The sequence below is a fragment of the Calliopsis andreniformis genome, chromosome 9 (assembly GCF_051401765.1).
Source record: "Calliopsis andreniformis isolate RMS-2024a chromosome 9, iyCalAndr_principal, whole genome shotgun sequence".
Lineage (NCBI taxonomy): Eukaryota > Metazoa > Arthropoda > Insecta > Hymenoptera > Andrenidae > Calliopsis > Calliopsis andreniformis.
In genome coordinates, this window is record NC_135070.1 from 1,859,064 (window position 1) to 1,994,693 (window position 135,630).

Genomic DNA, 135,630 nt, shown 5'->3' on the forward strand with positions numbered 1-135,630 from the left:
GAGCTCCCTCTTCCCTCCTCGTCCCTTCTTCTCTCTGCTCCAAATGGTCCTTTCGTGCAGGACGAGCTCTCCGAACCACGATCTCGTCCCTGTAGGATTTCCCATTTTCATACTCTCCTTTACTGTCTCACGGCTTCCACCTTTCCTTTTACCCTTTTTACTATTCAATTGTGCCTTTCCTTTGCTCTTGTTCTTTTATATCGTGTTACGTTCATTCATTGCATTTTCAACGGAACGATCGCGCGCAGCTTATTTGCATTTCCCTTTGTTATCTGAACCCTCTCTCTTATTTTCTCTTTAATCGAATCTCTTTATGCGAGGCCGATGAAGCAAGCACAATGTATCCCTTACGTCAATGGATCGGGTCAATATATTCGCTGCCATGGGCACAATACTGTTCGATATTATAGCGAGACAGGTCAATTTCAGTACATAATAGCAAGCACATTCCGCGAATTTCATTTTCCCTCATATAAATATTGGGAAATCTGTAAGGCAATCAATCGCAGAATCGTTAAAGATATATGTCTTGGAAATAGTCTATATCGTTAAATTTGAAGAAAATGCTAAACAATTTGAGCCACAGCTTCTCTAGCTACTATCTTAACTAACTCTTTTCGTTTGTAATTATGTATAAATTCCAAAGAAAAAAAAGAAGAATTTGATATTCCATCAAATTGCCTTTATAGTATTATCCCACTGACCATTTTTAACGTGTGATGCCGAGGATGACGTTCCGCATATTTTAAGCGTAAGGGGTAACGACATAACAGAAGCAGGGGTAAGAGGGAGCTAGCAAGCTTACACTCGGTTCCGGTCCGCTTGCGCAACAAGTTTCTCTCTGGGACTTAAAATCGTTGTTGCCCGCACATCCTCAGCCGAAGTAAGAAACGGTCTATCACTGAAACATCCATACCATTGTGAGGATTAACTTCAAGATCTTTTTCTCTCGGTACCTTAGCGAGACAAATAAAAAGATTGATGTTTCTTCCGGATTAGCTACTCACAAACAATGAAGTTTTATCGTTCTTGTTCTTAATGAAATAATTCTCACATTTTGACATTGTGTTCTGAATAAGGACACTACTATCTACTGCAATATCTACTGCAGTTATTAACTTAGTGTTAATTAAGAGTTGGCAATAATTTCTCAATGAATAGAAATTAACTTTTTATAAACTATCACTGCAGAGAAAAACTCTATAAAGCTGTTCGTTGAGAACGTTATTGGCTGACTGTTAAAAGATTAATTTCCTAGAAGTTTTGTTAGATACATATGAGAATTTTAAACGACAAATGTCTTTCGTATTTAATAATTACATTTACCATCTCTGTTATAATTTAAGAACATATATATTATATAATATATAAAATAGCAATCACTAAATTTTATTTAAATCTTGTATTCTTTAGAGGTACAATATTTCATTAAAATACAATCATACAATCCAAAAAATTTATTTAAAAACTTATTTAATCATTTTATAATAGAGCAAATATAAAGCAAATTTCACATCAGATATTACACTTTCATAATACATAAAAAATCTATGATTAAATATTTGAAAACTTCACTACTATAATCATAAAACTTCTAAAATGTACAACATACTTAAAATTTGAATTGACTCCATCAATTTCGATACAGCCATCTATATTTCTACATATATTGATTAATCACTAAAAAGGTGACACCTAAATATTTAAAAAATTTGGAATAAACTGTCTAAGCAGAGTTCAGTTTTAATGTTTAGACGTAGGTATGCCCACCGAATAGAGATCTGAATTAATAAAGAAAATATTTTAAAATATTTAATAAGAAATATTTAAAATATTTGGAATACACTGTCTAAGCGGAGTTCAGTTTTAATGTTTAGACGTAGGAATGCCCACCGAATGGAAATCTGAATTAATAAAGAAAATGATAATTTTTTCAAATATCTTCCCATACAAACAGTACACTACGAAAAATCACTTAAATTAAAAATATAACAAATAATGTTAGATACAATTAAGTGATATTACTGTATATTACTGTTTTTTCGAAAAATAAGGGGTAAACCTATAGATAGTACATAAATTTTTGGGCAAAGTGATTGTGCTTGCATTCGTCCGTATAATCGGAATGGAACACCCCCTCTCTTGTTAACCACCCACGGAATTCCAGTAATCGGGCTACCGTCCCTTCGCCCTCTTCACCCGCTCCCGTTTTTCAAGGCCCCTTCTCCTCCGCTCACCCCGTGTGACACAGCAGTGCGGCTGCTGAATGGCCGAAAGAGGGGGTAACTCATCTCCTCTGAACCACCTACGCAATCAATAGCAGCCTTGCTGCTTCTACTGAATGGACTCTGCCTCCCCTTCCGTCTGCTTCGAGCCGGCATCTATCCCTTCTTACCCTCATTCTATCGATTACTACGCCCTTGCCGTGACGATCTTGCGGGGGGTTGCTCTATCGACCCATCCACCTGTGTATTACAGTTCATTCATAAATCTTTGCTGCTTTCCACACGAGGATCAACGAATCAGATGTTTTTTCTGATTGAATTTGTGAAATGCAGCACGGTTCTTCGATCAAGGACCAAACCGCGTGTCCTTCCATTATTCCATGTATTCGTAATTCTCAAATGTTTGAACCACTGATAAGGATAAGCACGTGTACTAATCTTGAAGAAGCTCAGTGATGCGGTGTGCTAAACGAGTAGAAGTTTCTGTGATGCCTAATTCAAATAAATGTCTTAACAATTTGCAGTTCGATTGTTTTTCATTTTGTATGGGTTTGCGGTGTGTGAAATTAAAAAACAAATATATCAATTCTTTATAGACAACTCTTTGTACAATATTCTATAAATGACAAACATTTCTTTGAAGCTAGACACATTAGCAATTTTTATTTTCTTCTGAAGTACAAACACAGTTGAATTCAATATGGATATAAAGTTATTACTTCTATTGTAATATATTTATTCTGTTTTGATAAAGAGGAATGACTGGGTTATTGACCGATACTAGGCTATTTCCTACACAAGTTCAATTCAGTCGGAATCTCCTTACTCCACGTTGAGCCGATAAAATAGTACCTTGATAGGCTCACTGAAGGTAATCTGAAGTTAATTAGAATCTAACCACTATAATTAATATTCCAAAGTAAATTAAAATGTTCCATTTACGTAATTATATAATTTAAATTTATACTCCGAACTTAAAATTAGTACATTTGATAATTTTAATAAACTTACTAAATTTACACTAATTTTTTACTATTCTCTTCTGGTTTTGTAATGGTTTTGTAATGTTTATAATAAAAAAAAGATATACAAATATAAAGATGGACAAAAATTAAAATACAATTTTTTAAATAGTTAATAAATTTATTTCATACATTTTTATTAAATACTGTACATTATTCCATTAGTTTTAAATGCTTGAATACGTGTACGAATTGCTAGTGAGTACTAGACGTCTACAGAAGCTACAAATAGCAGACACATTCGAAATTTTCCGTGGATTTTTAAAGTGATTCACTTTCCTAACTACATTCACATGATCACTTATATGAACTTAATTCGTATTACTGAACATTTTAACGTCGTTATAAAATGTGTACTTGGTACAGTATGTAAATATATCCGGACACTTATGCTATGTTTACCTAAGATATTGAGGCTTATCGTGTATTTAAAACAAAATTTAATGGATATAGAAATGTTGCACAACATCGATACGGTGATTTTTTGGTTAAAAACTATACTTTTGATTTTAATAGAACGGATTAATCGCATACTATTATATCCATTTATATAATAGCACACAATATTGTGTTCACTGAATCGTGTTATATAACATTTAAAATATGTATGTTCACGATGGGGACACTTATATCTTATGACTTTAAATTAATTAACTATAATGCACGAGAATTATACGTAGCACGTTACGTTCAACGTTTACGTTAGTGGAACATCAATATTACAACTTTTATGATGTATATCATGTGTACTTTAAAAGAAACATAAAAAAGACATGATCTGTATAATAGCTTGGTCCTTAATCACTGGTGGAAGATCATCTTTCACTACTCCAATAACTTTTACCGATAACCTCTAGAAACAAATATATATCTCTTATATCACATAAAATATGAAAATTTGTTGTTGATAATTAGTTGCTAAGTAAAATTCTAATAATATAATTCTGTATATGATACAAACGTACCATCACTTACCTGTACGATTATTCACAGGACTACGACTTCTAGAGTAACTCCTACTGTAGCTTCTGCGAGTTCCTCGACCATTGTGTTCCCTACTGTGACTCCGGCTTCTACTTCTTGAATAACTGCGATCTTTTCCATTACGGCCACCTCGAGATCGCCATCGATTTCTTCCACCTAAAAGTATTTCGTATATATATTTCACAGTTATTTTTTTATTATAATTTATAATACTTTATTAGCTTCAAAATATAAATCAGTCCAGCATCGATAAAATATATATAAATACCTCTGTGTCTTCCATATCCACCGCTTTTACTATCAGCAAGCTCTAACAATTTCGGGTTTATAACTTGATTCGCTTCCTTTAATACCTGAATTAGGTCATTGGCTTTATTGGAATTATTTGGAGTAAAAAAAGTATATGCTGTGCCAGTTTTTTGTCGACGACCTGTTCGACCGATTCGATGTACATAATCCTCCGAGCAGGAGGGATAATCAAAATTGATGACAAACTTGACGTCTTCAACGTCTGAAATAAAGCATACATATTAGCTGTTAGTTTTTAGAAGTATCCATCTCGAGGACAGACATCGGTTAAGATAGTAGTATGGCAAAGTGTATATAAAATATTATAGTAAATATCAATCAGGTATTTTTAAATTAAATGTTTGTGTTAATACGCTCTCCAAAAGGTATAACTATTAAATATTCACCTATAACTTTATTTAGTTAGAAACATTTATAACTTGTTTGCATGAATGTGTATGGTTTAAGCTGACCTTATCATAAAATATATTCAACTCTGAAAAACTATTTCAATATAAATTTTATATAAAACAAAAAACATGTTTGCTTGTAATTCTTTCTGATTTCATTAAAAATATAATATCTATCACATTGAATTAAAATAATAGGTTCAGAAATAACAAAAAAAAATCTATTTCTTTAGAGAGCGTTTTGACTAAAATATAAAGTTCTGAAATAAAGATAAATCCTCGCGCAAAAACAATCCTGGTTCCCTTTCCCAGCAAATTCAGTATAATTTACCTTAGAAAGTATATTTTAGAGATCATTACAATTTACATAAGATTGCTCATTAATTGACTCATCAAACATTATTAGTTCTGTTAAATATCATTAAATATCATAAACGTGAATAAATAACAAAAAATAAGATGTAAAATCTAATGAAAATGAAACCAGAATTGATATACATAAACCTTATTTGATATAATAGTTAGTATATTGTGAATATGTATTGACATAGTTATCATAAAGGATGTAAAAGGATAAAGGAAATGCAAATTCAATGGGAGATCAACGTGATATGCAGGATGTGTATGTATATAGAAATATGAATATACATACTCATGTAGTATTTCCAAAAATGTGGTTCATTAGAATAGACAGAAATTCTCAAGTTAAAAACAAGCAAATTCTTGATAATCTTACATGACAATTAATCAGAAATACTTAAAATTTTTGAAAATCTAAAACATATTCTGTAGTCAGAAAGGCAAACATGTTCATGAAAGCTATGTATATAATAAAACATATAGTTGATAAATAATGATCATATAGAAGTATGTATCAAGAATTAACTTATCCTTAGCTCAGAAATTTCACATACATTCTAGCATACCACGTTTTATGAAGTACCTTTGCTATATATGTATATATAAAAAGTGTATATAATACAAAGTCTCCTAGAAAAATAGATTTGAACTATACACACCTTATTTAAATCTAAGATGATTATCGATTAATAACAATACTATGCAGTTACTAATAAAGAAGGTATTTAAATATTCATAGCTGAATTTAGTAGCAAATCAGTTCTAAATTGTCTCATTAATTTGAGTATTTGAGTAATCATTCTATTATTCAAACTTTTGCACAACCAAATATCATCTCAGACCTTGGCGAAGAACAATGTCATACAGTCAAAGTACCATTTTTCCAGGTGACTCTGAGTGAGACTCATAGCGATTAATTTAAGATTACTGTTATACTAAAATTAGGCAGTTGGGTGAGTGTCGCTAGCAACGTACGGGCAGGGCCTGGCTGTTTGCGCTCGCTCCAGCTACAGCCTCCGCCATTCTGTTGCTACAGGGCACACTAGAGGCTCTGGCATCAGCTACCATGCCACCGCCTCATTGGACCGTTGTTGGGTCTGATTAGCTTGAGCGGCCAGCGCAGGGGATTCTATTCTGGCAACAACGACTTGGCCAGCCCAGATGGCGTACAGCGTAGCGTAGAACTGATATCCAGTATGTAGGAGGTAAAGTAGATCATCCCGATTTGGCCCGGACTGGCCCTTCACGGAATTGACGTATAGAGGCACGCGTCGCAGCCAGCGCAGACAATGCAAACCAGTGCACCACCGAACAAACAGGCGGCGGGCACCCCCAATTTGCTTTGCATTACCCGGCGTGGGCCTGCGCGCAATGTGCCTCTGCAATACAAACAAAGATCCAACCGCGTTAGGTATTTGTTTACCTCATTATCTTCCTGTGTTCAATATGAATTTTGTATTACAATTGTTTTTCTTTTTTTTTCTGAACTAGTTTTAATTGAGATCTGGTAACCTTCTCAAATGGAGTTTATGGGAAAATACATAATTTCATCATCTGATAGGTTTCGGCAAGCGTATAACATTTAACCAGTTCAATCTTAAATTTAAAACTGTAACGCTCACATCAGAACTTTGATGATTTGGAATAAAAGTATTCGATTAAATGCACTCGCTTTTTTAATTAAACAGAAAAAGAAAAATAAGAAAAAACAGGATAATACCTGATGCTAATACTCATTATTTAAAACATATGCAATAATTCACTTTCAAAGAGTATGTTTATAATTTTTCAATACATTTGTGCACCTTGATAAACTAATAGCTATAATGCTTGCCGATCACACATAATATCAATCTATATTCAATACTATAATTTTGATTTTTACATATTATTTAAAAATTATTACCCTTAGTAAAAGTGAGAAAGCAAATAAACACAAATATTAAAAGTGCTGACTGAACCACGTTATGCATTTAGAAAATTGTATACTTTAACATAAATACAACATGAAGAACTATTTACGTTTGCAAAAGAAACTTTTTAGCATAAATGTAATTCAATTTCATAGATATTAAATTCCTGAGAGGTTTTATTTAGTATCAAACAAAGACCATTATATCACATATTGTTATACCTAAATATAACTTTTAATGAATTTAAATTATTATTAAAACGTCAAATATGTTAAAAATTAGATAGTCCTTAATATTATACAATCACTATATCTGTTCACCTTTTTCAAATTAGTCACATATACCTTTTTGGCACATAAAGTGGTCCAAGTATCAATTAATGCAGATAGAATAAAATCCTGTTCTGACTAAACATATGTTTAAATTACTATTATAAAGATCATGTAGAAACGAATCAGTGTTAACAATATCAATGATCTAAAAAGAACATCAAGATATATGTGTTTACATTATAATTTGCTCTATATAAAGAAACATTTACTCCCCTCTTAATTTTGCAATAATATGCTTTGTCAAAACAAGATATATTATATACTGCAATAATTATAATACAAACAATGTGATTCAGAGTAGCTCACTTTTCATACCAAAGAAAAATGATCAATATTGCTTAATTATATAACTTCTCTATATTACAGTAATAATCTTTTACTTACCAAGACCACGAGCAGCAACATCTGTTGCAACAAGAATTGGTGCTTTCCCCGATCTAAAATCTGAAAATTAAGCACAAAATTTATTTTCTACTTAGAAGTATGTTTTTGAAAAACTCATGTCATTTACCTTGTAAAACCCAATCCCTTTCTTGTTGTGTCTTGTCACCATGTATACAAACAGCTGGCCACCCATCCCGTTTCATTTTCCTAGTTATTTCATCTACTCTACGTTTTGTTTCAATAAACACTATTGTTTTATTTTCACTTTCTGCCATTATTTCCTTCAAAAGTGTACTTAATCTATAAATACAAGAACCAATAAGTTACAAATTGAGCACTTAATTTTTATGCTTTTGTTTTTCCAGTCAAAGTTTATCAAAAATTAAATTAAATTTTGAGTTTATCAAAGTTTTTCAACTCATAAGTCTACTTTTTCTTGCAGAAATTTAGCTACTTACTTATTTTCCTTTTCATAATCTTGACATACATCAATGATCTGCAATATATTATGATTTGCAGCTAACTGTAGAGACCCAACATTAATTTGAGCATAGTCTTTCAAAAAATCTTCAGCTAAATTTTTTACTTCTTTAGGCCATGTAGCAGACCACATTAGCGTCTGTCTATCTGGTCTAATTTGTTCAATAATTTTTCTAATTTGAGGTTCAAATCCCATATCTAACATTCTGTCTGCTTCATCTAGTACTAAATAAGTACATCTCTTTAAGTTTGTACGTCCTGATTCAAGAAAATCTAATAATCTACCAGGTGTTGCTATAACAATTTCTACACCTCCATCCAAGTCTCTTGCTTGTGCACCTTTTGGTGCTCCACCATACAGGCATGTATTTCTAATACCTGAAGAATGACCAAAATCATCAGCAACTTGCTGAATTTGTTGGGCAAGCTCTCGAGTTGGAGCTAATACTAGTGCAATAGGTCCATCTTTTCGACCTAATTTAGGTTGACTATTTATATGAACAATTGCAGGTAATATATAAGACAATGTTTTCCCAGAACCAGTTGATGCAATGCCAACCATATCTCTTCCACTCAGAGCGATTGGCCAACCCTGTGCTTGTATTGATGTAGGTTCAGTAAAACCTTGTCGTCTGAAAATTAAAAATAGTGGCAATTTGTTTACTTTATTCTAATTGAATACTAAATTAATTTAAACATTGTTATACACTGAGAGTATTTTTATAGGGTTTAAAATTTGTTATCAATTTAAATTTTATTTACAAAATAACTGTTCCTCAAAATACGCTTACTTAATTTCTTTCAGAACATAATCCGGGAAACCTGTTTCTTCAAAGGTAAACACAGGATTAGGTATATTTTTTCCTTTGAGAGTAATTTCTTTTTCACTCCTATATTGTTCAACTATGCGTGGATCACGATTTTGAACTGCTTCGTGTGGTATATAAAAGTCCTTCTTAAAAGGTTCTAAACGACTCAAATCCCAACGTGGTTTTCTTAAATTTGCTCCTGGTTGTCCACGACTATTTCTGCCACCTCCTCTATCTCGACCTCCACTGCTACCCCAAGCTCTTCTGTCTCGTGGTGATCTACTACGAGATCGTGTACGAGATCTGCGTCTCCTATCTCTATCACGACTACGACTGAAATAAATTATACAAGAACATACGTATTATTCATTTAGATTACATTCTGTTACAAAGTATTAATCCAGGTGTTCCATCTTATCTAAAAATATTCATTACTGAAACTATGTTTTCAAAATTATTCTCTAAGTTATGAAGTTCTATTAGGATTAACTCAAGGAAGCACAAGAAGGTTATGTGAAATTAAATACAAGAAGTTCGGTAAAATTTCATCTTACGAACGAGAAATCACTTGTTTCTTTTTTATTTTTCGTCGTTACATTAAACAAGTGAAAAATGATGTTTCTTCAAAATACATGGTTTTAATAATGACCACTGGACATATTGATAACACATCTTCAAGCGTCTATGTACACATGGTTACTTACCTTCTATAGCGACCCATTTTCAGTTACACTTCGGTTTCACTTTTCCTTTATCACAATGTTGTACGAAGCTACTAATAATTACTCAAAAATAAAACAACGCGTCGCACCAAACGATCTAAAGTTAAACCTAATCAAGGGACGCAAATGAAAGCGACTCCTATACCACAAACGACACAATTACAAGGAGTGGTATCGTGAAATTTTTAACGCATGCGCGTTGATTAATGAAAATCTATGTGCATATAAATCTATACATACACATATGTGAAGTACACGTATAATATGTATATGCATATCCATAAATTTCCATAAATTTTATAACATTTAAACACATATTAATTAAATTTTAATTTGTTATACAATAATGAGTCATTAATAGTTATACTATTAAATTTAATTTCTGATTTTTCAAGAATTCTTTGAATATAAAAAAGTGTTTATTAAATTTTTCATAGTTTATAATAAGCCACTAAAAACTTATTACAAGCACTGTTTTTTCAATTCGTAAATTTCGGTTACGTTTCTTAGCCCCCTGGCGACGACTGCAACAAATACCACATTCTAATATTTGATTACAAGACAGAGAGGGGGGTGATCTCATGGAGCAAGCTTGCTACTTGTGCAGTTAGTCTTAAACCATGAGTTGGGAAGAGGATTTTAAGTCTACTACGCTCGCCTTCACACTTGTGCATTGACGTTTAAGCTACATACAATTAAAAACAAGCTTTAACATCGATCAAATATACCGTTGATTTCTTTCTTTCATCGAATTCATTTGCGGTAATGAATTTTTCGTTCGTTTTGAGACGATAAATACATTGCACAAAATATTCAGATTATATGTACTTTAAAAGTCGTTCACATTCTTATTGTGTGGGACTTGACATTTGGATTGATGCGTTACGACAAAATCGGACGCGACACGGATGAACGATATGGAAGGCTCCACAAAGCATCGCGATAACAGAAACTGACAGGAGGAAAGGTCGGGAGGTGATAATGAACGCGCGCGAAAACCTTGAACGACGAACGTGTGTGGCGACAGACAAATATGTACTTATGATCTAATAAGAGAAGGTGAGGAGATGGTCGCGTGAGGAATGCAACCAGAGATCGAAGAGAACTTCAGTGACCACTAACTTTTGAGATCGTCATCGTAGCTACAGCTTTCTTTTTTGTCATGCGACAACCAAGACACAATGAAAAACGGGATAATTACTACACATGCTGATGTTTATACAGAGGAAATTTCCTGCTCAACAGATAGGTAAGATTTTTAATCTTTTAAAGTCATCGATCAACGATCATTAATCATCCTGATTCATTGGCTGACGATTTTTTCTAAACGGGGTCGTTAGAATTGACGTAACCCGTAATATTTCTCATTCTTGTTCCCAGCAATCGTTCTTTTTATGTGAGCGTAAAATATATTGTCGTTCGCAATGAAAATTTGTAACACTTTTAATAATAGTTAGATCAATTTTAGAAATATTTAACAAGAATTTGATGTTAATATTCAATAACTGTGTGACAGCAATTCAGAGTTCAGAAAAAGAAGATAAAAATTAACCCTTCGATTGCTATTGACGTCTCTAAGCGTTTTAAAAAGTGAACTATTGAGCATTCATTAAACAGCGTTAAACACTTATTATCATCGAATATGTCTAATAAATTGAATTATACGATCTTCGCCAGTGTTGGATATATTTCAAATAAGAAGTAGTGGAAATAATTATTGAAATAATTGTACTTAAATGAAATAGTATTTGAAGATTTATTTTATTTAATATTAGTAGTTACAACTGTAGGAAATATTTATTTAAAATATATTTAATTTAATAATAGAAATCATTTTTTAGGTTCAGAAATAATTATTTGAAATAATATTTTGTGGATCTAAACTTACAATGATTAAAGGAATATTTTTGCAAATTAAATGTATATTGTTATTAAGTACATATAACTTATATTGTGAGATTGAATTTTAATGACGGAATTAAGTACTGTGCCAAAATGTAATTGCGCATGTAAATACACATTCCTTTATACAAAAAAATTGTATAAATGTGAGTGATTTTTTATAACAAATAATACAAATAGAAAAAGTGTTTTTTAATCCTTGGATCTTAAATAGAGGATTAAAAATAATTTAGAAATGGAAAAAGGAATATGTACATAAAAGAAATGTATACGTATAATACGAAATATAGATGAAAAAAGTAAGAAAAAACTTGCAAATGTCTTATTAAGATTTTGTTTAATTTTTTGCAAACATTCATACACTTGAAACTTTTTAAGATTTTTTTATCTTCGACCTAAGCAATCGAATATAACGAATATTACGAAAATAATTTGACTTGCACATAAAATCAAAGAAGTTTTTATTTGAATTAATAATTTCAATATCAAATAAATATTTTAACTAATACAAATGAATTATTAATTCATATTAATCAATTTTAACACAGTTTATGCAAATATCTTTGTGTTATGTAAATATTTGTATTTAATATAATGAAAAACAGGATTACCTAATTGTTTTATCCATTGCTTCTTGAAGTGGGTGTTTTCGTTCTTTGAATTAATCGCCACCTTGGAGGGTGGTGAAAATATCTAAAACTTATATTTAAAAAAAGAGGAAGTTGCTATTAACACAAGTGTTTCTCAGACGGAGTCAGATTCAAATCGTAAATATTAATGGAAGATATAAAAAAAGAATTAGATATACATTATTAGTTTAAAAACAATTATTTAGGTAAAAAATGGGTTTCCGACGTAATATGTTGTGACAACTGCTTTAGTTGAAAAATAGTTGAAACTACTATATCGTCTATAACTCTCGATCCAGCTGAATAGAAGTCAAATTCCCAAGTAAAGATGGTATTTATCTATTTCTTATTTCGTACTTTTTCATAAACATTCAATATGTCTGTATAAAAAAAATTAATGAAAACTTAATGAAATATAAAACATAATAAATAACACAGAATAACTTACGATTTCTTAATTAATAATTGGAGACATTTACACTCGGAATATTGCAATAATCGAAAATTCATATTTTCGATCTATAGAACCGTAACCCAAGGTTCTATTAAAATTTACAATTTTTACAATAAAATTGGACAAAACCTCGACATTAACGCACTCTATTAAATGTTAACATCTCATACCAGACGATCTTACAATTACAGTTCTCATTGTTGAGACTTTCGGGTATAAGCCGAGTCCTGATGCTGTATCAGTGTGTCTTTTGACCCCCTGATGAAGCTAATTGCAATGTTTGCAAAACGTTGGGAAAATAATTCCACTAGGACACGGCTTACACCCGAAAGCCTGAACAGTGAGAACTGTATGATGCCGGGTCGTGAAAGCCTCAAATCCCTGATCTTACAATTAGATATCATGTAACTTGTACGAAGGTAAAGAAGTAATTTAATATAACAGCTTTGAAGGTAAACGAAATGAATATGCACAAAGTCGAACGAGCATTACACTTTGCGGTACTATTTTGAATTACATATACAATGTAAATTTGAAAGTATATATCTTTTCTTTATGGTGTCTATGTACATCGCAAGTGCAACTGCCAAATATGACTGACAAGGCCCTGTATTGGAATTCGTTAGATGTATTTGAAAAGAATAATACCCGTCACTTGAATCGATGACAAATCGGTTTGTCAAATACTTACTTCAGCTATTGTACAGTATATAACATATTATAATAATTTTTATAATCGCATCATTTGTATTATTTGTCTACGTCTGTGTTCATGATGTAGAATTTTAATCGGTATTGTAGTTTTTGTAAAAACTTTTTGGAAGAAACAGACGCAGACAGTTTCATTTTTTACCTTGTCTGTATGCACTGCTTTAAAACCGGTTTCACGTGTTACGTTCTTTAAGTGTGTACGTCTTAAAGGACAGAATAAATCACAAGCTGAGAGTCGCCAGACGTCCCAACAAGGTCTAAATATATTGTCATTCTATAAAAAAAAACGATGACAGCATGTGTAATCATACAGTTTTACTTACATTTTAATAATTAGGTTGTTAAATATAAATTGAATGAATTCTTCTGACCCATTATCCCAAATAACATGCGACGTCTTGAAGACATCTATTTTATGTCCATTTTATGCTTGAACATCTTGCATCATAATTTGGACGTCTTAAAAACATCCAACAGCATTCATTAAACACCAATGTTTGCTGAATTCTACATAATTATTATAATGATACTAATTGTTACGATGCTAAATTTTATCTAAATTCGTATAAAAACTAAATAATTAGTTGGAATATAATTAGTATTCATACATACTAACTACATATTACTATTCCTAATTGTTTCCTTGGAGTTTCGGATTTCTGTTTATAACTTTTTAATAAAGTGTTAAACAATCTATATTCATATAATTGATCTAAACCCATATAGAATGTATTGACAAAGTTTGCCACCTTAAACCTGGGACACTTGTATAGTAACATCTTATTAATAATAATAAGTAAATAATAAATAATAATAATTTACTATTGTACGAAGAGGAATGAAAAGTGACTTTAATACATGTAGGAAGAAAGTGTCAAAATGACTTTATTAGGATAAAGATTGTTTTGTTATAGATATGTATGGATATTACATGATAATTTATCATTTAACGTGGTGGGGAGTATGTCAAAAAATAATTTAATATTTTCACTGCTATTTTATACATATTTTGTTAATAAAATGATATTAAAATTAATTTTATATTCTTCCTGAATTGCTTATCAATCGCTTGTGTTTTTATTGGCTTATAAATATCGTAGAAAACTTCATTTATGGTGCATAGAATACATAATAAACCTTCATTGACGGAAAAAAAAGAGGATTCATTGAAGATAGCAAGAATACATCCGGTCCTTAATATGTCAAACAACGGTAAGGTTATACGGTAACAAGGAGGGTGCATTTGATTAAGACCGATATACATTCATATCGAGAAGCAAATGATTCTGATCATTAAATTGTGACGGTAGCAATTTTTTCAACTAGATACATTGGGTCTTTGCAGATAATTTAAAAGGGATCTTGGGGAGTATCATATTTGTCTTTGAAATTTTAATACTATTAATAGATCAATAGATAATATTGATAGAGGAAGGTGACCAAACTCGGACCTTTCCACTTATGTCGGACCTCCGATTTCTTTCGTTAAATGTATGTTGCATTCAAGTGATGTGCCGCATAATTATTTTAGAATAATGTCACAAAACAATGAAATCACTTGCATTCATTTGTTATTCAACATTAGTGAATGACGAGTTAATTTTCATTTTTCTGATTCGTGAAATTAGCTCGCTATACCTTGGTAGATTTGCATTCTTTCCGTAAGAAAAATGGATTTTCTTATGAAAAGAGCACTAGTTAGTGGAGTACAACAGGATTTTTATTTATAACGATTATTCCTGTCATAATTTCGTTCATCAAATCTGAGAGGAAAGAATGCACTGTTGGTGGTTGACGACATGATTTCTGTCATTTTGAAATTGGCTCCAGCTGATTTTCCTTTAGGATACGAATCATTTCAATTAGTTGCCAAGTGTTCTTTTATCGGGACATGAATGTCATGAAACAGGAAAGTGTTCTTGATAATAAGGGAGAAGAGCATAATATATGTAACATACCAAAAATTATTCAACTTCTAACAGAATAACGCAAAATTTTGTATAATTTCGTACAAATAAAAAGTTAAATAATTAATTATTTGTATTTACTTTTAGATTCGCTCTTTAATATATTATGAATCATTTTCATGTATACGGTATTATTCGACCTTTTGATTATGCCGATATTCTTGTGCTGAATTTTAAATACTCATAACTTCTGCCTATTGCCAAAAAGCTTAAGGTTGCAATAAGCCGTTCAGTCGGCAGTCCATTATTTCTAAAGATTGTATCTTCTTCTTTAATGTATAAAGCAATTAATGTAAATAATTTATTAAATATTGCAACATCTATTCGTAAATAATTTTGAAAATCTTTTTGGTTCCTGGACTTTCAATTCTTTTAACAAATTAACATGACCATATGTATAAGCTCCAATTAAAAAGCCATTGTTTCACTCTCTTGGACTACCTTTTTCTTTTAAATAATAGTTCGCTATCAAGGTCAACGATAGCAATAGGGCTTTCTCTTGTGTTCATTGTACCAACACATAAACTCTTTCGTGTCGTGGCAATTTACATACTGAATCAGTGAGTTCTTCCATAGATTAAAAATCTTCGAGGAAAAATAGAAATGATGAGCGACCAAATAAATCACGTGAAAGAACGTAGAATTTGGATATTGAATTGGCACGCATTCCTTTTATGATAAACTGCAAGAGTAATAACTGTCGAAAAGAAGTTCTACGTTAGTGGACAACGAAGAGATTATACATATTCCTCTCATATATTGAAAGAAAAAAATTACGCGAAATTCAACGGGACAATTACCGAGTTAGTGAATGACGACGTGATTAGGAATGCTTTGACTTTTCCGAAGGAAAGTATTGATGGGAAAGATAACATGCTTTCTTCACGGAAAGAATGCCAGTACGACTAGTGACTAGCTATTGTTTCACTGTGTCTTTTGTGCGACATAATTTGATTTCTAAATTATTAAGCATTAATTTGTCAGCTCTAATTTGCTCAAATAAGGTAGAAGTAACAATCTGCATAATTTTTCAATGAATATATTTCCAAAACAATTCTTTTTTCCTAAATCGGATCATTAAACATATAATTTTATGTTCCTACAATGACTGGCAACAACGTTTTGTGAGGATTTTGGTTGTCAAATTGTTATGATGAGTCATGGATCAAGTGTCTACAATGCAATAATTGCATGGCTATAGAATGTTCAGGAAGAGGAAAAAATAAATATATTTACGACTTTTGCGAACAAAATTAACAAAGAAAATTTTTAAACTTGTCGTAAATAAATTATCTTATTACGTAACCAAAGTCTATTTTTATTTTCTCCACAAAAAATATTCATGTTAGTCAGTCTTAACATGTGAGAAATAGGAAGTCTGACTTTAGAGCCCTTTTCCTAAACCATCATTTTTGACACAACTTCGTAAATTCAAAAATGCTCGCCACTGTATTTTTTTTTTAATTAATGAATTAATGAATTCTGTCAAGGCTAGTTTCCATATAACTAATCAAAGAAATTTTTACCATTAAAATATTAATTTTAATGTTAACATGAAAATTATGCAAGAAGAAGAATTGGGAGTCCCACTTTGGTCACTTTCCTCTATTATTATTATCTTCGAAATTTTCTGTATCGCCATAGAAATTTTAATACGTTCACTGTTTACTCTCTCAGTATAACATGCATTACTACAGATTATATATCATATGCACAGTTGTGTAACAATGTTCATTTTTTTACCTTTGCTACGTTTGAGAGATAAATATGTACATACAAAGCCACATAAACTATAGGCGTCTCCTGTTACCTATCAATATATGTACTCGGCACAAGACAACTTTCATTAATAAGATTATTAAGTTTCTATTATATAATGACTATCTTGTTGTCAATCACGCTCTTTTACTTCTTTCAAACACCATACATTAAGTGTGACATTTTTATAATTTCTAGAAACTGTTTTGTAATACACATTGTTCAGAATAAACGGCAATGTAATCGCGTGATTAAAGAGTTACGATTACTGAGATGCTATAAATCTATCATTGGCGTCAGTTATTCCAATTTATACAATTTTGGAGATGTGTTTTAAAGATTAACAGTAATATAAACTAACCCTCGAACAGTGGATCGCCTTGATGAACAAATGGCCAACTCCGTGTCCATTCTAAATTCTGATCGAAACTTTTTCATTACCTACATCGCATTTGAATACATGGATTTTGATTGAAGTTTGCGTTATTATTATTACACTTGTAAATTCTTTATTTTTTACTATCACTTATTTGCATAGGATCATATAGATATTATTAGTATTATTATCTGCTGTTATCCATCAATATAATTAATGTGTAAAGTACACTTTTGTTTATTAGAATAATGTGTATGGCACATACATACATGCAAGACAATTATGACATTTTTGTATATAGGTATTTATTAGATATTTAAATATTATTGCCGATACAAAAATTATCTACATCTTGTATGTTATCGCTGACTACTTACAGGGAGAGTGCCTTAAATCGGGATACCGATTTAAGAGAGAACAGTCGCTTGAATTTGAACTACCTTAGAATAGATGCATTTTTTTCATTTGATAACAGCTCAAGTACTTCGAAATGTTTGGGTTCAAAAAATATATTTTTGAAAGTTATACAGGTCTTTCCGACGCACCTTTTCCTGAACGGTGACTATGAAAGCGCTTGTGTATCATATCTAAAATGAGAAACTGATTCAGCACTGAATTAAACATATTAATAGCTATATGGTATTCAACAGGATTTTTAAAATTCAGAGAAGTAAAGGAATAGTATACCATAGTTTAAGTAATGACGCATCGGCCGATTTCATCAAATTATCGAAGCTTCAACATTCGATATTTCGAAAACTATTTGAGATAGGCAATTAAAATTGGACATACTTTACTTTCTAGAGACTATTAACAATGCTATAAATTTGAAAAAAATCTGTGACAATATGTAACAACGCTTCAATTTCATTTTTTATTGTTTAACTTTAAGTATGGAAAAATCTAAGACTAACGATTCATCAATGAAAACAATGTTTTCATCAATGAAAAAAATCATTTCTCTGATTCTTTGCTTTGGCACAAGTTACGTATAGCAGCTATCCTTCCGCGACTCTTAAGCCTTGTTCAGATTAGTCAAGTTACTGGAATTCAAGCAGCTTGAATGTAAGTGATTTGAATCAACTTGACCATTGTGAACCTATTATTTTATTTGACTCGAAATATCCTTTCAAGCTTCAAGTGAAGTTGACACTCTGTCAACTTTTCCTTTCCTTAAAATACACATTAATTAATATGTACTATGATGTATATGTTACGAGACGGGGCTGAGTGCAACGCTTGAGACCGGCGAGTGTGTGTGTAATTTTCACACAGGAATACGGAGTCAGTTTATAATTATTAGTAAGGTGCGCAGACGAACCTGACGCAAAGTCAGGACGAACCTGAACCGCCGTGGGTTGAAACTTCGTGAACGAACCCGATGCGAAATCGGGGAGTCACTAGGATTGAAATTCACAGACGAACTCAACGCGGAGTTGAGGAGCCGCTATGAAGTTGGTAGAAACGCAGACGAATCTGGCGCGGAATCAGGGAGCTGCTAGGAGGTTGGTAAACGATAAAACAGACGAACCTGATGCAAAATCAGGAAGCTGTTAGGATGCGGACGAACATAATGCGAAATTAGGGAGTCGCAGGATGGGTAAGTTTCCGTGGACGAACCTGATGCGAAATTAGAGAGCCACCAGACAGTAAGACTACTTTGAATATTTGGTGATACAGACGAACCTAATGCAAAATTAGGGAGCCGTAGGATTGTTAATTTGGGCCCGTATATTATATTTCGTGTGGGAACGTTCGATTGTTACTAAGAAGGATTGTGGAGTTAGAATGCTAGTTCAAACTTTAACGCACTGGCAATGCGGGCTCGAGTGATTGAAAATAATGCCAGAATAGAATTTATGTCGACTCGCGGATCCTATAAGGTTTGCTCCGATTCGAAAGGGAACTTTAGCCCGATCTGACAATATAATCGATTCTGGAGTATATGACGCGACGTTAACTCTGAACGTGACGATATAATTCTGATCCCTAGATGGTTAAAATCAACGGGTTTATATAGGCCGAAAAATGAGTGGGGATGCATAAAATTTTCTAAATAAGAAGGTTCAGAAGTTACATCATACTCCCCGGCATTACGGTTACAGTGCATCTATTATGTACGATAAGCAAGTAGGCAAGAGGTTCTTCATTGCCAGATAAAAGCTTCATTGAAAAGTCTTCGAAAATAGTGCATATGAGATGCATCCTTAACATATACATACTGTAGCATACTGGGCAAACTGTAAGTAAATGGACTAACATGAACGTCAAGGAAACTGTCAAAAGTTCATATCTCGTTTGAAAAATACATAACTAAATAACCAGCATGAATCACCTCTTCCGACGCCATGTTTATTATCTTGGGATGACAGCTTGAATTCAAGTTACATTCGAATTCAAACTACTTAAATTCAAGTAACTTGACTTGTGTGAATACAAACTATCAGGCTACTTGAATCCAAGTGCCTTGAATTCAAGTAACTTGACTAATCTGAACGAGGTTTTGGGGAGTTTACACACACACCAATATTTTGTCGTCGCCGAATCTGGCACTGGTCACTGATTCTTGCACACATACCGACTAACACGGTTATTCAAAAATTTATAATTCGTAATTTATTATCTTTATTATGCCTTAAGCGAAAATATAGAAAATGCGAAAGCCAGTATTGGATACACCCACTTTTAGCGGTGAGATGCATTGATTCGCATTAACATGTACTATAATGTTATGCATATAAAATGCAGCATTTCATTTAAAAAGACTAAGTTGACCTTAAAATCTTCCTAATTTTTCAATCTACAAAAAAAATATTTATATGTCGGCAAAATGCCGGCGTGTGTGCAAACGCCCTTATAGTGAAAAATGCTGAATAGGATTCAATCATGTTCGACAATCATTAGTTTCAGAAACTTGTATTCTTGCTAAAAGAAAATTTTTTAAACATTTATTATAACTATCATAACAATAGATAAGAACATCTGAATGCTTATAATTTTTTAATAAAGCATTTTTGGACATAAGGTTATGTGAACTTTTCTTTCCATTCGTCTTCATTAATACGTAGTAATATAAGTTTCTCCCCGACTTTTTTGGACACCCCGTAATTACATTCGAACTACAAATTACTCGTGCATTCCGACTTCCGTATGTATCTGGTGAAACGTATCCTCAGCTCCATTTGTCTATCACTTATTATTGATACTGATAACACATATACATAAAAAACAGAAGGAATCGATTGGTTACATATCTAAGACGATTTAATGAAAAATATAAAATTTAACATTTTCATCATTGGAAAATTCTCATTGTGAATTGGAGATACTTGGCCCAAGTATACACATGATAAAGAGAAGTCCCCTTCGACCGATTTTAAGAGACCTTCAATGAGAAAGCATAATATCGTTGCCAAGAAAGTCCAACTTTCACGGAACGGATACGAATTAGACATCGAACGCAGAGTAATGGAATAGTAACAGAAAAACAGATATCTAACTTATTATAAAGCAAATGAATAGTTGCAAATATAAGGATCTTAGTAATTAATAAATGGAGAATCATATCACAACAATTTTTGGAAATGATTTTGCCATTTTATAGAAGATTATGTTTCCGTTCATATTATGGAGGCAGTAATTGGGATTTTTATTCTTTTTAATTTCGGGTTCTGGACTGGCCAGCAAGATATCCGGATATGAATATTATCGAGGAGAACTGGGGAGACCTTGTAAGACTTGTATCCCTTTAAAGACAATGATGAGTTAAACCATTGCTGTGCATATGGGTAATAACAATTTCGAAAACCGTAAAAAAATTATTTAGATCTCTACGAAAATAGATCATTGGTGTTATAGAACATGGAAAAGACTCAATGAGACATTCAAATTTAAACAAAATTAATAATAAATTCTTTTATTGTTGCCATTTTTTAAAGAAGTGTGCTATCATTTATAGTCCCTACTCGTTTCTGTGTTTCTGTTTTCTTATAGGCAACTAATTGGAATTGTCAAACTAAATTACTTTTTTATGTTTATACAAGGTATAAGTTATATGCCCTTACTACTTTTATGTTATTATAATTATAATATAAGAAATTAAATATAACACCCGTATGCTATCTTTTTGTCCGATTGTGTAGGTCAACGACCTACATGTGCCTCTTTTGAATACCTACTGTAGTACTGTAGCTCCTAGGCTTTAATTGTCAGTATTAAAATTTATTTACAATAAAGCTATCGTTTTGAAAACAAATATTTTTATATAGGTTTCTACTACATTCCATACATTCATGCATTACTATATACATTCTAAACATAATACAATAATGATACTTAATATCTAGTATTTATAATGTATATTTTCACTGTATATAGACAGTAGAATACGGGACAGTCACGCTCAGCCATCACCACCGATCGACAGCTAACGACCAAATTTCAAACATTAAAATGACAGGTTCAATACAGTAATTATATGTAAGAAATAACTCATAGTAGGTTATTTGCAAGTAACATTATTATTTCTTAGATATAATTACTACATTGGACCCATCATTTCTGCGTCTGAAATTTAATCGATGGCTGTCAATCGATGCGTAACTATGTACTCTCTACGTCTACTCAGACATATTTCACGTGCCCCTTAGGGGTTTTTCCACAATAATTACTATCTCAAAAACGAAGCCTCAAATCCGAGTTCATCATTCTTTATGTTCGTCTTATTTTGACTTATGAAGACTACAGAAGCAAAACTTGATAAGTCATATTTCTTAAATTTTACAGCAGAGCGATTTTAAAGTTTGAAACAGAACACTAGAAAATAATAAAAACGAATCATGCAATCAGTGCAGCCAACGTTCTTCAATAACATTATTAGAAATTATTTACTAACGTTGAGTTTCTCGTTGACTTATTAAATTATATTTTTGTTTTACACCGACTTGTCAAATTATTTTTATGTATGTACATCCATTATGAAAATGTTCACTTATTTTTAGCTACCAGATGACAAAAACAGAACAGAAAATCGCCAAAAGTAGATTTATCATGTTCTTCCCCTATGGTCTTCATATAAAATTACTCTTTGAAACTTTTGACACCTGTTGGTGAATACCTAATAAAGGATGTGGCGTTCGAGCACTTCTGATACGCGAAATATGGCTTCCTTCACGTCTAGAAATGGCCACTAGTGGTCTACAAAGGATGTAACAACTATACGTTGAAATATTCTACAGGATAGTATGGGAGCTCAAATGGAATATAAAATGTACTATGACATAGTGTCCGATCTGTTCTCCATTTTGCAATAATAATGCAGACATATATCTACGACTGAAAATTTGGATACCAAAATTGCAGTATTTACAATTTAAATATTTAAAAGAAAACAGAAAAGTCCTTTTTCCATATTGGGTGTCGAACCCAGAATCTGTCATTTAGAAAGAAATCATCGTCAGCAATTACCCAACAGCATTCGTTTTTTAACAACAGACTATTATTATTTTCTAAGTACATATATATGGACAATGTTTTAATTGTTCATAAAAGATACACATAGAGATATTCCTCAAAATGGCATCACTTGATCTCAAGATTCATCTCTCAAAATTTCATAAAAATCTCTGGGAACCGCATTAGTAGCGGATTTACGCTCAGATACTAAGTGGTTACCTTGGGTCCCATAAGACAGGGATCCCCCATATAACAATATAAATATGCATCATTTAACCAGAAATTCCACGTGTAAATGAACAGAATAGTATTAGCAACCACTGCCAAAAATTTCAAGCAAATCGAATGATAATGTACACCAGTTTTGCGGAATCTTAATGTTATGTATTTAATTTTGCATAAAAATAAAGCAATACATATGCTGCATAATTTATTTATTTTAATAGCGCTTCAGAAATTTGAAACGTCTTGAGCCTCTTAAAGACTAGATCCGCCGCTGCCTCTTTTTTACAAATCGAAAAAAGAAAATATTTGGACAAATGAAAAAATTGTGCCTGGTTTGTGTCGCTTACCGGTAACTAGAATAGTTGAATCTCAACGTTTCAAGAGCGAGAGAGTAAGGGTCACATCTGCCTTCTCTCTTGATTTCTCGCAACTGTTCGAAATGCCGAGCTTGCGTAGATATGACTGATATAGTCGCTTTTCGAATCTGTAACCATAAAGTGACTCCATCTCGCCTTCATTAGACAGCCACGTGTCTGTAGGTAATATTATTCTTATAACAAAAACAGTAACAGCAGATACCGACTTGTCAATTTTAAAAAGTCACGTGACTATTGTACCCCCTTAATGGATTAAAATTTAAATTTAGAATGTTTTCAGTAATATCTAATTTGAATTCCTACCACTCGTAGCATTGTAATCTTATTTTAGACTGAATCGATAATGTCGGGTGTGACACGAAACTGGTAGGGCGGCTCGTGAACCCCCCCGAACACATGCAGAAAAATACATTGAATGATAGTTCTATTTTATACTTCGTTAATGATTGTAGTCAATGTTTACTCTGCATCATCAACATGTGTAACCTTTGAAATCAATGTCAAAGGTTAACGTTGATTCAGCAATCGACATCGATTTCACGGGCACAAGGATGTTTCTTAATATCCATCTTAAATCGAAGACCGCCATTCGACTAAGTTTGGCATCTGCCCTCACCTGCTCCCCCTCTTTAGCGACGCTTCGCTTGTCTCCCGTTGCCTCGTTGTCAGTCTTTAGTGTATCTGGCTGCCTATCGGTGGTCAGAGTCGGGATGCTGTGTAATTTCAAGCTGACGTTAGGTCGTTCGTGAACGCGTGAACAAGTGTAGCAGTTTGTCTCGATCGTTATTAACCAATTTAAGTTGAAGTAATGCGTTTTAAGAATCCTTTACCACAGCGTGGCTCCTACGAGTAAGTTTCAGCATGCCAATCCTCCCTGATTTCGAGGTTAAGCATTCTTTTCCCACCCCTCTGTCTTCCCGGGGAATTTCGGCTCTCTTGTTCTCGATTCCGCTGACTACTTGACTTTGTGATTGAATAGTGCGTTTGCTTATACAAAATTCTGATGTACGATTTTTTTGTGAAATAATTTTGCAGTATTAAGAAAAAAAGAAACGGTGTTCGTGTTTGTTATAACGTTTGCATTGGTTAGAATTTTAATGGGAAATAATTGATGGTCCAATTATTAAATAGTCAGTCAGTGATTCGGTAAAGTGAATTGCCCTTCGCTGCCGACAACAAGATAAATAGTTTACAATTGTGCAGATAATTACAAAAGTGGTTTAAGTGAAAAATCTAAAAACGTAAATTTATCGTTTATGTCGTATGGTATCGATTGTCATTACAAAATAAACGGTAAATTTAATTTTTTTAAATTTCTTGTTTAGGTCACTTAATAATTACCGGCGTAATTATGGTTGCAAAAATAGAAGAGGTAGAGGGACGGAGGAGGATGATTATGAAATATTTAATTGTAATTAGTTTCTCAGATTAGAAATTAGTTTTAAAGTTTTAAATGATGTGTGCATGCATTGTGTATTATAGTCTGACTTTAAAACAGTTGTTCTCTTTTTTTCAAAGGATTGCTATTGTGAGTTCTGGTATATGTATAAATATGTATTACTGTACATAAAAAACCGGTTTCGGCGTAACACCATCTCGAATTCTTCTACAGGTCCACAGGCTCTGCGGAGTCTCCGAAAGTTTTAGACCTTTCAGTTGCGACATTAATAATAAATTGTTCACTTATATAATTTCTGAAAAGTGATACTAATCCCGAGCTGCGGTTTTGCGAAACTTTCATTCGCCGAACGTTCTTTTTTTCAGGTATCCGCGTAAGATCCTTTTACTCATAGGTATTGTTGAACCATATTACATGTCGTGTGTTTAAATGAAATGTAAATCTACTTATAAAGGAAATAACTTAAAATCAGAATTAGTATTATTTTTTCAAAGAAATCATATTTGGAAGGCATGTACGTAGTAAGCCTTTGTCTGCAACCGTTTTCTTTTTACTGACGCCATCTAGAACTAGGTCCATGCATTTGCTCGTATATTTTTGTATTTTAAAAAATTCAAAACAATTTTGAAATACTCTTCCAAGTTTCTAGAACGTCATCCAGTAGTTTTTATTGTTATATGTTACCATAATTTGTTCAAAAATTCAAGAACAGAAACGGTCTGGGTCATGTACAACCCAGGTTACAGATGGAAGAGTAAATGATAATTTCATTGTTAGAAAAGTAGTAAATGCAATGCATAGATGGTATAGATCATACCAGAACCAATACAACTTATTATCAAAGTACAATGAACATGCTACATAAACAATTGGAAACACAGCCTGTGTGTATTGGAAGGTGCTCATAAATGGGAAGATTAATATCTTTGATTGTAGACCAAGACGAAATAGGTCAGATATTTCTGTTTTCGATATATTCATGATCGAAGTTTTGAATGTTTATACTGTCTTACGGACAAATATCTTAGTATACACTCGATTTTTTAAACAACAGTTTTCTTCAGTTACTAATCTAATTTGAATGTAATCAAATTTATTAATCTAACTAATTTATGTCAAAAATATAAATTCCGTTTTGTAGTTTTCAATTAGGCCATAAATTAAAAATGATTGACTATAAGACAAGTTTATTAAAGCTTTTGTATTAAAATAAGAAGTATATTCTTAAGTTTGTCAGATTGATTTCTTCATTTACTGATAAAATAAAACTTTCAAAGTAAGAACTGCAGTCAAATAGTCAGTATTAGAAAGAGCGACTAAACTACATAAATAACGAAACAGAAAGTCTACAATTCTAAGAGATAGTGTTAGAAAACACTGTCAAATAATTTTTACGTTAAGTGCCGCTAATTTTTACGAGCATATGTGCTTCCGAGCCAAACTCTGAATCAATAGAAAACGAAACTTTAAAATAAATCCTTCCCTATTTTTACGTCAACTTATTTCCCTAATATTATAATAATTATATAACCAGTAATATCATATTTTATTATATGAACAGGGCATAGTGTTCTAACCAATTCGTTGTGGTTTTACGGATGACTGAATTTTGCATAGGAAGTTGGGGGAACTTTCCCTGCGGATACGGCCCTGCGGCCACGTGAAAACTACACACGCGAGTTGGGAGAATAGTTTTAGGCGTAGTGTAAGCAGTTCAACGTCGTTTGTAGATCGCTGCACAAGGCGTTAGTCTTCTAAGATATAGCGAAGAGATATTTAATCTACCTTATTGAAAAAGAAATTCTCTATTTTCGTTTAAGTGTTTTGTAAGAATAGTTCATATCACAGTGACATGTGATATAAATGCAAAAATTAATATCGCAATACGTCTTGTATACATAAACACGTTTGTGCATATAGTGATTGACATCCGTCAAACTAGTTCTACAAAACTGACGATATAAGACATTTTGAAATACCGTTAATACAGTTTTTTTTAAATTGCAAAGGAAAATTACTCCGTACAGAAATGTAAAAGTACTCTTCTTTTCGTAGTGTAGTATATTGCAGACTCATGGACTACGTAGATGCGATGTTGTTGCTTAAGCATTATTTCTTCTTTACATAATTATCTTCGTTTATTTGCATATTTATCGGTCTGTTTTTATTTTCTCCTTTGATTTCCGAGTTTGTAATTGATTTGAGAATTGCATCGCTGTGCTTACGTGCACAATAATATTCATTAGAAAATTCGTATTTTGATAAACAACTGAGGTTCGAATCTTTATGCAACGATGATTCAAATACTGGGACGATTAAGACCGCTATACATTTTTTGTAAGTACGACTAATTGTAAAATCCACCGTTATTCCTAGAGGAAATCGTTATTTTTTAAATTTACAACATTCACGTGACACTTCCGTTTTTCTGTCCATTTTCTCTTTATGATGCAATCGGGGTGCATTGCACGCCGCTCATTACATGTACGAAATTCCATCAAGCATGAAACGAAGAATTAGGCCTGCGATAGCATTGTTCCCATCGCGCAGGCGCACTACTTTGACGAGATCCTAGCATAGCTTCGCCGATTTCGACGGTGGCAGTTGAATTTAGCATTGCATGCGATTAATAAAGTTTATGACTGCACTCGCGATGCACAAGTGAGCGCGTGCTTCCACGTTTTATTGTATACAATCAATGAACAATGCTTGTACTTAATCGATAGAAACTGATGACCCGTGATTGTCCTTGATTAGTTGAAAGGTATGCGAGTGTGTCGTTAAGTTGTATTAAAAAATCTTTCTTCGTCGTTTAATTATGCAATCCCTTCTTTCAGCCAGAAGCAGTTAAACTTCTTTTTGCACGTATCGATGTTTTTTTTGTCACCTTGGTTTATATCGATTATTATTTTTGATTGATTTTTAAAGAGTTCACTCGCTGAAACGTGCATGCGTGTTACGTCTGTAATTGACGATGGGTGTGGAGGTTTGAGCGTTTGCCATGATGCGTGAGAACAGAAAAGAAATAAAGAGAACGCAAGATGAGCGCGATCAGTGACACCTGTATATGTGTACTTGGAACGGAACAGGAGGACAAGAAGGTGGCGTGAGATTCACAGCGGCCGAGGGAAAAAAGGATAGTCGATTCAAAAGACGAATTTTAAACCGCCGCATGTGGCGATTGATTAACACGTTGATTGATACTGAATGGCTCGTTGAACCAATCAACCATCGAGTTTCAAGAAATGGCTAAGCAACTGTCGTTTTATTCTACTTTGACATCGGAGGAAAAGAGTAGAATGCAACCTTGCTTGAAAGCTAGGTGGTATGTCTTCTTTACTAACACTTTCTACCAAGCGTTTAAAAGTAGCGATGAGCATTCGGACCTCGGTTTTAACCCTTTCACATTTTTTTAACGAGTCAAACTCGTGCACTTTTAAATACAATAGTACGTTCGCTGCCGATCACGCGCCACAATGTAGTGAGATTTCTTCACAAGTAGCTGCATACGCACCATCGAGTGATGGACCTATGTTCAGTTAACGGGAGCTGCATGATTGGCAGTTCGGGATATTCTGTCGTTTCAGATCGGTAGCGAAGGTAATCGTGTTACAAAAAAAAATTGTACGTAAAGGGGTTAAGGGGAGACACTACTCTGAGGTGTTAAAAATCAAGTAGTAATGTTGTAGAACTTTTTTGAATGAGATGTTTAGTTTTTCTGAGAGAATATAAATGAATGTTTCAGTTTTATTTGTCAGTGTTTTAAACGCAAGAATATTACAAAATGTCAGAGTTATTGGCTACTCATACTGGTAGAACATCGATTGTTGTCCGTTATACCAGATAAGATCTGGCTGGAAGGTCTGAAATAAATTTTTGTTAATTCATAAACTAGAAATATCTTACCTACAATAAGAACAACTAGGAAACTACTAATTGAAATTACTAAGAAAAGTAATGGTTTTTACTCCAATAAATCAATTTTGATCGCTTATAAAAAATCAAATAATTAGGATATCAAAACAATCGTGCAAAAAACTTTGCTGGTTTGCAATATTTATACTTTTGAAATATTAAAAAATAAAACTTAAACTCATATTTATATTCTTTCAGAAAGACTAGTAAAAAAAATTCTAAAACATTACTCATTTTTTGACGCCTTAGAATGGTGTTCCCCCTATAATTGATCCAAAGTAATTCAGTGTTATGAAAATTCAGATTGTTTCGTACTTTATTGTAAACAAGGAGTTGAAAAGTTTAATGAGTCTTAAATATTTTGGAACTACTGTCATATATCTTACTATTTTAAACCAAAAGTACATGTATATTAATACTTTAATTTTCAGAATTCTTATAAGCTTTAGACTTTAGATTATGTTCTTTTGAATAAAGGCCTCGTAAACGTTTCATTTAAGAATTTTCTGTTCTGAATAAAATTTATATTGATTGAAACATCACACATTCGAAGCGATTCGGCCGACTTTAAGTTCATCGTTACTTACAGAATGAATGAATGAATGAATGAGAGAGGAAGAAACGTAATAACATTCAGTCACGACGAAATTCAAACGTTCTGGGTTATGAATCTCCATAAAGCCAAACATTTGTGTAGTACAGTATTGTGTATCTGATCTTATCGGTGGACATATCGTTTCGAAAAATTAAATTATTTAGATAACATACTTCGTAGCAAAATTGAAGAATCGCTAATTTTGAACCGAAAAACTGTCAATTTTTTTAACTATTGCAACTTTGTGATAAAAAAAAAATGTACAGAAGTGTATCGAAACTTATTTTTAAGGTCAAAGCATCTACTTTCTTGCTCCTAAATTGAATTTCTTCGAAGATGCTTTTATACTCGAATACGTACTGAGAAAATGAAGGTGATTTTCTTCTCAAAAATTTTCGAAATTTATACGACTGTATGGAGTTTGACAAATTTTTTTCGCAATTCGTTTTATAGTAAATTCAAAGGTAGAACTCTCCCTTTTATAACGAGCCTTCTGAAGTTGATGTGTGATTTTTTGTTGCCGAGTTATCGGTACCAGTACCTTAGGTTACTCTAGTATTGGCAGCACGTTTTCATCCAAAGTACAATAATTCGGAAACGAGAAATCGCACATCAACTTTTTAGGGTTCGTTGTAAAGGGAAGATTTATATCTTTAAATGAAATAAATCACGAAAAAAATTTATTAAACTCTGTATAGTTGCTTGAATTTCGAAAATTTTCAAGGAAAAATGATCTTCACTTTCCCGCCTTGTATTCGAGTATAAAATCTTCAAAAAAATTTAATTTAAGAATGTAAATGTAGATATTTTGTCTTTAAAAATGAGTTTAGGTACACTACTTACTGTACGATTATTTTTTACAAAATAACAGCAGTTCAAAGACTGGCAACTTTTTAGTCCAAAATTAGTATTTCCTTATTTTTTCTATGAAGTGTAGAAATTCACTAATTTTCCCTTTTTACTTGATGTGTATACATATAAGGTGGTTTTATACATATACAGGACGGTTTTAAAGACAAAGGCGACGACCGAGAACCTTTGAATGTAAAGTAAATAAACATATTTGCCATCACGTAGTAGACTAATTTATGAATTTTCAATCATTTTTCCATAACAATTTTGATATTCACTTCGTTTATAACAGTTTTGTATCTCATACGCTCCTTTACATCAACACTACCACTTTTACAAAAATGATTGATCATTCCTGCGTACTACACACTAACACAATTTCATTAATTTATTAAAGATCCAGTTATTATAATTATTATATAGTTAATTTTAAAATATAATAGTAGATGCTACAAGATAAAATAAAGAATAAACATCAGTTGCTACCAATATGTCTATAAGTACTTTTCCAAACTTATGAAACCTATCAAATGTATGTACTTACTACGTGATGGATAGTTCTTTCTTCCTTAAAATATTGAACAGTTTTGCTGTAAACGAAAATCAGTTTTTATCAGTTTTCTCTTATTTTGAACTGAACTCTCACAAATTATTCATAGTGCGATAGCAAACAGGTCCACTATTTACATTCACAAGTTTTCACTCGTCACCTTCGTCTCTAAAGTCTGCTATCTCGATAGACACAAATTTCACATTTACTTTTCAATTTTGGAATCAAAGATCATTTTATGGCCATGTCATTATACATATCTAAACGTACTTAATATTAGCTATACGATGCAACAGAAAAAATATAGTAATAATAAAAGACATGTATGTCCTTGAAAACTTAAAAAAAATGACTTTGAAAAATATTCTTTGCAATGTATTTGCATATAAAATATTCTTTATATCGTTACAATAGGAAGACGTATTTAGGTGGACTATCTTGTATATTCTGTATAACAATATGAATTCATATTACATAAGTGATCTATTGCAAGACTTGGGCTTAAATAATAAGAATTTAGAAGCATGTTCAGTAAACCAGAATCATATTAGGACAAAATCTATTCAGATAAATATACTTCTGCTGTATCTTAACTTCAATCACTGCCGAAATATATACTTCTGCTGTATCTTAGCTTCAGTCACTGCCGAAATAAATTGTAAATTAATCTTTAAGGTGTATATTATATACACCTTAACATATAGTTATCTTTTCTATATTTTTATCATCTTCTAGGTCATATTAATAATTCCCTAATACTTTGAATATATAGGGTATCTTATATAATTGAAACAAGCTATACATATATCTTTAAATTTAAATGAATAAGAGGTAAGAATGTATAAGACAAAATTGAATGATATGAAATCTTGAATAATCTTATATTAAAGTTGTGCGCCTTTTTACAGATTGCAATATCTGAAAAGTGCAGTTGCATTTTTCTTTAAATAAGACTTTTTATACCATAAAGAAATATGAAATATTGTTCATATGAAAAATATGAACAATTTTATGTTTCTTCATTTTTAGTGTATCCGCAGGGGAATAAAGACTCTTCACTTGTTATAGTAATCACGACTTGTTACTAACAATGAACTTATAGAATTTAGCGTATATATTTCTAAAATTAATAAACGTATTGGAGCGTTTATTTTCCTTGAATACTTAGTCGTCACAGATATCCAAAAAATTCTTCATTACACAATAAACTTTTTTCGATTCCTTCTTCATTTATCATACTCTTAAGACAGCAAAATAATTAAACAAGCCCAATCATTTTTAAACTAATACTACATATTTTCAAGATGATCATTTAATTTTACTTTTATTTTTGACCGTTTTAAAAATACAGTTTTGCCTCATTACTTGAGACGCCTTGATTTGTTTTTCGTTTATCATCTTATCTGCATAACTATAATTGCACTATTATGAGAGGTGTGAGTCATAAATAAAACCGAAACAATTCGATTCGAAAGACACAAGCAACAAATCTACTTTCAGCATAATTATTTTTTAAATGCATTACGATAAAGCGCAAGCAAGTCTGACTTGAGATGAATAACAAACAAGGCCAACTACGTGACGAGCCTGAATAACTGAACAGCAGTTGACCAGATTGACAAAGCGACGTTATAGCTTATATTTAATTCGTAGAAGCTGTTACAGCATTTTTTATCTTTTGTGTATAATGTTACCAGTGTTAAATGATACTGGTATCACCCCGGATCGCTAAGTTTCTTTTGCGTTAATCAAAGAAACATCAAGGCAGCAGTACATTCGTTTGAAACGAATCTTACAACCTGCAACCTTGTTCTATTAATTATTAAACATTAACACATTACTTAACGGTAGATCCTATTATAAAAGGATATTAGTAGGCTTCCGGTAAGTAATGTGTTAATAATTGTTTAAGTATAGAACAATGTATCCAACAGAAAACATTTTTTTGAATTTGTTGAAAAAAGGTTCTTAATATTATATTTACATATGTCATTTGAACAGTCCATTTTTAATTACTTTGTGATTGACATAAATTGTAATAGCCGCGAATGAAAATATTAACCATCTTTTCTTTTTTCAGTGTCATTATGTCCAGCGATTCGCCGCCACCTTTGCAGACATCCTCCATACCTCTGGTTGACTACGACGTACCAGATGAAGCGCGACCTGGTAAAGTCACACCGACCACACCTACGTCTATCGGCCCGATGACGAGCAAATTATTGAATAGTGACAACAGCGATGCTGAGACGATCGAAAACATGGTCCCGATCGCGCAAACGGTTTTGCCGGTTCCCGAGCCTCAGCCGAAAATTGAGAAGAACGGTATCGATTCGGATATGAGGGAGAAAACAGTCACTAGGACCGACGATGACTCTTGCGTCGTCGACTGTATATACTTTACACAGCAGTGCTGCGAATGCATAATAATATAACGGTTCAAAATTGTCTGTCCACACGTACGTGGAATAAACTACAAGTCGTACAATCTCCCGTACTCGTGACAAAATTTGAAACGTCTTCTTGTGAATTTCAATCACATGAACTAAGAACAAAAATACATAGATGCATAGAATATAAATGTTCTTATGAGTTTGTCGTCGTTGATCGAGCCGATCACTCTCAAAGGAAACAGTTGTTGATTTCTATGCTATCTAATGCATTTAATACTGACCGTGATTTCTATATTTAGAAATGCGACAGGGTCTTTAAACAAACTCAAATTAAAAATATTATTATTTTTATGATTATTAATTATTAGATATAACTAAAACGTTGAGAAATTTGTTGCAATTGATATGAAAGCTACTATAGATCATTGGTAGCTTTGAAGTCATTTTCGACCTAGAACAATTTGTTTATCCTTTAGCTAGAATTCGTACGTTAAGCATGACTCGATATTAATATTGCGTAATTGCTAATAAGTAATGATTCTCATTTATTTTTAATACTAGAGTTATCAATACTGCTAGTTGGCTTCAGCTGTTGAATTTCATTCCCATTTTCCTTATTTATAAGTCCGGCTTTTATTTAATCATAGATTCACGGGTTATCCATGCTGCTTAATTTATTAAACAAAATTATGTGATAATAAAATAGCAGAGTTATCGCCGATCACTTAAAGCAGTAAATCTCATTTTATTAAGATTTCTGCATGATTATTTTTCATGCATTCCTACTTTTAGATCGTGATAATACTTTAATTCTTAGGAGCTTATACACATTGTACCAAACAAAGCATTAATTTACATGAAATTTGCTAGTAATGTGCATTAATATTTTATTTCTAGTTAAGAATTGTACGAATCAACGAATTTTTTGTATGTAGGCGCTACGTACTGAAATGCATGCAATCCTTCATGATACTCTTTCATTAAGATTACTAGAAAATTAAGAAAGTACATGAATCCTTATCGAGAAGACTGCTCAAATACTGTCAATTTCTATAAATTTGAGCTTTTGCACTATTGTCAAATACTTTTTATGAAATGAAATCCGTTAAATATAAATTTTATATTCGTAAATAATGTAAAGTCTAATCTCGATTGAGCAATATATATGGAATTAAATGTATATAAAGACTGCGATTTAAATAAGTAAATCTAAAAAAAAGTGATGATATTATACATATTTGCAATTATTATATTTTGAGAATAATTGTGTAAATGAGAATAAATGATAGAATTATAATATTTTCGATACATAATAAATATAGTAAAATATTTTTGCAATAAGATTGTATAAATTAAACACTGCCATGACGTATAAGAAATTGTATCTTTACACAATTTATTTAAAACTTAAAAGTTTTAAAAATGCTTAAATGTGGCCGACTAATAATCTTATACTAACGGCACGCATTTAATTAACTCAATGAATCTGTATTACTAGTTATACTTTTCAGTTCATCATGCTTGTTGAAAGGTGAAATAAACTATAAATTATATAATACAAATAACAGTACAAAATATTTGTATATGAAATGCAAGAGATTCTTGTTACCAATTTTTTCTAATTATATGAAGTATATAAGTGTAAAAACCAGTACAAATACATCTATGCCCCTAAAATATACTTTAAAAATTCTTCGATATGTGTATGGCATACATTTTATTAAAAATACTACAATTAATACAAAAGAGTGAAAAGATGATTTTTTTTAATTTTGGAAACCGATAATTCTTCAGTTTTTGTTTTTATATGTCTAACTATGCATCCAAGAACTTATAAACTGTTCTATTACGAATACACGCAATGTTTGGTAACGGGTGGCACAATTGAAAAGGGTGTGATTCTACATGAAAAAACAAAGTCGAAAACATAGAATAACAAAATTTTATAAGATATATGAGACTTCGTTTTTGAAAAAATCGGCTTCAAATAGTCATTGATTTCGCATGGACTTGGCTATGTCTCAACTTATATAACTGCTTTTTCTGTAAATTATTATTTCATTTCAGGTTTGTATTTGTAAACATTCAAATATAACGAATTGTTTTCTATTAGTCTTAATATCTTACCGTTCCCATTACGAAAAGTCTGTACCTAACAGTCTATCAATATGTCTGCATACAGTAGTCGATAGTATAAAAATTTAAGGATGTAATCTTGTATCTGATATATGTGGCGGAAATATATCTATTATAGCTACTTACTACAGAAACCGATATATCCCCATCGTCGCCATAGTGGTCGTCAACAACAAGTTAGTGTAAAAGACTGAATACTACAAAATGTACTGGAAGATTTTGGAATAAGTACTAGGAATCCTTTTTTGCAGTATAATCATCGTAGTTCAATAGTTTCGTGAATACTATTATAACACTATATCACTTATTTGCTGTAACAATGACACAAGTAAAAAATCATAATTTTTCAAGAAATGAGGCAATAATTTCATTTCACGCTAAGTTTAAAGTTCACACTTAACTTTTTCGTATTAAGAATTCAAAAATAGTTACTTTTTTAGTTATGCCATTATTGCAGCAAGTGAGCAGTATAATACATGCGAACAATTGCATCCTTACCACAAAATGAGAGTATAAGGATTTATGAATCATGATTATATTTCGCGAAAGGCATTTATCGTACGTGAATATCCTGTTTTATTGCATACTTTTAATTACGCCAGTACAATAAACACAAACCTGACACGAAACAATAATTTACAACAAGATCAGTTAAGTCAAGGTATAAACAAATGTTTAAAGTCAATTTTCTTGAGAACTAAGTGCTATATAAAAAATATTGTTTTATGTTTTAGACTTATTTTTTCATGTAGTATCATCCTCTTTTCGGTCATATCACTAGTTACCGAACATCTTGTATAACGTGCAATAGAAAATTTCAACTACGCCAACTAAATATTACACAAACGTGTAAGAATTTTATATATTTATTAATAACTAACAAGAAAATTCAAATGTGACTAGGATCTTCAAAAACGATACAAGTAGATTCTTAAGATGCTGTTAATTTTAAAATTCTTAATCCACTAAATTTAGCAAAAAATTTGTCTGCTTTAATGTACAATTTTCAGGGTCTGATACATAACATATAATCAATATAATTATATGATTTCACATGAATTTGAGATAATATCTTATTGCCGCTAATGAGTCTTAGAAAATATAAGTAGAAATTATCATACACAGCAATAAATAATATCAATTAATCTATTTTACAATATTGTACTCAACAATTTCAACATACTTTTTGAACGTATGATTTACAATATCCTGAGGTATTACAATAATAATCGATTAAAAATATACACACTTTAAATTGAATAGTTAGTAAAAAATTGAGTAGAAATAGATTACTAGCAAATTTATAATTGATGTGCCCTTTTTATTGTTGCAAAATGCATAAAATACTTTTGTGAAGAAATCGTAATGTTCCAAAATTGTTGTTAGAAGACTATTAGCCTAAAGTGAAATAGTATTTTATGTTATAAAGTACATTAATCTGACACTGACATTTTTTATCAGTGGATGATGTTATGATGTCTATAAACTGGCCATAAAAACATATTCAATAACTTACTAATAGTGCAGTTTTATGCATTAAACTTCGTGGTCATGTTGAATTACGATTCGTACATCGGTAATGGATGTCCTTCAGAATTAAACACCCATCTGTCCAAATCTATTAATTGCCTTGTATCATCAAATAATAAGTACAAGTATTTTAACGTTTCAGCGAACCAAAAACTTTCTGTCATATCTTGCTGTCGTGTATTATAAACATCTCGTACATTACCAATACTAGTATAACCTTTCTCAACTTTTGTATAATTTTCAAAAGCCTACGAGAAAATTCCATTAAAACACACACGTCACTGTTCAAATATACGGAAAGAAAAATATTAATTCACTACTTACTTGAAATATTTGCCATCCCCAATCTTGGAATGTTTTATTTCCAGTAAAATACCACATATAAAAAAGGCTTTCAATGAATTCTGGTCTCAGTAAATTGTGTGCATCGGTCATTTTGACATACATATCCATTGAGTTTTCTCTTTCTACACTCTGTATAAAACGTAACATACTTAGTTCACGTCCTGTTATGTTATAATTTTTTCTACAATATTAATTATCCCCATTACCTGGATATTAAAATAAGTTATCTCTGGTGCAAGAAACGTTGGTTGAATCGCATACGTTTGATAACACGTCTTAACAATTTCATTTGCGAGATCCATATGATCAGATGGCAAACCATGATGTACTCCTAAAGCTAAAGTACCGCCTAAGTAACACGTAAGATGATCCTATAAGACAAAGAATTATTTAAGAATATCTTATTCATTAATATGGCGACTCGTTAACAAATTGCTCTGCTTTTATAACTCACCATTTTGGGTTTTATTTCTTTATTTGTTCCAACTAGTTCCGCGATGAAAACGTATTTATTTATTGCTGTTCGTTTTACAAGATGCTTCTGTGTTCCAGAAATACCTAACAAATAATCATCTCGTAAACTGAAAACAATTATAATTAGACACATTATACGTTTTTAATAACGTTTTAATTGAAAGAAAATAATTTGTATGCTCTAATAAACAAAATTCGAAATGTACTAACTAATTAATGGTTTTGCCAGTTTGAAGCCACTGTTTTAATAGATATTCGTAATAACTATCGCCACGTGCACCCAGAGTGATTGTTGCAGATTCTCTAAACAATCCAGTATTAGCATTAATGAAAATGGGTACTAAACCATCATATTTTTCTAACTGATGCACGTGTTCTGAGACTTTAGCTGCTGCTTCCTAGAAAAGTAACGATTACACACTTTTTTTAATAATATAAATAAGTATTATAATATTATAAGTATAAATAATATACAATATTATTATTTAAATTAAATCATATTTGAAACTACCTCATATTTAGGTTCTCCTGTACTACGGCTAAGATCTCGAAACTCTAACTGAATTGAAGTGACTTCACTAGTACTACTGTCAGGACCCCATTTAGGACTGTGCGCAGTTTTAGTACCAAGATTTACGTCAGAGTAAGGAACATTGGATGAAGTAGAAAATGCTGGCATCAAACGTTCTCCTAATTCTGTCTATAATATTACAAAGTTTCATATTTAATTTGCAATATTATTATTGCTTTAAAAATATAAATAAGTAACTCACTGCTTTAGTTAAAAAAATCTTATCACCCGAAAGATGATATGCTGATAAGAGACCACCCAGAACTCTAATTGTAACTTCAAATAAATTAACATCTCTATGCTGGGTGAACACTAGATTTCTATCAACCCATGCCCTAGCTTCTAAAAATTCTGAAAAAGAAAGTATTGCTAATTTATATATTATTATACACAATGTATAATAAATGAACAACGTGTAACAAATATATACATTTATATACAGGATGTTATAGAAATAGGTGGCCAAATATATTCTACGCCTCTGAAGGATGAAAAAAAGGTCATATAAAATAAATATAGATCTGGAGACTTCGTTTTCGAGATATAAATACTTCTGGTTTATCTCAAAACTTTGCATGAGCAGATAACACACATAGAATTACGAGAACTAATAATATCTCTTTCTGATGATGATACCGAGATTGATTAATAGCATGTGAACATTCATACATCTCATAGCACAAGGAAGTTATTTTCAACGATTCCTTTGAGTAAATTACTATTTTTTTAAATATTCAGTTACAAACAAAAAATGTTTATATCTCGAAAACGAAGAGTTTCCAGACCTATGTTTATTTGACTTTTTTTCATTCTTAGGAGGTGTAGAATATGATACCAAAGTTTAGTCACCTATTTCTGTAACACCCTGTATAACTATACAATATTTACAAAGATTATTCGAAAGTATATTCGTTACATCTTATGTTTGAAATATAAGACACAACTTTAGTTATTGGAACAACAAGTAGGAGAGCGAGTTCATTCATCAAAAGCTTATGTCTCAAGGATTACAATGGTCGTGGTCTGGATTATCGCAAACGCAAAGTTCTAGAATTTTACATTATTTTCTTAATTAAACAATCTGTCCGTTGTTATTTTATATTTTTCTTAAAATATTTTAATAGAGTATTTTTAAGCCCAGGTTTATGACATCTTTTTATTTTTACTCGTAAAATATGTTGGGAAAACACTGGGACAGCCTGTATATGTACATATGTATAGGCAGAATGCAATATAATGGTACCAGTATTTTTGTTAAAATTTGGATTATCACTATTATAATTCTTAAGATATAAGTTTTCGATTAAGGTATGACATACCCTTGTGCTCATTATCCTAACAACTAAACTAGAGCCAAATATAAAAAGTTTTTAGTCGTACCATTATTTAAACCCATTATGTACATAGTGTCTAAGGAATCGACTATAGTCAGTCCTAAACCAAACCATTCCTGGTATTTTCTTGATATTGGTCTTACATTATCATGACCCCAAGCATACTCTTTATATCCATCCCACGAATGCTTAAATGCTGCAACTACAGCCTTTTGCCTATTATTCTGTGGACCTAGAAATAGAAATAAACACATAAGTTACTTTAAATAAATAAATATAAAAATTATAATCAATTTGAGCAACTATACCATTAAATTTAAGCGCATTTGGCTTAGGTTGAGGTGGTTCTCCAATTTGATCATCATCCACCTGATTTATTTCTGGCTGAAATTCAGGTTCTTCGATAACCTCTCCATCGCCTTTATGTTCCTGATTTACATTATCTACTACAATGTCTTCTACCGCCTATAAAATTTAATTCTTTCAAAAGATTGTATATGGTAATATTCTTTCATAAATACTAATTTCATTTGTATCATATCCATAGTACCTTTTCATATTTGAGAGTATCTTGTACTACTTCTATATTATTATAGTCACTTTCATCTAAAATTCCATTTTTATTATCGCCAGGTAGCAGGTAAAATACGGCTAATATAATTGTGACAACTATGAAGTAAAGGATATTTCTTTGAAACCTTGACAGTTGGTTCCATTGCTAGAAAACAAGACAGTTTTATTTCATCATACAATGCAAATTGTATAAATGATGGCTTTGTTAAACAAACAAAACATGAAAGAAACACATTTTAAAACACTAAATAAACTTACCCTCCAGAGACTACGTGAAGTTCCTCGTGCAAAAGTTGCACTCTCTTGGATATTTAAACTGATATAATCCGTTTTCCTTTGATCTTTTTGTGAGAACATATTTCGTTAAAGGTTACGTTGTTCTGGCGACTAAAGTAATAACGGTAGCCAGAACACTTCAAGAAACGATAATACCGCTCCTCTGTGTTAATTGTAATAGTCCTCATTTATGCAGTCCAAATGGAACATGTTTGCAAACAGACACAATCATTACTATAAATTGACCGATAGCAGGTTTAGGCCTTTATGAAACCAATGAACCATTCGAATCGCAATATTACCAAAAGCAGACAGTTGCCGCAAAAATGTATTCACCTTACTCGAGTGTAAAGATTTTCTATTCGTACATATGTATGTTTATTATGTTTAATTCAACGAAGTTTTATTAAATAATGCGACCAACAAGCGATTGCATCGCCTGTATTTTACGCTAATTAATCATACAATAATAGTTATTATTTAATTTATTGAACAATTAAAGTTCAGTTAAGATGAATTTCCTGTTCTTTCACAGCAACTGAACACTATTGTTTAGATTTGAAGAAAGATGTGAACAATACGAAGCATTAAAGTATTATCTGTACTTTAATATTTTAATTTAATTTAATTTTAATTTAATGTTAATTTGAATAGAATTTTAATCTATGAATCAAGTAATAGCGGTACTTGTATCTATACTTAAAAAAGATATATATATATATATATTATATGCATATAAATCGTTTTATTTACGTCGTAGTGTAAATAAAGTATGGAAAATAATTTATTTGTTTACAATCATATATTATATATCCTTCGCAAAAGCTCCACAATTCGTTATACAGGGTGTCCCATATGTAACGGAAATTACATGGTGTAATAAGAATTAACATGTTTTATTACACACCATGGGAGCTATGTAACTAATTTTTAAAATCCTTATAGATAGAAAAATATGTCATAAATTAGAGTTAAACAGTTTAAAATAGAGCATGGTTTCATATTAATTTTATGCATTTATATGCATTAATGCATTTAAACAGTTTCATTACCTCTGTTTTTTATATCGTAGCCCATACTTTCAAATACGCTAAAATCGTTGAATTTTTTCTTTTTTCTACAAGAAACTATGAAGGGACTTATTATTATATAATTGTCTTTTGTAATAGAATTGTATTTCTTGTTAAGAAATCTTTTGGGATTCAAAGCGATTTAAATATAAAAAAAATGTTTAATTAATCATCAATTTTTGTTAGAATTTTTACTAATCAAAACCGATTGGATAGTTCTTTGTAAATCAGAATGTATGAACGAATGTATGAAAAAGTAAAACATTAAAAAATCACGGAAAAAGGAAGTTACTAGATCTTTGTTTCATATTTTTATTTATAAAATTTGTTGTTTATTGACCTAATTGTTGCTTATTAAGGGTTGAGTAATTAATTCTAAGCAAAGATCAATTTTTTGGTAACCTCAGTAGATCGTTTTGTGCATTATTTTAGAAGTTTAGTGATATTGAATGACCGGTGCCCACCCATAGAAGTTCCTAGATGCCCAAAAAAGTTTTTAAAAAATATCTTGGAAACTAAAAGTGAGCAATTAAATGTAATTAATCAGCAATTATGGGCAATTAAAGAGCATTTTTTGACCTATGTTTTATTAAAATTGGTTGCTAGTGTGAGCCAAAGAGGATTAGATCTAATTCTCTTTGGTGTGAACTAACTTCATGTTACGAAAAAAGTATGTACATACATAGGTTGTGAAAATAAAAGCACAAAATTGTTGCAACAAAGCTATACAAATTAGTTCGTATATAAATGTGGTTAAAATAGGTTAAAATAGCTAGTTTTGTGATACAGTGAAATTGCTATAAATAAAAGTTCACGCGAATCCACCGGTAGACCAACGTACTCCAAAACAAAATGTTCTCACAGACGGTATTTTCAAATCAATTCTATTAATTTCTTAGTAACATATAATACTAAGTTAACATTAGTTTATATGAGAATAGTAAAAAGAAATCAGGGTAAACTTATGGCAAAAATATTATTAAAAATCTTTTTGATAAACATGGACTGGCTTAAAGAAATATAAATCAAGTGACTGAGTTAAAATTTGGACTTACAAAAATATAAAACAAATTTATAACTTTAAACCTAATACTAATAAGCTATTGACAGCATAAAGTTATTGGATTATGCTCAACGCTAATTTATAGTTATAATTACAATCCTTTAACATATTGTATCTAATATTCTAGGCTCACACAGTGAGTTATCAAAAATAACATCTAGTTTTTGTAATATCATGCAATAAAGTGATAATGAGAACAAGAGGTAATTTTTATGTTAGGCAAAAAGCCTTCTAAACCATTACGAGATGCTAGAACTACCCCATTCTACACAAAGTAGTTCTTCAAGGAGTTCAGCCAAGGAAAGTCCTGAAGCTGGTCTTAGCTCTAGAAAACGGAGGCGTTCTCTTATAGATGAAGGTGAGACAGTATCGAAGAGGCTGCACAATGAAGAAGCAAAATTTGCTAAAAGTGTTGCTGGTAGAGAAGGGACACCTAGGTTTAATCGATTCTTAAATTTTTTAATTGAAGAAAAAGGAAAAAAATGTCTAGAGGTTCTGAAAAAAGAAGGAGTAAATATAACTAATATGTCCAGTATTTTAAGTAGAACAGGATCTAATGCTCCCCAAGCTTTTAAAGACTTATATAACCTTTGGTTTGATGCAGAAGGAAATAAAACTCAATATTTAAAAACTCTAGAGAAAGAAGGAATAAATCTATCTAATATGTCCAGTGTTTTAAGTAGAGCAGGAGCTAATGCCGAAAACGCTTTTAAAGACTTATATGACCTTTGGTTTGATGAACAAGGAAATAAAACACAATATTTAAAAACTCTAGAAAAAGAGGGAATAAATCTACCTAATATATCCAGTATTTTGCATGGAGTAGGAGCTAAGGCTAAAGTTGCTTTTATAGAATTATATAATCTTTGGTTTGATGCAGAAGGAAATAAAACAAAATATTTAAAAACTCTAGAAAAAGAAGGGATAAATCTAGCTAATGTGTCCAGTATGTTAAGTGGGGCAGGAGCTAAGACTGCAAAAACTTTTAAAGATTTGTATGATCTTTGGTTTGATGCAGAAGGAAACAAAAAACAATATTTAAAAACTTTAGAAAAAGAAGAGATAAATCTACCTAATATGTCCAGTATGTTAAGTGGAGCAGGATCTAGTGCTGCAAAAGCTTTTAAAGATTTATATGGTCTTTGGTTTGATGCAGAAGGAAACAAAAAACAATATTTAAAAACTCTAGAAAAAGAAGGAATAAATCTAGTTAATATATCAAGTATTTTAGGTAGGGCAGGAGCTAATGCCGCAAAAGCTTTTAAAGACTTATATGACCTTTGGTTTGATGAGCAAGGAAGAAAAACACAATATTTAAAAACTCTAGAAAAAGAAGAGATAAGTCTAGCTAATATGTCCAGTGCTTTGAGTGGAGCAGGAGCTAAGTCTGCAAAAGCTTTTAAAGACTTATATGGTCTTTGGTTTGATGCAGAAGGAAACAAAAAACAGTATTTAAAAATTCTAGAAAAAGAAGAGATAAGTCTAGCTAATATGTCCAGTATTTTAAGCGGAGCAGGAGCTAATGCCACAAAAGCTTTTAAAGACTTATATGATCTTTGGTTTGATGAGCAAGGAAAAAAAACACAATATTTGAAAACTCTAGAAAAAGAAGAAATAAATCTAGCTAACATGTCCAGTATTTTAAATGGAGCAGGAGTTAATGCTACAAAAGCCTTTAAAGACTTATATGACCTTTGGTTTGATGAGCAAGGAAAGAAAACACAATATTTAAAAACTTTAGAAAAAGAAGGAATAAGTCTAGCAAATATGTCCAGTATTTTAAGTGGGGCAGGAGCTAAGGCTGCAAAAACGTTTAAAGACTTATATGATCTTTGGTTTGATGCAGAAGGAAACAAAAGGCAATATTTAAAAATTTTAGAAAGAGAAGGGATAAATCTACCTAATATGTCCAGTATGTTAAGTGGTGCAGGATCTAATGCTGCAAAAGCTTTTAAAGACTTATATGATCTTTGGTTTGATGCAGAAGGAGAGAAAAGACAGTATTTAAAAACTCTAGAAAAAGAAGGAATAAATCTGACTAATATATCCAGTATTTTACATGGAGCAGGCGCTAAAGCTGTAAAAGCTTTTAAAGACTTATATAGTACTTTTTTTGATGAGCAAGGAAATAAAAAACAGCATTTAAAGCATTTTGTTAAGAAACAAGGTTTTACAATACATAACTTATCAGGTATATTAAGTGGATCAGGAGCCAATGCTCGATATGCTTTTAAAAAGTTGTATAGTGTCTGTTTTAACGACAAAGGGAAAAGAACAAAACTTTTAGATGATTTCTATAATGCAGGTTTTGAACCAGGTAACTTATCCTGTATGTTATGTGGAGCAGGAGTTCATGCTTCTTCTATTTTAAATAGATTGCATAGTGTTTGTTTTGATGATCAAGGAGGAAGAACAGAGCTTTTAAATGACTTCTATAATGCAGGTTTTAGGTCAGGTGATTTATGCAATATATTGAGTGGAGTAGCAGGTAGTCTAGCAGAATTCCACGATTTTTGTTTTATAAGAGAAACAAAAAAATATTTGTGCCATTTTTTAGATGAGAAAGGTTTCACGCCAAGTAATTTATGTAGTATATTACATGGAGCAAGAGGTAATATTTATTCTGCTTTACGAGATTTTCATAATGTTTGTTTTGATGAGATAGGAAATAAAACACAGCTTTTAGACGATTTCTATAGGGCAGGTTTTACAATGAGTAATTTATCCAAAATATTATCCATGGCAGGAAATAATGCCTCTTCTATTTTAGTAAATTTTTATAAATCTTGTTTTAATAAAGAAAATTATTTAAATCACTTTTTAGCTGAGAAAGAACTCTTTATACCAAAAAATTTATCTAAGATATTAGATAGAGTAGGACTTAATATTTGTTCTACTTTTGAAAAACTGCATAATCTTTGTTTTGATAAAGAAGGAAACAAAACAAATTATTTAAATAATCTTATCGAAAATAACCAGACGAATAAAATACTTAATATATTATATAAAAAAGTTAAAAAAGTTCCTTCTACCTTGTTAGATGATACATTACTGCAACAACAAAATATTAGTAGGATAGAGAAAACAAAATAGAAAAATATAGATGATCTTAGACCAATCCATTCCAAGACAAACGCTTTTGACAACAGCTGGTTTTAGTTGCTGAAAACGATTATGTTGTTTAAATACTTAACTACATCTATTACTAAATTGATAGTGGCTTACTAAAAATAAAATCTCAAAATATACGTAAAAATTACCTGCAGTATTAGTTTTACATATCATCATATGATAAACTCGATGTAGTTAGGTCTTTATGTAAAATAAATGGGGATTTTGTGCTAGAGGTAGAACATTCAACAAGTTATCTGAAAAAAGGGAGCACTAATTCGAAAGTAACTAGGCTGTTAAACAAAGTACAATACGCAAAACAAGTTAAGAAAATTTCTAAACTTAAACCTTATCGTATGTCTGATTCCTCGTTGAGTCATCAACATGATACTGCTAAAAGAAGTGACTTAAGTGATCGAACTCATCTTATAAGAGAAGGACCTAATGTTAATGCGAAAAATAGTAATGGTAGAACACCTTTGTATTTCGTTGATAAATATGGTCACTTAAGTGTAGTAGAGTAATAAATGAAGAAAAGATTGATGTTAGTGCAAAAGATGATAAAGGAGAAATTCCTCTATATTATGCTGTTAAGTATGATAACTTAGATATAGCAAAATATCTTGTAGAAAGATTTAATATTGAAAATGGCTATACTCTCTTGCACTGGGGTGCTAAAAATGGAAACTTAAAATAATGAAGTATCTTGTACATGAAAAAAAGATAGATATAAATATTAGGAATGAAAAGTGCAATACTCCTTTACACTTGGCTACTGAAAAGGGCAATTTGAGTATAATAATTTACCTTATAGGTGAAAGAAATAAAAATAAAAATCAAAGAATTTTGAGAAAATTTTTTATGCTTTAAGTAAAAACTATACTGCTATTGAAATGGATAGAAACTTTGCTGCAATGAAAGCAGTGTATGAAATAGCTCATCAAACTCTATGTGAAATAGAAGAAACAAGTTATGAAATGCATACAGGATTTCAACGTGTCCTTGATAGTATAAATGAATTAAAAGTTGAGGACAAAATATCAAAAGTTGCTACTTTTGTGAGTGATTTTTTTACAAATGATATTCATACTGTAAATAAGCTCCCTTGAAAAGATCAAGGGCTTACTATTCCTAATCCTGACCATGAAGGAGTTAGTGACGAGAATAATGCAAGATTTGCTGCATTTCACACAGTGTATTATGGAATGCAAATTTATGTTTCAATAGTGTTTTTTGTGATTGAACAATATTCTTACCTTGCTGATGATTATTATCATACAGGTGAAATAGAAATATATAATGAATTTTATAGTTTGCTTCAGGCAGCATTTGATGCTTGTAAAGGATTACTTTCAAACAATGGTGGTATAATCAAAAAGGTAAGTGATATACTAACCACAATACAAAATTTACCCTTAGTTAGAAGTGAAAGAAAAGATATATTTGAACTTCTGCTGGACAGAATTGTATCTCTCAGACAAGTTAAGGACAAGCTTGAAATGAATTTCAAAATGGAAAGATGGTGTGAAAGTAAGCTACGCAGTGCAGTATAGATATAACAGCACTTACTCACAAGTGAGTGAGTGGTCCAATTCTGTTGAAGTAAATGGAAAAGCAAATCTATTTCTTACAATACTAGCAGCAGGAGAAGAAGGAAGGAAAAGACTCATTTCTAGGAAATTTGATGATGGCAAGGTAGAACTAGTCGGGGTAATGAAAGAAAAAGATGAAACAAGCTTTAGAGACATCAGCAGGGATATATCTGATGCTGCATTAAGTTCAGATGAAGATAGAACCAGAGATGAAATTAAGGTTTTGCTGAGCAATGGTACTAATATAAATGAAACTTTTGATAATGAGAGGAAAGCAATTCATATTTCTGCACAAAGTAATAACTTTAATATTATGTTAGAGCTTTTAAGTTTAAAAGGAACTGATATCAATGTACAGGATGCAAATGGTTATACACCGATTTATATAGCTACTGAAGCTGGATATGTAGATTTTATTTTCAAGTTGTTGAAACTTTAATGCTAAGTAATAAAACTGGTATAAATGTAAAAGACAAAGATGATTTTACTCCTCTCCATAACGCTACATTCAGTGATTCTTCTACTATTTGTGCTTTATTAAATAGCAATAATATTTGACGTTAACGCAAAATCTGAGGAAGGTTTGACACTTTTGCATCTGGCAGTAATCAATAAGAGACATGCTGATGCAGCTAAAGTTCTACTAGAAAGTAACAGAGCTGACGTAAATGCTGAAACTAAAGGTAATTTGACAGCTCTCCACTTTGCAGCATCAATAGGCAATCTAGAAGTAGCTAAACTTTTAACGTAAACGCAAAATCAGCCAATAATTTTACGCCACTTCATTTTGTTACTTCACTTAAAAAAGACGATATTGCTTTAAAATTATTGAATGCACAAAGAATTGAAATAAATGCAAAAGAAAAAGGTGGTATTACACTATTACATATTGCAACAGTAGCAGGGCAGAAAAATGTAACCTCAACTCTGCTAGAAAAAGGAGTACCAACAGAAGAAAAAACTAAAGATGGTTTAACAGCTCTGCACTCTACTGCAACGTACAAGTATGAAATTATTCCTATTTTGCTTGACAATGGAGCAAATATAGAAGCAGTGACAGTTAATGGTTCAACATCTTTGCATTTGGCTTCTTTTGCTAGAAATAAGAACGCAATCTCAACTTTGTTAGATATGGGTGCAGATACTAGAAAATATGATAACGAAGGTCAAATGCCTATCCATTTGGCAGTTTTAAAAGGTAAAAAACAGAAACTGTGGAGATATTGGTAAAACATGGATCTTGCTCTTGTTAATATAACCAATAAGAATGGAGAATATCCTCTCCATTTAGCTTAATGTTAAAGATAAAAATTATTATACCCCATTACATTACACTGCTAGATATGGCCAATTAGATGTCATGCAATATCTTATAAATGTAAAAAATGTTGATTTTAATGTGAAGGGTGTTGATGGTAAAAGCTCTCAGCATTTGGTCACTGTAGGTGGTCACTTAGATATAGTTAAATACTTTGTTGATAATAAGGGTGTTGATGTAAATATGAAAGATAATGATGGCAAAACTTTTTTACATTTGGCTGCTGAAAACGGCAAATTGAACATAGTAGAATACCTTAATAATAAAAAAAACGTTGGTATTTATGTAAAGGATTATAACGGTAACTGTCCTTTGCACTTAGCTGCTAAAAACGATAAGTTAGATATATTAAAGTATTTTATAGATAAGAAAACATGCTCAAATTAACATAAGAGGCTATAGTGGAAAACATCTTTTGCACTTTGTTGCAGAAAATGGTAGTTTGGATGTGGTTACATATCTTGTAGATAAAAAAATTTGAGGGACAATTATGACAATATTCCATTGCACTTAGCTGTTTAGAATGATGCAACTGCGTTAAGTTGGCAGTACATTCAAGTTTACAATTTTACACCCTTCCAAAGAATTGTTATCTCATTACAGAATGGCTTAAATAATTGTTCTTTTCTTGCCCTTCATTGCTCTATAATTAATTTTAATTGCTCACTTGTTGATTGCTCAATTGTTTAAGCCACCATTTATTGAATTACAACAAGTTTTATGCGTCGGTGTAACCTAGCAGACTGCATGCACGATTAGTCACGTCGGTGAGAATAGCATGATGATTTTTTAACAGATGTTTCGAAAACTACGAGAGCAGTTTTCAATTAAAGAGCAATCGCCTGAATCACTGCGCAATATGGTAGAGCAAGTTTTTGAGTTTTCATGTAGATGCGAACGTATAATCTGTATTAAAATTACTGGAGATATCTGCATGCGCGCCTGAAAGTTACTAGACTTCTGTTTCATACTTTTATTTATAAAATTTGTTGTTTATTGACCTAATTGTAGCTTATTAAGGATTGGGCAATTAATTCTAAGCAAAGAGCAATTTTTTGGTAATCTTAGTAGATCGGTTTGTGCAGTATTTTAGAAGTTTTGTGATATTGAATGTTTGAATGTTTGTTGCCAATTCACAAAAACTAGATTGTCAAAAAAAGTTTTTTGGAAATATCTCGAAGACTAAAAGTGAACAATTAAAAGCAATTAATGAGCAATTATGGACAATTAAAGAGCAATTTTTTACCTATGTTTTATTAAAATCGGTTACTACTCTGAGCAAACTTCACATGATTTGGAGTTGATAATTGAAATGAACAGCTGGAAATGAGCAATTCCCTAGAATCGACTTATATGAAAAGGTAGTAGTAAAATAGTGACATTTTAGTGAAATCAACACGCTATTTTGAAATTCGGAACGCATTTGCGGCACTTTCAGCGGTATCAGCTAATTTCGGACTGCACCCAAAAAAGCTAAAAAGTAAAATTAAAGCATAATTAAGAAAGCAGAAGTAAAAGTAGTGCATTAGCATTTGAACTTTCGATGAAATAATTATATTCAATAACTGATCGTATTTGGCTTCTAATAACGCAAAGTACGTGAGATAAGTGCAAATGACAGTTATGTACCTTGTAATGAACAGGCTCTGGGTTCTCTAACCTTATACAGAAAAAACGTTTTTTCTGTCTTAAATATTTAAATTGCATGCAATATTAATACTGATTCATGCATTTGAATTTTTTTCTTTGGGTGTTGTTACGGGTTATATACTTATTGTAGATAATATAAAATGTACTTTTAGTGTCAATACGGCAAATTGCAGACTACTCTATCACGCATGCGTAAAACTTGAGATATGTCATAATCAGCTGATCAGATACAGATGAAATGGCGAGTATACGGCTGATTAATTTCGTTGTCAAATAACTGTCAAAGAAAGACAGAACGGACTCATTGTTTGTTCACAATATTGGCAATATTCTGGCAAATGTATACATAAATAATTGCGATACACCATCATGGCATTTCTCGAGGTTAGTTGACATTCCGTTTAAACAGTTAACGTTAATGTTGTATATACATTGCACACATAACCTCGTTTACGAGATGCTGATAATGGAACGTTTATTTTATAGTGGAGGCGCTTCAATTTTTTCGACCTTAAGAAAGAGGTGGATGAAGGAACAGTAACCAAGGCCCTTGGAGTGAGTTTCTTTCAATTCAAATTTAATTTTTTAAAGTTTGATGTTCAATTTAGGTTAAGTTACTGTTTTCTATGTGTATTGTACATTCTGTTGAACAGGATGCTCAAGTGACAGCAGCTACAAGCGGTAATGGTAACTTAGTTTTTGGAGACAACATGGGCAATGTGCATTTAGTGAACAGAACATACAATGTATCTACTTTTCGTGCATATGAAATCACATTGACATTAGCTCAACAAGTCCAACATTCCACATTTCTGTTTACCATTGGTGTTAGTATAATTAGAGACTTACTTAACCATGACAAATGTAATTGTTATCTTCATAGGAAATACATTTGTTTAGGAAGACGAACTAGGTTGTAATCCTACAATAAAAGTTTGGAACTTAGCTAAGCCAGACAAACAGGGCAATCCTACATGCGTTCGTATAAGTAGAGTTATACCTAGTTTTAAAGCGGTCCCTGCAACTGCTTTATGTGTACATAGTAGTCTTACATTAATGGCAGTTGGTTTTGGAGATGGGTCTATCATGCTTTATAGGTAAAAATACATTAGGCATAATTCTGTTAAAATTTGCTATGATGCAGCATGTTTAACAAAAGATTTTCTATTTTTAGGGGTGACTTAACTAGAGAAAGAAAGAATAAAATAAAGGTACTGAAAGGTACTAATGCTTCCATTACCGGTTTAGCAATAAAATCTACAGGCAGACAGAATCATTTATTTGTTGCTACTACAAACAGTGTGTTTTTATATAATATTACTGTTAAAGATAAAGAATTTAAATCTCCTTTGGATACTATGGGTTGTGCTAGAAAGTGCAGTGTCCTTACTGAATCCATGCAAGATAGTCACTTCATGATTGGCTGCGATGATGTAATAATCTTAAATATAATCCTGGAATAGCACATAAATATCTTTTTGTTGATACATTTGTTTTACATTAGGCAATTTATTGTTATACACCAGATGGTAGAGGTCCTTGCTACGCAGTAGAAGGTCAAAAAATAATGTTGGAATGGTTTAGAAGTTATTTAGTAATTATAGCAAAAGAAGCTGCTAATGTTCCAAGAAAAACGACTACAATTTCTGCGAAACCAATGTAAGAATTTCATACAAAATCATTATCATTATCTTAACATGTAAGGGAAATTCTATGAATAAATTATATTTATTTGTAGTACTATAGAACCAATACCTCCAGGAGTTGATAAACATATGATCACAGTACTAGACATACAAAACAAATTTATTGTCTTCTTTGCATCGATGTTGACCGTGCAGGCAGTATTGTCTGAATGGGGTGGATTTTTTATACTCAGCGGTGACAATAAGCTGTATCACTTGGATGAAAAAGATTTACAATCAAAATTAACATTACTGTTTAAAAAGAATTTATATGATGTATCTATAAGGTAGGTAATTTGGATAATTCAAAATTAGTTACTATAAAAAAGAGTACGTTATTTCAATATTTAATGCAATATTGCTTTTAGAATAGCCAAAAATCAACAGTACGATGCTGAAGGTCTCGTTGATCTATTTCGACAATACGGGGATCATTTATATGCAAAAGGAGATCACAGTGGTGCGATCGAACAATACATAAAAACAATTGGCAAATTAGACCCATCATACGTAATTAGAAAATTTCTGGATTCTCAACATATCGATAATTTAACAACATATTTGCAAGCGTTACATAAAAATGGTCAGGCGACAGAAGATCATACTACTTTATTATTAAACTGTTACACGAAACTGAATCATACGGATAAGTTGAAAGAATTCATAATGGTAAAGAATCACTAACGCTAAAAAGGAATTTCTCTATTTTTGCAGCACACTAATTTTATATACTAATTTTAGACGAAAGATAGAGAAGTTGATTTTGATGTTGAAATTGCAATAAAAGTTTGTCGTCAAGCATCACCAGAAGATGCCTTGCTTCTCGCTCAAAAACATGGTTTACACGAGTGGTATCTTCGCATTCAAATAGAAGACAAACATGAATATAAAAAAGCACTGGAATATATGGCGACTTTGGAATTTGAGGAGGTAAGTTTATATCTTCTTCAAATTCATTAGATACGTTTAATTCAAAATAATATTCTAGGCGGAGCCAAACATGAAGAAATACGGTAATATTTTGATAGAAAATGTGCCAAATGAAACTATGCAATTTTTAAAAACTTTATGCACTAATTATAGACCTTCCAATAAGCCACTTGTAGACCAGGTAAAAACAAATAAATAATAGAAAACATATTTGTGTAATAGAAATAATTTGAATAATGTTCTTCATCTAGGAAACATTGGATGGTACCGTGGTTCAAAATATCGATAAAGCTAATCCTGAAGATTTTATTCATTTGTTTCTGAACAATTCAGAACGACTAGTGGAATTTTTAGAACATTTAGTAAAAACTGATACTAAGTTAGTATGTTATATTGAGTACTCAAACAATATGCTGTATTCTGTATTTCACAATTCAAATTATATGTTGATATAGGTGGAGTACTTTAGTTTATAACACATTGGTAGAACATTACCTTCATGTATGGTCAGCACTAGATAACGATGTAGCTAAAGTACAATATGAACAGAAAATTATGCGACTTTTACAAAGTTCTGAAGCGTGTTTTGATAAAGATCAAATACTAATTCTGTGTCATCAGCATAATTTTAGACGTGGTCTACTTTTCCTTTACGAAGAAAGAAAATTGTATGTAGATAATTCAATAATTAATTGTCTTTTGTTTAGACAACTTATTTTATAAGCAACATTGTTAACAGATACCAGGAAATATTACAGTTTCATTTAAGAGAAGGTGACAGTGAGCAAGTATTAGCAGCTTGCAAACGATTTGGTCATCAAGATCCAAATTTATGGATTCAAGCTTTATGGAGTGTTGCCAGAAACAAAGAAGCTCCCACTAAACTTCTTGCAGACATACTCACTTATATAGGTATGTTTAAAATCTAATTTTATTTTTTCTTTTAATCGTATTGCTGAAAAAAATATATTATTCGTAGCACAAGAGAGACTGCTTTCACCTTTAATGGTCATTGATGCAATATCCACGTCACTTTCTTGTACCTTGGGAGATGTTAAAACTTATTTAAATAGTGTATTGCGAACAGAACACGAACGAACTCAAGCTGATATTGAACTAATTGAAAAATATCGATCAGATACATTAAAAATACGAGAACAAATAGAATCCATTAAGAACAGTACGATCATTTTTCAAGGATCCCGTTGCAGTGCTTGTCACCATCAACTTGAGCTACCATCAGTACATTTCATGTGTCAACATTCGTATCATCAACACTGCTTCGAACGGTATTCTGAGAATGAAAACGAATGTCCAGCATGTTTGCCAAATAACAAAAAGCTATTGGACATCATAAGAGCACAAGAACAATCGAAAGATCTTCATGAGACATTTCATAGTTTACTTGACCGAGCAGAAGATCCATTTTCATTGGTTGCTGATTATTTTGGCCGTGGTGTTTTTAAAAAATTAATGGTAATCACCGACACGGATAAGTTATTGTCAACAGCGGCGATGAAATTCGAAGAACCAAAAATTAATTATGGACCAGGAGCAGAAGCCAGGATTAGATTAACAGAAGGGAAAAATTCAACATTAGGAAAATCCGAAACGCGTAGACCTCATGATAATTTTCCTGCAACAGCGGACGATCGTTTACGATCTTTTGCAAAATCAGATGTGTATTCCTCGTCAATGGAAGCAAATATTTCTAATACTGGCAGTGGTATATCTACCCCTCGTGGAAACTCGAGTAAAGCTTCACCCGTGCCTATAAGAGAAGCTCGCATTTTAAACAGTTCTACACCGAAATCGTCCCCAATCCAAAAAACTTTTGTGCCTCCAAAAACACCGATTGTGCCAACTAATCCATTCGAAACGGATGATTACGATGAATCAAAAAATCCATTTTCAGGGGATAAAGATGACGACGATGTTGACGATGACGATGACGATGATTATAATAAGAACTTCAATCCTTTTCATCAATAAATTGCATTTCTTATGTCCAAGTATTCTAATTATCAATTTCATGAATAAACAGTAAGTGAATTATTACAATTACACAGACCAAAAATTGCTAAAGCTTGTAAAAAAAGATATCATAAATGTTATTATACGCACCGGAATGTAAATTAATTCAACAAATCAATATTTATCTAAGATTTAGCTTACTGCTCTTTTTCTAAATGGATTACAAATTTTATATTCTTTCCACTTCATATAAACTTTACTCAGTAATTGCATCAATTCATACTTTGTATGGTTTTACGTAAGATGCAGTAAAACCTATCAATCAATAATAGACCGCATAACACACAGGACATGTGTATGTATATTAAACAATTTATTGTATATATTGATTCATATTATATTTTAAATTCGAATATATAATCTACAGAATATTTATTAGGATAATTTGTCTGATGATTTATTATCATAAAATATACATTACATTTTATAAAAAGGTACATTTACCAAAATAAGTGTTTCATGAATAGAAATTAATAAATAACTTATGTATAAACTAAAGTATAATGCTACTATACATGATCCAAAACATATTTCCATTCAAATATCTTGTCACTTATCCTAAAAGCATTCCAAGTGTCTGCAATTTCTGGAATTCTTGGTTTAATAGAAACAAATGTGCAGTACTCCTCAGGGAATTCAGGTGTAAAAAAGTCAGAAAGTACTGGTACAGCATCCCTCTGACGTGACTCTGGATCTTTACTACGAGTCAATCTATTTGGTAATTGTTTTTCATCTATCGACAAGTCCACCAAATTTTTATAAATGGCTTCATCCAGAGGAAAATCCAAGGCATTGGAAATCTAAACAGAAAAAAGAATACTAAATAGAAATTCTTAGATGTACTTTATAAGCATCATTTTTTCTTATAATACCTTTCCATTTATAACGTTTTTGTAGGTAGCTGGTAGATGCTCAATATCTGTCACATCTTTTTGTTTCTTCATTTCATTTAATTTATTGATTGTACACATAATTGAATTATATTCCGGCCGAGCTAATTTTTCTGCAGTGGTGCATGCTTTTACATGAATATTTTTATCAATGTCAGGAACATTACAATCTTCTCGCTTACGTGATACACCTGGGCCAATGTAGGGTTTTATTTTATGACCAATTATATCACGTATCACAGTCTTTTTAATCAAAGGAGTCTTTACCTTTGATGTAGTTTTATTATACTTGTAACATGGCATAACATCAGCACTATTAGATTTTGAATTAACTTTTTTTGACAAAACTGAAACAGATGATTTAGATGTAACATTTGCTATCTTTGGTTTAGTAATAATTAAAGAAGATTTGGTTTTATGATATGATAGTTTTGGATCTGAACTTGTTTTAATTGTACTTTTAACATCCTTTTTATTAGTTAAAGTTTCATTTTCTTTTCCTTTTTTGACTTTCACAGAATATTTCTTTGAAATATTAGCTTTGACAGTATTCTGTGATTTAAGTACTTTGCCTAAAGTTTTAGTTTTTACTGAAGATGCAGAAGGATTAATTATATCATCATTTATAGGTTTTTCAGAAATTTTAATTGCATCAGTTTTCTTTGGATTTTCTTCGCTATTTTCAATATTACTACTGTTAATTATTGGTTTCTCATTTTCTGTTTCATCAGATTTTTCAAATGTTTCAACTTTGCAAGAAGGAAATGCATTACTACAAAGTGTTAATAATTCACTTTCTTGAGCATTATTAATTTTTAAATCATTATTTTCTTGATTGGTAGTTTCTGCATTTACTGTTATTAGTTTAACAGGCTTATCTAAAGTTACAATACTTCTAATTCTCGGTTTATTTGCCGGGACAGTATTTCTCAGACCTGTTTTATTTTTTAATTCATTTATTTTTGATTCGTCTGTGTCGGCTTGACAAAATCTAACTTTCGGTCTCACAAAGAATTTTCCATCTTTAGACATGACGGGATAATGCGAACGAAATTTAAAAGTACAAAATTCGTGACACTGCCCGTATACTAAGTTTCAATAACATAACCTGGTTAAGCATGCAGATGTGCAGCTGTTTTGACAGTGCGTCAGATGAATAAAACAATGTTTACTAGCTTACCAATTCCCTAACAGAACTAAGCCGTTATTTTGACGGTATTCCCCGTCTTCAATTTTTCTCGACTTTTAATTTGTATAAAATACAGGTTAGTCAGACAAAAGACAATTGTACATATTTACCTCGTGTTTTAGTGATATTGCATTTGTTTAGCGGTCAGTTTATTGTGATTAGCAAGTGAATTTAGCGACGATTAGCAGTATTTATGACGGAAAATGTGTTACATAGTAACATGGAACCTTTCGAGGTACTTTTTATTCAATTATTATTTTTTTCAATTGCGAAAGGTTAGAATAAATGTGATTATAATAAAGTTACGTTACGTTTCCATTTGTTCAATAGAATCTTGACCTTCTGCCCTTGGAAAAATTAAAACTGAAGATCAAAACCGATGGTGTTAGCAAAATTGTTGATGCTTTGGTATGTATAATTATACAAAACATTCCTACAATTATTATCTATTACTGTGTGAATATTTAAATGATAAATTTTATTGTAGTGTTTGTCGAAAAGAATATTTAATTTTTAATTATTTTTATTTTATTTTTCGACACATTTTTTATCAAGGTAAAATTTCAGATTTTCAGTAGAACTTTAAGCAGTATCTAAAAAAATTATTTAGTATTTTTATAAGAAAGCTATTTAAATCATTATTTAAATTAAAAATATAGAATTTTAACATAAGCTTGTTATAATAAAATTAAAAATTTTATCTTGTCTAGATAGTGTTTTTCGTTAATTTTTTCTAGAATGAAGTGTGGGCAGAGAAACGTTATTTCTTGCATTATGAAGCTCCCGTTATATACAGTGATGATGGATCTGAAATTATGGGGGCCAAAGAACATTGGATGGAAATCGTCAGTTACATGATCAATGACTTAAAGTGGTTACTTAATCTTCCATTTTATAGGTAAACATGATTAACAATTTAGTGTTTTAAACATTTAGTGATATTTATATAGCATAAAGAATAGTAAAAGTATTTTATAATCGTAAAAGTAGTATAAATTTGTATACATTTGAACTATGTATGTTTTTTATTATATACCTTTATTATTATCTATTCTTTGTCTAGATTTTGGTCGAACATTGTATACAATACATCAATAGTAGATGCATTAGCATCCTTTTTACAAGAAGCACCACCATTTTATGCTCTGGAAAGTTTCCCAAACTGTCCAGAAATGCTGGAGTCTCTGGAAACTTTACGTCGCTATGTACTTGTAGTATTCACACGGCTTGTTACAAACAAGCAAAGTCCTGCAGAATATATGACCCATCAACACATGGGGAACTTATTATATGATAATTATATATTCACAATACCAATTATCTTTGATCTCTGTCAACTTTATGGTAGAGAAAACGAAAAAGTAATAGAAAGAATGTTAAGATGTTTATTTACATTAGAATCACGATATAATAATGATCTTCAAAAAACTGTCCCCTGTCTTATAGAGGTGATGTATTATTATATATAAAATAATTATGGTTTTAAAAAAGAAACTAAACATGAATATTGTTAATTTAGGCTTTTAAGACTATCGAAAGGAAATTTAATACTTGTTCTTCTCATAACACTGATAAAGCAATTTCACTCTCAGAGTGGACTGCTGGTCCTACAAATCTTACATTGCTTGATTTAGAAGATACAATATTATATGTGTTAGATATATCATCAACATTAACAGTGTTCTTAAAAAATTATCCTCCTGCAGTGGAAATATTTCACAAAGAGGATTTTATGAATGTGTAAGTACATATTTATAATTTTGTTTTGATTATTTCTGATAATGTATTTTCATATTTATTATTCATTAGAATTGTTTCGATATATGAAACTACAATACCTGAAATGTATAAAAAGTTAGATACGTTTTCTGAAAATGAGGAAAACGTACCGAAATATATGGAAGTAAAACATCGATTAGATGTAACAAGGATTGAAATTTTAGGACTTTCTCATGTTATTATATATGAACCCATACAAAATATTCAGGACAATTTGTAAGTATATATCTATTTACAATAGTAGAAATTGATTGTACAGTCTATCTATAAAATCTTATTTAGGGGTACACTATCAGAGTCAGAGATAAAGGAGAAAGTTGAAGAATACCTGACTTTCCTAACCAATGTTATTGGTGAGAAAGAATTTATTACAGATTATGATCAATTTTATCCAGTTCAATCTGACTTAGATTTGCTATCAGATATATATCATGAAATGTATCCTTTTTTTAGATAGTAGAAATGAAAACATTTATTACTTTAATTTTAATTTCAATACTTAACTCATATTTAGTGATACAATGAAATGTGAATATATACTGAAATCAATTAGTGCAACTACAGGAAAAGCTAATGTTTCATCTGTTTCCTCGAATAATGTAGATGTAAGTAGGAAAAGATATAAAACATATTTTTTCAATATATTTATATGATATTTTTTATAGGAAGCTATAGCTGGACCAAGCAATGCTCCAAGTCAATCAATGGTATTCTCTAATAATACATGTTCTTCAAATGAAAAACATACAACAAAAGACTTTGTTGAATTATTAATTTCAAAAGTAAAAGATATTTTCTTCAAACTAGATGACCATTTCATTGAGGTAACAATTTAAGCCAAGAAAAAAGTCACATTATAAAAGTTATTATAATAAAATTTTTCATTTCTTAGAAGTGTTTGGAATATTACAATTATAATACTGATTCTGTGATAAATGCTATTTTGGAAGAGAATTTACCACCTAATTTGGAAAAATTAAAGAATACAAAACCCATAGTGGATGATATACTACCAGATTACACGGTATATATTTTTTTCCTTCTGTTATATAAGATAGAGAAACTAAAAATAAGTAATAAATTATGCTGATATTGATGCATATAATTACAAATATGAATAAGAAAAGAAATGTATAACAAATTAATTTTCTCAGAAAACAGTTTTATCCAAAAAATCGTAGGTATCAAATGAAGTCAATAATTAAGAATAACAAAATTGTAATCAAGTCTTCGTTTTTTAATTGTAAACATTTAATTTAATTTAATTTAATTTATAGTAGTTAGCACAAGGAGGGCATTCCTTTCAGACTGTTACTGTGGGATTTTACGACTTTTGACTTAAACAGTGGCCTAATCTCTGATTTTTAACAGGTTTATATTTAACGAACGAAGGGTGAACCGTAATTCGTTATTCTTAATTTGGTCTATTATTCTTAATCTGAAGTCTAGAATCACTCTCTAAAATTTCCCCCACCTGTAGCCAAAGATCCTGTATATGTGCAAATAAGAAAATTCTCACATTGTGTAAATTAGAATTTACTTAATTTTTTTAGGAAACATTAGACGATGAAGATGTGACTCTGGGCTTTAAGCAATTGGATATACATAATAATTTTGATGACGTCCCTATTAAGAGTCGTGAGGTCATCGAAGTATCTAAAGATTACATAACTAGAAAGTAAGTTTTCAAAAATGAAAACAATTGTTTCTACTTGTACACATAACATAAAAAAATATTTATTTACACTTGATTTCAGTTATAGCCTTATAGATGATTACGAGGATGAATTAGATGATACGTTTGATAATCATGTCATACCAAGAGTTTGTATTTACGATTGGCTTACCAGTATAAATATATTTAGGTATAAAAATCATAGTAACAACTTGTATAATTTTAGGTTCTTCTCGGAAAGCAAAAGACCGAAGTCGCCGATGAATCAGAATCAGATGATGATGATACAGAAGTTGAGCAGAATGGAAAGGATCACTTTATACCAAATCCAGCAGAATTACGCGCGAAAGCTGAACAACGAAGGCAAGCTAATCGAAATGGGAAAACTTCAGCTGACGTGATTGGTAAATTATATTCACTAAATTTCATTGAAAGTCATTGTATATTTTTTATAATCTACGAGTTCACATACTATGTGTCTTTTTTCTTACATTTAGGTAAACCGAGAGGTCAAGGGCAAGATAAAAAAGTCATGCATAACAGACAACAAAAAAATACCAACAAAGCACAGCATGCTAATCATAATCGTCGTTCAGGTGCTCAGAGGAAACGAAACCAAGGAATGATTCCGTCTTAAAGACACCTTGTACTTTTACAATATCACTGTAAATACTGCCATGTGAAAAATACATTCATACCTATGCTACCTCTATAGCATATATCTGATCCTTTTTTTCAACAAAATAGTTCTAGCAGTATTTTCAAAGCTTCATTGATCTTTAACAATTGTAAGAGCTCGAATTCTGTTCATTTGGTGAGCTACTGTTTGTTGATACTCATCTTCAGATACGATAGCACTAGATGGGGATCCCGAAATATTCGGCACTGGCATCAAGTGTGTGAATAACTTAGTAGTGCTACCATAGTAATCTAATTGTATCATAATTAAAGCATGTATACTAGGTTTAATGTATTCTAGTCTCTTGTCTAGAAACATAGGTAGTTCTGCAAGTAATTGAGCATGTACAGTTTTTAAATCTTTTGCAGCTGCCTCTTCCGTTCTACGTTCCCTTTCCAATTTTGCAATGTGATTAGCAGTTCTATCTTTTTTCTCCTGCAACTTCTTAACACGATTATAGGAATATCTCCACGTGGTCACTAATTCTTCACGTTTAGCTATTGCTGCTGCTATCAAAACAAACTCGTCTCGTAACTTTTTCAGGGGTTCTATAAAGGTCTTCTGACATAGAGCTGTCATTTCTTGCACAGTTTTGCCAATCTGTTAAAAGGAGAGGAATTATTTCATTAAATCTTGTAACAGAACTAATTGTAAATATACCTGCGTTGTAATAGAATGGTAATCCTCCACTATTTTTCTGAAATCATCACTTAGGTGCGCAAGATCACAAGTTGTCAGATTTAATGTTAATCTTTGATCTGCTTTATCTAAATTCATTACAGCTTCCATGTATTTTTTCATTTCTTTCGTTAGCTTCCTAATCGTGTCTTCCACACTTTCGAAAGAACAATGCTTTATTATGAAATAATCAATACATCTATTTGTAAATTAAAATAAGAAATAAAAAATATGCAATACGTACTAAATAAGTCTCTGAATTGTAACATCCAGTTCTCTATCTTCTGTATGCGATAATAGAGGGGATGCTGGTGTAGGTCTTTGTGTTAAATGGTTTTTTTTCAAAGGATTCCTATGCATATTTGAATAATAATCAACTAATTATCTTCTTTAGGTTAGTAAATATTTAGAAACAATATGCAATTTACTTACCACGTCATATTATGTTTTTAATTCTAAGTATTCTCATAATACTATATTTCTTTCTTTAGGAATGCAGGCAGTCTGCTATAATTACTAATTAACGAGACGTTGCAAGTGAAACGTATAGCACTTTCAATATTGTTATCTCTGTTATCTGAGAATGATAAGTCTCATAACCAACTGATTTGCACATTTCCACGTGCTGTCATCTTTGTTTTGTTAAGTTTTTAAATCAAACTTTAAGTATTTCATGTATTTTTGAGAAATTTTACTACTTATCATTTATACGAAGATTTAAATTTGACGTAATGTTTCTTAACCTCTAGTAACTTTATAGAGCCTTTTTATCAATTGCGTTTTGTAGCTAGATATAGATACCTGCCATCTACCATAGGTGCTCATGGAACACATATCGTACATATCTGTTTCAGTTTACATTTGAATAAACATTTCGAATTCGAAGCTACAATAGATAAACAGAATTAAAGTTTTTTAAGAGTAAATATGATGAAGAGAATTTTTCTTTTTAAACGACAGTAATGTGTGTTTGTTTTGGTAAGACAATATTTCTATCATTTTATTCCTGAATTTAGGGAAAATTTGTGCTTTCATTTTAAAACAATCTTTATTTTTTGTTTTTCTCTTTATACAAATATCTCATTTTACAATTGAAATATTATTGATACAATAAATTCCAATTATCTTAGATCATCTTAAAGCTATGGTTGAGATATACAAAATTCATGGAAACTTAATGGTCTATTATAATTAACTCATCAATCCCCCAATCTTCGTAACTATTGTCAGGTAAATAACGTCTGATGATAATGGGAATTTTCCTTTGTTTTAATTCTTTCATGGCTATTTGTAATGGATCTGTTTCACCTTCCAATTCTACCATTACTGGAGCACACATGGCTATTTGTAACGCCCTTGTTCCTAATACTCTTGCTCTTTCATATCTGTAAATTATTTATACATTTATATATCAATTCTGTTTATAAGAGGAGTATACAATTGGTTTGTCAATAGTTATGATTAACTTTTATATGGTAGATTTGTATTAAAAATATACCAGGATATGTTCAAACAGGAGCTGTTGGAAGTTAATTATTGCTATTCTTAATTATTATCATTTTTATTGTGTTCTCTGTCATATGACCTATAACATTTTTCAGTAGTTGTAATTTAATAAGAAAGGAAATAAAAGACTCTTTAAGCACTTTTTATAAATCCATTACAAAATCAAGAATTCTGTATTATTCAATAGTGACAGTAAATGTGTTAATAATAAAAGGATTGAATTGTTTAGTTCATACTTAAATATTACAAAACTTTTGGTTTTTTCTTCATCAAGGTTCCCAGAACCTTACTGAGGTAAGTACTGTGGGATATATTACAGTCCTCTTATCAAAAGGCATTGCCTTCCCATTCTGTGGTCATATCCTTTATGAACACAATATCATTTTTTACCAATACTTTTGCAATAACAAACAATCCTGAACAGCTAATAATTAAAAGACCCAACACAGTTTTTGTTCCCAACCAGCCATTATCCATTGCTAGGACTGTTTAGTCTCAATCATTTCTTTTATAAGCCACATATCTCCTAGGTCTCAGCCATAAATTATACAAAAGCAAAATAACGTCAGGCTAATTGCCTTCGCAGACCCTCAAAAATGTTATTGGTAACATATAAATATGAACTAATCAATTTTAAAATAAAAAATTCTAATTTCTTAGTGTGTAACATTAACATTTAATGTAATTTAATAAATATTAAAGTTACTTACTTTGTCATGTATCTTGTTGTAATTCTTTTCGATCTTTGAACACCACCAGAAGCTTCTCCAGCTGCTAATAGCTCTATGTTCTCCCCATCCTCCTCTTGAGGTTCCAATTCTATATTGTCATCATCATCAACATCATCAAAATCATCTGCAACCCTGCAAATGACACTAGTATTAGTTTATGTTCAATTTATATGATATAAGAATATAAAACTAAAAGAAACTTATTATTAGTGAAATAAAATGAGACTTATATAAAACAAAATAATTAATTATCAAAAGGTATATATTTTCGATGTAGCTAAAAGTTTTCGTTATGAAACATTTAAATAACCAAACAACTGAAGTACACAAATTTTCGGTATTTATGATTAAACAAACAAAGTACTGACTCATCTCCATCGAAATCATCATCTGCCATTTTGCACTAATTAAACGACGAATACTTATATAATATAGGCTTAAATACAACTAATTTTCGTTCTAATTCACTCTATATAATCAACAATACATGATACGAATAGATATGAAATAATGAAATAGTGACACATGTAATAACACCAACGAGCTAAAATGCTGCAAGGAATCAGTCTCACGTGTATAAGTTGAAACCACAATTGTAGTGCCCTCTATCAATTTGAGAGGAATTAAAATGTATAAATGGTGAGTGAGCGCCTATACACTTATTCAAAATTCCCTATATCTAGTTCTAACAGTTCAATGCAGTCTCTGTTTCGGCATTGAGCTATGTGCAGACCCCTGTAAGAAAAAGAAGGAGGGAGGGAGGTCAAAGCGAGAAATCCGAACTGGGGTGAATCTGTCCTTGTTCTTCCTATTATCTCTCTCTTACCAATTGCTGTACTGTAGAGGGGGTACTGAAACGACGACACATACGTGCCTGCATGGTTAAATTGCGATAGCATCACCTCAGTCTTGCCTTCCCTGGACGGCCGTCCCTTCGTAGTCGCACTCCATTTAGGTATATAGCCCAATGGTTTTCGGTGCGTGCGTGTTGTATAAAAATATAAACTAACAAGTTACTAGTTTTAAAAAGTGAGGTTATGTATATTGTGAGAAACAAAACAGTTATCCTGTGTTAAATAGCTGTTGTTATTGAGGGAACACATGAAATAAGAGTGAGTAGAAAGGAAGTTAATGAATTGTATGCAGACTCGAATTGTTTATAGCTAAAAAATGGATGATGAGGCTGAAACGTACAAATTATGGAGAATAAGGAAAACAGTGATGCAGTTGTGCCATGATAGAGGTTATCTCGTTACACAAGATGAATTAGATCAAACTTTAGAACAATTTAAGGAACAATTCGGCGATAAACCAAGCGAAAAAAGACCCGCACGAAGTGATCTAATTGTTTTGGTAGCTCATAATGATGATCCAACAGATCAATTGTTTGTTTTCTTTCCTGATGAGCCTAAAATTGGCATAAAAACTATTAAAACATACTGTCAACGTATGCAAGAAGAAAAAATTCACAGGTAATTCTGCATAATATAAATTACAAAGTTAAAATTTTCAATTGTTTCATTCTTATGTCATTTCTTTTGTAATAATAGAGCTATAATAGTTGTACAACAAGGAATGACACCATCTGCAAAGCAATCGTTAGTAGACATGGCACCGAAATATATATTAGAACAGTTCTTAGAATCTGAATTACTTATCAACATCACAGAGCATGAGTTGGTACCTGAACATATAGTACTTACACCAGATGAGAAGGAAGAATTACTCACGAGGTATAAGTTAAAAGAAAATCAGTTGATGCGTATACAAGCTGGTGATCCAGTAGCGCGTTATTTTGGATTAAAACGTGGACAAGTTGTAAAAATCATTAGGCCTTCTGAAACTGCTGGAAGGTATATTTCTTACAGACTTGTATGTTGAATAAGAATGTTTCATATTACCTCAAATGACTCAATAAATTATACAATTTTTGTAACTGTTATATTAAGCTAAAAAAGTACATTAAATACATAAGAATTATATGAAAAAGTAAGCTCCTGTCATTTTTTAATTGCACTTTATTTGCCACATTTTTACTTAATAAATATATAATAAATAGTTTAGCATGAAATATCAACTGTATATCAGGCAGTAAATAGATATTCATATTATATCTTTTCTTCACATTATCTTTATCACGATATGAATACATTTTAATTTGTTTTCACTCATGAAATAAGCAGACTAATCAAGTATATAACTTTATACAGCTTTGTAAACAGTAATAGTTATATAATGACTATTGTTTAAACATTGTATTTTATTACATTTTATTATTATACATTTCTTGGTCCAAAAGCATTATGATATACTCTTGTCATAAGATAGTTCAATTCCAAATTCATTTAAGCAATTATATGCACATCATTCAAACATGTACTTTTGAATATGTATGTATATATTGCTTTATTCATTAATGTGTCATTTAAATAATTTTATTTTGTTGTTTTATATAAAATATTTAAAGAACAAAAACAATGCAATACATATACAAACATATACGAATATGTAAAAAATTTACGAAAAGTGTAAAATACAATTATATTCTAAACATAATCGATCAAGTAAGTCATGTACAAATTGATTTTTTAAAATGAACAATTTTTAAGTACATAGGTAAGTCTGTACGTTAAGTATTTTAAAATGCTACGCTAATAATTATCAAAAATTGTTGACAAGATTCAACTATATTACATCTACATCTTTAATAACAATAATCACGAACAACCACAATAAGATAGGGAAACTTATATTTTAAACATTTTTTCGAATTTAAATAATCAATTACAATCATTTCAATGTCAACTTTACAAAAAGAAAATACTAGAATATTGTTCATTTTATTACGCTTTAATTTTAGTTTTCAAACTAGTACAAAAAATTGTTTCGTCAAGAACTGTAAAAAACGTAACAAACATCCTCGAAAAGTCGTGGCAATATAAAAGAAATAATAGTCATGGTAATCATGGAAAATAATTGTTATATTTGTTGAAAATTTTCCCGTGTTTTTGGCACTCTAAATTCACAAACAGAATGCCATTTAATTATAATTCCTTCTTTTTGTTTTTCCCCTGTTTAAAAAAATAGTGTATGCGGACTCTGTAATATATTTTGTAAAGCATTGTTATAAATTAATATATTACTCGTACTATAAATAAAGTTTCAGTTTTGACAAAAATGTAACAACTCATGGGCATAAGTAAACAAAGCATGCATGTGCAATTAATATAATATATTGTTATTAATAAAATGTAACATAACGAATAATAATAATAATAATAATAATAATAATAATATAATAATAATAATAATTACACGATAGGGCTACGTATGTTTAATTGTTTACACGGAAATACGAAAGCAAAATTTGCTAAAAACAGTAAAAACAAGATATTTAAAAAATATACATGGACTTCCGCATTTTTTCTTAAAATTATACATTTTATGTCACATAGACCATCTCAAAAATTTACTTTTCGTTAAAAAATCAACTCAATTTCGCACGGCCAATTCTTCATTATTGCATTCTTGGTATGTTGGTATTTCTAAAAAATGCATTAACGGGACACAAATTATAATCGAGACATAAAATTATGTTTTTATTTAAACTTTCTACCTTATTTCATGCGCTACTGTTTCTACCACATTATGAACAATAATGTCGGTCACTCGTTGTGTTTGAGTTTTGGCGAGAGTAGGTATATACCATGTTCATGTAAAAAATTTCTCTTTTCTTCATCACAGAATCTCTAGAAAAAAACACAATATTCCAAAAAGAAGAAAACTATGTTTTAAAGCACAGTCAGTGATTGTAAAAATGACATTTTCCAATCATGTCTACATGATTGAAAATAGAAAATTGAAACACAGAGCAGCTTATTGAAGCTGCAATTGTATCTCTGGTACTACTTAGAAAAGAAAAGGATTCACTTCGAAACGTTAGAATAATTATTCAAACGTGCAGTCTGAAAGTACAAGTCTATATATATGATACACAGCAAGTACATATCTGATGTAGCGATATCAGATGTATCTTAACCGTCGAAAGATTATTTCTTTCTCGAATATTAGTAAAAAATATTCATAACATAGAGGCATAATAGTGTGCATTTTATGCCAAAAGGTGGCGCGTTTTAATGCTATATCTATATAAAGTTTCTTATATCTCGCGTATGGATCTTACTTAGGAATATGGAGCTTACTAGGCTCTTTATCACCAAAGGTCCTCGCACTCCTCGACAGCGAATTCATATTGAAAAATACAACGTTTACGCCAGTCCTGTAACAAACCTTTTCTCTTCACTTTAATATGGCCGATGCTCCTCATTATTGATGTACACAGTTGCTATACGTCTTCGTATGTATACACTCCACTAATGGACTACCAAGAAATAGGAAACACCATTCAAAGATTTGTTGTTACGTGTAAATGTTATAAATGTACTTTTAAATGTATTTTCTACACTGAAGTACCAGTTGTTGAAAGATGTGTCTATAGTGCACACACGGTATCTATTAATAGCTTTAAATAACAGTGTAGTATCAGTCCCAATAAAAAATTTCTCCTACTAATCCCAATTACGATGAAACGAACATGCTATCCTGTTCTCTGTTATGCAAAGGAACTCTACATTTTTTTATATAAATGACTGAACGTGGAGAATTTTTTTTCAATGAGACCAATGGAAAGTATTAACGGAACACCGAGTCGAGTTAAACTACTCGTCGTCTAGACCACCAATACATCCTGGTAGCCCATTCAATAGGCGGAGTTTGTAAAATATTGTTGATTAATTCTGCAGTGAGTCTGATCCTGTATATGATAGTGGTGGGATAAAGCGGCCGATGCCTTTGGCCCCTGTGCGTACAATTTGAGGCCTGAAATACAACATCGTTTTATTAAAAAATTTTAAACTGTAGAAAGTAAAGATTATTGCTAAAGATTTCACATATATTTACCTAAGAGTGATATGGAGTAACATATGTAGATGGAAACAAACCCCGTCTATTACCAATTTCTCCATGCCACCAGTGTTGATCCGTGCGATCCGTAACAGTAATTACGTCACCTCGTTTAAATTCAAGTTCACCAGGTTCTTGGGGTGTAAAGTCATATAATGCCTGAACTAGGCACTAAAATGAGACACAATACAATGTATTATAACACTGGATAATTTTGAATTACTTTCATAAGGAAGAAAAAAAGAATATAATTTGTCTCATTACTTCTTCTGGAACCATATCCCGTAGTTTAACATCTTGTGAGCGTGAAACAGATGCTGTACGATGGTATTCTACTAATTCATTTAGACTGTTAAATTTAACCACCCAGAGGAAAAATTTGCCTTGAGCATCTCTCAACACTTTGAAGTGTTGCACACCATCTGAACACCTGGAAGAAGCCATTGATCAATTACTTGAATTGTAAATAAATTACTTAATTCGTTTACTGTAGACAAATTATTATTTTACTATCTCATAAAATTTCCTTACTCACTTAACAGATAAGGAAAAATCACCAGGAGAACTTTCACTAATTCTAATAAGAAAAGCGCCTTCATGTTTGTTCATTAACAATCTTTCTGCATCTGCTCTGGTTATCCTTCCATAGTACCAACTGAAGAAAACAAATAAAATACAAGGATAAAATATAATTTGAATAAGAATAACTGATTTAAAGTAAACATTTATGAGAAATTTTATATGCTTTAATATATTGAAAAATGACACCCACTCATGATTCTTCATTTCTATGTAGTTACTAGGAATGAGTCCTTCTCTGGAATCTAATTCAGCTCTGTACCAATTCATATCGTCTTCCATATTCAGAATCTGCAACAATAACATAATTTCTGTATTTCGCTTATATCCATTTCTGTTGAATATTTATACTTGTGAAGTGTTTAGCATAGTAATGATATAAGTCATATTTTAATAAAAATCAAAATATCTACATAGAAACATACCTAGATGATTACAAATCACTCAACAAAAATTGTTAAAAAATACTAAAAATGAGCTATATCGTACTTAAAAATCTTTGTTGCTCTATTATATATTATATAATTAAAATATTTATATTATTTTGAGTTAACAATATCCTAAGCCATCAAAATGCGTCATATAATATAAATTTAATAAATTTTATCCTTATTTTGGGATTAAATAAAAATCTTTGAAGTCAATTTTCTCAATATAAGATTATGTCCTTGTTACTTCAAATGCTTCATATAATAACAAATTTTTATACAAATATATCTATTTTAAAATTCTGATTAAATATAAATTTCTTAACACTTATAGTTCATAACATTTACTGTGAAGAAAACTTTTACTCAATGAGTAGATGTATGTCCTAATTGAACATTGAATTAAAATAAAGGATGAAGAACACTGTCATATGAAAACCATAAGGAAAAAACTTGATAAGATCATTGTGACTAATTTTTATACCAAGTAGTAGCTAAAAGAAAGTACTTTGACCTGACATGGTTAAAAAGAAAAACAACCTACCAAATCCAAAAACATAAGTCTATCAAAAATAGGTACAGGAAAGATAAGCTAACCATGTTATTATATAAAAGGACATTTTGTGTCCAAGTAAAACAGAAAAGTAATTAGCAAACCCATAAGGAGCTCAGTAATTTAGTTCAATAACATTGAGTGCATTGGTTATGTTTTGTTTTGGTTAGTCAGTGTTCAAGCAACATGTTATAAGAATAAAAGAAATAATATTATGCTTAATACTTGTAACACACGTGCATAAAGCAAATTCATCTATTAGAAATGTTTAAATTGATTTATACATCCTTCAAGGATAATGTAAGAAATAATTACTTAAAAAAATAATCAAAACAATAAAATTGCTGATAAGCTATGAAGTTTTGCAAGAAATTAAAGAGATATCTAAATGTTATGACAATCATTGTTTTCAAAACAGTCTAGGGGATGATAAAAGCATATATTTCATCTTCAAACTAAAAACACAGTTTGATAATATGGGATTGATGTAGATAATTTTAAACTTAAAAATTGTTTTTATATAAAAAGTAGAAATTATAATTTATTAAAGTCTTCCTTTGAATTCTCGATAAATTCTGAAGAGGACTCTCACAGAAACAGTTGAACATAAATAACACTAATTAACTTATGACAACGTAATTCAAACATGTTTGAAATTAAGGAAAAGAAATATCAATCACTGATCTGTTGAACAATGTGCATCATCAATATCGTTAAATAACAAAATATTCTTGCACAAAAGCAGGTTTAAAAAATTCAGGATTAGCAAAAGCTTCCCATTGGATAAATAACTTATATATTGCCCGTCAGCACTTTATTTTTTCTTCTTTATTACATAATAACTTAAGCTTTGCATAGATCTTTATTCAATATATTTTTATTAGATATGAAGAAAATATATGTTATATCTTTTATTCACATGGAACAAATCACATTAACAAAACAAGATATACATAGAAGTATACATATATAAAAATATTAATTCTCATATTATTGCTTTGATTAATTTTAGATGTTATTTTTCTTAGCAATACATTTATGTTTATCTACAGAATCATAAATTACTATAGCATATTTAATACTCGATCCCTCAAAAATTCCTTGAATACAGAGAGATGGACACATTTAATTTTCTAAATAATTTATATCGTTATAACAAATTATATATTTTCATAACAAAGTGCAATACCATTATAGACAGGAATATAATCCTGAGTTAGATATTCATAAAGATTAGAGGAATCTGTAATAATGCCCAGTTTTGTCAATAAAGAGCTTATGTTCATTTGACTTCAATTTGTTAATCCAGATAATTAGTTTTCAAGGAAGATTCTTACTATAAAACCAGGGACTTCTTAAATTTCTATAAAAACTAAAAGTATATAATAAATTTTTAAAGGGAAGTAGTCATTTCATTTTTAATAGCAGGTCAAAGTTGTGCATAAGATTTTGAAGTTTCTGTTACTAACTTTTTCCTTAAATCTTTAAGTCCTTAATGTTTTATTAGTAATATATTCATTTGCTTCTTGATAGAGTTTACAGTAAAATAAGCGAGTCTAAAAGTATTAAATATAATTTAGAATAATCTCTATTAGCAATATCAATTATAAGATATACTACTACATATATCGTTCAGTAACAAATACATATTTTGGAAATTAAATATAATTTCATTAATTTGATTCCAAACCATTAGTAAAAATGATAGCATGTCTATTAAATATAATAATTAAAATAAATAACTTCTATGTATGAACATAGATCATTACACATTATATTTCTACCATTATATGCATATGTTTACTCGAAGTACCTCTAAGTAATGAATTCAGTAATATTACAAGCTGAATTTGGCAGTGTACCCAAATGGCTAGAAGACTGAATTCCTGTATTAATTTTCTGCTACATTGTCAACTTTGAGGTTCCTTTTGCAACTTTGCATTCAATAAGATTCACAGGATACAGATAAAATGTCTCGTCAACATTTTGAGTAGTTCAAAGGACAACCATCGCATCTTGACGTATCAACGTACGAACCTTCAGAATCTGGCTTCTCCGAAAACTGAGCTCATCCTCAGCGGTCGCCGTAAAATCGTGCTTGGCTATCGCTTCCATTCTTCTTCTTCGTTCTTCAAGCGCGAGAACGAAAGAGAGGGAAAGAGAGACAGCGCTATATCCAGTTCTTCGAAGGCAGCGCTAAAACCAGCCGCCTTTGTTTGCCAGTGAGGAAAAATCAAACACAGATATCGGCCCTTGTCCGTTTCGTGGCGGAGCCAGGGCTCCTTCGCTGCAGTTTCTACTGCCAATGAACGAGACACGTAGCTTCGCTCCGTAAAACTCGCAGACACGCACCGACCACTTGTGCTTTCCTCTCCCGTTCGCGTGTGCGTGCGATTTTCTCGAAATCGGGCCGTCCGTCAGTTCTGGCTCACTCAATGGTACGTCGGGGCGTACATAATTAACCGCGATTCCGGCTCCGATGCACAAATTCTTACCGATTTTCGAGTTACCGTTTGCGATTGAGCTGTCAAAATCGATTCGATATCACGCGCTCGCACAGTCGTCCATCGCTTGTCTTATCAGACATTACGCTCTCTCAACTCCCACTGATCTGCTGGCTCTCCGTGTTTCGGTCCACCGATGCGCAGTAGGCCACTGCGCAGTTCTGACTTCGTGCTTATCTGCTTAATGAAATCGTAAATGCGCCGATGAGTATTGAACCCCGATCGAATGAATTTTCCGCGGGATGCAAGATAAACGTGCTGAATAGAATCACCACAGGCTTTTCTATGCTGCGGAAGAAGGAACGCGGTTGTGCAGGACGAAGTACTACTTCTTTGTGGCGCAGGCGCGCGCATGCGCGCTTGAAGAATGTTGCGTCGACTGCTCTACCACCATTTTGTACATTACGAGATCGCTAGAAATGTGTATTCGTATTTACGTTTGCAAAAGAATGTTATTTCGAATCAGTTTTGGTACTATGGAATTTGCTTCTCTCGTTGCCAGATTTGTAACCTGAGTTTTTAAATTATAGGTAGTTTACTTTGTTACTGCACAAATTGCATATCTTGTAACTTATATAAGAATAGGTGATTGAAATTTGGAAGAGTAGACAACGTATGCAGAAATTGATCAATCGATTTGAAACATCTGAAATCGATCAGATTTAGTGAAATTCGTGAGATTCGTGAGATTTATATAGAACGATGTAAACTATTAAAAGTTCTATCATCAAAACGGAATGAGAATATAAGGATAATGAAATATCGTGCATATTATCTTTTGTTTTTTTATTGGATTTCGTTGTTTAGAAGAAATTCGAATTGGATAATTGAGTGTCAAGCGTGCGATAATGCTGAATAAAGTCCAATTTCGTTGTGCAATAGTTTCGTCCACTATCGTATTAAAACGTGGAATCAAATATTGCAAATTACGGACCGATTGCAGTAACAGATCTATAATCACGCGTATCTTTTACGGCACATAATTTAAAGGGATTTAATTTTATCCACAAAAATGTTTTTCACCATGAAATATGCTAAGCGTGCAAGAATTTACAAAGAATGTTCGGCAACTTCAAAATTAAAAAATTTTTGGAACTTTGCATAAATGTAGTTCAAGTGATAAAATTATCAAAACCATTTTTTATTTCGGCAAAAGATGGCCGTAGAAGTGAAAGCAACTTCTTTAAACCTTTTAAGCTTAAAGTAACGATTTATTGTTATCCAGCTCATTATCTTGAGCCTAAAAGGACTAAAAAATGATCAGTTTTCATATTATAAAATATGGAAAAAGTTGAATTCAAAGCTTTATGCTTTTCGAAGAAGATCATTACTTTAGCATTTACGGAATGTAATTATCCTACTCGGCATATATCCCCAAAAAATACATACATTCATGATTCATACTCTTGGAAATCCCCACGTTGGATAAGCTTATAGTCACATTTTTAGTATGTAACTTTATCATGATCATTTTCTTAAAGGAGTATTTTCACTTCAAGGGCCATTTTTTTACCGAAAAAAAATTGTATCGTTAACAAGGTCACTTGAACTACATTTATTTAGTTTTAAAATTGTTGTAATTTTCCAGTTACTGAACGTTCCTTGTTAGAACTATAGCATTCGATTATGAAGTGATCACAGCGTTTTGCGCCAAGATCATTGTCGTTGATCACGTGACATGTAAACAAACGCGGGGTGAAAGAGAGTGAGCAAACTACGTTAGTCATTGCAATCTTAAACAAACTTTTTACTGCAAATGTAAGGTATAGCTTAAGAAACTGTGCATTTTTATGCAACATAACAGAAATATTTTTTTATGTAATTTATCTAAATTTCATCCGTGATATATTTTTTATCGTAGTACTATCCTTTCTGCACAGCGCGGTAATTTTGCAACTTAATAACTTCCCAATTTGGACTATTTGACTTCAATTTTTGAAATTGAAATTGATACACTACGTGTAGTGACCATTACAGATACGTGTCGACCGTTAAAGATTACAATTTTTCGGTAATTATATGGAAGAGGGCATATTTCACTGATTTTTTAACAACTTTTCTCTATAACATATAACCGCCGCTTGGCCTTAGTTTCCGAGATATTTCCAAAAAACTTTGTTGGATTCATTATTAACACTGGCTGGTACCTATGTGGTGGGATGTTAAGTGCGTGGCTAACACTGGGTGGAGAGTGTAGGAAGTTGGTGCGTGGGTAACACTGGATGGTGTGTGGGAGAATGTGAGGTGCGTGGTTAACACTGAGTGGTGTTAATACTTCTTGTGATTTCGGTGATCTAAATAAACTTTAACTTAGGGGGGTTGAGATAATTAATTTGTGTTCCTGTAATTTCGGTCGCTGAAGGGATGTTTCACGTTTCATTTCCGTGTTCCGCAGATTCTGTATCCTCCCACACACCTCTTAATTTTAACCACGTACCCAACATTCCACACAGACGACTCAGTATTTACCAATTCATTTTATTTATATTTTTATTTGTCAACTTTCATATTTTTCGAGCTTCCCTGATAAATTTCTTCTTTTAGTGATAAAATAGTCGCGTAGGTACTTTTTGACAAGCGTTTCAAAAATTGATTTTCAGTTGACACAGTACCATCAGTTCAATTTTCATCTTCCTAATTGACCATTTCGAATGACGCGCGACGGATCAATGCGTCATATCATTGTTTCATCTATACAACAGTACGCGTTTGTTTTGAAAGCATGAAAAAGTGCGCTCCTAAAGAAATTCGATCTGTATAATTGTTTATTGGAGTAGACACGATTGATAGAAGGAAAATACCGCCAATCTTAAATAAACGCGTGAATCGATAATTGATCGATGTAAATATATGTCGTTAATGAACTAATAAAACACACATTATTAACGCTAATAAAATGTAATCAAGGTCTCTGACGCAAACGTGCCCTTTCTGTAATCAATTTTTCACGCTATTTAAAATTTTTTAATTATTTATTCATTTAAAGTGACAAATAGTTAAATGGAAACACGTTAAAATCATTACAGTAAATCATTGATTTTGTTTAAGGTTTTCAATCACTATTATATTGAAATGCACGAAATTTGAATGCCCAAATCATGTTGAAGGATTTATTCTTACTTCTCGAAATTGCGTGTACGTCAACAATATGAGCGAGAATCGCACAATTTTTAAAAAGTTATGAGGAGATACAGTATTGCCTTTATATAAGTTGATTTTTTGTTTTGTTTAACATTGGTGAAGCATATCCACCACTATTTTTGCTTACTTAGGATTCAATAATTTTCGGCTGTGACAATTCCACTCTCAAAAACAATACAGTCATAAACAGGAATATCTAGAATTAATATTTACTCATAAATACAGTGGATAAAAAAAGTATTAGTACACCCTCTTGTTTAGAATATCTTTATTCAATAAAAAGTTATATTAATATAAAATACGTCATTTAATGTGTTGTAGTATACTGGGTGTTCCATGACAGGTCTCAGAAATTTTAAGGGATATCGAGGTTTTATCTAAAATAAGAGGAAACTGAAGAAAGATGAAATTACGTCTCTGACTTTGTTTTCTAGTTATTAATTATTGAGAAAACACCTAAAATACGCGTGAACTGTGCCTGACGCGGGACCTAAGTATTCTACTGATTTCGCTGTCTGACTTGGGTAATACATGCAGGTACTAGAATAAATCCCACACCAAACACATTTTACTCAAATTTTAGATGTTTTTGCAATAATTAATAACACTGAAATGAAGCTCTAAACGCAATTCCGTTATTTTTTATTTTTGTCCTCTTATAACACGTAGTATCACCTCTTAACATTTCTGACATCCGTTGTCGAATATCCTGCATAGAAATATTGTATTCATATGCATAGAATTCTTATCTTAACGATGTAGCTGAAGGAAGCAAAGAAAAAAAATATTGGCACACTGGATTTATTTGACAAATATAACAATTTTTTATTTATTATGTATAGAAGCAGTGTTCATTATTTAACTTTTTTCAAATTATTTTTATTACTCATTTTTCTTATTCGATCCAAATCTAGTATACATATAAGATTTCCTATTGATGTAGTATCTGGTGCTTGTGGTAGTACGAAGCTGTTTGGGCACATTTTGAAGTAATCATTCTCTTGTTCTTTTGATCGTACATTGTCGATCACTTTCCTGTTGAAAACCAAATGTTTCCTTATATCGAATTTAATCAACATACCAATATATATTTGAATATTCATTATTTTTCCAATAAACTCTAAGGTTCTTGCTGCATTGCAGAATAGAGACAGCCATCCCTAAACCATGAGATGACTTCTGCCACGCTTCACTGTTTTACTGCTTGTTCACTGTATTAGAGAGTATAACGTTCTTTCAAAAAGTAATTGGCTTATTTACATGTGCCTTAACAAAGCTGAGCTGCTTTTGTCTAACCTTTTCGTTCATAAACAATTTTCTTCTCGTTGTTCTACCGTAAATTTCAGCAAAATGTCAAATGTTTTTTACTCTCTTTTTACTCTGTTTTTAGTCTCTGTTTCTGTACTTATTAATTTCTTTCTTGGAAAATACTACGATATTGACGCATAAAGCTTTAGTATTCATAAAGGGATTTTTCACTGTTTCTCTAGTAATATTACGTTGCTCCCTCACTGTAAGTGCTCTTGGTTCCCCAGATCGCGATCAGTTTTGTACATCAAGTTTTATATGTCTTTTTAGATCTTCCTAAAAATAATTCTCGAGGAAAATATACTAAAACATAATGCGATTTATTTTTAAATTAAAAAAAGGAGATTTGCAAAATTTAGAGATTGTTTATTTAAATTAAAGTCGAATGCAGCCAGACAGACTGCTGAAGAACGCTTCCTCTCACGCTACTTATTCCTCCCTGTACATACAGCGTGTTACAGCGCGCGTACTCACGCGTGGTAACGTGAAGGGAGGAAAAGCGTGAGAGGAGATATCCTTTATCGGCCTGCTTGTTTACCTCCGACATTAACCCCATTTTCATTAATTTTGATATAACTTTAATTTAATCTTTACATTGTATTTGATTGGTATCACTTTAATTTCATTTTTAAATTTTATTTAATCAAGTAAAATTGGTCAATTCTATAATAGTCGACAAAAAGCGGTTAAGAACGAGGGTTTTTGTTTTTTGAGGGGTTTTGTTTTTGGGGTGATCCTATCTATTCATGGATTACAAATTTTATCGTTCTAACTGTTGTCTTTATGCGAACAGCGGTAAGTTTGCGACCGTACCAATACCTTATGTAAAATCAGTCCCACGAATGCATTCATTGTTTATTTGGGTTAGGTATTGTGTACCGATTGTTCGCGTGGGCGAATGTTTTCAGGAAAGTACCACATACAACGATATATACGTTGCGTGCGCGTTACCGCGGAAATTGAATTATGTACCTTTGTGCGACTACGGCGATGAAAGCGAGGCTAAATTGTATGTACCATCTTGCGAACAAGCTGTCAATTAAATGCGACCAAGACTCATAATTCGCATGATAAAGGTCCTCGTCAGTGTTATCGTTTGTTCGATTGTATATCGACGATTCGTGTCGTTGGAAATTCGTTGCGTAAGTTTTTATGACGGTGCAAGTCTATCGTAAGCGGAAGTCATATTCTGGCAAGTAGAAGTCTTCTAAATCGATTACCTTTAGTGATATCAACATAGTATTGTAATCTTTTTTATGAGAAACTTATATCGATTGTCATGTGCCGGAAATATCCTTTGTACCAGTAAAGATTTTCGATCAGGTAACTATGAAAAAGGTGCCGAGAGATACCAGAAAAAAATGTTACTACTTATGTCTTAGAGATAATGTAATTTATTTTTCGTAATATATTTACATATAATAGAGAAAGTTAAACATGTAGTTTTTTTATAATTGTAACATCAGTCTATTGAAAACTATCCTAAGATGGATCTTTGGTTTCTAAAGTTGAACTATCGGATTAAAGTACAAAAAAAGATTAAGTTTTCTTAAGAATAAGTTTATAAAATACATTACGTAGATATCAGTATATCTAATTTGCAAAATCTCATAGTAAAGGACAATAAACAATATTTTCTTAATTTCACACTTATTTTTGTACAACGTATGAACACAAGTGCAACATTTTATGCTTTCTGCATTGATTCTTTCGCATAAGGTATAAAATCACTCGGAGTCCTTTTTGCCTTTTAAAATAATATATATGTATATTGCTTTTGTAACATTATAATATTGCTTATATTAAACCGGTCCAAAGCAGAAAACTACTTTTGGTCCAATCTATGCAACTTCACCAAGTAGTTGAAAATATTTTACTTAACCTTAATTTTAAATAAATTTGAGTAATAAATTCAAATACAATTTAAGTAAATTGTAGCTTAATTAATGTACTTTCTAGTATAGTTGAATTCTACTCTACTTTCTTTAAAGCAATTGGAGAACTTATAGTTCGATATTAAAATATTAGATTCTCAGTTGTTAAAATAGACTACGTTTGTTTACTTAAACGTGGTGATGTATAAGAATGGTTATTGCATTAACTAACTTGGCATATAAGCAATACACATATCTATTATATGATGCAAATTGTTTATAGACTACAAATTACATTGATGGTCCAACCCAAGCGCCGGGTGCTGATACAAATTCGACAATTTTCACCTATTTGTTGATAAGATTATTGGTAATAGCTGCGGTCTTGCAGCTAGGAGGGACGCGCACGTAGGGATACACCTTCCTCTCTGGCCAACCATACAGGTCCGTGGCTAGTTTAATATATTAATCGTTTATTATTTATCAATAATGATAGTACGTAATATGGAACACCTGATTGTAAACATCCTCTAAAAACAAAGAAGTTATTTTTTTCTAACAAAACAAACGCAAAAGAACAAAGAAACTAATGCAAAATCATATTTAAGTAATTAAGTGTGAAAAAATCCAAATTATTTCAAATTATAGTAAAAAAGGTATAAAATGGGAGAGTCGGAAGTTTGAAAAAGTGGTATCTAATATGGAACACCTAAAAGATGTATAAGGAAAACTGTAAAACTCTATGCTTGTTGTAAAGAACGAATTTTTATTTAATGAGGAGATACAAACAAACAAATACCTTTTATTGTTTAATATTTTTGTGCCTTTTACATGGTGGGCATATCAGCAATATGCCTTTAGCACTGCAGTCTTTACGTCTCCATTGAAAACATCAAACACATTGTGTCTATATTTTTTCATTACTGTTATTTTTATACTTTTCGTCATAAAATAAACACTCTATATCATTGTTGTTACCGTGTTCCCTATTGCGTGCAATTATATTGTGACAAGAAAGTAATAATTAAGTTACCAAAAAACTTTATATTGTTTTTAAACAGTTTAGAACAAACCTACTTAATGATAAATTATATAACAGAAATACTTTTTAATTTATCTTCGTTAAAATCTTTAGTTACATTGCTGGGCTTTAAAAAATGTTTAGATACTATGAAAATAAAAAACGCTTTGTTTTCGCTAATGGATGCTCGACTGACACTTATCTGTTAGTATAATAATCCATTGTTTAAGAGGAAATATTTCACACAATTGTTGATAGACATCGTTAATTAGTTACTCAAATTTTGTAGTATTCTATATTACGTACTGTTTCATATTGCATACACTTACACTACTTATTGAAATATCAGCATTACTGGTCAAAACTTTGTCCCGTATGTCGTATGACGAATTATTTCCTTTGTAAGCGGAATTTACGTTTCTTAATCGTTAATAAATTCTATGATATTGTTGTCGCGTCCTATAAAAGTAACATTTTTAACTAAAGACTTAACATATCTTGATATGCATTTCTCCGCAAGCATTTTATCAATTTAAAGTAAGTTGGCATTAAGTCGAAGAGTACTTCCGGTCGTGAAGGAAGACCCTGCCCATAAAAAAAGGTCATTGCAATGTTATGTTTATACAGCCGAATCTTGACTACGAGACAGCGCGGCGTGATCAAAATTTTTATGGAAAGGCGGTTGCGAAATCATGAATAAGCGTGCGTTCACTTCCTGTTCGAGATTTACAGCTACCGCAAATGCACGCTTCCGTTTGCATTTAATGAAAGTTTCCGAGATATTGCATGGCATTCGATCGGGTTAGTCATAACGTATCTCCTACGTTCTAAATAATGGATGTAAATTTATACTAACAGTTTTATTAAAAACTATACTAATTTCTCTACAAATAGAGACACTTAGTAATTCATGAGATCGTATTTTCTTGAAAATAATTTATTTATAACTATCAATCATTTATGTGTATACTTATTTTATATTAGATTTTACAACAGTCATCTATCTATTTCTTAAACTTTCATTTTTTTCTTTATAAAATATGTGACTAATATATGGAGTTGTTGGTATTATTTATGGTATGTAAATAATGATATATTGAAGCCTACCTACTATTCGTGTCCCAGGATAAGTCTCCTGGAAAGCATAGTCCCTAATACTTTTCAGGGGATTTCTCGTGGGACACGAATAATATTTATACATGTAGATTATATAAATAGATTTTTATATTATATTTTTTTATTTTTTACGTATCTTTTATATCATGATTTCATTTCATATTTATGATTTCATAGCTAGAAACATTTTTCTTAATGCAATAATAACATTTCATAATTTCTTTTATCAATATTTACATTAACTTTTGACATCTAATTTATTGAAAGTATTCTTCAAGTATCAGACTTGATACACCAAGTTTTTTCATTGAAATGCTTATGCTAAAAACTATCGATTGTATCGTGTAACTTGCAATGTTTCTAACCCTTTAAAAGAATCTCAAATTAAGTTAGTGGCATGCATTTTCACAGAGACCCGTAACCATTGTCTATCACTCTTGAATCTCGTAATGTTACGTTTCACGTGGGATTGGCGTTTCGTGAAGCGTGAAGGTCAAAGTGTAAGGTTCCGTATAGTAGGATTTTTGATTTACGAGAAATATAAACGGCACACGTTTAAAATACGGTTGATTAAATTTAAATGAAACATAGACCTTTTGTTTTAGGATTTCTCACAACACCCGATGTGGCATTATCATTATCATAACCGTTATACTATCGCGATCTTATAATGTCGGAATAATATTGGGCGCACGAGAGACAGTCGTCATTGGAGAATAATTGAATTAGCTACGTGCAGCACGTTCTTATTGAATACTAATGACCTTATTACCGCACAGTTACTTAATCCACGGGCCTTAATCGTTTTTACTATTAAATAACTGATATAGATATACAGAAGCTTGTCAAATGCTAATTGATCGATAGGTATTCAAACGGTCAGTAGGCATCCTTGACCACATGTAATAATGAAAACTTTATTCATACATACTGTAAATTTGCTGGGTACGTACTATAAGTTAGAGAGAAATTTTGAAATTTTGTATTTTCATACAGAATACAATTTTGAAAATACATACAGCAGAACGTCGATTATCAGAATTAACACTAACTTCAAAATTCACGGTCAATTTTTTTTTATTTGTGATAAACTATTACTAAGTGATAATTTCAGATTTAATTAAGGTCCTTGTATAGTTCCATCTTTAATATTCCAAATAACCAAAATTTTAAATATCAAAAATTGAGGAAAATCCAGTTCGGATAATCGATGCTCTACTGTACATATATCTGCAAAATTCTATGTTTAAATTGCTACAATTAACGAAGTCATAACAGTTTGAAGAATGTAGCAAACAATAGCACTGCTACGGTATAAAAAAAACCTCTACACTCGTTTTTCTCGAAATCATGTCTTTTGAAAAGGCTGCCATGATTTTAGATCCACTTGAAAAATTAATTTTAAAGTTCGTATACATCTTCATTATTATGTGTCGATAATAGCAGTGACAAAATTAATAGAAAATAATAATGGTTTAAACGTGTAGCTCAGTTCGAGAGAAATCAACAAAACTGATAGTTTTCAAAGTACTATTATTATTTTAATACTATCATTATTTTAATTGTTCATGTTCTTCTTCCATTCTGGTAGTTATTATAGCCGAGCTCATCCAAATTAACTGTCTTTTCGACGTTTTTATATCAGATGAGCATGATAGAAACTCATCCTTGCGCCAATTTTGACACACGAAAAACAATTTACATATATAAGATTATAGATTCTTCCATGTATCCATTGATCCCCTGGTCATAACAGCACATAGATGCAAAATTCATAATTTCTAAAGAATTTCAAGGTATGATGAATACGGTAACGAGCTTACAACGAAGAAGACATTGTATCACGAATCTCAGACTGGTGCATGGAATAACAAAAGAAGCAAATTGTCCAACGACAACGGTAGAAAACAACCGCCAGACAAGGTGGAGCGAAAAGAAGTAGGAAGAAACGTAACGAGAGATGTAAAGTAGACGAAGGCGAGAAGAGGTCTCCCGGCGTCTGAGAACGGCCCCTCGGTTTCAAATGCAATTTCGGTTCTCATCTGGCGACGACGTCGCTACCGTGGCTCATCTCCGTGGCCAGCCAGCTTGTAGGCTGTTGAAGACGTAGCCTCTCGTGCACACAGAAGTTCCCCTGTCTGGCGTGTTTCAGGAGATGAAAGGCTCCCGTGGCTATCAAAGGGAAAGGGAGGAGAAGTAAAGGCCCTACCAGACAATGGCCCTGAGCTCCAAGGTTTTCAGCCTGGACGTCCAGGACTTGGTGGTGCAGTCGCACGATTCCAGCCGGCCCGACCGCCGATTCTGATATTTTTTTGCACATTAGAACGGGAAGTGGATTCTAGTTTTCCATGGTCAATGTATACCTCTTCTTAGTAATCTATATAGGCATTTTGATCGCGTCTTTTTAACTATTACAACGTTGCAAGCTTCCTCGAGAACAATTTCTTACGTTGACAGAAATTTCGAGGGGAAATAACGCTTGAGGGATTATTCATGGAAGACCATTTCCCCTTTTAACTGATTACGAAACAGAGAAAGAAGACGGTTCTATATTTACATCCGTTCATTTTGTGTCCACGTACTCGTCGAGGTGAATGCCACTGACAACTGAGTCTTGATGAAGGGAGCCTTCTTCAGCGTCGAGAACCGGAACAACGGGCCCCGATGAATTTTCTACGAGGTGTTCGAACACGCAGCCAGTGATTCAGCGTTCTCGATCGATTGTCACGGGAGCGAGAAGGGATGTCGATAATGCACGTGCCTCGACTTGCTCTTCGACGGAAAAGTGTATTTTAATGAGTTTACTGTGATATGACCCACATGTGATCAGAGATTGAGAGATGACTTTTATCAGACTCTTGTTAAATTTTGGACAAAAAAATATGTAGATTACCATTAGATCATGTTGTTAATGACATGTTCCTTTCACTTATTTTTCTTTTGACATTTTTCATAATTCCGAAAAAATTGCATCGCTTTCGTGAAAGTCAGAATAAACTAGTACTTTTTGGTGGTCTGTGCACATGTTCAGTATGGATGGGTATATTAACATTCAGACCAACTTAAATATTATTTTAAAAGTTGTAATTAGTAGGTATACATGTATATAGTAATTAATCATTCAGCGGTACCGAATTGGAATTGCGACCAGGACAAAAATGAATATGTTGTACTGATAATTATAAACAAATCTACTTTAATATGGAGAGTTCTTATGGTAAAAATTGTGTTCAGAATTAGTTCTTATGCACTATTAAAGTCAATTTGATTCGAATATTAATTTCCATCTTTAATTAATCTTTAATATTTTAATTCAATAATTCTCACATGAAATAGTTACTTAAACAGTGCATGACGATTAAGAAATTATATCTATCATATTTATAACGTTATGTTCTAATTAATTTTGTTTATCAGTTTCTAACTATGTCGTCAGTTCTGAAACAAATTCTTTTTTGTTTCTTGCTAGCTGAGCAATTGCAACGGATCGATATATTTTTCCAAATATCGTACAGGAATCGATCACATTCCGTATTGATGTGTTGACAAGAACTTGTGAAACTTTGATATTTTCCGTCCAACTATCCTTCTACTACTAATCCAATATGTCAATATATTGATGACATACTAATTGACATACTTGTGAGAATATCTTTTCTACCAATTAGTATATTTTCATTTTAAAGTTCGTTTGTAAAAGGAATATTTTTTTAAACTACCTATAACGCCACAAATCCGCGTTTGAAAAATTTGTATATAGATTTATTTATTATATATTTGAAAAATATTTTGGAATCTTTTTGGATAATAATACTGTGGTTTTTGAGTAAGAAACACCTTTTAGCGGTGCGAAAGGACAAAAGTCCAGGATTAAGTGTGAGCTAGAAGGGGCTATAACCCTGGATCTCATCCTTTAAGAGGCTTTATTTTCTCACATTATTCTCTATACTAAAATAAATTTCTGCAAATATTTAAGAAAAAAATGATTTTGAATTTATTAATGTTTCTCTTCAAAAGTCACAATTCAATTGAATACATTTTTTACAAAATCCAATTTATTTTGAATCAAGGATTGAAAACAGTTATTTTTTATAAAACCTTTATAAAATTGCTGTCAACCGTCTGTATTAAAACTGATATGAAAAATTAAGTTTGAACAGTTATAAGTTTTGTGGTAGTAAACATTTATCTAACGGTTACTCTATAATTTTCTCTATAAATTATTCTCGAAAATTTTAAATATTTCCGCTATTGTACAACATTTTTAAGCAACAAAAGTTCAAGATATTTTTGAAGTGTAAATGTCTATATAAATCAACATGCAATGTTTTCTAATTTTTTTTAATTATTAGAACTTCTTTCAATAATTAAGCCTCCAAATGGGAATGTTTTCTTAAATGCATGGTATGATAAAATTGAAGATGCACATATATGAGATTTAAAAATAGTGAAGATGATAAGAAGGAAAATCGTAACAGGAAACGGTAAAATTATTCATTTAAATAACGGGGATTCACCGATCGTTTTTAAAATACTTAAACGTCTAGTAACCCTCGCAATCAGCCTTCACTACTATGTTGCTGACCAAAATCTCCTTTTCTGTAGTTTTTTCGATTGCTCGCTCTCACTTATCCAACATTCCAGCGCCCACCTTAAAAGGTCGTGCCCAACATACATGGATCTCGTGTTACGTACCGTGCAATTTAGCTGAAACAAGACAGTCTAATACAATAGAGACCCAATGCCAGTCGTCTTTCTGATACTTTCGTTGTAAGTGTGAACACGACATAATAAGGCATTTGTATGTTCATCGCGATTTACTGACATTGGAGGACTCGTTTTTTTAATCGTTGTTTTTAAATCGAGGTTTGAGAGCATCAAGGTGTTCGCTGACTTTCGATTATCTACTTTCTTTTATTTTTTCTACTCTGCTCAACATACTTTGTAGAGATAGTGATTACTTTGTAAAGATATTACCAAATTAAAATATATATTATTTGAATTAATATTTTTCTATTTTTTTTTTTAAATAATATGTACGATACAGCAGTTTTAGAATTTTTTCTTAAACTTGAAAGTTATTTTTGAGAAAGTAGCTCTCAAGGTAATAACCTTATTATCCAAGTCAGCGTTTCACGAAGTTGATTACTATATTGCTAAAAGTATTTTAAAAACTTTTCTCATTATCCTACTTAAGATACTTAATTACGATTAACAAATGAATATCATATTTCGTCAACGCAGACTTTCGTAATTCAGGGCCATTTTAAGGTCACATTTCTATGTGTCATTAAACTCGTCTCAATGTCAACCGATATGTCTACTATTCGCATTTAGAAATAAATGTCATAGTCCAAAGAACAAGAGTACCTACTTTATGAGATTTCAAGTAAAAATCACAGTATTATGTAAATAAATATTTTTACAAAAATTGTGCTGTGCCGTTAGAAATAGCACTGTACGTTGTGTTGATGTTTGCGAAATCCAATGATGATAATTTTATTTTTACTGTATATATCATTGTTCCAGTAAAAATAGCATAGAAATTCATTTTTAGTTTTACCAGTTTACATAATATTGGAGTCAATGAATCGTTCCTTTCTAGCAATAAGATGAAAACACGTGTATCGCTTCGTACGCGTCAAGATAGTAGGGAGGGACTGATTCAAATCCAGCAGATGGAAATGTTACTGTAAATCCACGTCAAGATTGCGGCTGACGTCATCCCGTGACGCACCATTATTTGACTTAGGTAGTCTGCATTGCTTGACTAAATAGTATTTTCTACTATATATCTACAACGATTTTGCTATGGCTTTGAATTTTTTGTCTCAAAAAACAATGATATATTCTATATTCCAATCTATAGATTTTTAAAATAATAATTCTTTTTTAACAAGATTAGGTCACTCGAGAAACAGTAAGAAGATGTTAGCAATTTGATGGAGAATTCAATATCATATTAAATATTTACTCATTTTTTTCGGTATAATTTTCATTTATAGTTAGCTTATGATCTATAAGGTTGTAAACTTGAAAAATAAAATATTGAAACTTACATCGACGGTCCGAATAAATGTTGCTACTTTTGTATTTTTAAATAATGTTGAATGCTTAAAGAAATGAAAATACGTAGATTATCAGAGTTGTGGACTATATTATTCTGAAATTAGAGGATATTATAATTTATGATGGGATACAAGCATGTATTAGGAATCTTATTTATTAACATTTCGCCTTGGATGTAGAGTCGTACTTCAATAGGTGCTGCCACCTTTATGATTCGCTCAAACTGCCGGTAAGGTAGAATGTTGCACGTTGAAGTAAACGAAGTCTCAATACACACGAAAATGAATAGAACGTCTCTAGTTTGCAGCTTCTGTAACAGGTGTTTTCCTTTCTGAAGGGCAGTTCGGACCGCTGCTTGGATATCGATAATTTCTTTCTTTCTTTCACTTTGGATTTCGAACACTGCCCTTCCGCCATTGATGCTTCTTCCAGAAACTAGTAAATCAATGCTTTCATACATAACCAATTTCACAAAGAAATTAATTGTAATTTTTTGATGTACTCGTAATCCTAAGCTGAAGCAACAAGCAACAAACGTGTCATTAACTATTCAACGTAATAATCTCCTAAAATGGAAAAGAATTTTAAACAAAATATTACATAGACTAAAAATTCACTGTGATTCACTACGTGCAGATCATTTTGCAAAAATATTGACTCACAAAAAAACCATTTGCCCACTTTACATTGCAAAAACATAATAAATATTATTGATACATAGAAAATATTTCAAATTACGAAAATCTGAAATGAACTCTGAACTGTTTATAAAAATGATATAAGTAGGTTATATTCTTATATTTTATGAAACGGATCCTCCAACTATGGATATATTTGAAATTCGAATTTTTTTCTTCGGGATCGTGGTGGACAAGAAGACGATCTCCTCCTATAAACATTCTGACAAGGGAGATTCTGAAAGGATAAAGTTTTCAGAAATATTGAAACGGGGACGGCAGGTGCGGTTCACGTGCAAGTAGCAAGAAGATAATATTCGAGCGTAGAGGAGCAGCCTTCGCGAGCGCAACAGTGTGAGTGATCACGTCCTTTCTTTCCTAAGCACCTGCGGAGCCAGCTTGAATCCGGCAGGTGGAAGAAGGATACAGGGGAATCCCAGCTAACTTCAAATAACCCTAGCCAAACCATAAACGTTAAATGTAATTGGGAGGCTTGTATCAAGAACGACGCTTGTCAGTTTTTATCTTTTTCTAAGGTACCACGAAAATATTCTAATATTTTAAATTCTTCAATAGATTCAAAGTTTTTTTATATGAAATACTTATTATGTTACACATGTTACATTCTGATGGTATACATTCGACTTTATTGTGTTGTTAGTCTCGGACCATGCTTGACAAAACTTCTGATCCCTATAAAATGTTTTTACTTCAAAAAAATCTTAAGATTTGACAAGAATTGTTTTTATACGAACTCCCTAATTCGCAATTCTATAGCGTAACCATAATTCAATTTCGAAAGACACGTTTTCACGTGACGGTAAATCACAATTTTTGCTGTTACGAGACTTTCGTTGTCATGAAATGTAACAATCGCGTTTCTCATGATATTGGATTTTGAGTGCAATGTTGGTGTCACAAAATTATATCATTTTGATTCTTAAGTGACATTTGTAAGCTAATTTCATGTACATACCTTATACAGTAAAAATCATGTTGGTTTGTTGTTACAATGGTGATTGTAGATATTTGTAAGACTTATATCTACAGTGACTCCTCTTAATATTATACTAATATAATTTTAATTTTTAAATCTTTATAGACTTGCATAAGTATCAAACAATGTATATCACATTATAGTAAAATACATAAATACTAAATATAAAAAGATTGTTAATTTCTCATATATGATTGTTTAAATTTTGAAAGAATAATTCGAGAAGAGCGAATTTCGATATTACAAAAATATTCGAACGTTTAGCAAATTGACATTAGGATTTTGTTGAATATCTCCTTTATTTGATAAACAGCTTAAAGGGTTTAACACGGTAGCAATTATTATTTGTACAATCATTATTGCTGTTTTTTACGCATTTTTTAGTCCGATTTATTTCATACAGGTGGTCATGCATTTACAAAAGAATTATTTCAATTTGGAATATTCAAATTTGTATTATATAAGAATCTACACTCCTTCGATTTTTCTTCTAATATTTAAATAATATGTAGTAAGTTACAGTTATAAGTCACCACTATATTTCCGTTTGATTCCTTACTTTATTATAATGCGGTGCAATATATTTTTGTTATTCGTCGCATAGTTATTTAAAATATAGAGCTTAGAAAGTAAAATTAGACAAGCGATTGAATATTAATGAGAGTCACTGTAGAAAGACATAATAAATAAAACAGCACGTTTTGATATAGTAGATCTTACATATAAGTAACATTCATGTCTTTAAGAAACAATCCCTGTGTCTTTCAAAGATAAATTCATCACAAATAAACCGTCTGGTTTTTTAATTGTACGTTATTATCTTGTGTTGTATGAATTGCTGGCTTAAATTCCGTAAAAAGTAAGAAAAAGGTGGAACACTTTTAGAGAATAGGTTGTAGATATAAAGACAATGAAAACTGTTCAAATGCACATATTATGTTTGAAAACGCATAGATTTTAAATTACACCCTTTTTTATTTTGCGTAAAACACTGGTCCATTTTTTGCTAGCACCGTTTGCCATATCCTTTAAGATCCTACTAGACCCAAAGATATTTCGGTCCCTTGAATGAGCAACACACGATCATGGATCTTAAAGAAAGTATCACACCGTACGCAAACTAAAATAGCTTATAACTAAAAAGCTAAGCGTTTTCGGAGATATTTGCACATAAACTTTTTTCGCTATCTTCGTGTCTGGAGTCAATCTTTCGAGAATGTCCCACAATTTCTGATACAATCTGTACAGTAGAAGTTAGTGATGTTAAAAATTTACATAGAAAATTTAGTAATGGAATTAGTGATACACAATTAAGAAAAGTACAAATTGAAGAAACGCAACTAAAAAACAAGTGATGCCTGTGACTAAAAGTCTTCGAAATAACAACTTTGATTTACATATTCCTACTGCTAAAAAAGTAAATAACAACTGATTCAATCTAATTACCTTCACCATTTCTACGATGATTCCATAGGAATACCTAATAAGACTGGGGTTACTTGTCGAATTTTTTTGTGCTCGAATATCCGAATATTTCAGTATTTCAACTGTTTAATAAATACAATTCAAATAATATCACTAAAATATTTTTTGTATTTGAATATTTAAATATTTCAATAATGATTTAATATTGGTTGTACAAAGAAATGTTTTGAATAAATTTTGTTATACTTGAAATGACTCATCAGATGGATACAAAATAATTTTTTTATATTTCATATTTTCAGAGATATTAAGGTGATCTTAGGTTTTTCCAGGGTTAATGCAATTGGCTTTTAATACTGTGTTGTAGCGAGTAAAAATAAATTCAATGATTTATATTTATAATAAGGTTGCATCGCATTGATCCTGAACCTCAAAACAAACAAAATATTAAGTGTAATTATATCATTTGTTTCTAATGCTTCTATTTAGAGTAATTTTCAAAATTTTCGAAATGAATGACGAACTGCTGCGACAATGGGAACTGCTGACATAATTTTCTCGCATGCTCTTATAATTTAATATGCTATTGCGTATCTCCTCCAGTAGTTGGTACATTTTTATGAATAGTACATTTTAATGGCCTCCACAAGACGGAATTCAATAGATTTATTGCAGATTTGGTAAACGTGGGGACCAAACAATGGATTCACTTCGACCAATCTGTCGATTTGGTATCAGCTCATCCTGTTAGTACCAAATTCTAAATTGAATGTTCAACAAAACTTGTTGCAACAACAGATATTTTACGTATTTTTTAAAAACTCCAAATTTTGAGGTTCAGGGTCAACGCAGGAGCACTTTATTATAGGTTTTTAAGTTCGTCTTTTTACCGGCTACACCATGATATTAAACGAAGATGTATTGATTTTGATAAAACTGAAGGTCACTTTGACATCTAAGAAAATATAAGATATAAAAAAATTAAATTGTATCCACCTGATGAAAATGTTTTCTTATACAACCAATAGGAAACGAGTTATTTTTGGTAATAGTTGACTGCAGATTTTTATGCATTTATGGAAACTTGAAATGTATAAAAAGTTACAGAATCCATATAATATTCAAAAATATAGGAAATATGAAGATAAAAGTGCAAATTATATTATTTGAGAGGTAAAGCAAATTTTTATGTGGTTTCCATTTGCTTAACTGTGTTTATAAAAATATGAAATTCCATAAAAATTTACAGTTCACTAATAATTCTTATTGACTCCCGCTGTATATTAGTGAGTAGTGAGTAAAATAATAACATTCGAATATATACTCAACTATTTCAAGTTAATACATAATATACGAATACCTATAAAAGTATTTCTAGCACTAGTGCGTAGTAAGAGTTTATCATAATCTTGAAAGAAATGAATCAGTTACGCTTTCTTAGAAGTAATTTCTATAAATTACCCGTACGACAATTTCATAAAGACAAAAAGCGCATACAATTATTTCGACGGAAAAAAGGAGCATTTTATGTGATCGAACGAAACGCGTCGACGACACGTGCGTCTAAGAAAAAGCGAGTGGCAAAGTTCGACGCGAGATCGTGTTTTCTAAAGCAGTCTGCACACCGGAGCGAAACGATTTTCCGACCGTTTCCTGGGTAACTTTTGTGCCAGCCTTTATCGCCGCGAGAAAAAACTTGTTGGGTCGGTGCAGCCTAGCTGGCCTGGTTCCAGGACATGCCGTCAGAGGTCGGTCGTTATGCACGGATCGAGCGAGGCCGATGGATTTGATGACGTAAGAGAATAAAACCACCATAAAGGCTTGCTGGTTCATTAGCGCAAACCGCGGAGCATGGCATCCTTGTGCAGAGAGGGAGTGAGAGCGAGGTTATAATCCATAGTCTGATCTCGGCCTATCCACAGTAGGTACCATCGAAACACGTGTCCTGCTGGCACAGAATAGCGATTCTTCGCCGCGCGTTCACGTATCGCGCGATACGCCGCGCGATCATGGATGTACTGTTGCGCCTAGATTGCGTGTAGGACGTGTTTACGTCTTTCATATTTCATTTTTGCGTCACTTTTGCATCGCGTCGAGAACTCAATCGAGGAAGAATCAACAAGCTTAACTATGGAAGTAGATATTCTACATTATATCTGTAAAGTATGGTTTGTTTTTTAAAGACGCTCGTCGTCGATGCATTGCGATACGCATGCGCAGTAGCTAAAATCTCTCTTTAACTATGAGTTTTAAGGGGGACACCGTCTTGACGTGTCAAAAAATGGATAAAGTTTGGAAATATTTTTTTAGATAATTGCTGAATGAAAAGTGTAGTTTTTCTTAGAGAATATTAATGTAAGTTTCAATTTCATTTTTCAATGTTTTAAACATAACAATAATACAAACTAGCGAAGTTATTTGCTGTTTTCGAAATTACTCCAGGTAAAACATTGATTACTAGCAGTCGTAGTTGACTAGAATTGGAACATCTAGAATAAAAAGCTTTTGTTAATTCATAAACTGGAATTTTAATAATTGTGAAAATGGTAGAAAATGGTATTTCGAAGGAAAAAACAAGGATTTTTACTCCAAAAAGTCAACTGTAATCATTTATAAAAAATTACATAAGTAAGATATCAAGAACATTGTACCTACGCTACATTATAGATAATAGTTTCTAGTTTGTGAATCCATAGAAGTTTTTTTATTTCAAACCTCTCAATTCTTGTCTAGTGCGACGACCAACAATCGATGTTCCAGCCGAAGAGAATACTGAATAACTCCGTCATTTTGTAACATTTGTATTTTCAGAAAATTGAAAAATAAAACTGGTACTTGTATTTGTGTTGCCCAAAAGGACTAAATTTTTCACGCACTAGTTACCTTTGAAAAAATTTCCTTAAAATGTTGTTGATTTTTCTATACTGCAAGTAATTTTTCGAAATTTTTGTTTAGAAAACTATGTCATTGATTTTTTTGAAATTTTCAGTGTATTTATAACCTAATAAACAAATATTATGCTGGCAGAATATTTCTTTTAATAATATTACTAGTATTCGTTCGGCGTATAGCATCCTTTATATTTGTCAGATCGTGAAATAAAAAATCAAAATGACATTTTTTTATAAGAGACGTATTAATTGAATCTAGTTAGAAAAATGCAAAATTGAAAAAATGACCATTTTTAAAAAAAGTAACAATTTTGACGAAAAATATTTATATGAGGAAAGTATTTATGTAGACGCATGCAACGGGACAAACAAATCGGATGAATAGTTTTAGAATTATCTTGCGTGCCACTTTGAAAAAAGTACATGGTTTTAAGATAACCGCGTTTCAAATTTTGAGTATAAATAACTAATAATTTTGGGAAAATTACAGTTGCTTTGCATTAATCTGCTATTCCAGGTCTACAGAATTTTGTTGACATTTTTTTTTAATAATATGAAGTTCTATAAAGCTTTTTTCAAGCTTTATAGAAAAATAAAAAATTTTTATTAGTTAAATTCGGCTTTATGTACCAATACATTAACAGCTTAATAACATTACGAATTTTGGTAAAAAATATATGTTTTCTGTATTCTTTAAAATAATTCTATACATTTATAACAAATGTATAGATAGCGTGTTTTAATTTTTATTTTATTTTTATGTACGCTTTGCTATGTCTCACTCGGGGTAAACAGTCAAAGGGTTAAGAAAAAGCCCACATACATGCAAATATATTTCGTGATTGGAGGGTTGGTTGTACATATATACAAAGCAGTGAAAAAAGTTCATATGCACGTATGCTTGAAAACACATAGTTTTTTATTTATACGCTATTTTGCATTCCGTATGGCGTGATACAGTTTTTAAGATCCATAACGGTGCCTCACTTATTTAAAAGACCAGATATCTCTGGGTCTTACATTACTTTTGTAGTTTTGCCGCTTCGTCACCTTTCATTCTTTAAAGATATAGCGGGTGTCGGGTATTAGGTGCTGTCTGGCGCTAGGGGAAGTTCTCTTAATAATTTTCATATTTAAAAATGTCCAAATGTTTGGAAGCATCTTGTAGATTGTACTAAGCAATACACCTTACAATTAATAAATAAATAAAACAATTAAATAAAACAATTAATAAATAAATAATAAAGAAGAAAATAAATAAATTGTCCTTTTTTGCCCAAATTATTACTCAATACGATTATGTCTATATAGAAATTAATTTATTATCACCTGCCTTTTGAAGCATTTGAACCCTGACAGGTTATTAATTATTCTCACGATAACTAGGTGCTATAAATATGTTGCTTAATCAAAGATTTGAGACTTTGACGGATTGGCGTCATACAGTTCTTACTGTTGAGGTTTCTGGATGTAAGCCGTGTCCTTTTGGAAGAATTATTCTGATGTTTTGCCAATATTGCAGTTAGTTTTCTCAGAGGATCGAATGACTCACTGATACTGGATACTAGATAAATATGTTGATCTTTTAATCATTTCAATAAGTTTCACTGCACTTCTCAAGTAAATTAAAGTAAGAAAATGAGGAAATAGTAAAAGTTATAAAGAATCTAATTAAAATAAATTCTCTTTAACTAAAATATTGAATATCTTTAACAACGGAAGGACAGTTCAAATGATAAAAAGTATATTTTATAGTTTATCTTGCTGGTCTTGTCAAAACTAGCAACTTATTAAAAAACAATAATAAATCAAAGATGTAAAGTTTTTACGGCATGGCGACAGTATTTATATCTCATTTAACCCCCTGAGCATGGTAAGTGCAATGTTGGCGAAACGTTGGGAATACTTTTTCAAAATGACACGGCTTACTCCTGAAAGTCACAACAATGAAAACTGTAAGCAATAAATTTTACCAATTCTATGAAGGAAAATGTTTCAACAACGTGAAAATTTTCAGTAGGTAGTCTTAATTTGAAGACCAGAAGCTATACCTATGTACATTTAAAAATTTTTTATTAATGAAACTATATACTCAATTATTTTCAGCTTTTCTGTATGCTCTTATTGTACGTTTAAGTAGTTATAATACGTACAGAAAGATTGAAAACGATTTACTATACATATAGTTCTATTAATAAAAAATGTTCAAAAAATTGATTTTTAACCTAGACAAAAAGAAAGTTTTCTCTTAGTATAGCGATTAATTCTAAATAGTTTTTTCAGGAAAAAATCATTGAAAATTGTATATGGGACACCCTACATATATATATTTCCAAGGACAAGGCAAAACATACATATATTTCCTTGTTGAATAAGACACATGTGTGTTGGGTTTGTTGGAGACGGTAGTTGTTTTGTCAGAGACGTATTTAGCGTTGAATTATCGACGCGAGAACACGGTGCCCTGCGTTCACGTTTTGCGTTGCAGTGAAACGCAGCAAATAAGGAGAGATAATGTAGTTGACTTCCAGTCAGAGAGGTCGTGTAGATAAGGGAAGAGTGAACTCGCGAAAATGGCTTTCGTAATTACCGACTGAGGTTGCAGTGATATTTGTCCGATGTACGGGTTCGTAGATTAATCAAATGCGATAAAGTTTGCGATTCGTACGCAAGAAGAAACAGCCCTAATTCGTTCGTGCAACGATTTGCCGCCAATACTCGATTTGATCCCGCGGAATTGGTTCAAATGCGATGCTCATTTCTGCAAGATGATTGCTCTCGTTAACGAGTAAGGCTGCGGCAGTGGATGCGTTTTCTAACGAACTGATATTCTGACGACTATGTCTCTGAACTATTTATCGTATGGCCAACTCAAACGATTCTGGACGCATCGACATTTACTATTTCTCTCTTTCTGCTATTCAATGGCTCCTGAGTAAAAACAAAATAGAGAGTATCGATGCGGCGGCCAGATTCGTCTGAGCTGGGTGTATGAGCGAGACAAATTCAGACATATTCGTCAGAACATCAGTTCGTTAGAAAACGCATCCACTGTAACGATAGCCTAACAAAGATCGTGTACCCTTTAACATCTTTGCTATTATAGTAGATTAAGGAAAATATTCATAATCTACTACATACTTTAATTTGTTGTTTTGTATTTTTGTATAAGGAAACTATAACTTTTAATTATACAGGATGTCTCATTTAAGTTGGACATCGAAATTATCTTCACTACTATTGAAAGAAACAAAAAATGACTAAGAAGAGTTTATAAGGTCTTAGAACATGCGTCTGGTGATGATATAAAATATCTCTTTATCAAAGTCATTTTAAACACTATTTCAAAGTCATCGCAACTCTTTTTGCGTATTGACGTCCCTTTCTTCTAATGCTACGTTGTAGTTGACGTCAAAACGAGTTCACTGCAGCATTCAAATATATCGTTTATAATGAAATTCCTACAACAATAATAGAACGTATTTTGTACAACGAATCCTGTACCGAATCATGAGTTTACAGGGAGCATATAATACTTACAACCGGAGCACTACACATACTATGTATTTGTATTTTACAATCATACCACTTGAGAATTGCGTCACAAGTTCTGAAATTTTCTGACGCGCGTCTATGTAAATTCATGCCAATACTGTGACACAGGACAAGTATGTGTATTATGCATGTGAATCGGTAGTTTGTATCGAGCGTTCCGTGAAATGACGTCAATTGGCAAGTAACAATATCTAGGATGACTGGAAGATTATACTTTATGATCAATACGTGAAATTCCACAAATTAAGGCTACCTACTTGATACGATAATTCTCAGCTAAGTATCTACCACTTAGAGCTCGGAGTTTCGTTTTCGATTTCAATGGACCCTACCGTTTAACTGCGAAACTTCCTCATTTTTCCTGTCAGTAACTGAAAAACTCTCTACAGAAATGATAAATAAATATCGGAAATTAGGGGAATGTCGCATATTTATGAGTTTTCTTAACATTTAACTCTTTGAAAGTTCTCACTTTTGTTTTGAAGTACCCAGATGTAAGAGACAATTATACATATTTTAGGTTCAGAACTTCAAACTGGGAGAACATATTGAAAAATTTATGAATTTGAGTATAATATAATTATATTTATATAATAATGAAACCCAGATAGCACACGACATCTTGACAACATCCATTTTATGTCTATTTTATGTCTAAACGTTTTAAGACATAGTTTAGACGTTTTAGAAACATCCGGCAGCGTACTTGTTAACGACATCCGAAATTTCCGTCCATAAGACGTATCATAAAACATACTGCATGGATGTCTTCAAGTCATCCGAAATTTACGTCCATAAGACGTATTATAGGACATACCACATGAATGTCTTAAAAACGTCCAAAATTTACGTTTATAAGATGTACCATAAAACATACCGGATGTCTTAAAGACGTCCGAAATTTACGTTCATAAGGTATCTTAAAAACATGATATATGGACGTCTTAATGACGTCTTAAATTTACATCCTTAAATGGATTCTGAAATCAGATGGATGTTTTAACAGCGTCCAAAATTTACGCCTTTAAGACGTCTCAAAGACGTATCAGAGGGATGTCTTAGAGGTGTCTGAAATTAATGTTCTTTAGATATCTAGAAGGCGTATCACACGTCTTCTGTCTATCAGAGGTCCCGATCTTCTGCTCGATACATGTATCGACCTCACATCCAACGTGTCAAATTGTTTTTAAAACGTCTGTATGATGTACTAAGTACGTCTTAAAGACATTCTACTTTATAACATAAGACGTTCGGAAGGCCTGTGTAGGACGTTTGTAGAACACTGCCGATATTTGTAAGGCGTCCTGAATGCTTAGACTAAATGTTTTTGAGTCGTCTTTAAGACATTTGTATGAACTACTGCAGATGTTTTGAAGATGTTACATTTTGTAAGAACAGACATTCACAAGACATGTCTATGGTGTTCTTAGGATATTACCGTCGTCGTTGAGACGTTCTGAATGTTAGACATTTTTAAGACGTCTTTGTACTATCTGGTTAGGCCATAATTTAATTCGGAGAATACAACTTTGCATATGGGAGAATCGTCAACATTTTGAGCAATATGAATGAGCAATATTAACTAAAAATTATAGACAGAGTTAATCAATAATAAACTAAGCTCAATTTAGATAAGTAGATAAGTATTTATAGTAAATAAACCCGGATATTGTATCATAAGCAAAAAGTCACAGTAGCGATTTGTAGAGAAATCCGTAACATCACTTATTAATTAAGTGCAGGCGTACTCCATTAATTTTTAAAAATAGTTTTCTTCAAAACGAAACTTCTAATGCAATTTTGTTATTATAGATTTGCGTCTTATTTTAAGCTACAGAATTTCTCTAACTCTATTTGTGTCATGAGTATGGTACAATCTCGTAGAAGTATACTTCTTTGGTAGGTACGAATAAGAAGAGTAGAGTAAGACCTTGATTATCCGAAATATCCTTAAATTCAAACCTGAAGCACCCTTTTGACGACTAGTTTTATTATTTCCAACAGAATATTGTTAAATAATTCTTCAAGTCTTAATCGACGTTTTACTGGATTCTTATATATTCCTCTTACAGCGAATATTCATAACACTAAATAACAGAAACTGTGACTAATCAAGACTTGGTTAGTAGAGATTTCATTGTAGGATACCTAGGCAAACTCGGAGTTACAGTATTAGAACGAGCTTATACTAGACCACGAACTTATAGCACGCAGTAATTTTCTGACTACCAGTCAAGTGATGATAATTTGCTTTTGAGTTAAAGTACGAGCGAGTTTTGCATAAAAGCATAATATTTGTAGTCTTAATTTGAAATTAACGTTCATGGCATGGTACACGATTACTAAGTATTTATATTCGTGTTCGTTGAAAGAGTTCAGTGTCAAACGTCAGCGATTTGTTTTCATGATGAGCGATTGTTACGTTGCACAATGTCAATTTATCGCTGACACTGACGGCGTGAACGCAATATCTTTGAGAATAGCTTGTCGGGAGACACGAGCTAACTGATTTTAAATATCATTTTCTCTTCACCCGTCTGTGGATGAACAAACTTCAAATGTGACGTTCAATTATGTTTTCTAGTAGTATTGCTAACAGTCGATTGAATACGCAACACTGCTGGATATTTTTCTTCATCTATGTTTGTTTCTTTACGGGAGATTCTACATTTTCAAACGCGAGTTTGATTGTCCTTTTTCATTGTGCAGCTAAATTGTAAAATTTATACCTTTATAAGGTGTTTCATGATTAACGTACATTTGTTTTTATTGAAGTAACTAAAATGATATATTTTTGAAGAAATGCATAATTTAAGCAAATGATTTTTATTTATACTTTGCGCATAATACGATTTTTATGAAGGAAGTCATTCTATTCGCGAGTATAAATAAAAACTGTAGAATTAAATTTATTGACCTTTTTCTATGAAAATAGAAATTTTTTTCTAAAGACCCCGTTTCCTATTTTCGAAAATTGTACAATAATTTTATGAATTATTGTTTAAATTGTTACAAACATTTTTAATTTTATATATTAATTAATATACTGTTAGATATCATCTGATAATATCTTGTTAGACGTAAATGATAGATAATGTTTTACTCTGCTATCTTGAAACATTCAATAATAAACAAACAAAATCAATCAAACCGTTAAAACGTTGTTCAACAACCGCTAAAAGTCTACGTATTTTACTCGATAATTGGTGAATTAAAAAGTTGTTGATTTATATGTATTTTCTTAGTCTTACAAAGTGACATCTCTCAAAATCTCCTTAAAACTACTGTAGAATTATCGAGATTAACGTGTACCTATCTTCGATAATGTGTAACTCACGCTAGTAATGTTTCTTTACATACTTCATTTTTATTCGTTATTAATCGAAAACAGGTAAGGGTTGTAAAGAATGAAATGTGTACCTACAAGAAATAAACGTATCAGTCGTTTTAACTTGTCCTACAGTTTTAATAGTAAGGTAGTTCTTAGCTAAACGCAAAAGTAAAAGTTTTCATTCAAATTTTGAGCAAAAGTAAATTGGACTACAAGAAACCCTTGTGCAAATATGAAATTGATTTACTTTATAGTTAGCGATAAATTATTAATCAAAGTTGACGTATTTTGATACCGTAACATATATGGTAAAATCGAAAAAAAACTGTATCTCAGGCACTTTTTATATTTGAAACAGGAAAAATATATTCATGAACGTTACCAAAATTGAAACGAAGTTATATTGAAATGGTATGAAGTGAATGTATTAATTTCAATAAAACTATCCGTATAGTTTTTTCGCCATTGCTGATGAAGGAAGAGATTTGTGTAAAAATTTGTCTATCACTTGCAATGAAGCTAGTCAGTTGTAATTAACACTACAATTTTACATTAAACACTAGTCAATTGAGTATCCTATTTTCTTATTGTAACTATTCTATTAAAATTTAACTTTTTTCAGTGAATCTAAATAGTACTAAAAATTAGTACTTTAATTTAGTATTACATCAATTTTATATTCATCGTTCAATAACGAACTCCAATTTGATCAACATTGTTGGCTACGAACTACTTCAAAGATAATTTAATTGATTTCTCAACTGTTTTAAAACTGAATTGAATCAACTGTTTCAAATATTCAAATAAAATAACAGACAATGTATGAATAAATATGGTACTAAAAGTTCCTGGTCCGTTTCAGAGTCGAACGGAGCGTTCATGCGCGGATGAAATTACTCTGTTATAACGCGCGGACCATCCGCGAAACTGTGAATACTTCTATACGTGTATAATATTGTATATCTCTCACATGTATTTCAAAAGTGACACAACTCAAAGAAGTATATTTTTGAAGGGTGGCAAGGAACTCTTTCTGAGTTTAAGAGAAAATTATTTACTAAATACATAATATTGACATAAGAAGTAGTTTTATTTAATGACAGTTACTTTGCTTGAATAATTAGTTTAAAAATTAATTATGTATTATTTACATTAAATGATTTTCTCGTTATTATTTAAATAACTCGTAATTTACATTTGAAGAATTCTTTAAACAAATTCTATAGTTTCGATCCTTAACTAGTAAACATTTTATAACGAATAAAGGTACATTTATCAAACTGATTTAAAGTTGTAATTAAAAAATGACGTTTTTTGAGTAGTGTCACTTTTGAAGTACGTATGCGATATAATTTCATCCGCGTGCGGACGCTCCGCCCAACTCTGAACCGGGCCTTACAATAATCATAAAGATTGTTTGAAATCAAAGCTTCACAGCAATAATAATCGAAGAGTTTCGAACTCCATGTGGCAAGTGTTCACCTGCAACATCGATATTTTATCGACGAGAAACTCGTCGAAGTGGTTCTCCGCGATCGGCCGTTGCTCAATTCGAACTTTTATCCATTATTTAACAGAGAGCGGTAATTATTAAGCGTTGGAGAGTAAAAGTGTGACATTTGGATTCTGCGAGCCGAATACGGTGGCAGAGGATGTCTAGGTCACCGACTAAAGGACTCGTCGAGCAGGATTACAAGGTAGCAAGAAACGCCGTCCGATCCAACGCCTGAAATCGAGATGAGCGCGAGATCGAGTTGCGAGTGTCTCGTATTCCGGATTCTGGTTTCTCCACGACCGACCGAGTGGGATCTCGAATAGAATCTCATTGGCCACGAGGCGAAATGTTATCTCTCGTATACTGACATGCATATGGACGGAGAAGTTGGGCTGTTGGCCGATGATAAGATAACACGTTCTCGATTGGCCGGTCGCTATACAACGCAGTATGATTTTGAACGTCGAAAATTTTGAGCAAAATTCACCACTTTGCGGAGAAAATATCCTCATTCGAAACGGAGTTTCATGGAAATGCTCCTGTCTAGATAGTTGAATTTATCTTTGTTTTGAAATTGTTACATTTCGGGTATAAGTAATTTTATACTCATTTCAAATCAGAATTACAATTCTCAACCAAAATTCTGATTACAAATCAGAATTCTGATGTTTGATATTTTACCCTATCAGCAAAAAGGTAACTTCATTAAACACACTATTTAAGTAATAACGAAAGATTAAGTGTATAAACAAAAGAATTCGTTAATTTTAGTAGGACTTATAGAAGGTTTTTGTTTTACACATGTCACTGAGTAACATTTGTTAATATCTGAAATTCAAATTTAGAAATCATATTTCGGTATCTAAAGTAAATAATTCTATTATGTCCTTTTTGCTGAAATGTAGTTTATAATTTTTACAAATTTTCATATTCTAAAGTACCAATCACGTTTTGCCATTGGTTAGTTAGAATTAATAATTACATTGAAAAGTGCTTTATGCTTAATTTCGTCTTTTGTAGTAGTCCCAATATCCTTGTGCTCTATGTGGCATGTTTTCATGCAACGTAAGGAAAAAAATGGATCAGATACACTGGACATTTCAAATCTTGCACCTAAAAATAAATCGGTCTTTGTATGATTTTTGCATACAGCTTTATCATTCCCTTCTTCTTTTATTTATACTCAATAGAAACATTATTTTGATGTCTTCATAATTAAAATATTTTTTAAAGGCACGAAAGTCAACTGCAAAACTACCTACAAAAAACTGTTTTTTACGTTTAAAATTAAGGGGGACAAAATTAGGAGCACTTTCTGTACCAAATGAAGAACGCATCTTGCCAAATGTCTAATTTTAATTTTATCTATATAAACTTTTACTTGAAAATGACAGTAAAGTTATGTAACTAAGGTTTTAAAGTGATTAAACAAATTTTTCAAATTATAATACAGATTTGTTTTTGAAGAAGAATTAAAAAACCGTACCATCTGGTACAGATGGGGGGCAAAATTCGGGGCTCTTATCCTATCTATGAATTTTTTCCACTGTATTGACACAAAGAACATTGTAATATTTGTTCAGTACACCAATTTCAGGTGAAAAATACTTTTTCACGTTATATAACTTCGATAAGTATAAACAAATGATTTCAAACTTTTGGCCTCTAGTGTACGTATAGTGACACAGTTAAATGGAATATTTCTTCTAAAATAAGCTGTTTAATTAAAATAATTTTAATTGTGACCATGTGAAAAATATTTTATACGTAATATGGACGGTATTAGACAACGAATACTCTCCAAGGAATATCTTTAACAGTATGGCGGGAGACCTGTGCATGTAATATTCATAGGTCGCCTTTAGCGAATTCAGACACTTTTCGAAGAAAATTAATTGCAGATGGTTTGAATAATAAATGTAATAAAAAGTTATTCGATCAAAAGTAATTTTCAAGTAATTTTACGTTAGCTTTTTCCGACAAGGAAATTATTTTCTACTGAACTGTGATTTGTTGTAAAAATGTAAAAGTGTTTTTACATTTTGAAGTGTTTTTATAATATAATTACTTTTCCGAGTGGTGATTTTGTAAATATATTTACTAAAGTATTTATATAAACATTTTATATGCAAAAGTACACGAAAAATTATGTACAAAATAATATAATTTTTTATTCAAGTTCCATGTAATTTACAAATGAAATTGGATATGACAAGTCTTCTATAGATATGCATATTGTATATGTGCCTTTTTAACTGTATAGCTGTGAATGATTGACATATGCTTGGCAGACTTTAGAAAAAGATATATTATTGAAATTGTTAACTAACAATGAATTATTGGCAATCAATTTGTGACTATATGATACAATGAGTTATTGGCAATCAATTTGTGACTATATGATACAATGAGTTATTGGCAATCAATTTGTGACTATATGATGCTATGTATAATATGTTATATGTGTAGGATCAGATGCAAAAATAGATAATCACGGTTCAAACGGGCAAAATGTATCTTATTGACAAAACCAAGACAACAATAAAACAATAACACAACCATTCGATCACACTCGCTTTGACTTCACCCTTAACATGACTTCACTCTATGCCATACAGCTCACTCATCCCACATATGTTACAATAGAAATATTTAAAACGATTGAAAAATTTAATGATTTGCATCATTGTTACTTGAATTCTCTGTATACAACCAAGCTTACTCGTGTTCTAAAAATTTCGAGATTTTTTAATATTTCATAAGTTGTTTTAAATTTTGAACATATTAGAAAATTTAAATATTTATGCAATTACTTTTCTAAAATATTGAAATATGTGATTCTAACAGCCATAAAAATAGAATAATGAAATATTTTAAAATGTGAAATAATTAAATAATTTCGCTTAATTTTCGATATTAAAATTAAAACATTCGTTTCAAATAAAAAATAGTGTATTTTATCATCTCTACAATTTTCAACACATATATTTCCAAAAGTTTAAAAATATTCTTAATGTTGCATTTAGGCTGATACAGAATTGGATACAATCGTTGGAAATGTATCTCGGCTGTCTCTTATCCATTATGTAGAAAAAGAAAGATTGTTGTTGTTGTTATATGTTGACAGCGATTGTATCTCAGTCTGTATCGACCCTAAAGATTTGATATGTACGATAAAAAATATGTGATTCAATTTAAAAAATAAATGATACTTCCTGTGGTTCTTTAACTATCACCTTTGAAACATTTATTACGCTGAATTTAAAAAAAGAATCATGTCGATATCTGCAATAATATCGTCACGCTTCATTCTGTACATTTATTTTGTGTTTTTATCATTTTATCACTGCTTGTACTATTCTGTACATCTTGATTATTAATTTTTTACGCGCTGAAAATTGATTTGTTATAGATAGTGACCCTCAAGGATTAGTAGTTATAGACACTTGGCTGTGAAGCTGAAGACCGATTGTTAATAAATTGTTAATAGATAATTAGATAAATAATAATAAGATACATTTTAACGAAAATCATGATATTTCCATAAAAACAGGCCTCAAAATAATTGCAAACCACCTAACAAAAATTATTAAAAAATAATGAGCTCGTAATTAAAATATTGTGCTCAAAATACATATAAAGTACATATAACATAAAATACGTATAAATACATATAAAATACATATAACATAAAATACGTATAAATACATATACATATAAAAATACATATAAAATATATATGAACGTCTATCTTTCAAACAACCGTATCTTCTTTGTTTTATTGATGTTTTGTTTTTTATACATACACAGGGTGTTTGGCGATAGGTGTCAGAAATGTTAAAGAGTGATTTTACATGCAAAAATAAGATGAAAATGATGTTAAATGAAATTGCGTTTGAAACGTCGTTTCGTTAATTACAGAAAAAACATCTAAAATACATGTGAAATGTGTCTGACTCGGCACTTATTCTACTGAAATCGTTGTGCTTGGTCTAACACACGGCAGCAGTAAAATAAGTCCCTAATTTGATACATTTTTCACAATTTGTAGACATAGTTTTTTTATTATATCGTTATTTATTTCTGTAAAATTTCGAATACCTATTGTCTAACAACTTATATAAATAATTTCAATTTTTTTTTTAACAATATAAGTATTTACAATGGAGAGAATTTAAAAAGAGCAGGTTGGCATTCAAAATGTTAAGATGTAAAGCAACATATACACCATGAATAATAGCCAATTTGATATCCTGAACGTTTAAATTATTATTCTAGTCCACATGCTTCAGAATTTATACTATACAAAAGGACATAAATATCATTTTATTTTATAATCACACGTTGTGGAGAAACTTTCTTGTAACAGTACAAAAAATTGTAATAGGAAAAATTTTAAAAGCTCTGTTTCTACCTGCTAGGAATAAATTTTCCCAGAAATAGAAAATTGTTTTTTGCATACTTTATCACTTCTTACATTAACACGAAGTTTCATTAAAGTTAGACTCTCCGGGTTCGTGCCAGTCTCCTTGTAAGAATTTCTTTATGCAAATATGTATTCGTGTTCCCTTGTTACTTTGAAGAATGAACCTGTATACTAAACCTTACGCTACCGAGTTGCATCGATTTTCACAAAGTACGCTCGGGTTTCGCAGGTGCTCGTGACCTTTATTTGAAAACGAAAAAACTTTCGCTGAACAGTAATGGTAATGGGCAACGAAAGCGAGAATCGATGTTCGATGGTTTGAAAGCGCAATCACCTGATGGACTTAAGAGTAACGATTACATGTACGGTTTCACTCGCAGATAGAACGATAGAAATCACGATTAGATAATAATCGCAACAATTGCTACGGGATGACCATCGTCTTGAAATCGTTCTGAAACCTAAGAACTTCGTTTCCTAGCACAGTTTTCTCTTTCTTCTTCTTATCTTTCGTTCCAATTGAAAAATCAATTCAATCTGTCATTTACGATTAACAATTGTACAAAACAAGTAAGTACACATGTACCAGTAATAGTATTATGAACAAAAATTAAAAATAGTAATAATGGACACAATTAAGAATGAAATTATTGAAAATTCTTATTAGACTTTATCAAAACAAGGAAATTAGAATTAAGTACTTGGGTAAATGCAGTTTTATTTTAAGAGGTTACAACAGTGTCGATTTTTGAAAATTGACCAATTTTTTATTGTATTTTCTAAGTTTCATATGAGTAGATTATTGTAATATAAAGATATTTTGAAATTTGAATAATTACTAAAGTTTATAGCATCTAAATGTATAATTTGTTATAGCCTAAGCGCAGCACCTACCGGCAATCGGTGACTGACAAAATTGTCGGTAAGGTCGATTATGGATTGAACAATCCTTCTCTTTCTATCTAATGGATAAGAAAACCGACATATGAAATTTGTAATCAGCCTTCAGACCGATAAAATTGTCTGTCACCGATTGTTGGTAGATGTGCGCTTAGGTATATGCAGAGTAATGTTAAGTTAAACTTAAACATTTTTAAACTCAAATATTAATACGTTCTTTTCGGAATTTTTAAATGTTTTTTAATTTGGCATTGAGAAAATCCTTGAGACTCATCTAATTAACTTTGAAATATGATTTTTTCGATATTTTAATTTGTCAAATTTTTATATCTATCTAAATTTTCGAACTTGCCTATTTTTTCTGTACAATAACATTTTATTACACTTTTATTTACATTACTTTAAGAAGTTTTCATGTTTTACATTAATTGTTTTTGATGCTGGATGCCAAGTGACAAAATTCAATCAAACATGGTGGTAGACAACGTTACATGTATATTAGAGCCTGGTCACACAAGCATTGATGGAGGTCGAATTTGATGGACGACTGTAGTTGTGTCTTTGTTACTTTTTAACTGAGGAAACAAGGAAAGACACACAACGGACATTGTAAATTATAACGTTTGTTATATCAACGCTCGTGTGACCACGTTATTATTCGTTATATGAACGATGAATGAAAGCTTATTAAAATGTTGCCTAACATCTAAGAGATCCAAGTATTTTACACAATACTTAAAAATTGTCAATTTACGTATTTCTTTAGGCCTTAAAAATGCAAACCCCTTTAAACTATCAATTTTGAAAAATGTTATTTATACATACTTGAATCCCGTGTTATTAACGTATTTAATACTTCGTTCAGAATAATCTAACAATTTCGTCTTATCGCAAATAGAAACGAGATTTCGATCAGTAACATCGTTATTCAGAGAATTTCATTCAGCACAGCTGAAATGCTCTCGAATTTTACCGTGTTATCGAACTTCTTATCATTCACGACAGTACCCACGTATTTTCATTTCGTGAACATATCAACCAAAGTCCAACAATTAACGCTACGTCCATTCACGTAAGCATGGTGCACGGAAATGAAAAAAAGTACGTTCGTCCATTCATGAAGTCTTATCTGCGCGTGAGCAAATAGTCAGCTTGATTTCATTCATTCGTTGCTTCGAAGAGGTCGAATTCACTGTTTCAACGAGTGAACGAACCCGTTCCTAGTATCCAACCACAAAAAGCCTCTCTTTGAATTGAAAGAAGAGACATACATGAGTATCTGCCTTTCTTTCATCTTGACGCTTTACATATTCAACCTTCTCCTTATCGGGTCGTTCTTTGGAGATACTTTTTGAAGTAACATTTCAGATTTTGTTAAAATTTAAATATGTTCTAGTTTTTAACAATACTTAAATGTACCTCGAAGAATTTTTCAAAATTTTTTAAATTATTGATTACTACTGCTTGAAGCATAGCAATAATTTTTAAACAATGATAAGCTTTGAACTAGCAAACTCAAGAGCTTGAGCTTTTGGGTAAAAGTTTTCTTTAAGCACCTGTTTTACATTCGTTTTAAACATTTGCTATTGTATAGTGGTGCGAACGAAGTGAAAAGTTTGAAAAGAAATGAGAATATATTTCTACTTGTCTTCGTGGTTGACATATCTTTAGAAACATGGACATAAAACCTGGTTGAAACTAACGTTGCATCGAAACGTACTATCTGTGCTCGAAATCCAATCGACCAGATTTTGAACTCTTCCCAAAATTAGAAAATCAATTCCAAAAGAAACTCCATTATAACTCGGAAAAAATTTATTGATGAAGTGAAAAGCCAATTACCAGAATTGCAAAGTCCATAATTTCATAGCAAAGGTTTCAAATAGTTCAGAGCTTAATGAGTTTATCGTCGTCGGAAATTATGCAGAAAATTATTTTATTATTCAAGGTGAAATTTAGGAATACCATTAGTTTAACAAACAGACTACAATGCACACATTCGTTATTTGTTACTATTCAATGGATAATTATGTAAAACATGACAACATTGTTATTTCAGGTTGTAATGAACATAATAGCATTATTGTTCATTCATTCCAAACGAAGTTGGTAGAGTTTTTAAGAGATACACATGAAAGGACATCAAGAAAATCAAATACTTCGCAGGTGCAACTTCTTCACTATATAAAAATAAATAAATATAATTTATTACACTTCAATTTTCATATTAAAAGTTTTGAAGTCATTGTTAAGTGACACCTTTTTGTATTTTCATACGACAAAAATTAATCGATCGTCTGATCGCTAATACTGTATACCTTGAAAATTTGAAAGTTTGAAAATCTTAACATTCATATATTTGAGTACCTAGGTATTTGAAGATTTTGAAATATAAAAAAGTGATATTGCTCAACAAAAACCAAGTAGTCGATGTGGTACGTATAACTATAAGAGTACAAACACATTACTGTCACATCACGTGAAATTACGTTAAATATTATAGCAAATCCATAGTGTGAAATTTTTCCCTTGTTTTAGATCTATTTTGCTATAATATGAAACAAATTTGCTATAGTATGTAACGTGATTTCAGGTGACGTGACAGTAATGTGTTCGCACCTTAACCAGTATGAAAATATTAAATTGTCGCTCAGGTGCCAAACTGATCAAATTCACCTTTTATAAAAATTCTATTTTTATCACAAAAGACATAACTAATAGTCAACTTTTCAAAAATTGGAAAATTTACCTGCATAGTTATATCTACTGTCATAAAATAATAAAACTATGTATGTTAAATAATACTTAACGTATTTCTGAAGCCATTTCGTTAGATTTTAAGTTGTTTGTCAAAAATTTAATATCTTAACCACAAAATCAATTATTTCTTCAAAATTAAGATTATGTCTACTGCAATGTGCAAAAGTAAGGAACCGGAAAGTGCATCTTAATGAAATTAATGTACTCGGTGATAATTCATTGTCAATAATAAAAGAACATTCCACGAAATAAAACTAATAGCTCGCCCTCTCGAAAAGAAAATCCAAAATATCCTTCTAACGTACTATACCTGTTCTATGAGAAGTCCCTTGAAAAGCGTTGCCTCTAATGCTTTTCAGAGGTCTTCTCATTGGACAGGTATAGTATGTACATACTAGTTAGCACTAATTAACACAGAAATTTCTAAAACGCTTTACAGTTTAAAAAAAAAAATGCACAAATGTTTCCCCATTTTCTAATCTGGGAGCACTTCATTGACAGTTATACACGATTCCGATATGCAACATCATGCTCGAGTGTTGCACGTTGCACAGCGCAGGATGCGTGACGCAAATTGAGCGCGACTCCGTTTTGTTTACAAGCGGAGATAAAGACTTTGTCCTGGGTCAAGGCTGCCACGGTTTTATAATCCAATTCAGATAACGGTAACATAGTTCCTGGACCTTGAGCGTGCCGGCATTGGTGACGAAGGGGGCGGAGGGGTGAAGAGCAAAGAGAACACGAGGAACGTACCCACGGCTGACTCATTTCGCGAGCAGTTTGTCAAATCATCTCTGCCCCTTTTATCCCTTCCCCATCCCGTGGATACGCCTCCGTTCCCTCTCCCTAACACGGAAGAAGACACACACATTTATCGTGTAAGCAGCACAGCAAACGTTCGCGCACGTGACATTTCGAGTATCTCGAATTAAACTGTAAACATCGTAGTACAACGACGCTGAGCCCGGCCACGTGGTCGGTGTCAATGATCCTACTATTTATTGGATCATTGCTTACGCACGTTCTCTCTTTCTCTCTCTCTCTCTCTCTCTCTCTCTCTCTCTCTCTGTCTCTGTCTCTACTCCCTTCCCCCTTTTTCTCTTTCTTTCTTGCGATTGCATTGTACTGCGCGTAGCTAAAAATAAGTCTCATGGAAGAAATACTGGTCTAATCGATTAGAGGTAAAAGGACCTACATCTTATCTTATAGCATGTTTGACCCTACATATAATTATTGAACGAAGGTATCACACATATTAAGAATATTAACGTATTGTATATCGGCCCCATATTTTTACGGGATTTTCAGCCTATCGCTTGACTGCTATTCCCGCGATATCGGGGATGGGTCAGTAGGTACTAGACAGGTATTATCTGTGTAGCCAGATTCAAATTATGGAAAAACTTGATGTCATGAGTTTCTAACTTTTCAGTTCAATAATTTTAAAGCCAGTTAAAACAATATGTAAAACCACATGTCATTAACTGCTACTTTGTTTTTTTCTTAAATTACGTATAGATATCGTCTTTTGCAAACTGATGGATCGCGTTCAGATACACTTGAAGGAGTACATATCTTGATTTTGAAGAAAAAGTGACATCAAATATCTGGTTTTGCTATTTGACTACAAATTTGTGTTTGTAAGGCAAAATGACCTATGTCACGTGTTCTTGGTTTCGAGGTACATATATTGGCGTTTAAGGTTTTCAACTTTAATACAGTCTTATGGACTATGTCTTCTTTAATCCTTATTTTTAAGTGTAGAATAGTGGTCGTCGCCAAATATGTGCATACATGTAGCCGATGACTCAACTGACACGTCGGCCTCATTGACAGTGTATACATATTTTGTTCCACTAAATATGACATATGAGAATCTAATTTGCAGTCGAACAAAATATAAACAGACTTTTAACGGGAAACACTTCCACCCCCTAAAAACTAGTCCAGAATAATTCTAATCTTAGAAACTATTAAATACCCGAAGCTAGAATTTTATATTTTGGGTCCATTTCTTCATACAGTCATTCCCTTAAAATTTCGTACCGATTGGCTATTGGTGCTTTTCGGATGTACAACCCAATTAAGTCCTTAATTCGAATGTAGGTCGTTTTGCCTTACAGTCAGAAGTAGAACCGCCGACACTAAGGCTTTCGTCAGCTGATATTTAGCTGGTGTACAATGCGTTAACTGAAACCAAGAATCCCTCTTGCCCTTTTGTTGCCCCAGAAAATTCTTTCCAGCCATATACAGTACACGTGTATGCGCGCACACGTTCCTCCTTCCTCGTTGCATTTATGCCAAGCGCGACCTCGAAGGCCACTTGTTGTGTCTACCTCTGTAACTTCCGAATCTCCTCTTGTGACCAAGGATTATTGAGGAGAACGCTCTGAATGACGCATTCATGAAAGACTATTGAAAACGTGGACATTTGAAATAAGACGAAACAGGAGTGTAATGACAAGATATCGTCAGTTCTTTCATTAGAGAAAAGATTATTATTAGAATTTATTACAATTCATTTTTATTAGAAAAAAATAAAAGAAAAAAGTTTTGGTGTTTTATACAAGCAATTTATACTAGTTTTTGAAAAATGAAAATTAAGTGGAATATGTATTCCCTCGCCACTTTTTCACTTGTATCACCAGTTATAGGCTACCCTCTACATAAATATATATTTAAGAATTGGAGCTGTCAGAGACCAATATTCGAAAGTCATCGTGATATGAGATTTTTAAATGTCTGTAGGCTGGAAAAATATGTACAATATTATATTTGATTCAACGCGTCAAAATAAGATGAAAATGAAAACTGAGGAAATTGCATTCGAGGCTTCATCTCTAAAATATCAAGTGATGAAAGAATGTCTAGAGTGCACGTGAAATGTGTCTAACTAGACGTATTCTACTGTCTCACTCTACTTAACATCGCTGCGCCTGACTTGGCTAATGGGCGCCGGAAGTAGAATCACTATATAGAATCAGTCCCCAAGTACATATACATGGTGTAACAAACAGATTTCGATATTTTAAGCGGTGGTAGGAGATCCAAATTGCAGCACAAAATGTCTTCTGATATACTGTTCGATCTGCCTTTTGTTTTACAATAATGGTACCTTGTCAATAATGTTAAAATATTGTAGTATATAAATACATCGGGATATTTCTCTTCTTTACTTATTTAACAATATTCGATTATCTGTACAGTATGTTCTGTTCACCTGTGTTCTGATATAATTGAAATTCTACTGTAGTGAAAGACAGTTGCAATATCGATAATTTGCACACAAACCTTGTTTCTTATATTTCTTCAACACATAGTGGAAATGATAACTTAATTACAAATAAGCAACATATAACACGATTCTAATAGTAAGTGCGGAAGCATCGATCTAAGCCTCATTGGCTGATTGTTTACCTGATTCAATGCATGAACCGTAACACTTGTTTCTATTCCGTATAATAATTTCTATTCTATTTGTATAATAAAGTGTCAAAAGTGAAACTTGATCCACTCCACACACCAAACTTCGAAGTCACATAGATCACCACACGTGAACATCAAATTGCAGAGATCGTCAATGAACTCAGGAACTCCGCAGATCACAGATGCACTACACAACGATTAACCAAATGTCAAAAAGACCACGACTGGGAAGAAATAGGGAGACACAGAGTGAAATATCGCAGGTCTCTGTTCACAGCGACCCGCGTACCCGTTCAATTGATACTTAGTAAGGTACAGGTAAACGAGGTCCGCGACTGCGGTCGAGCATGTGCGTGTGCCTCTACGTTCGCGTGTCCCGTCGTTATGTCATTGACAGAGGGTGGCGACGGCGGCGATGGGCGAAAAGGGTGACAGGAGAGGGAGCCAGTCACGTGTGAGAACGTACTACGATTTACTCGCAGATCGGTGAAGTGTCTTCCTCGTCTTCCCTACCCTCCTCTATTTTCTCTGTCTCTTCGACGGCCCTCTTTCTTTCTCCTCCACCCCTCCCCCCCTCGTCGCACCCTATTGCATACTTCTCTTCCTCATTCTTCTCCTCCTCCGTCTTCTCCTCATTCCTCCTCCTCCTTGTGCACCACCTCTTTCTCCTACCACCGAGCATTATACTACTACTACGGGGATACTCCACTTTCATTCAGTCGCTTCTAAAAATAAAGTCTCTGATTCACAATGCATGAATGACAATCACACTGAAAGGAATACCGCACGGATTTGTAGCCTCTCTCTCTCTGTCTTTCACGCTAGGTCCGCACCCTCTTCGTCCCTCTCTCAAGTCTTGCTCTCGAGCTACACAGTCGCTCTTTTTCTCTCTCTCTCTTTCTGTCTCTCCTTTCTCTGCATGGCTTTGTCGTGCACTCGTATATCTCCTCGATCCTATCTTCCCCCCTCTCTAACTCTTCTATCCCCTCGTTCCGCCCGTTGCAGCTTCTTTTTCTAATCTGATCTCCCCTACCTCTCCCTCCTCTTGTTCCTCTCTGTCTGTCCCTCCGCCCCCCCAACCGACTTCTATCACCGTTATGTCGTTCACTCTTGTAAGAGAGTGAAACCTCGGTTCGCCTGTTGCACACCAAACTATTGGTTCCGCGCAAATAGATCCCGTGGAAATTCAAAGTGGCATCGCTGGCGGACCGATCGATCGCGATGGGGGAAGGATCGATCGTTGGAACTTGTTGCTTCGGTCGTTGCTATCCACCAATGCCATTACAGATGTTTGTACGCTATTCAGAGAGTGTGCACAGGGGAAAGTCATCCTAAGATCCGTTTGTGGCCGATTTAAGCGTGGTGACATCCTTACTCACTTTGCAAAAGTGATTACTTAACCATTCTTTATCCTTATACACTTTCCAATCAGACCTGACTAATTCTGCGTTCAGAACATAGTTTGTTAAGTAATCTTATTGACGAATTCAGAATAAGGATCAGAATGAATTCATAAAAACGGTGCATAAACTAGACTTATGGACGTTGGGGTAGGGGGGCTTTAGGAGAAAATAAGTTTCATGATTCTAGCTATGTATCATGGCACTCTAACAATTGACTTTCTTACTATGCGTCTAGATCTGCATACACATTTGAACATATTTTAATATTAGTTATACGATGCAAGAGGAAAAAATCGATGACTTTAAAAATTCCAAAAGAAATGACCTTGAAAAAAATATTCTCTGCAACATATTAAACTCTAGATTCAGATTGCATATAAAACATTTTGTATAGATATGAACATAATTAGAAGAGACATTTAGGTGGTCTTGTTTAAGTGGACCACCCCGTATACTATATTTGCCGATATAGTTTGTGGTCTTTACACTTCATTCATACATTAGTTCACGACTGCCTGACTACATGCTTCATTCTTTTGTACATGTAATCATCGATCTCGCGAAATATCAAAATATTTTAGGTAGTCAATTTAAATTGTTACATATATGTATATGTATATTATATGTATTTAAGGTTTTCGACAATAGGCGTCAAGAAATTTTAAGAGATGATTCCACGCTAAAATACATTTCGTTTTCAAATTATTGATTCTTGAGGTTGAGAAGACTCTAAAATATGCGTGACATGTGTCTGGCTCGGGATTTATTCTACTAACTTCGCTATGTTTAATCTAACTAATACACACTGGTAGTAGAATGAGTTCCAAGTTAGACATATTTCACGCAAATCTGAGACGTTTCTGAAACATTAAATAACTCTGAAACGAAACCACAAATGCAATTTCTTCATTCTCGCTTTTCATTCAATTTCGACGCGTACACCTCGTATATTTCCTTACTTACCTATTATATACTTTTATTTTACATATGCATGTATATATGTATATTATATGTGGTTTTGTACATCTGTACAAATAATGTGTTCCTAATTTTTCTATCTAATCTTGAAAAACTTAAAATTAACAACATATTTTCCACTTCTTCAAATTTCAAATCACAAACCCAATTTGAACTTCGGATGGTTAGATAAAAAAATATTTAACAACCCAACATTGGAAACGATTTTTTCCATTTTGTTTCTTTTATTTACATGTATTTGAAAAAGTCTAAAAAATAAATACAATTTTGAACAGTGTTATTTATAGATATACATTTTCGGAGAGGTACCATGGCGAAGTTTGACTCCATTTTTCTAGCCGATATCAAATTTTCGGAGTAAATGGCACTCGTTGCAATAGTTGTAAAGTAGAGGAAACCGGGACTAGTTGACTACTCCCTTTTGAGTAATGTATCATACGGTAGACAATATTCTTATTCACGACACTGAAATAAATGAATGTCTATCTCGCCATAAAAATGTCACCGTGCCAGAAATCGGCATATTGCTAGCACTATTAATGAACTACTTAACAGGGATTAGTCAACTTACCTCATTAGTTTGTTACGAGTCCAGACGAGTTACGTAAAGTAACTATGAAAGGGCTCGATTCAAAGCTCCCTCCGTTGACCTTTGACTTTGCCTGGAAGTCACCATGTAAGGGCCGATAGGCATTTCCGTTGCACCCAATTAATAGATTTTCTTCGAAATTAATATCTCTCAATTTTCTTGGAAACTCTGCGATGCAACCGACTCCCCACCATTTTTCCCTATAGATTTTTGACTATAAAAAGGCTAAGAAACTCGGTCTAGAGGGCTCACTCGTAATCCAGTTTTGAAGTTAGTACGTGGCTTAGACCGGAAAGCAAGATCGAGCATTAGTTCTCCTTCAAGCAAAAATCTTTGAGTACAGTACGTAAAAACTCACTGTAACGTAGTCTTAACGACGCGTCCCCCGCATACCTCTGTGCGTAATCGAGAGAGAGAGGACTTAGTTCCGCGACACGTAAAATCATAAACACTTGTATTCCTTCGAGTCAACTCAAACGTGTAATTATATACAGTTTTATAAGGTTTGTTAAATTGGATTTAGTTCAATCAAAACCTTTCCTAAATCCAATAAGAAGCGAACGCGTAAACGATCCCACAAATAATATATCTTTACCGCTCGAGATATATATTGTAAATTTAAAAGTTACGAGGCTATATTAACATCTTCGCAATCCTTGCGAAGGTCCTTTTTCCTAACCTACAAGTGGCTCCCGGTGTTGGCAGTTGCGCACTGGTTCGTCCACGTCCCGGTGGCTCCTGGCGAGTGCAAAGTTACTCGCTGGTTCGTCCACAGTCTTTATCCCATCCTAGTGGCTCCCGATAATCGCCAAGTTGAGTGTCGGTTCGTCCACGAAAACCTACCCAAATCCTAACGTGGCTCCCGGTGTTGGCAGTTGCGCACTGGTTCGTCCACATCCGTGAGGTGGCTCCCAACGAGTGCAAAGTTACCCGCTGGTTCGTCCACGAAAAAATAACAATATTCCAAAAACCCTGACCCTCGGTCAGACCATCTAGCCCTCGGCTCGTAACAAGTTAACTAACCCCGATCTCTCCTACTACAACTTCAACCGTTATTTTTTAAAAACTAATTGGTTGTCTGGCTAACTTCTCTTGTCGGAGAGTTTCAGTGGTCAACTGGAACAAGTCATTCCAATTCCAAGCTGCTACACGAGTCGTCACCAGATTAAGCGAGTCGTGACAAGTTCAGCGGCCACATAGCACGTGGTATCTCATGCTCGTGAAGCAACGGCTCGCACAAAAACAGTCCTTTGCATTGTGCTCATTTACTGCCCTTCAGATAATCCACGAGTCGTGAGCCACAAGCTTCACGCAATAGCGAGCAACCTCAGTCCCACGACACGTGACTCGTAGCAGCTCGTTGTTGCTCGCAACGGCTCAGCGAGCTATCACGCATCGTGGGACTCAGACTTTTCAGTCCACGTTTCAAACTGAACGATAAACAAGGAAGAAACCGCGAGTCGTGTGAACGTCATGACTCACCTCTTTTACGAGCAATCCCGAATCTTACACCGTGCCAAGAGGAGCTGCGTCTTATAACGAACCACGTGTTAACCTGTGCGCACACCTACTGACAATCAGTGACGAACATAATTGTCGGTAAGTGGCGCTTAGACTCATGGATCCTTGCTTTGTGACAGGAGATTGGAGAACAATTGAAATAATGTGAGTGATGCGTTTGAATTTAATATACCTTTGTAGCTGAGAAGATATAACTCATTCGATCACAATACTTCAAATTCCAGACGATTTAAGATCCACCGCCTTCAATTAGAGATTTATAATAGGTATATCAATTTTCGATTCGTCCACAAAAAATACATTTCTCCAAAAAGTAAAACCTTTTATTTTTGGCATATTTAAATTTGTTCCTCCTATTTTGTAACATTATAAATGGCTTCTTTTAAACAGTTCTACTATGATAATTATATTTTTTCAATGCCTGTGTAATTATTGCATCACTTACTTCTTTTATTTAAGTACTTTCCAATGTCCAATGTCAATTTCGGATTAACCTAGGGAACACTTTTAATTTTGTTGACAATCCATCGCTCATTCATCACATTCAATTTTTTATCAAATCTTGTCTTCTTTGTTTATTTAATATGTGGTATTATTATATGTGTGCGTGGTTTTATTGTATATTAAACCGTCTATTTCAATTAATAATTTGAATAATTTTTATTATAACTTTTATTGTTTTTATAATAATAAATAATTTACTCACTCTTCGATATTATAGTTTGTCACATTTTAACTATTACTTTAATTATTTACTAACAGTAAGATCGTGTCTCAAGGAGTGAGTACATGTACAGACAGTTAATATTTGAGGACACATTCGTTCGTAAGTTCTCACGAGCATTGCAGGGCGACTACAAATTTGCTAAACATCTCTGCAGTTTTCGTTAGCTCGTCCATAAATGAAGCGAATATCTGCCCAGTTGATATTAGAATAAGCCATTTTGACAACAGTGTTTTGATTAGATCAGGCCTGTTCAGAGATTTGCCCGTACAGGTAGCGAAATAGCTACTTTTGCTTTCAGATCAACAGACGTCTTAAGTGGCGTTGCCAACGCCAAAAGGGTGAGGGAATCTGAGAATGTAAATTATAGTAAACCTCCTCATGTTACATCGCAACTTTATTCTTCCACACCTGCTATGTACGCTGGCAGTTGCTTCTGCCATTGCCCACAGCCATCGAAGGTCGTTCTTTGCGGCGGGGATCGTTTTTGAGCAGGTCTGATTTAGATAGATACTAGTTCATTATAGCATAAGCTGCCTTTAATACCAATATGACTTGCTCCAGTACAATATTTAGGCTACGATCACGCGAGCAATTTTTTGACGAACGATTATATGTTTTATCTTGTTTTTTTTCTGTTGAAAATAACGAAGACATTGCTTTGTCATCTTTAGGAAGAGTTGAAGATGATATCAAAGTTCGGCCACCTACTTTTAAACATATGACATGTATATTTTTGACATACTGTTAATTTCTTTAAATCAGTAATACTGTCAACTTGTTTCCGGTGAAAGAGCGCTCTTCAGTGTCCGCGAGCAACAGCGGGACCGCTCCCAGCCGTACCAACTGTGAAAACGTGGTGATCGTAGCCTACATAGTGTGAGTGGATATGACTTGTACAATCTATATTCAAGGATCCCCCCTCTTTTACTCTTTGTTGAAGAAAGAGTATATTCTAAGAGCAAGTTTCTGGTCAGGGCTGCCCTAAACAATTCTAATGAGATATGATGAATATGGTACCTTGCTGATAGAGACGAAATTACTTATATGTTTTCTTGCCAGGAAACGCGACTTCCATTTCCTGACTTCAAGTGATATTCCATTCGCCAAGGCAATGTTTAATAACATTCACTGGTAATCGATATCTATTGGGAAGAAAAAGTAAAAACTAAGAGCATACATTATTAACTCGCTATAAGTTTGCAATTCAGGGCAAATAATGACATCATGAAGAACGAGAAACACCTTGATATGAATTTATGCATTAGTGAAAATGCTTCTCTTCTTTAAGATGAAAGGTGAAGGAAATGGTAGATGGGATAGTATTTCTAAGTTTCTGTGACAGTGTCGCACCCTCGTTGGTCTGCTAATGACGAGTTGTTTTGGCTAACAATTTTAATCAGGTTTTTACTATAATAAATAAACCGGAGTTTCTTCATCTAAAATAATTTAAGACGAATCTTACTTCTCAGAAATTCACTTTAGAAATTTACTTTAAGAAATTCATTGATAAGTTTTGAATGTAATAATACATAAATACATACATATTTGTATATGTTCTCCTTTAATCTAGTACTTAAACTTTAAATAATATATTTTCTTAGAAACATTGTTAATTCAATTCTGTTGCTTTCAATTTTTATTTTGTCGCTTTATGATAATTATTGACGCTTATCTTATCAGTTCTCATTTCTATAACTGTTAGTATGCTAAGATAGATGATTCTTAAGTTACCCTACTTTTATTTCTCCAATTTGAGAAATTTTCAAATGTTAAATTTTTAAGTAAATGTTTTAAACATTCAAATTTTTGAATTATCGAATTATATAAAAAATAAGTCTTCAATTTCTGAAACTTTCCAGTTTTGAGCTTTCAAACTTATAATCAGAAACATTCAATGATTACAAACTTCAAAATTAAAAAATTTTTTAATTTTTGAAATCTTTTTATGTATCTGTTTTCATTTCTAATTTTCAATTTCCGAATCTCTGTCTTTGAAATCTGAGCGATTCTCCCTTAGCATAATTAAAGATAATCATTAATAGAAAAGGCTACTATGCCAAAGTTCGTGACCTTTCGATATTGTTTTCAGTGCTTAAAAACCACAATTATCAAATTCATATTTTCAAAATGTATCAATAAATTATTTAAAATGTTATACATTTGTAGAAAGTGAAGTACATACTACGTATTCACCCTTCATTAACGTAATTGAAGACTCCACATTTCCTGGTATCCTCCACATTTCAATCACAAACACGATACATATGTATGTGTAAGTACTTGATCGTGTTTATACATATGAATACTGTCCGTGATTTGAATAATAAATTCTCCCCGTATAGAATTTTTGTATACGCATAGTTCATTCAAAGTATGTCTTCGAAGCGTTCCTATACGAGTAAGTAGGTACATATTCACATACTTCTCTTCACCGAATTCTCTTAGCGCACATGAAGGGTTCGTAAATTAACAACGAAGATAGTTGAAGGAAGTAGCGACTACAGTTTGGGAGTACCCAATTGCCCCGAAACGCTCAAGAGATTCACGGAAATTGGAGCGTCTAACCCTGAAGACCCCGTGAAGTTCGTCCCGTTGAAGCAACCAAGGAGAACTGGTTTCGAACTCATCATCGTCACCTAAGAACGCGCGATACAACATTCCAAAATAAAAAGGCGGATAGTCAAGTGTCCCTGAGTGAATCGAAACACCGGCTAGGGCTATATCTGCACGGCAAAATTATTTATTTCAGTGTACAGGTATTCAGTAACTCCCATTAATATTCGGGCATTAGCATAATTTTAACTTAACTTCTAAACTTTAACCATTAACTTTTAATTGTAAATAAATATATTACATTATTGGACAATTATAGATACTATAAATACTAAAAGAAATAGTTAATTTATTAAATACGGATGTCTTAATTTTAGAAGAAACCCCAAAAAGAGCCAATTTTATGTTTGAAAACTATTATATTGTAAATTGAAATCACTAAACTAAAATAGTTATATTTGTACAAAGATACAGATTTGGCAAGGTAGAAATTATTTTCTGTAAATAATCAACGTTGATTACTATTCTTACTCTGTTAGACGATTTCATCATTTTTCTTTAATGTCCTCAGTATGTCTTCAGTGCATATCTTTGTAAAAAAAATCATTATTTTAATTTGGGACTTAAATTTATAATTATTTGCCATTAATATTTAAACAATAATATTCCTCTTTTTAGATACATATTTATTTACTATAGCAGAATGTGGTGTAATATAATTTTCTTTATTATAGAGCTTTTTAAATCATTAAGAACTAAACTTACATGCATGAGCGCCTGAATATTATAATGAAAGTATACATAACTACTTATCATAAGTGTGCGGTTTTAGAAACGTCTCCATTATAAATCTTAAACGAGACACTATCACTTTGTAATAAAGTATACGATAATATCTCTTTTCTTTTCATTATATTTATTAATCAGTATTTCAGAGAATTCTGTAATTCAAAGAGATAATATTTATTTATATCTTTTTTAAGCATTTAGCACAAACCTTGTATAAATAATAAAATTATATGATTATTTATGAATATATAAAACTGTAAGATATTTTTCGCTCATAAGATTATACACTTTTACACTTAAACTTATTTTGAATATATCTACGTATTCTATTTATGATATGTACATCTACTTTTTACCAATTTTGTAGAATTTTAACTGGAAATTTAGTTTTCATGAAAATGGAGTTATATTTGTTAAATAAACGATTTAGGTAGACTCTGTGAATATATATCGATTAAACAAAATAACAATAAACGAAAACGTATACATATGTTGTATTCCAATATTTGTGGAAAAGTACAGAAATGCAGCACAATTTTTCAATCAATCTCACGTCTACAATATTTTTTTGCTAAAAAAGTAATACAATCAAGGAAAGTAAATTTTTCAAAAAACGGTTTGAAATTTTTTGTATACAAGCGTTTAGTACTGTAAAATTATTTTCACGGTTTAGCTAATGACCTTTGGATTTTGAAGATCACTAATAAATCATTAATTGTGTGTATTAGCTATAATCTGTTAAAACAGTAGTAACAATTAAATTTGAATACTAAATCAAAATATTAAGAAGTTAAAGGGACAAGTACGTATAATTCAGACGCTACTTCAGACAAAAATACTTTGCTTTTAGAGATAGTGTTTGCAAATATATCAAAACCGACGATTTTTTAAATAATTCCTTCTTCTAGTAGAATGACAATATGTTCCACTTACTAATGATCAACTTTATTCCGTTCCAAGAGACTGCACAGTAATCATTATAAGATTTATAAGTATTCCGTCACTGATACTTTCAAAGCGTTAGAATCTGTACTTTAACGATGCTTGTACAACAGAATTTAAAATACAACTAGACAAAGATTCGAATTGCAAGACTAATAAAACTGACAAGGAAAATAATCTTGTAAACAAAAGATTTTAGCGTTACAGAAGTCCAAGTTACACCTCTCCTTGTAATTCTGTACATTTGAAATATCTTTGTTATTTAACAATACCAAATAAGTAAATACGACAATACCAAACAGTAAATAGGTAATTTCAAGGTACTTCAGAAGAGGGATCTAACGACATTTGATGAGAATTTAAGGTGAACACGCAATTTGGCACAATCGCAATTGATAAGCGAAACTGCAACTCATTAAGGCTGTTGGAAGATGTACTAAAGTAGGTCATCAAATGAGCATGGAAATTAAAACACAGAATTCCATTGAAGGAGAACCAGAATGGCCTTGAAATCCTGAAAAGCACCGCTTTGAAAAACCCTCGTGAAGAATTTAACTTTCAACAGTCCATACGTGAAACGCTTTTATACGCGGAACAGTACGAAGAATCGATTTACGCAAAAGCTGGTAATTCCGTTTACTAAAAAACTGCAATTGCGTTTTAAAGGTACATGCGTACTTACATTGTCACGCGATTACGCAGAAGCAGATGAACCTCGTTAAACTGTGCAAATATTCCCTCTGATACTTTTTCTGTTTTCCCTTGAAACGCAATCGCAGCTAAGTAGTTCCAGTTTCTGGCATCACTCTGTCATTAGACTCAATAGATGCTATCATGTGTTGAGTTACCATGAACTTAACACTAAACTAGTGAAGTAATCAAAATGACACCATATGGAATTTTTTATAATATCCAAAGACTGTAACTTAAAATATCGATTTTCGACAAAAATTGGCTTGTTTTTTTCTATAAAATGAGAACTACGCAAAAAACAGAATAAATTAATTCGATGCAACGGTTCTCCAAAATTTTAGTCACTGATTTTCAAAATGTAGTTTCAAAAGAAGGTGCGTTTAAACTTTCACGTTAAATTTAGAACTAAATAAAATACAAATATTTTAACTTACACAAAGTTGTCTATTCCAGATCTATACAGAAGAGCCTTTACATCAACTGCAACTTACATAGCTCTAATTTGTCTTTGTCTACGTCTACGAAGAGTACGTCTTGCTTCCTGAGTGCACTGCTGCGCGCGAAGATTTGAAATATTGACGTGCGCAACGTCTTCTCTTTTGGCATATTCATAAGCAGTCGGGTCACTATTCACTCTCACAACTTGAAGCATCTTCAAAAATGTTAATGTATCTTCATTAAATACAGCAGCGACGATGTAAACAGCTAGCTGCACACCATTACTATTACTCGGTATATCATTTTTGAACTGATTGAAGCTTTCATTATTATTCCGAGTACAACCGCTAATGTATCTCTGTCACAGTTTGGTTTTATTTAAATCTTCATAAGTCTGCTTAATTGTGGTTTAAACATGTTTAGCTAAAGACTTGTAACCATATTGCACATTTCCTTCAAATCTGACATACATAACTTAAGAAACGTAATTTTCGAATTACGACCACCAAATAATTTAGTATAAGGCACGTTTTAATAAACATCACTTTTTGAGTTGTATCACTTTTAAAGCAAATGTGTGATTTGTAAGAATGGCAGTCGTACCCTTGTTTAAAGCGTTATATACTTATTTACTTCAAACTCGTGTAGCCCTGCCAATTTTAGTCACATCAACTTCGTGAAAAAATATTTTTAGAATGACGTCCTTTCAGAACGTGTTAAAAATCCAAATAAATTTTTCCGAAGTTCATAGACAAGCATAACCCTTTAAGGAACTGTGACGTGACCACGTGAGCTTCCCTCACCGAAACTCCCTCATTTTATCCAGCGCGGTAAAGAGAGCGCCCGCTCTAAAAGAGAAACTTTAGTGTAAGGGGGAGCTAGGTAGCGGCAGTAACAGCAGCTCCGAGCTCCGAGCTGCTCACAGCTAAATATATCTCTCTCTAGAGCCGTCCAAGGTCACAGCGCTCGGATTGGCTCACGATAAAGCGGAGTTCCAGTCGCTGTATCTCGGCCTGTCGGCCTTATGCTTCGTCCACACGCGTTGGCTGCGGCCACACCGTGGCCCACATGTCGCCGCGTCGACGTCGAGTAACAGACGCATCGGGAACACGTGTTCGGTATAGAATGCTGCATACTGCAACATGTACTGCGGTGTTCCGCCATGCGAAGCGTGAATTTCCAGCGCGATGCGTGCCCAGCAGTCGAGGCTGCCTTTCGACCAGCTCTCGCCACGCCGCTTCCTTCCGCTTGCGCTCGAGCTTTTAAATCCGCTCGGAGCCACGGTGTCGGCACGAAATGACGTTCACACTGAGAACCTTCGAATCACAGAGAGACTTTCAGGCCCGATGTAGACCTGCAAACAAATGATACATAGTGAACCAAAACGCCTAAAAGCTGGCCAGAACTCAGTTTTTCGAAGTAATGAATATTATTTATACGGGTTACAATATCATTGAGTAATACGTACTTTAAAGTTGTACAAGGGAGCGATCACACTCAACCATGATCACTGATCGATAACCACCAACCAAATTTCAAACTTAGAAACGATAAGTTCAATATAGTAATTATATTTGAGAAATAATAATGTTACTTGCAAATTATCTACTATGAGTTAGATACAATTCTTAGATACAATTACTGTGTCAAATCTGTAATTTCTATACTCGAAATTTAATGATTGACGATTAGTAGTGATAATTGAGTGGAACTACTTGCTAAGGAACAGTAAAAATTAGCAAGAAAAACTTATTACAAAACTGCTAAGTCATGGCTTGATAAGATTTGTCTTGATTCAAATAATTTAGAATATACTGTCTGTTTATTGATATTGTGTTTAATTTACACTTTGAAACACTTTTTTTTATTGAAAATGGTACTTCTATAATTAAATAAAGGGTTGATAGTGTTAGTATTATTCTTATAATTGTATGTGAGCATATACATAGTTTAGAGTACACGATTTTGTGAAGAAAAATTATTTCGTTTGCAATAAAAAATTTGTTTCGTTTCTGTATACTTGTTTTATGTGGATAGTATTCATAGATATGTCTAAAAAATGTTAAAAAAAATCTTGTTTACACAGAAATCGTGTTTACACAGAAAAAAGAAATTAGTGCATACATTCACACGCACTCGCAATCGTATTTAACATAGATGCAATATGCAATGGGTGTATTTAGTTCATAATTATGCCTCAAATAAAACTACTTAGGGAGACTGCTTCCTATATAATCTACATTTAACATGAAGTAATATCCATTATACTACTCATTTAAAAAAAAAACAGAAAATCGATTTTTCAACATTTTTAACTGAAACTTTTTTGGATATCATTATAATCAATATTGAGGTAACACACGACGTCTCAAAGACGTCTATTTTTTGTCTGAACGTCTTATAGATGTAATTTGGACGTTTTTAAAACGTCACATAGTCACTAATCAAGAGTTATGATTAGTAGACGATCAGTCAGACACTGTATCAGACTCTGATTCTAACAATGCTTGACAACGATTTGTAACTTTAGTTAAACTTATTTAGGATGCATGTTACTTACTGTAAAAATATTGATTTTATATGCTTCTTTTGTACATATTACACAAACTATACATACATACTCGTTACCTATTTATTATTAAGTAATATTTTTTTAATTTATCAATATCTTTGCATTTGGTGTTTAATAACATCAATAAGTTAAAGCTAGATTAATAACTTTACTATTTTATGAAAAAAATGTTTTCTTATAAATGAAAGATGAATTTAATATTAGATTTATGATTATATTGGCTTTAAAAAACCTCTATATATTACATACATATTTTCGGCTCAATTAAGTGAACTTTTAAAAAAACTGCTTTTCTCATAAACTTTTTTTTTATATTGATGAATGGTAAATTACACCATTAATCTCTTACATTCAAGATTAGCGACCTCAAAAACTCCACCTACATACATATAAGGCATTACAATATTGTCTTGTTAAAAGCACACGGTTCGGAGGATACGTCGCATTTCTGAAGGTGCGAATACACCAGAGTTCACGAACTCTGGAATAGGAACAGGAAATTAAATTTCCTTGAAATCGTCTGTTCGCCTATCTGTTCACGAACTGTTCTTGGTGTTCGCAAAAAAATCGAGTAAAAGTGATAAGAAGTTTGCGAACTATTCGTTGGTGTAGACCCAGCTTAACGTGACTGATACAGTTTTCGGCGCGCTTTAACTCTTCATCGCAGGGAGCCATGGCGACTGGAGTGGAGTGAGGGGCGTATGGCAAATACAAGACAACTTTCGTTCGGCACCGTTTTTGTAGAAAAAGACGAAATACACTGTATTATTTCGTCCATTTAAATTTCAAGTGCAAACAAAAAACACAAGCGTCGCAGAGTGAGAGAAAAATATTCTAATTAGTCTCTGGTTACAAGAGAGCTGCTACTACTGTGTCGAGCGAAATTTATGGCTTGTAGTTGTCATCGTGGCGGCGAATTTCAATCAAAGTGGTGGGGATAGAAATGTGCTTCTAACAAATTCTAAATCCGTGCTTCTAACAAGACAGTACTGTATGCCAGGACGCGACGTTGTCAAGGAATACTTCAAAGTTACTTAAAGAAATTACCGGAAATGATTTCCTTCTACAATAATACAGACATCGTGTGGACGTTTCAAAGACTGTCAAAGACAGTCTGCTACATGCAGGAATGACCTAGTTTTTTATTATTATCACATTATCAATAGTACTGTTATCATAAACTAAATTTCAGATGTCTTCCCAAATAAAAATTTAAAGTAGATAGATTTTAGAACATGGGAACGTGCAGGCCATGTAATTGGTACTCCTCTGCCGATCCAACGATTGGGGTAATTGTTATTAAGATATTCTCAAGCACTTCAACTGAAATAGGAAATAGGAAATTTCTCTTTCAAAATCTTTGTGTAATTTTCACTGTTGAGTGCAGGCGGAAAAAAAACTGGCCCAATGGGAAAGTCTTCAACGATTGCAGTTCACATGTTACACAAGACTGATATTGGTGCCAAGATTGATTAATAACATACACCACAGATGTTCCTTGTAAAAATTTACTATATTATTACGCGGAAATTTTGTTTCATCTCTGAAAAGCACAGATACTTCGAAATCTGTAAAATATTATGTACGGTTGATTTAGAAACATTTTTCACTTCAAATGCAATCTGCCTTGTGCTGAGATTTGGATTTTCTTCGATGCATCTAACAAACACTTGTTATTTGATTTTAGGAATTGATTCATGTTCAAACATGTTTGTTTCGTCCACAGTTAATTGTAACAAGGTGAAAAAGATCCAGTTTCTCTAAGCCAAAGATGTACCAAACTGAATGTTTTTATATTAGGACATCGTTTGTGGGGAAAAATTTTCCAATACAGACGCTGAGCTTCTCTACAGTTTCCGTTAATTCGTCCATGTGTAAAATAAATATCTGCGCACTCAATATTAGAATAAACTATCTTAATAACATGGTATTAACTCTCGAACATTTAGACAGAAATTAATTTACTATGATACAAATTACCTTCAATATCAGAATAGCCACAATATTTACATCTAGTAGAAAAAAGTATTGATAGTGCATGTGATTCTATGTATAAAAGCTTTTCATGTAAAATTGAATAACCAAATACTCGTGAAACATGAAGGAAACAGTATTAGAGACGAACAGAACCGGACATAGACCACATCTAAGAGGACAAAGATTCAACGATTTTTACCAACAAATCCCAAATAGTGACTTAAATAAGAAAAAAAATGATAATGTCTCGTCTAAGGACAGAGCACTCCAAAATCACATATGAACATGTACTCAAGAAAAAGAACCATCCTATTGCATAAGACCATAACGGTCACCATCTTCTATACGAATGCAGAAGGTTTGAACTTCAAAGGCGGAAACAGGATTAATTGGATATTGCCCTAACTTCACAGGAACGTGTAAAAAATACCATCAGATATTTAATCGAATCAAAGTTATTCCATAAAATCTGAATATTCCACACACAGAATCCCGTCGCTAATGATCTAGATGCCGATGCAACATTAAACCCGCGCAGGAAAAAAAGAGTGTCTATAGGAAGAGTTTGAGGACCTATATTTATATGACACTGTTTTTCATTCTTAGGCAGAGTAGAACACGACATCAAAGCTTGGAGACTAATTTCATGGAGACTCTGTAGAGTAAATGTCTCAATATCCGGTCGCTTAAGATGTCAAACATCCCACCAACTGAAGAATCTGAAAGTGCATGTCCCAACACTTCAATTGTGTCCTAGTAGCTGAACATAATATTTTATACTATTTCTTATTTTTTTTTTTTTTATTAGATAGATTATAATTTAAGCTTAAAATTAAATAAACTTAGCATTAGTGCTCAGAGTACCGCGACATGGTCGACTATAGAAACATTTACCTTATACACGTTAGTACATTGACTTGTTTGACTGACCAAGTTGCTAATGTAAACGCCGCTTGATTAAAAAGTTGCGATTGTCGATCGCGACTACCACTTACAACGCAAAACACTTATTAGAGAACAGCAGAATATATTTCAGTGCAAATGCGACGCGTTATATTATGCCCGAATGATATATTCAATTTGAAACATTGGATTTGCGGCAAACGCACGGAAGAAAGATGCGCTTTAATAGTTTAATAAAATGACAAAGGTAAAAAAATATTTTTTATTCTTTAGAGTACTTCTATACATTGTAACAAATATAAAAAACTGTTTTATTTTTTATTTTATTTTTATTGATGTTTTGCCAAATAAAGGGTTGATTTGCCAATCAGTAAATTATTAACTCTCATACAAAGCCTTTGTAAATCGATTTTTCATATGTTAAGCTTTTCTAACTCGAAAACTTCGATCAGTCGAAATCACTATACCTCGAAGATTTTAGCTATTTCCTTGAGATTCGATTTATCAAGATTCTCTGTCTATATGTATAGGCAAAACTGTGATCCTTTTAAACTGCGAATTTATAATGAACTGAAACTTCATGCCTATCTGCGAATGAAATCTTTTGACAAGTTGAGATTTGGGCTATGAATCATGATATATAGTTTGTGCATAATTGATTCGTGTAAACAAAATTAATTATTTCTGCTTTTATAAGGATTATGAACCTATATCGACTAATTAACCCTTTGATTGCTATTGACGTTTAGATGATCAATATTCATTGTGAGTTGAACGTACGTAAGTACGTAAGTGTCAGCGAATATGGTCAAGAGATAATGTAGAATTTCCATACAAAGTGTATAAAAGTATTGTAGTTGATCTACCTCGTTCAAAGGTTAAAACACTATGTATTCATTTTTATGAGTATTCATCACATTTATTTGTAAATTTTCCAAAAAATTCACCAGTATACACGCAAATTTGTGTATATATGACAAGAGTAACTACAAAAATTCAACAACTGCTTGTTTACCGGTGTCCATGATAAAAAGAACGGAGGCCTAGAAGCACGTGACGGTATTACTATTCTACGACCTGCGCGCCAACTTCCGGGTAAAATGTATGTAGACGCGAAAGAGAATGTGACCTGTTGCTGACGACAAATAATTAGCGGGTTGCTGGTCCCTCTTCAGAAAGAGCCGACGCGACGGGAGGGTTTAGAATCTATAGGGCGCATGTTCCATGATGCGTTCAGTGTCCCGCAAACAATAGCGTAGCTTTAAACAATGCTAACTGCATCGTAAAAGTGGATTAGCATACCCTTCTATCCTTCACGCTTTTTCTTCTCTAAATGATGTTCATTAAACCACGTTTCACCTTTGCATTACGATACCAGGAGAAGAAGAACTAAGTATGCTTACTATAAGTCCGTAACCAAATTAAAAAGTAAATGTTTAAAAAGTGTTTTCGTTGATTAATGTTGAAACTATCGGCGTAGTAGGAATAACCAATATGATTGTTCTTTATACATGTACATTTTATTCTTTGCGAATGTTATTTTTTCATCAATTAATATTAAGCAGTACTAAATATACATATATATACATATATTCAGAAACTTGAAAGTCACTTTTTTAAATAGAATGATATATTTTTTTAGCCTAGCAAAATAGTGAGTGTGCAGACATTTTCATCGAACCCTCATATGAGGTCATTCGACACACACAACAGAGTAAAACAAGGTGATTTACGTTAGAACAGATGCTCGAAATTACGGCCATTTGTATCGATGCAATTTAATTGTAACTATTTGATTGCTACAGTTCGTACACGTGCTCTTATTTCTCAATTTATTGTAGAAAAAACTCACACTGGTTACAAGAAATTATTCACCAACGGCGGTGGTCAATAAACGAGTGGTGCGTTATCATATGTAGGTGATAAAATAATCGGACCATATTTCATAGACGGAATTCTTACTGCTTCGAAATGTAAAAACTTTTTAAAACACGTTCTCGGGTGTTTATTTAAAGAAATACCATTGTACATTGTACATACATTAGGTATGCGGTTTCAACATGATAAATGCCTTGCACATTATACATGTAGGATAACAGTTTCAACAAAATATGAAACAGACTTATTAGAGCACGCGTACGAACTAAAGCAATCAAACAGCTACAGAGTTGCATCGATGCGAATGGCTACCATTTCGAGCATCTATCATAAGTTACTTTGTTTTACTCCGTTATCTATTGTCAAATGATCAAATAATAAGAGCTTATTGAAATCTTCTGTATGCCCGCTATTTTACTGAAATTAAAAAATATAACATTTCATTAGAAAAAATGTTAGCGGTATTGAAATCTCCGAAAACACTCCACTAAAAAAGAAAATTATTCGTTATAGGCTTCCCTATACTATACAACTTTTGTAAATAAAGTTTTACCACGTATCTATTAAAGATAACGAAAATATTGAAAATAATCAAAGTTATTGGGACACCCTGTAGATGACATGATAAAATATCTCCTTTTTTTCTGGCATAAAATTCTGCGAAAACGCTCAAGCATGCAGGATATTAATTACCAATTTTTTTACCATTATAAATACATTTCTTCTTTGCCACTAGAGTAGCTAGGCCAAGTGTTGAATATTCGACCAGTCCTGCGATACCCTACATGAAAGGTAGACATATTTCACTTTTGAAAACCGCTCATTCAATTTAGAGAGAGCTGTTCTGCGGTTCGACGCCGCTGATACCAGAACCGAGCGCTCGTTCTGCAGCTGAATTTGAGGTTAGATTATTGTCCGGGCTGTGTGGTGAGCATCGATAACGACGACGCGCAGCAACCGCGCGCGCGTTCTGGCGATGAGATCTGGCAACCCTGTATCGGCCGCCAGTGCCGGGGTTGAATTTCAAGCGCCCGAGGGACAGAGGGGGTCGGGCCTCTCTCTTTTGTATAGGGGGCACGAGGGCTTCACCGATGGCACGGCACATAACGGTGAGTCGACGACCATGATGCAGGGGCTTATGGCCGGCTGGCTGAGCTCTGCCGTTGCCTGGCTAACGCGCTTCACCAAGAAAACCGGCCTTTCTCTTCGTCTCCCCCTTCTGGTCGTCCCTCCGTAACATTACTCGCACTAGGCCTGTACAGGGCTACGGGGTTGAGTCCTAGTGATCGCTCGTCTCTCACCACCGTGTATTCCCTTGCGTATTAATTACGTGCGATCCTTCCCCCTCTACGGGCATTTAAAAGTGCGTAAACAGCGAATTTGTGTTCATAAAGCATAGTAGAAGTTGTGCGAAAATTTATTGCTTATGTGAACACCTATAACGTTTATAATGATCAAATATTGTAACACAATATATGAAATTACTGAGATTTTGCTTAATTATACTAATTAATACAATTAGAAAATTTTCAATTCAACGGCTAAATTTTAATTAATTCATTTATGTAATTGAAAAATCCTCGGTTACTCAAACCTTTATAAGATTAGACTTTTGTTCATTTTCTTCTGTTTTGTTGTAAAATCTCTACAAATCAAAATAACTTTTCCAACTTTTTATCTCTAATTATATGTATATTACATATTTATTTGTTATATTTTTACTTGCTTCGTCACTAATTAGAGATTTGTCACTAATTAGTAAGTAAAATGAAGTAAAGAGTAGAGAGAGTCACGCAGAACCTGGGAAGACCTCTCTTGCCCATCTATCTTTCCAAGTACCAACTTAGTAGTACTGCATAGTATCGTTGAAAACTGAGAGAATGACACTTGAGCCTGATGGACAAACATATATCTAAAAGTGGTTCACAGAAATTTCTCTTATTGGCCAAATTCGTCACATTTAATACCCGAGGCTTGTAGCGAGTCGAATTTTCCTCTTGTGCCCTCCCGACTGCCTACTTCACAACTTCTGACAGGACAGAGTCTCTGTCAAATTTTCGTTTGTTGAACCTCTCGTACCCGAAAATTGTAATAAATCGAAATCTTTAGCTCTTCCTTTAAAATTCAAATCAAGTTATCGAGGTCTGCTTGATACTAGAGAACTAGAGGAATTGATTTACTTTTACTGCATTTACGTTGTTATAGAAAGAGATTGTGTTATGAAATTTATTCATTCGTTTTTGTAAGACTGTAATTCAAATTTCAGAGTTATTACAAAATTTTAGAGTATTCTTGTAGCAAATTTCGAGTTTGTGAAACTTCTGAGAAACCCCTGGTCAGTACCGTCGACGAACCCGCACCTCGATACAACCCCCGAGACCCGAGACGCGGTTACCGACTACCTGCACTATTGTGCACGCATACCAGACTGAAGCTTTAAATTCCTTAGGTCGGCGTGAACCCTACGATTTTCAACATCGTGCTCACGCTATCCTTTATCCACCTAATCCTTAAATACAAAACGCACCATAAATTCCTGTTTCACAAAATGAGGGATGCGCAATAAACCGCTCATTTCGAAACTCGGAGCGGACGTCGGATCGAATGCGAGACGCGCCAATACCGTTACCACCTCCTCCACGTGTTATTTAAAACCTCGACAAGATGTATCAACAGGCATTGATTCATCAAATATTCGTGCTGCTGTGATCAAGAGAACTTAACACTCGGACTTACGATCCTAAAAGTTTTGCAAAAATTTTCAGTAAGTTTTCTTCGTTGTGTTCTGCAGGAGCAACGACAATGGAAAGTTACCGAAGCGCAAGCGCTGACTCCCCGCTCGGCACTTTCCACAAAGACAACCCAACTAGCTCACATCGAATGTGCAGGAGGCCGCACGCGTCGGTGGTAGTGATGGCGATATTAGTAGTGAGGCGTTCGCTACGGTACTCGTGTGCTCGTGAGCGGTGTGACGACGTTTCACGACGATACACGGCTGTGCACGAACACACCGATATCGCTCACCACACGTCCCGCGGCTGATTATACGCCAGCAGCGTTCTACCACTACAGCGCAGCATAAGCAGCGACAATATAGAGGCGTATGCTGCGATACAGAGAACGCCCGTTCTCTCACGTACACACAGAGTAGCGGGCGAACCCTCGCGCGAAAATACACATGTATATAGCAAAAGTTTCGAAGAAAACAGCTGTAAGTTTCCCCGTTGCTTGTGATTTTGCACGACGGTCACGGACACCGGCGCGAAAGGAGCGAAGGAATGCGAAGCTAACGGATCTCGAGGACAACGCAGGAAGGAGAAAATAAGAAAGAAAGCAGAAATCGGGATTTAAGTCCAGATACAACTCTAAACGATAATTTGAAAAATTGGAGCAAGCCTCTGTTAAAGCAAGGCACGGCGTGGAACGTTCTAGAAAAGTTAATATTTCCTCAGAACAAACGCCATCAACAGCGCATTTCTCGAATCGAGTTTCGCCGATTCGTGGAATGAGTGTTGTTAAGCTCGTAAGCGCGACACAGCCGTGCGTCGTCGCGTTTACGAAATTGTGAAATCGCTCGTTTCGCAACGACACGACGGTATCCGTCTCGTGATTATTCTCGACTTGGAAAAAGCGTCCTCGGTCTTCGTTGCTCAGCGACTACTCGATCGTCGTTCCGAGAGTTTTCAAATCTCGCAGACTTTTTCGAAACACGCTCGCAACCCTCGTGCCGCTACCTCTCCGCATATGTCCTTTCCGTCGTATTCGAGCCACTTCTGGCTCGCACGTAGCTCGCAGACCGTGACGCGTCGCACACACAGCTCCGCCCTGTGTACGCGAGGCCTGTCTCCTACCTACACGGTTTAACCTTGCCAGAGTATAGAACAACCGTGTTCACACACACACACAGGAAGGCTCGCACACCCA

The 135,630-nt window shown here is 32.4% G+C and overlaps 13 protein-coding genes across 29 annotated transcripts; 7 read left to right on the forward strand and 6 right to left on the reverse strand.

The window, feature by feature from the left end:
• Positions 1-1,624: 1,624 nt before the first annotated feature.
• LOC143184128 (putative ATP-dependent RNA helicase DDX17) lies at positions 1,625-10,051 on the reverse strand. Of its 5 annotated transcripts, none has more exons than XM_076386145.1 (8): positions 9,912-10,051; positions 9,190-9,540; positions 8,377-9,030; positions 8,046-8,218; positions 7,919-7,978; positions 4,500-4,742; positions 4,223-4,387; positions 1,625-2,465 (listed from the first exon to the last, which is right to left on the reverse strand). In XM_076386145.1, exons 1-8 carry the CDS (start codon positions 9,926-9,928, stop codon positions 2,413-2,415), a joined length of 1,716 nt encoding a protein of 571 aa, XP_076242260.1. In that variant the 5' UTR covers positions 9,929-10,051; the 3' UTR covers positions 1,625-2,412. The 5 variants fall into 5 exon arrangements, 3 of the variants coding, with proteins under 3 accessions (XP_076242260.1, XP_076242261.1, XP_076242262.1); XM_076386146.1 differs by lacking the exon at positions 1,625-2,465 and adding an exon at positions 3,355-4,100; XR_013002725.1 differs by lacking the exon at positions 1,625-2,465 and having other exon boundaries at positions 4,249-4,387; positions 7,919-7,971.
• A 492-nt stretch (positions 10,052-10,543) lies between these two features.
• LOC143184129 (uncharacterized) lies at positions 10,544-34,748 on the forward strand. 5 transcript variants are annotated; one of them, XM_076386150.1, is made up of 3 exons: positions 24,491-24,631; positions 28,271-28,506; positions 33,174-34,748. In XM_076386150.1, exons 2-3 carry the CDS (start codon positions 28,427-28,429, stop codon positions 33,526-33,528), a joined length of 435 nt encoding a protein of 144 aa, XP_076242265.1. In that variant the 5' UTR covers positions 24,491-24,631; positions 28,271-28,426; the 3' UTR covers positions 33,529-34,748. The 5 variants fall into 5 exon arrangements, with proteins under 5 accessions (XP_076242266.1, XP_076242267.1, XP_076242265.1 ...); XM_076386149.1 differs by lacking the exon at positions 24,491-24,631 and adding an exon at positions 27,099-27,518 and having other exon boundaries at positions 28,110-28,506; XM_076386148.1 differs by lacking the exon at positions 24,491-24,631 and adding an exon at positions 27,578-27,945 and having other exon boundaries at positions 28,019-28,506.
• Alpha-man-ib (alpha-Mannosidase class I b) lies at positions 18,023-41,314 on the reverse strand. 3 transcript variants are annotated; one of them, XM_076386144.1, is made up of 12 exons: positions 40,708-41,314; positions 40,427-40,594; positions 40,185-40,341; positions 39,923-40,108; positions 38,745-38,893; positions 38,483-38,671; positions 38,182-38,369; positions 37,952-38,078; positions 37,704-37,868; positions 37,477-37,626; positions 37,139-37,400; positions 18,023-18,313 (listed from the first exon to the last, which is right to left on the reverse strand). In XM_076386144.1, the coding sequence occupies exons 1-11, from the start codon at positions 40,804-40,806 to the stop codon at positions 37,182-37,184; spliced, it is 1,797 nt and encodes a 598-aa protein (XP_076242259.1). In that variant the 5' UTR covers positions 40,807-41,314; the 3' UTR covers positions 18,023-18,313; positions 37,139-37,181. The 3 variants fall into 3 exon arrangements, with proteins under 3 accessions (XP_076242259.1, XP_076242258.1, XP_076242257.1); XM_076386143.1 differs by lacking the exon at positions 18,023-18,313 and adding an exon at positions 35,185-37,020; XM_076386142.1 differs by lacking the exon at positions 18,023-18,313 and having other exon boundaries at positions 35,185-37,400.
• Positions 41,315-43,104: 1,790 nt separating this feature from the next.
• LOC143183292 (uncharacterized) lies at positions 43,105-47,668 on the forward strand. The gene is made up of 5 exons (XM_076384817.1): positions 43,105-45,928; positions 46,204-46,489; positions 46,841-47,027; positions 47,292-47,348; positions 47,609-47,668. The coding sequence occupies exons 1-5, from the start codon at positions 43,105-43,107 to the stop codon at positions 47,666-47,668; spliced, it is 3,414 nt and encodes a 1,137-aa protein (XP_076240932.1).
• LOC143182760 (delta-latroinsectotoxin-Lt1a-like) lies at positions 45,925-48,103 on the forward strand. Its single transcript, XM_076383968.1, has 2 exons — positions 45,925-47,348; positions 47,432-48,103. The coding sequence occupies exon 2, from the start codon at positions 47,683-47,685 to the stop codon at positions 47,998-48,000; it is 318 nt and encodes a 105-aa protein (XP_076240083.1). The 5' UTR covers positions 45,925-47,348; positions 47,432-47,682; the 3' UTR covers positions 48,001-48,103.
• LOC143183293 (uncharacterized) lies at positions 48,000-49,334 on the forward strand. Its single transcript, XM_076384818.1, has 4 exons — positions 48,000-48,018; positions 48,107-48,244; positions 48,304-48,788; positions 48,853-49,334. The coding sequence occupies exons 1-4, from the start codon at positions 48,000-48,002 to the stop codon at positions 49,264-49,266; spliced, it is 1,056 nt and encodes a 351-aa protein (XP_076240933.1). The 3' UTR covers positions 49,267-49,334.
• Positions 49,335-50,322: 988 nt separating this feature from the next.
• On the forward strand, positions 50,323-55,159 carry Vps11 (vacuolar protein sorting 11). 2 transcript variants are annotated; one of them, XM_076383957.1, is made up of 15 exons: positions 50,323-50,474; positions 50,682-50,913; positions 51,016-51,084; positions 51,183-51,356; positions 51,430-51,626; positions 51,704-51,962; positions 52,034-52,188; positions 52,268-52,501; positions 52,583-52,883; positions 52,956-53,144; positions 53,203-53,325; positions 53,396-53,523; positions 53,600-53,812; positions 53,884-54,056; positions 54,124-55,159. In XM_076383957.1, exons 2-15 carry the CDS (start codon positions 50,899-50,901, stop codon positions 55,134-55,136), a joined length of 3,243 nt encoding a protein of 1,080 aa, XP_076240072.1. In that variant the 5' UTR covers positions 50,323-50,474; positions 50,682-50,898; the 3' UTR covers positions 55,137-55,159. The 2 variants fall into 2 exon arrangements, with proteins under 2 accessions (XP_076240072.1, XP_076240073.1); XM_076383958.1 differs by having other exon boundaries at positions 54,343-55,159.
• Positions 55,160-55,508: 349 nt separating this feature from the next.
• Positions 55,509-57,144, reverse strand: LOC143182758 (uncharacterized). The gene is made up of 2 exons (XM_076383966.1): positions 56,051-57,144; positions 55,509-55,978 (listed from the first exon to the last, which is right to left on the reverse strand). The coding sequence occupies exons 1-2, from the start codon at positions 57,098-57,100 to the stop codon at positions 55,688-55,690; spliced, it is 1,341 nt and encodes a 446-aa protein (XP_076240081.1). The 5' UTR covers positions 57,101-57,144; the 3' UTR covers positions 55,509-55,687.
• A 45-nt stretch (positions 57,145-57,189) lies between these two features.
• Positions 57,190-61,417, forward strand: LOC143182757 (activating signal cointegrator 1 complex subunit 2). Of its 6 annotated transcripts, none has more exons than XM_076383961.1 (15): positions 57,190-57,333; positions 57,399-57,492; positions 57,588-57,665; positions 57,995-58,155; positions 58,321-58,705; positions 58,777-58,997; positions 59,067-59,252; positions 59,319-59,474; positions 59,551-59,641; positions 59,702-59,860; positions 59,929-60,060; positions 60,590-60,714; positions 60,794-60,860; positions 60,938-61,115; positions 61,209-61,417. In XM_076383961.1, the coding sequence occupies exons 2-15, from the start codon at positions 57,451-57,453 to the stop codon at positions 61,346-61,348; spliced, it is 2,121 nt and encodes a 706-aa protein (XP_076240076.1). In that variant the 5' UTR covers positions 57,190-57,333; positions 57,399-57,450; the 3' UTR covers positions 61,349-61,417. The 6 variants fall into 6 exon arrangements, with proteins under 6 accessions (XP_076240076.1, XP_076240074.1, XP_076240077.1 ...); XM_076383959.1 differs by having other exon boundaries at positions 57,196-57,333; positions 57,380-57,492; XM_076383962.1 differs by having other exon boundaries at positions 57,208-57,283; positions 57,380-57,492.
• Positions 61,418-61,480: 63 nt separating this feature from the next.
• Positions 61,481-62,825, reverse strand: LOC143182759 (bridging integrator 3). Its single transcript, XM_076383967.1, has 4 exons — positions 62,501-62,825; positions 62,313-62,420; positions 62,051-62,225; positions 61,481-61,990 (listed from the first exon to the last, which is right to left on the reverse strand). The coding sequence occupies exons 1-4, from the start codon at positions 62,506-62,508 to the stop codon at positions 61,481-61,483; spliced, it is 801 nt and encodes a 266-aa protein (XP_076240082.1). The 5' UTR covers positions 62,509-62,825.
• A 265-nt stretch (positions 62,826-63,090) lies between these two features.
• Rpii18 (RNA polymerase II subunit RpII18) lies at positions 63,091-64,831 on the reverse strand. The gene is made up of 3 exons (XM_076385564.1): positions 64,674-64,831; positions 64,285-64,437; positions 63,091-63,453 (listed from the first exon to the last, which is right to left on the reverse strand). The coding sequence occupies exons 1-3, from the start codon at positions 64,700-64,702 to the stop codon at positions 63,243-63,245; spliced, it is 393 nt and encodes a 130-aa protein (XP_076241679.1). The 5' UTR covers positions 64,703-64,831; the 3' UTR covers positions 63,091-63,242.
• Positions 64,832-64,842: 11 nt separating this feature from the next.
• Positions 64,843-66,298, forward strand: Rpb5 (DNA-directed RNA polymerases I, II, and III subunit Rpb5). Its single transcript, XM_076385563.1, has 3 exons — positions 64,843-64,944; positions 65,008-65,777; positions 65,856-66,298. Exons 2-3 carry the CDS (start codon positions 65,476-65,478, stop codon positions 66,184-66,186), a joined length of 633 nt encoding a protein of 210 aa, XP_076241678.1. The 5' UTR covers positions 64,843-64,944; positions 65,008-65,475; the 3' UTR covers positions 66,187-66,298.
• A 1,224-nt stretch (positions 66,299-67,522) lies between these two features.
• On the reverse strand, positions 67,523-73,649 carry Drk (growth factor receptor-bound protein 2 drk). The gene is made up of 6 exons (XM_076385086.1): positions 72,865-73,649; positions 70,040-70,137; positions 69,803-69,922; positions 69,532-69,697; positions 69,265-69,438; positions 67,523-69,183 (listed from the first exon to the last, which is right to left on the reverse strand). Exons 1-5 carry the CDS (start codon positions 72,940-72,942, stop codon positions 69,265-69,267), a joined length of 636 nt encoding a protein of 211 aa, XP_076241201.1. The 5' UTR covers positions 72,943-73,649; the 3' UTR covers positions 67,523-69,183.
• Positions 73,650-135,630: the final 61,981 nt, after the last annotated feature.

Excerpts from the sequence above, each read along its gene's own strand:
- Rpii18 (XM_076385564.1), bottom strand. The coding sequence starts at position 64,702 with ATGGCAGATGATGATTTCGATGGAGATGA. Across the intron at positions 64,438-64,673 it reads GATGATTTCGATGGAGATGA|GGTTGCAGATGATTTTGATG; the intron begins GTCAGTACTTTG and ends TGTCATTTGCAG. Across the intron at positions 63,454-64,284 it reads ACAACAAGATACATGACAAA|ATATGAAAGAGCAAGAGTAT; the intron begins GTAAGTAACTTT and ends AATAATTTACAG.
- LOC143182757 (XM_076383961.1), top strand. The coding sequence starts at position 57,451 with ATGACGGAAAATGTGTTACATAGTAACATGGAACCTTTCGAG. Across the intron at positions 58,156-58,320 it reads CTTAATCTTCCATTTTATAG|ATTTTGGTCGAACATTGTAT; the intron begins GTAAACATGATT and ends TTCTTTGTCTAG. Across the intron at positions 61,116-61,208 it reads AACTTCAGCTGACGTGATTG|GTAAACCGAGAGGTCAAGGG; the intron begins GTAAATTATATT and ends TCTTACATTTAG.
- LOC143182760 (XM_076383968.1), top strand. The coding sequence starts at position 47,683 with ATGAAAGAAAAAGATGAAACAAGCTTTAGAGACATCAGCAGGGATATA.
- Rpb5 (XM_076385563.1), top strand. The coding sequence starts at position 65,476 with ATGGATGATGAGGCTGAAACGTACAAATTATGGAGAATAAGGAAAACA. Across the intron at positions 65,778-65,855 it reads CAAGAAGAAAAAATTCACAG|AGCTATAATAGTTGTACAAC; the intron begins GTAATTCTGCAT and ends TTGTAATAATAG.
- LOC143182758 (XM_076383966.1), bottom strand. The coding sequence starts at position 57,100 with ATGTCTAAAGATGGAAAATTCTTTGTGAGACCGAAAGTTAGATTTTGT. Across the intron at positions 55,979-56,050 it reads AAAACGTTATAAATGGAAAG|ATTTCCAATGCCTTGGATTT; the intron begins GTATTATAAGAA and ends TTTTCTGTTTAG.
- LOC143183293 (XM_076384818.1), top strand. Across the intron at positions 48,245-48,303 it reads CGTAAATGCTGAAACTAAAG|TTAACGTAAACGCAAAATCA; the intron begins GTAATTTGACAG and ends GTAGCTAAACTT. Across the intron at positions 48,789-48,852 it reads AGAAACTGTGGAGATATTGG|CTTAATGTTAAAGATAAAAA; the intron begins TAAAACATGGAT and ends CTCTCCATTTAG.
- Alpha-man-ib (XM_076386144.1), bottom strand. The coding sequence starts at position 40,806 with ATGTTCTCACAAAAAGATCAAAGGAAAACGGATTATATCAGTTTAAAT. Across the intron at positions 40,595-40,707 it reads CTTCACGTAGTCTCTGGAGG|CAATGGAACCAACTGTCAAG; the intron begins GTAAGTTTATTT and ends CTTGTTTTCTAG. Across the intron at positions 38,079-38,181 it reads ACTGGCAAAACCATTAATTA|TTTACGAGATGATTATTTGT; the intron begins GTTAGTACATTT and ends AATTGTTTTCAG.
- LOC143182759 (XM_076383967.1), bottom strand. Across the intron at positions 62,226-62,312 it reads ACAATTCAGAGACTTATTTA|TGTGGAAGACACGATTAGGA; the intron begins GTACGTATTGCA and ends TTCTTTCGAAAG. Across the intron at positions 61,991-62,050 it reads ACCATTCTATTACAACGCAG|ATTGGCAAAACTGTGCAAGA; the intron begins GTATATTTACAA and ends TCCTTTTAACAG.
- LOC143184129 (XM_076386150.1), top strand. The coding sequence starts at position 28,427 with ATGGCTAAGCAACTGTCGTTTTATTCTACTTTGACATCGGAGGAAAAG. Across the intron at positions 28,507-33,173 it reads CCTTGCTTGAAAGCTAGGTG|TGTCATTATGTCCAGCGATT; the intron begins GTATGTCTTCTT and ends TTCTTTTTTCAG.
- Drk (XM_076385086.1), bottom strand. The coding sequence starts at position 72,942 with ATGGAAGCGATAGCCAAGCACGATTTTACGGCGACCGCTGAGGATGAG. Across the intron at positions 69,923-70,039 it reads ATAGAAATGAAGAATCATGA|TTGGTACTATGGAAGGATAA; the intron begins GTGGGTGTCATT and ends TGTTTTCTTCAG. Across the intron at positions 69,439-69,531 it reads GGGATATGGTTCCAGAAGAA|TGCCTAGTTCAGGCATTATA; the intron begins GTAATGAGACAA and ends GTCTCATTTTAG.
- LOC143183292 (XM_076384817.1), top strand. The coding sequence starts at position 43,105 with ATGCTAGAACTACCCCATTCTACACAAAGTAGTTCTTCAAGGAGTTCA. Across the intron at positions 46,490-46,840 it reads GGTCACTTAAGTGTAGTAGA|TAAAAACTATACTGCTATTG; the intron begins GTAATAAATGAA and ends TTATGCTTTAAG. Across the intron at positions 47,349-47,608 it reads ATGGTGGTATAATCAAAAAG|CAGCAGGAGAAGAAGGAAGG; the intron begins GTAAGTGATATA and ends TTACAATACTAG.
- LOC143184128 (XM_076386145.1), bottom strand. Across the intron at positions 9,031-9,189 it reads TATGTTCTGAAAGAAATTAA|ACGACAAGGTTTTACTGAAC; the intron begins GTAAGCGTATTT and ends TTTAATTTTCAG. Across the intron at positions 7,979-8,045 it reads AAGGGATTGGGTTTTACAAG|ATTTTAGATCGGGGAAAGCA; the intron begins GTAAATGACATG and ends CTTAATTTTCAG.
- Vps11 (XM_076383957.1), top strand. Across the intron at positions 53,326-53,395 it reads ATAAGCCACTTGTAGACCAG|GAAACATTGGATGGTACCGT; the intron begins GTAAAAACAAAT and ends TTCTTCATCTAG. Across the intron at positions 53,524-53,599 it reads TTAGTAAAAACTGATACTAA|GTGGAGTACTTTAGTTTATA; the intron begins GTTAGTATGTTA and ends ATGTTGATATAG.